Consider the following 144,179-nt stretch of genomic DNA (forward strand, 5'->3'; position numbering starts at 1 on the left):
TGGATCACACTCTAAACCAGGGCTCGAGGGCTGGACGTTACCACAGTCGATGTTACTGCAGCTGATTACCACAAAATGTCAGTGACACTGTTGGTTATTGACTGAAATAGATGACATTTGAATATAAACAGCAGTTCTTGTGTGATTAATGATATCTAGGAGCCTCCTCTTGCCTTCCTGAGAGTTTCGTCATATGCTTAACCTTTGGCAATAATTCCTTTGTCCCCAGATCACAATCACACACCTTAGAGCTTCAACACAACCAGACTCCACTCATCAATCATCTTTGATTTTCTGCCACCTATTTAGATAGCAGGGTAATGTCTGCAAGTATGGACACTCTGTGTGTGTGTGTGTGTGTGTGTGTGTGTGTGTGTGTGTGTGTGTATTTGCATATTCCTGAGGAAGATGGAGAGAGCACAGTCTATTAAGCATTTGACAATTGAAGACCTCCCACTCTAAAAGACCTGCTCAGATTGTTCCCTCGCCCTATCCCAGGAAGCTGGGGGGTGGGGGTGGGGGTGGCATAGGCGTGTCCACGAATTGGTGGTGCGGGGGTGTGGGGCGTCCATTTTCTTTCTAATGAAGCTGTCCTTCACACGGCTTGTTGACAGAAGGCAAGGATGTTCCTTCCACCTGTCTACACTCCAATACCACTTTTGAAGCTAAATGAGCCGAAGACGTTTTTGAACATAAAGGAACCAACAGGAAATGGTAAACTGTCAAAATATTATGACTGAAGTCTTCAGTATTTAGCTCCCTCATTAAATGTACTCTTTCAATTGTTCCTCACCAGTGGGCATTTTCTACAGCAGTTGCTAAATCCTGCTACAAGCTTTGCAAAGTCAGTTAACTCCACAGTAATCTGGTAATCTGATGGTTTTTACATAGCATACATACATACACATACATATTTAATAGGTATTTCTTTGAAAGAATAGGTGTTTCAAGTGCAAAGAAAAAAATAGAGCTTAAATGAGAATATTAGACCAGTTGTTCTGACAAAGCATACTGGTGTAATATTTTATAATGTGCATCTGTTTTTTTTAATGCTCCATTTAAAAAAAATATTTGCTTTATCATGCAGGCTTACTTGTTGTTCCTAGAGTATTTAAAAGTAGAATGGGAGGGAGAGCCTTCAGTTTTCAGGCCCCTCTTCTGTGGAACCAGCTTCCAGTTTGGATTCAGGAGACAGACACTATCTCTACTTTTAAGATTAGGCTTAAAACTTTCCTTTTTGCTAAAGCATATAGTTAGGGCTGGACCAGGTGACCCTGAATCCTCCCTTAGTTATGCTGCAATAGACATAGGCTGCCGGGGGATTCCCATGATGCATTGAGTTTTTCCTTTCCAGTCACCTTTCTCGCTCACTATGTATTAACAGACCTCTCTGCACTGAATCATATCTGTTATTAACCTCTGTCTCTCTTCCACAGCATGTCTTTTATCTTGTCTTCCTTCTCTCACCCCAACCGGTCGCAGCAGATGGCCGCCCCTCCCTGAGCCTGGTTCTGCCAGAGGTTTCTTCCTGTTAAAAGGGAGTTTTTCCTTCCCACTGTTGCCAAAGTGCTTGCTCATAGGGGGTCATATGATTGTTGGGTTTTTCTCTGTATCTATGAAGCGCCTTGAGGCGACTTATGTTGTGATTTGGCGCTATATAAATAAAATTGAATTGAATTGAATTGAATGTTCTTTTTCATCAATGTCAATAATGACCTTCAATGTGGCATGACGTCAGGGTTTGCTGAGTAAGACCTTTACTCCACTCGTAACCACCAATACCTAGTTACGCCTTACTTGGTCAACATTGCTCAATCAATTACATAGATTTTGTTTCTACTTGGATAATTGCCCAACTATCTTTTGTTAGTGTTCATGACAATGTTTTGATATTAAAGCTGTTTAACCAACCATTTCTACCTTCTGTAAAGACCTCACCAGGACCAGGAAGTGCCCACCAGTAATGGACAAAAAAACCCCTGCTGGACTGTAGAGCATGATCCAGAATGAAATGTGAATTAGGAACGCCTGTCACTAGTCCCTTTTAGAGGCTTCAGGGGGATTATGTCAGCATGGGTGCCCTGGCTGCAGATGAAACACATCTTACATGAAAGTAGACTGCCTTTGCATGCATGCAAGGTTACTGACTTTCTAGTGACTTATTAGGGACAGGCAATGACATGTCAGGTGGTTCCTAACAACCAAGTAGCAGCAACCAATCCAAACAAGTTTTTCCTCGTCTTCCCAAGGCTGGGAGAAATTAATGGAGGAATGTTTATAGTCACCATAATTTGACATCCTTCATCAGAATCCTTTGCGTGAGGGCTAACACAAGTAGCCTAAAGTAGCCTATTCTCTTGCTGATATTTGATTTGTGCAAACATACAGAAGAGTCAGTGTGAAAGCAGAAGTGACCCAGCTCATTTATCAGTCTGCCAGTAGTTTCATATTTCCAACTGGTTTGACCATGTTTTCAAGTAAAGTTTAAAATGGGCCTGTCTAACCTCTGGAAATGATTTCTGTTGTTTTTAAGAACTGATATAATGATTTAATGGTGCAGGACAACAGCAGCAAATAATCCCTCACCAAGCATTCAGAAAATGTGCGGCATTCAGATAGGCGCCTGAGATACCAGCATTGGTGGCGGGGGGGCTATGGTGAGAGAGAGAGGGAGAGAGAGAGGGAAAGACACAGGCGTGAGTATATATTGAGATGAGTGAGACAGGAGGGGATGCAGGACTGGCTCCACTTAGCATGTTATGAGTCAAGGGTTGGCTAGGGGTCATGAGCTGCATGAATAAAACAGATCATGTTCATGGGTCTTTCTTTCAAACTCAAACATCCAGCAATAAGTTCCTCTGGGAATAGAAGAGGGTTACTTTCAGCTTCTTCTGGGTCGCATCTGAGAAGACACACTGCGTGTTTCATAACCATAAAGCTTATTAAACTGAAGGTTTGGCACAAAGCAGAGCAGATTTTCTGGTTTCAGGCCAGGCATATTAACGGTTATTGGTCTCGTGGTTACATGTGGCACTTTCTTCTGTCATTGTCAGCTCTGTAATTCAATAATCCAGCTGAAAATCAGGGCTGATGTTGACCAGAGCCTCTGAATCATAAAATAATGGTAGAAAAAAAAAAACTAATAAGAAGCAACTCTGGCTTAAAGAAGGGCAGAGGAGAGCTCAAGTGTTCTTAGTCCACAGACAGTGTGACAAGCTGATTAAAATGCCCACAGACTGGGAGAGCTGGACCTCCACTCTCTATTCACTGGATCCAGGCACGTCGTCACGACAACGAAGGACGACAAAGGACTTTTTCCTCAGGCTATTGAGTGCCATGAAAGAAGAGGCAGTTGTGTGTGTGTGTGTGTGTGTGCGTGCAACTTTGAGTAGCGATGTGGTTGTACAAGTTGTAGGTGGTAATGTATGCAGGCCATCCGCAAACAAATGAATACACATGCACGTCCCATTGCTGCCTCCTTAGAATTCTGCCACACAATGAGCGTACTAGTGTGTCCTTGATGACGTGATGCTTCATCCGAGCATATGGCCGGTCTGAAATGAGACCCTCAGCTGGCACAGGGATGCTATTTAAACTTCCTTTGTCTGTTTGTTGACAGAATGCAAATGGCCTTTTGGGTCAGTTTTTGCCATAATTTTCAGTCTTTAGTATGATAAAACCTTACGAAACAAATGGAATAGAGCCTGTGTGTTTATTATAAAATATTAATGCAACTCTGCTATAGAATCAATTCTTCTTTCTCTCGTCATTAAGGAGTAGCAGCTCAGCCTAGCAAAGGTCTTGTTACTCTTTAAGCTTTAGAGACATCTACTGTACCCTGAGACTGTATAACAGATCTACTCAGTTCTGGATTTTGAATTTTGAAGCCTCAGTGTTAGGTTTTGGGTGTTTGTGTGTTTATTTTTTCATATTTAATTTTTTTAGATTTTTCATTTAATTACATTTTTAAGAATGACCACACATGGGTGAAAAAGTTAGCAGGGCATAAACTGCGTTACATACATACACTTTTTAGACAACCATATTGGGCCATACGCATCTTTGAATTCAGGTGTTGCCATTACTACAGGCATTAAAAATCATGCTACTTAGACAAACATTGGTGAAAGGATGGGTTGTTCTAAAAAGCTCACTGAATTCCAGTGTGGTACTTTAATGGTACTTTACCGTTCCAATAAGCCAGTCTCTGAAAATTCTGCCCTTTCCTCAAAGAGTTCCAAAGTGTTCAATGAACCATTGCAGCAGTATACACACAATACATCAAAGTTACACTCTGTAACTGGAGTTCCAAACTTTTTCTGGGGTTAACATCAGCTCAAAACCTATGTGCTGGGAGCTTCATATTTGTGGTTAGTCTGGTACTTTGTCCATATGGTGTACTTTCTAATAACAATAAATGGCACACTTCACAAAAAATACATTACGATGAGCAAATTTCTAGTAACTTCTTGACTTGGCTGTACCTCACATGTCATATTATTTGTTAGATAATTGTATTAAAATGTATTAAAACAGGCCTAGTTGACTGTGACTGTCTACAGCTGCTCCTCTCAGCACATCTGTCCACCAAAAACTTTTTACTAACTTTTCAGCCTGAACAGTGTTCAAAAAGATGCGTTATGAAAATTTGCATACACTTTGCAGTTGTTATGAATGAGAAAAATATTAATAGAGGCTCAAACTGTGCTTTGTACCATACTGTAGAAATGCTTTTTAAAGCTATCAGGTTATGCATTTTAACAATGGAGTGTATGGGCTTTAATGTACTTTCAGAGCCAGCCTGAAGTGGCCCGTACAGAAACACTTCCTCCTTGCAAGGGGCAAGTCCCAATAATACAAAACATCCTACAATAATAGTGCAATGTTCCAGCTGACTCAAAATTCATACCTTGGAACTCGGGAGTGACGTCAGCCATGATGTCAGTCAGTGTGTTCTAGTTGGAAAGTTGGAAAAGCATGAAAAACACAGGACTTGTTTTGCTTCTGAGCAAGGTAGAGCCATTCATGCATTTGTCACTTAAAAGCTGTGGCACATTGATTGGTAGAGCCTGGTCAAAGTCACAGATACATAACATTGTTAGACAGATTTAAATCCTTAAAGTTTAACTACTGTTTATGTTATATGTCTGTGAAGATTCTCAGTCATCCAGGTCATCGTAGTCTAAGGAGCTTGGAAAGAAAAGCATCTGGACTTCTTTAAGTTGCTTGAAGACGTTTCACCTCTCATCTGAGAAGGATGAGAACTGAACTGAAGAAGCTTCTGGGATGAGAGGTGAAACGACTTCAAGCAACTTAAAGAAGTTCAGACGCTTTTCTTTCCAAGCTCCTTAGACTACTGTTTACATCCTACTCTAAGAAGTAGTCTTGGATTGTTATTGTTAGTTGGAAATCCGAGTTTAGGTGGCCTTACAGTTGAATATTCCAGCTTCTGACTCAATCTGGAACGCAACGTCATTTCGTTAGCCCGTTTCAGCAGTTTCATACACTGCTTGAGTTCTGGTATTCACTTTAGATTGTCTTGAGTTTTAAGGACTAGTTCAGTACTTGGAAAGCTAAACAAAAATGTAATACCACTTAATAATATCTGTCCTTCGTTATATATAAGCTGCAGATGACAGGTGGTCGGCCTAACTGAAGATGGGCTTTAGGGCAGTTTTTGTTTTATCATCCTTTCCTGATTTTTTTTCTCATGTTGTCATTCCCGGTAAGGCTGACTGACTTACTCTCCTATGGAGGCCAGAGACTTGAGGTCTGTAATTGTGGCAGCATTTGTTGGCTGCTTTCCATGCTGTTGTGGTACAGCCCTTTCAGCAGAAGCTCCTTCTAAGGATCTGACCACGGGCCACTTAACACACTCTCTCTCACACACGGGACAATGAAAGCACACACTTCTCACTATTATTATCTTCATTTAACTATATGGTCCAGTTTCAGTTTTAGTTCAAAGTGTACCTCTTGAGATAGACGGGATTGTGGAGGCTGTGTATTTCATCAAAAACTATAATCAAATATCCACTTTGAGATTTATAGCAGACATAGTTATTAAGAAGCCATATTTTACTGCCCTCCAGAGCCAGTTAGGTCCCACAGCCGTTTGCTCCTCCCCGATTAAAGTTAAAATTGAGTCTCAGCTGCAATTGTCAATCACTCTCTGTCCTGTCTCTCTTTCTCTCCCTCCCTCTCGCTGAGCCCGTCCACCCCCTGCTTCCTTTTGACTGTTCTTTGATCCTTCTGCCTGTTGAATGTTGAATTGAAGAATTGCAGCACCATCGGTTCCAGTCTGTCATATGTCTGTGACAGCATAAGTTGCCCCTCTCTCCCACCTAGTCTACGTCAAAAGGTCAAAGACTTTGTGTTATGCACAGAGGAACCAGTTGCACCGTACAATGGAAATGTCACTCTCTCTCGTCAGAAGCTGACATGTAAACCTTTTGCACAGTGTGTGACACTAGAACTATTTATAAGAATTTCCAATGAGCAGGGTATAAAAAATAGATGAAGATCAATGATACATCAAAGTGTTAAAAATAACTGATGGACTCATTTTCTCTTTCTTGCGATTCAGGAGATATTTGAGGCGCTGTCAGTTTCCTCTCTTATATTTTCCTCATGAGAAAAGTCAAATTTATTTCATCATGGGCATGGTGAAATCAATATTTAAACAAATATTATCATCATGATTGCTACCACCACCACAACTGTCAGTCAAAAGACCTTTTACATGTCATTACTAACAAAATGTATGCTAATAAAAGCAACCCAAACATTTGTAATTGCTGCATTACATCTATGCTTGGCATCTTTAAAATGACTTCCAAAAGACAAGTAGACGGCATCACTGTGCCATGAGTTTGTGACTGAATGGGGTCAAGTTGGCATTTAAATTAAAACTAAAATGTGGTGAATAGTTGTGATAAATCGTAAAAAATCTAATTGCCCTCAGAGTCCAGAATTTTGCACAAAAACATAGCTGCTTTGCATTGTTACAATTTAACTGTAAAATGATAAAGGTGCTTGACAACATTGGTTCTCCATTGCAGATGACATGGACTCACTGGCACAGAGTGACTGAGATTGATTGCAACCTGTCTACAATCATCTGTATTTATTCTGTATTTATTTATTGAGATTCTACGCGGCGCGGAGAACAACAAAGGCACAGAACAAAGAAGCGCCGGGGAAAACGCGCTGGTATTAGGAACAGACTGAGACAGCAGGCGCATCGCGCACCACTGCCCAGTATCCTCCTGGCCAATGTACAATCCATGGAGAACAAGCTCGATGACCTAAGAGCAAGGGTCACCTTCCAATGTGACATGAGGGACTGCAACATTCTGTGCTTCATGGAGACATGGCTGACCCCCACCGTGCCGGACCAGGCCGTAACTCCGTCAGATTCATTCTTTGTGCTCCGCGCGGACAGAACGGCAGAGTCGAACAAAACCAAAGGTGGGGGAGTGTGTTTCATGATAAACAGAAAGTGGTGTGATGCCAGGAGCATTTCTACTCTCTCCAGCGGCTGCTCGCCACATCTGGAGTTCCTGAGCATTAAGTGCCGCCCTTTCTATCTGCCCCGTGAGTTCACCTCAGTCATCGCCACGGCGGTCTACATCCCACCCCAAGCGGACACAGGTATGGCTTTGTCCGAATTACATGATGTGCTGAGCTCGCTTCAAAACAAGGACCCGGGCGCAGCCCTCATTGTAGCAGGAGACTTTAACAAAGCGAACCTCAGACAAGTCATGCCAAACTTTTACCAGCATGTCTCATGTCCAACGAGAGGGGATCGAATTTTGGACCACTGCTACACGCCATACAAGCAGGGCTACAAAGCTGTCTCACACCCGGCTTTTGGGAAGTCTGACCACAACACCATCTTCCTCATTCCCCAGTATAAACAAAGCATACGGAGGGAAGACGTGACCAAGAGGGAGGTAAAACGGTGGACTGCCCAATCAGAAGCTACGCTACAGGACGCACTCAACGACGTAGACTGGGACATGTTCAGAGCATGCGCAGTCGACATCAACGAGTTTACAGAAGTAGCAGTATGCTTCGTCAATATGCTAGCGGAGGAGATTATCCCCACTGCGAGAGTCACCACATTCCCAAACCAGAAACCGTGGATGGACAGATCGATCCGCACTGCAGTAAACGCCAGGACCGCCTCCTACAACGCGGGTCTCGCCACTGGCGATATGAGCGCCTACAAAGCGGCCTCATACGGCGTGCGGCGCGCAGTGAGAGATGCCAAACGCCGGTACCGGGAACGTGTGGAGTCCCGCTTCCACCAGGGCGACACACGGAGTATGTGGCACGGACTACGCACCATTACGGACTACAAAGCCAGGGACACTGCGCCGATCAACGCCGACTCTGCATTCACCAACGAGCTGAATCGGTTCTACGCCCGTAGAGGGCAGGGATAGCTCAGTAGGTAGAGTGGTTGCCCCATGATCGGAAGGTCGGGGGTTCGATTCCCCTTAACAGCTACCCTGAGGTACCCCTGAGCAAGGTACCGTCCCTACACACTGCTCCCCGGGCGCCCAATGGCTGCCCACTGCTTCACTGAGTGAATGGGTTAAATGCAGAGAGCAATTTCCCCACGGGGCTCAATAAAGTACAATAATAATATACAATAATGTTTCGAGGTTAGCCAGGCGGCTAATGCTATCTACCGCCTGACTACCGAGGACAGTGACGTCATCAGCGAGAGACCGGTGACCAGCATCGCGGAGCATGACGTCCGAGCGGCACTGAGGAGAGTGAACACAAGGAAAGCGGCGGGGCCAGACGGCATCACCGGCCGTCTGCTGCGCTGCTGTGCTGACCAGCTAGCAGGTGTGTTCACTTACATCTTCAACGAGTCCCTGGCGAAGTCTGTGGTCCCCACATGCTTCAAAAGATCCACCATCATCCCTGTGCCCAAGAACAGCAAACCCTCATCCCTGAACGATTACCGGCCAGTTGCACTGACCTCGGTAGTAATGAAGGTGTTTGAGAGGCTGCTGAAGAACATCATCTCCTCCTCCATCCCAGACACCACAGATCCGCTGCAGTTCGCCTACAGATCCAACAGATCCACAGAGGATGCCATCGCCCACGTCCTACACACCACTCTCAGCCACGTGGACAAGAAACAGGGTAACTATGTGCGAATGCTGTTTGTTGATTACAGTTCAGCGTTTAACACAATAGTGCCCTGCAGACTGTTCACAAAGCTGAGGGATCTGGGACTTAACAGCCGTCTGTGTGCATGGGTGTTGGACTTCCTCACTGGCAGAACTCAGGTGGTGAGGGTGGGCAGGTGCTTCTCCAACAGCATCACCATCAACACAGGAGCACCTCAGGGATGTGTCCTCTCGCCACTGCTCTACTCCCTCTACACTTCAGACTGTGTGGCCACCCATGGCTCCAACACCATTGTGAAGTTTGCTGACGACACAGTGGTGTTGGGTGCCATCTCCAACAACGATGAGGCGGCCCACATTCATCAAGTGAAGAATCTGGCATCGTGGTGCCAGGACAACCACCTCCAGCTGAACGTCAGCAAGACCAAGGAGCTGGTGGTGGACTTCAGAAGGGGTCAGCACAGAGACTACAAGCCCATCATCATCAATGGAGCTCCAGTGGAGAGGGTGCAGTCCTTCAAGTATTATGGTGTCCACATCTCCTCAGACCTGACATGGGCTGCCCACATTCAGGTCCAGACCAAAAAGGCTAGGCAGTGCCTGTATCACCTACGACAACTGAGGAAGTTCAGGGTCTCTCCAAAGCTCCTCAGGATTTTCTATACAGGCGCTGTGGAGAGCATCCTCACACAGAACATGACATCGTGGTTTGGGAACAGCTGTGTGAAGGACCAAAAAGCTCTCCAGAGAGTGATCCGTACAGCAGAACGCTGCTGCAGGATTGCTCTCCCCCCGCTTCAGGACACCTACACCAGGAGACGCCAGACTAGAGCAGCGCAGATACTGAAGGACCCGTCCCATCCAGGCAACAAACTGTTCCAACTTCTGCAATCTGGTAGAAGGTTCCGCATCTTCCGGGCAAGGACAGAGAGACTCAAGAGGAGCTTCTATCCCCAAGCCATCCGTGCCCTAAACACACACACCCGCCCGCTCACATCATCTATAATTGACTGAGACAGGACTCTTCCAGACACTCTAAACCAAGGCACAATGTACATTTCAATTCCTTTAATTTTAAATATGTTTATATTGTCTATCCTGTAAAATAGTCAGATGTCTATTCATATTAATGCACAGAATTCACCTGCTTGCTGCTACTACTGCACATTCACCCAGTGTATATACTATATGTGTATATATATATAACGTTCTTCCTCTACACCCCCCCCCATTTTTGCACATGTCGAGGAGCGTGTCAGGCTACATTTCACTGTGTGCTATACTTGTATAACTATGCATGTGACAAATAAAGAACCTTGAACCTTGAACCTTATGTATTAGAAGACAGGTGTTTACAAACCTCCAACAGTCTAAGAGTGATTGTAGTCAGTCTGAGAGGGATAGTTTGGAGGCAGGTTGCCTCCCACCAATCAAAAGTGGTCGCCACAACTATTCTCAATCAATCGTTGACAGGAAAAAGTGATTGCCATGCTTTTTTTTTTTTTTCTGTGTGTGTGACTGTGTCATTAGGTGAATGAGTTGGCTTTTTTAATGCATTTAATTAATGTCATATTTAAAGGCATTGGATTGTCCTTAACACATTCATTTTTTCTGCTAGGACTACTCTTAGCAACAAAAATATCCAGCTAACAATCTAGCTTATGTTGGCTGTACAAACCAAAACAGGAATATATTTTTTTGCTACGTCATGCATGTTTTTTTTTTAAAGCCTCCTGTCTCTCATGAGTGAGTGAATTAAATAGCTGGATGCTGCTTAAGCTGTGGCTCTCAGTTTAACACTAGGTAGCACAGCAAATTGGCAAGTAAAGACCGTTAAGATAAATAGCAGCTACCTGATGCATATGAATCTCTAATGAAGGCTTAGCTGGCTAAAATATCAGAGCTTGACTGCCACTGAATCGTAGGTGCTGATGTCAATACAATATAATTCATCTCAATTAACTAATGACACATCTTTAAATGAGCCTTTATCTTTTTGTGTCTCATGTTAAAAGAAAACAAAATCCATGTTGGATTATATTAAACAACATTTTTCCTTTCCTAAATATCTGCTACCAGTTCAGCAGCAAATGCAGGTTGTTGAGCTTTTAAACTTCTAATGCTGAGTTGTGCTTTTATACTTTAATTTACTGCACCAAGTAATTGTTTTTTTAATGATGTATACTATTTAAAGGTATTTTTATTTCAGTATTGCCTCATGCACAAAAGACATGTTAACATTTTGTAGCAGGAAAAGCTGCTGTAGTGTTAATGGCTCTTATATTTTGCTGTTTTAATCTTACACAGTGTGAACCAGTAAATAGAATTCAGCCTGCATTGCTTTATTTTTTACTGTGATGTGTTGTTATATCTTCTGTTAATGCAAGTTTAATTGTTTTTTTTTAACACTTTGGTGATCTGATAAAATAAAGATAAAATTTGATTTTCTTTCTTTCATAGTGGCATCAACCTGCTATATTGACATGAATAGTCTTTTTTACTCATAGACCAGTTTTGTTAGCACACTGGTGCAGAGGTAGCAGGAGATAATTAGTATTAGATTTGGCAGATGAAAGCCAGTGGCGCTTACAATGCATCTCAGGTTGAGGGGGACACGCTGGACCAAGCAGCTAGGCTCAACACCTGCTTCTTCCGGGCAGAGCACTACTGCCTCCAGGGTGAAAGGATCCTGTCATAAAACGGGCTAAGTAAGTGCATGTGTGGGTAGACTCTCTTTTTAAGGGAAGTGGCTTTTATCCCGTGTCCGTTAACTGTAGCCACTTGGTCAGAGAGCTGTGAAAGGGACACTATTCCCTGCTGCAGCAGACAGAGAGCTCCTTCAGCACACCGGAGGGACAGAGAGAGAGAGACCCTCTGTGTCTGCATGTGAACTGCGGGGGGAGAAATGGCCATTGACCCTAAAGAGGGCAACGGATATGGAAAAAGGCCAAGCATGTGTGCATCTGCCTCTCATAATATTAGTGATCTAAACATACTGATCTAACTATCTAAGTGGAGAGACACAACCAGCAACCACACTGTTGTTCCAGTAGTTCTAGTATGCTATGCTTGCAGGACACACAACACTAGACAATGGCATCTTGTCTATCAGGGATATGCTCCGCTGTTGTTCATGTTGATGGTTGATTGGAAGACTCCAGCTGTCAAATCTTTGTTCTCTTCTTTGACAATCTAATCATCATTTGTATGAAAATATGAGCATCATGCTTCCAAGCACTCACACAACCAAAACACGATCCAGAACTTGCTGCAAATGAATAGTTTAATGTTGACTCATGGGTATTTTCACATCTGCATCCATGTTGTGGGGGCAGGAATCTAAGCAAAAATGACCAGACCTCCCTTCTTCCGTCCTGGGTCCAGAAAGCATTTCAATGAGATCCTTCAACCATCTCGACTGAATAGCTGAGCTCCTGTCCGGAGAACCTGTCTCTAAGTCTGAGCGCAGATACCCTCGTAAGATAACTAATGTCCCCTGATTGTATCTGTGATCTACCCCCTGTTCATGGTCATTGGTGAGTGTAGGACTGTAGAACATTATGTCCACAGTCATACATTCATTCTCAGATTGCACTTGACCACAACTGTGTGGAGACTTTCTGCTCAACTCTTCCCCTACTGGTGAACGTGATCCTGAGATACTTCAAGTCATCCACTTGGTAATAGGAACCCACTCTTTTTAGACTGAGAAAGTCAGTGAGTGCTAATTCTCATTACAGATATTTCACACTTGAACACCTCTGTTGATGCAGATTTTTTAAAATTATTAATTTACCCTTGTTCTTTTCTTCTTCTTGTTGTTGCTTCTACCTTTATATCAGGGCAGGGGTGTCCTACTCTAGACCTCGAGAGCCAGTGTCCTGCAGGTTTTAGATGTGTCCTTGATCCATCACAGCTGATTGAAATGGCTAAATTACCTCCTCAACATTTCTTGAAGTTCACCAGAGGCCTGGTAATGAACTAATAAGGGTGATATTTAAAACCTGCAGGACACCGGCTCTCGAGGCCTTGAGTTGGCCACCCCTGGGTCAGGGAAACTAGTGTACGCTACCACACACATTGTCAAAGAACTGAAGCTACTTCCAGCTACTCTCTGCTTCTGATCAGGATGCTGCTGAATTTGCTGTTTGTTGTTTATCTTTATCTGGATGTCTGCAACTGAAAAAATTCAGTTCTTCTCCACCATCATTAGAAACCTCACAAACACTGCAAGTGTTCTCATAGACTTTGTTTGTAGTGAGTCAGTCTCACAAAGCTCTCTGCAGTTTTTTTTGTCATAAATCGATTTCAAGCATTTCCTGATAAATACATGTTCCTGTTCTGTATATTCTCACTTGCATCCTATTTGCGTGTGGCCACTGAAAGCCCTGCTGATCTCTAACAGATCCTTTGCCACTTCCTCTACTGTATTCTCTGGATGGGATCCACAGATGCTACTGTTGCAGAGCCCGGGGCCTGGGGCGAGACGCCAGCCAACCCACCACTACATAACAATGCAAGGCAGTGCTCCATGGCTCCGGGCCCAGTGTCCCCCCACTGTCTCTGCGCTGTTGAACTCACATATTTTATGGGGTCTTTGGTGGTCAGTGGGCTGTCGCGGCTCATTAGGAGCTTTAGAAATGATCTTGCACAGCAGACTCTCGCAGTGATTAATAAACATGGACAGAGAGAGAGCGACAGGAATGGGTAGGGTGAAAGTTCACAGATGAGACCGCATTCTGAGACATTTATAGAGGTCATTAAATATGCTGGGTAGCACAAACACAGTACAGTAAATCACCATTTCTCTTACAGTTTATTGGGTTAAACTAATTATCATCTCTTTAGTAGCCAATCATCCAAAAAGAAACATGAAAATACGACATTTGTGAGAAAATCCCAGATAAACTTTTGCTTTTGCTTTGTTTACATGTCACAGTTTACTTCATAATTTCTATATGACGACCCTTTCCCCTCCCCTTTTCAGCTGAAATGGGCCAACAAGAGGTTATTTATAGGTTGCTGGACTGCGTCCCATGGCTGAATATGCTGCATACCAGACACAACTGATGAACACTGGAGATTGTTGATGAAAGGCATGAGAGAGGCCGCCCCTTTGCAGCTCTAAAGGGTGTCACTGGTATTTGTTTGACTACCAAGCACTTCTACAGACCAGATGTCGTGAATAAAACAGAGCTCAAGGACAGGAAACGTTTAAAAGTTATGAAATGAAAGTTGTTGGATGAAGTAAAAGACATGGAGTTAAATGATTTTTTTAGAAGAAGCGATCCAAATTTAACGATTGCTCATTTCATTGATGGATGAAGCGAAAATGTTGCTTATCTTTAAAAGGTCTTATACACTGACAGAAATATCCCAGATCGGACTTCCCCTCTTTGACTTTTACATTGACTACGACTCTATTTCTCACGTCTCTGTTCCTTCCCATCCCTCTCTACTCTGCCCCACACCACAGTCATTCAGTCTGATCTCATGGTAGCTTGTAGGAAGACATCACTGATGACTAGCAAGAGGAAGTTCCCATGGCAATGGGGTCACAGTTGGCTATAAATATGTTGACCTCGTCATGTTGTCCGGTCAAAGAGCAGGTGAGGACGCCTGTTAAGAGTGGCAGTGAGAATTTGTGTAGAATAGTTCCCAGGCTCTCCATTACAGAGGCTGGATAGGCCTAAAATATCCAGCTTAACAAGTTATTAGCCCTGACACAGTAATTGTTTTAAGTTAGTTTTAGATTGGAGTAGATTAAATTAGTCTTTATTGTCCCTCTTAAGAAAAAAAATTGTTCTGGGAAACGGCTGGCATAGTTCCATCCAAGTGCAATCAAATGCAGCATGCTGTATCACAACTAGACCAGAATATATTTCACAGTATGGTACACTGTACTTTACTGGATCCACTGAATTATAGTAGCTAGCTTCATTATTACGTTAACCTGTAAAATAAAAACAAACCCCTTTTAGTCTGAGCACCGCAGTGTTTCTATGATCCTAATGCGAGACTATCAGTGACAACAACCGTTCTCTTACAGATGAAATCCCATTCATACGTAAACAAATATAAACCCCCCCAAAAAAACTAAATTTCGAAGCTTCCTCAAAGTAATTTTTTATGTTATAGCTGATTTAGTACAGGCAATAGCAAAAGACAGCTAGTGTTAGCCAATGTTGGCAAACCTTACCTATGAAGTTATAAGGAGAAGTCTTAAAGTCAACTTTATTACTGTGCTATGACTCTTTATGACTTATGCTTTATGCGACCATTGAGCATGTATTAAGTTCATGCTCATGAAGCCAGGCATAGCCGTTCACACTGAGCACAGCACCCACTAGAGGAGGTCGGGGTCTCAGGCCACCCTCAGTGTCCTGCTGGAGGTCATTTTTACATCCTTGGCAGTGCTCATCCTGTTCCTCCTTGCACAAAGGACCAGATACCATTCTTGTTGATGCGTTAAAGATCTTCTACAACCCTGTCCAGCTCTCCTAGAGTAACTGCATGTCTCCTGGAATCTCCTCCATGCTTTTGACACTGAGACATAGCAAACCTTATGGCAATGACATGTTTATTGATGTGCCATCCTGGAGGAGTTGGACTACCTGTGCAACCTCTGTAGGGTCCAGGTATTGCCTCATGCTGCTGGTAGTGAGAAAACAGTCAATAAAATATCAGAGGCATCCATGTGTAAAAGCATTTCTGTTTTGGGGATTGTCTCATTGTTGCCCCTCTAGTGCATTTCTTGTTAATTTCAATAACACCAAAGCAGCTGAAACAACCCCCTCTGCTACTTACCTGACCAGATCAGTATCTCACAAGTTTAGCTGACTTAAATCTACAGGGTGGGCCATTTATATGGATACACCGAAATAAAATGGGAATGGTTGGTGATATTGAAGTCCTGTTTGTGGCACATTAGTATATGTGAGGGGGCAAACTCCTCAAGATGGGTGGTGACCATGGTGGCCATTTAGAAGTCGGCCATCTTGGATACAACTTTTATTTTTTCAATAGGAAGAGGGCCATGTGACACATCAGACTTATTGGTAATGTCACAAGAAAAACAATGGTGTGCTTGGTTTCAACATAACTTTATTCTTTCATGAGTTATTTACAAGTTTCTGACCACTTATAAAATGTGTTCAGTGTGCTGCCCATTGTGTTGGATTGTCAATGCAACCCTCTTCTCCCACTCTTCACACACTGATAACACTGCAGGAGAAATGCCAGCACAGGCATCCAGTATCCGTAGTTTCAGGTGCTGCACATCTCGTATCTTCAAACCATAGACAATTGCCTTCAGATGACCACAAAGATAAAAGTCTAAGGGTGTCAGATTGGGAGACCTTGGGGGCCATTCAATGGACCCACGACGACCAATCCACTTTCCAGGTAACTGTTCATCTAGGAATGCTCGGACCTGGCACCCATAATGTGGTGGTGCACCATCTTGCTGGAATGTGCCAGCTTCAGTGCATAAAGAGGGAAACACATCATCGTGTAGCAATTTCAAATGTCCAATGACCTTGAGGTTTCCATGAAGAATGGACCCACTATCGTTGTACCCCATATACCACACCAAACCATCACTTTTGTTGTTCCAACAGTCTTGGAGGGATCCATCCAATGTGGGTTAATGTCAGACCAATAGCGGTGGTTTTGTTTGTTTTTCTTCACCATTCACATAAAAGTTTGCCTCATCACTGAACAAAATATTCTGCGTGAACTGAGGGTCCTGTTCCAATTTTTGTTTTGCCCATTCTGCAAATTCTGTGCTGCAGTAGCTGGAGTTTGTAAGGGTGCCATTTGTGAGTAGCTAATATATTTACCGAAGAGATGTTCGACTAATGCCACTCTCCAGTGACATGCGGTGAGTGCTACACTGTGGGCTCTTGCTGAATGAAGCTAGGACACCCACTGATGTTTCTTCATTAGTGACAGTTTTCTTGCGTCCACATTTTGGCAAATCCAACACTGAACCAGTTTCATGAAACTTAGCAAGCAGTTTGCTAACTGTAGCATGGGAGATGGGTGGTCCCGTAGGGTGTTTTGCATTGAAATCTGCTGCAATGACCCGGTATCACCAGATATCAACACAATTTCGATCCGCTCCTTACGTGTTAACCTCTTCGACATGTCAATGGCTGTGAACAAAGAGAAACTTGTAAATAACTCATGAAAGAATAAAGTTAAGTTGAAACCAAGCCCACCATTGTTTTTCTTGTGACATTACCAATAAGTTTGATGTGTCACATGGCCCTCTTCCTATTGAAAAAGTTGTATCCAAGATGGCTGACTTCTTTTTTTTTTTTTTTTTTTTTGATATACAATTTTTATTCGTTTATCAAAAATAGCATAAAACAACACAACCAAACAGAGAAGAAGAAAGAAAAAAAAAAACCCCAAAAAAACAAAAAACGGCTGACTTCTAAATGGCCACCATGGTCACCACCCATCTTGAGGAGTTTGGCCCCTCACATATACTAATGTGCCACAAACAGGACTTCAATATCACCAACCATTCCCATTTTATTACGGTGTATCCATATAAATGGCCCACCCTGTATATTCTGATTTAAAAGTGTTCCTTTCAATTTTCTTTTTCTTGAGTAGTATACATGTAGTGTTGTTAATGTTATTTCAGGACAAAAAAAAACATTACACTTCACCATTAAATTAAAAAAGGAAATGCGCTTCCATTTGTAACATGGTCTCACGAAGCCAAAACATACATGAACACTTTTGATGGAAGTGTTTTGAATGCATCACGTCAGTGTTTATGTAAGCATATGATAGCAATGCGTGTTGTTTCAGTGGACGCGATCATAGTTTCAAGTGCGGTATTTCATTTTGCAAGATGTGTGTGAGGTTATGACAACACAGATGATTTGGGAAAATGATCCACAGTTTCTTGTAGTTTCTGTTTCAGATGTTTGAGAAAATCCGTCACATGCATGAACACCAAACAGTGACACTGGTCATACTGGACAGTTCTATTTGAGAACCATTCATTCAGTAGCCAAAAACTGTTGGACTCCTGACGTCGCCCATTGGTCACATTGCCTTTTACTTTTAGGATTGCTGCTTACCTGATTGAAAACAACATGGATGTGAGGGCTGTAGGCAGTGTGAATCAATAAAACATGAGAATTTGTTTGTTTTATATGCATATTTCATGAAGACTATTCCTCCCATGTCTGTACGATTTTGAGCCCTGTTTAATAGAGTGTACTCGTTGGCTTCTCACACACAGTGTATAGTATTAGTGTATAGTGCATCATAAACCGGACGCAAATCCTTTGACAGTGGGCGTGGAGGTTATTCCTTATAATACTTCTTATTCTGCTCATGAATAAGTAAAGAGGAGGCCTTGAGACACACTCACTCACTTACCACACACACGCACCTGCTCCTGGATGGCCTCTGGTTATGCAGAGATGCGCACAGATCCACACCCATTCCCAGAGATTCCCCTCCCCTCCCACCTCCCTTGTCTTTGTCCTGATTGCAGCCCCAGGGGGTAGACAGTTAGGTGAGATGGCACTGCATGTCTAATCTCTTAGAAATCTATTTGCACTTCAAGGTAATGCTGCACAAAATTGCATTTTTTTTAATACCATACTCGTATTTTTCAGAGTCTGTCATTATGCTGTGTGTTTGGCCAGAAGTAATACTTGCCAGTGCTCAGTTTCAGTATTTTTCATATCCCTGGTTTAGGGCTTATACTTGTGTATTAGAATCTATACATTTTTAGTGTTTAAATTTTTTTTTTGTTACGAGGCTTCAAATTATTGATGTTTTGTTAAGACTAGATGTGTTTATAGTAGCTATCATGAACATAAACTCTCCCTTTAGGATAAAAAAAAAAAAAAAGGTGGAAAGAGGCACTATTGTACAGAGGAGTTGTTTAATTCTATATGACCCTTTCCAGGGTCAGTGAAAGGTCTGGGGAACCTGTTCAATAATTGAAGGAGTTTTATCTGTAATGTGAAAGCTCTCAGTGTCCATACACCACTTTCCTCAGAGGTGTTGAGTGATGGCTGTGGAAATGGGAAATGATAGGAGTTGTTTTGAATGTTTCCAATGGTAAGGGATACTGTGGCTGCTGGCGTTTCGATTCCATTAAATGCACTCTGCACAGCGACAGAGTTAAACGCTATGCAAGTAATCTTACACGCTGGTGCTATGACATTTTCAAGAGGGGGAATAAGAGTCACCTTAAATCTTGCTTCTGTATGTCATGAATTTGCCATTCTTTTCCTGCTTTGTGTGCAGATTGGATATCCCATGTGTTGCTGCTGTCCAGACAGATGAAAGGATGGGGATATAATTCTGGATGATAAGGTGAAGAATTTCTTCAGCTGAACAGAGAACATAAATGGTGAGATCCCATTTTTCTGAACAAAGCACCATTTTAAAAAGGCTAAAACCAAAAATGTGCTGTCAGATGTTAATAACCTGTCTGCACCCAGTGGACCCAAATCAATTTGTTCATACAAATTTCAGTTGGGCAGATATCACTCAAAGATAAATAAATAGTTCATTTGCTGTTCTAGCTTTATATTAATGTATACAGGTAATGGTATAAATAGGGGGAATGACACATAATAATACAGAGCCCATTTCTGTTAGTGTGGCAAAGAGGAATATCCTGTTTCAGACATAATACCTGCTAGTGGGTCCGTTTGGTGTTGGCTTTGGTCATGTTCGGCAACTGTCATAAGAAAGGTACAGGATATTACTTGAAGGCATTTAGTTAAACTGTGTGCATGCTTGGAATAATCAGCATTAGTTAGAAAAAAGAGCATTTTCTTGCTAGCTTAAATTCTTAAGAGGTTTTCAACACGTAATATTTCTGATGTTAAACCTAAGCTCTATAAAACTCTTAAGTTGCACTTTCCTTAGCTATATGGAAGCAGCTTTTAGCCTTATTAAATGCTGATGTTCAATCTTAAATATACGCTAGTGCAAGCCTTTAACCCTTTTTTCCCATCCTCAGAGTGTTTGCCATGCTACATGGGAACTCCACCCTGGTCTTACTGTTCATCCTCACCATTTTTGCCACTGTCTATGGTCATTCCTACCCCCGTTTTTCCCGTAATGACACTGAGTTCCAGCACCTGGTGCTCCACCCCGACCCCTCTGCGGGGACTGTGTACGTGGGGGCCAGGGACCACCTTTTCCAACTGGATGGCTTAGATGGACTGCGGTTGGAGCAAGAAGAGAGCACTGGACCTGTAATCGACAGCAAAGAATGCCTGCCCCCAGTCACTGACACAAATTGTCCCCAAGCCAGAAGAACCAGTAATCACAACAAATTACTGCTGGTGGATCCTAAAGCATTGGAGTTGATCACATGTGGCAGTGTGCACCAGGGCACCTGCCAGAAACGTAGCCTGAGGTCAGTCAGAGAGGTTTTGTTCTCTACCGAGAGGCCTGTGGATACCCAGTATGTTGCAGCCAATGATCCATCAGTGTCAACAGTTGGTTTGGTAGTGCGGCCAAGTGGCGGAGATAGAACTGTGATGTATGTTGGTCGGGGCTATACCGCCAGCCACCCACCCATCTCCACACGCCACCTTTCATTAAAACCCATCTTTTCCTATGAAGAGACAGCTAAACTAGCTGTGGCTGGGCGTCTTTCGGAGTATGATCATCATTTTGTGACAGCGTTCACACGGGGCACGTACGTGTACTTCTTATTTTACCGCCGTGACATCAAGTCACCATCAAGGGACTACCGGACATATGTCGCCAGAGTGTGCATGGAAGACACTTCCTACTATTCGTATGTGGAAATTCCTCTTGTCTGCCTATCACAGTCCCATTCACCTAGGAGTTACAATCTGCTCCAGGCAGCCCAGGTATTGAGTCAAAACATTATGAACACTTGTGCCTGATATCTTGTTGGTTCTTCACATTGCATCACAACCATTTTATTTTAACCATTTTATTTATTAGTGATAGAATTGCCACCCCAATATTTTTGGTGGCCCCCATTTATTTCCCTTAAATAACTAGAATCAACATTTAAAATTGTGCTTTGTATTTCCTTCAGTTAACTTTGTCTAATATTACAATTATTTTGATGATCTGAAACATGTAAGTGTGACAAGTATGCTGAAGAATAAGTGTTCATCAGGGTTACGCTGACCCTTTTTCTGTGCCTTTGTTGGAACAGGTGGGACACGGGCCGGGTCTGCAGGGTGAGGATCTGCTAGGAGTCTTTTCCACCAGCACCAGCCCCACAAACGACAATCCCTCACATGAGTCAGCTCTGTGCATTTTCTCTCTACACGAGCTGGACAGATACATCAACTCAACCCGTGACCTCTGCTACACCAAAGATGGGCGGGGGGAGGGAACAGGAGAGGCCTACATAGAATATGAGGTCAAGTCCAGCTGTGCCAACCTGCCCGTGGTAAGAATACAGGAGTAAATGTTTTGGGGATTAAGCGCTGACCTGCTTTTGATGTCGATCTTTCCCGTGAAAACAAATATTTTTTTTGAGCCTTTGCATGCTCATGTGAACCTTTCAGATTGCTGAGAGAGAACATCCTTAATGCTTTGTGCTAGTTATAGCAGGAAAGCCTCACAGTAGATACATTAAAACTCTCTATCATAAGGACTTATTCCCTGATGTCGACCCATACCTCAGCTATATCGACTAATTTGATGTAAGTGTTCAGCGGAAGCCAAAACAGATACAACCATGTAACGAAGAATGACAGGACTGGTAAGATTAAGTGTAGTAACAAGAAGAAGTAGTGACTACATATAATGGATGGATGAAAGTGAAGTAATGAGGTCCTTGTTAAAAAAAACCCTAAGGTCTCTAAAGCCCCAGGAGTAGCTCTGCCCAGCTGCAGCCATTCAGAGACCCTCTCCACTGCCCTGCAAACTGCTCAGGTCCTGCCAGCCCACAGAAGCATTTAATGGGATCGTTAGGGATCAATAAACCAAACTACCCCTGAATCATATGTGAAACTGCTTAATGAGCTCTGACAAGGAAGGACGAGTCTTCTTTTGAAAGCCACGGGCAGAAGAAAATAGAGAGGGAGAGAGGGGAAGAAACAGAGACGTGAAGAGAAAGCCTGTGGAATATAGTGCAAAAGAGGAGGAAATGAAAGTAAGGAAATAGATGAATGGGGAAGATAAAGTTGTATTAAATCATGAAGTTCCCCTCCTAGCAATGATGAAACGTTATCATTATTTTCTTAATAAACAAACTGAGCAAACTAAAAAAAGATCTCTCATTCTACCCACTCCTCCTCCTCCTCCTCCTCCAGGGCCAATTATCTAGAAGCAGAGCTTGGAGACTTAGTGGAAAAGCGGAATTTGGAGTGGTTGCTTTGCAAAGCCAAAGGAAAGGAGAGACCATGTCTCTGAATGAGTCTGCTTTAATCTATGGTGCAATCCTCTTACGATGTATTAAGAGGATTCAGAGGCTCTGAGGCAACAGTGGGAATATAAACTTATTTGCTCTAAAGCTTTAGATGTTTGGCATGACTTAAAACAACAAGGGAAAAATAATAGCTGTATTTGAAATGTGATATAAAAATTTAAATGTAGCTTGAAATTGTAGCAATAAAAGTCTCTGTTGTGTTTATTTGAAGATGAACCAGCAAGACAAACTCTCTATCCCGTCACATGTTTTAGAATACCCTGAAGGCATATCCCTGCGGCTCCGACCACACCCCAAGTCCAATGGCAAACAGGGAACCGCTGAAAGCTAAACCTGCATGGCACACCTCATCTGCCCGTCTCACCGCCGTGGCAGTCAGTGTCAGGGATGGACATAGCATCGCATTCCTGGGAGACTCCAAAGGGACCCTTCATAAGGTAGCTCAGACTTTTAGTTTTTGTTTCTGTGTGACCTTGGAGAGCCTCCCCTGGTGCGCAGAGTGGGAGGCAGGGAGAAACCCCTGACTCATGGAAATATTTCTACCAGTTTCTTATTAACCCGGTGGTCTAATTTTTCATTCATCGCGCTCACATAAGTGTCAGGGATTAACTGGATCTGTGTCCACGCAGGCCTGCCTTTGTGCTCTAACTTGTCTATGATTCACATCTCAGCAAAACACACCTTACACCACATAAAACACCCTGAAACACACAAATCCAATTTCAAAGATATTTAATCCAAGTCCACGCCAGTTCCCATATACTTCTACATCACTGTGTGACTCCGGCCTGGAAGATTCCTATCATTCCAGCATTCACAGTGTTCCAACAAACACAGGCTAGCATACCTTTGTGATCCCACGCTTAACGGGTTTGCTTTTTCTTCTGCACACTGCAACATGTTGGAGACAGGGTCTTATTTTGGGGGGGGTTTTTGTTGGAAAGTTTCGTCCAGAGTAGATTTCTAACATCGCTTAGACTTTTTATCAAAGTCTAAGTGATGTTTTCAGCTCTTCTGTACAAAACAAAACAAGAAAAGAGAACGCTTCTACCTTCTGAACAACATCTGCATAGATGTGATAGTTACATGAAGGGATCAAGATAAGAGGATTGTAGACACAACCTGTTTTGCTCTGTTTGTGTGTGTGTGTGTGTTCTTGTGTCAACTAGAGAGAGTGAGACACAGAGCCAGACTTAGTACTTTTAGGTAGCAGATCAAAGCTGCACTCAACGTAGTCATCTGAAAAAAGCTATTGTAACAGGATTAGCGTATCACAGCAGGACAAATTCCACAGCATCCAGATATGGGACTCCATTTGAGCGCGTGTTTGTGTTTCAGAGGAAAGAGGTTGACAACTGGTGACCCACTTTAAATGTAATACTGCAGTAATATGTTGATGGTCTGTAATTGGTGTAACTGACTTGATTTTTGTGGTTGTAGTCAGCAGGCTTTACCTGCGTTGCTTTGTTGGAATTAAAAGACCATTTCTGCATTTGCCTAACTGCGCATATTTGTTTTCACACCAAGGTTTCAATAAAACAATCGATACTGCTCTTACATTGGTACATTAACTGTGGAGCTAGAGCTGGAGGTTGTTTGGCTTACGCGAGCATTATGGATGGAAGCATAAAATGGAAAACATAACAACGACCATCTTACTGCTTCCTTGTTTAACTGGTACAAAAACCACACTGAACATGTAGGAACTCGAGTGCAGGAAGTACAGTACTTTTCATCCACGCAGGTTGTAATTATATTTATTCTGTTTATAAAATTTGCAACTTTGCAAATCTAATCTACGCCATGCTATCGTGTTCTTTTTAGAGAGAAGAGGCTTTGTTGCGGCAATTCTTCCAAATAAGCCATATTTGTTCAGTTTTTTAATTATGCTGTTAAGAACTTCAACATTTACCTGTATAGTCTGAGATGAAGCTCTCTGGCTCCTTGCAGTTTGCCTGAGCAATGAACAATCTGACCTTGTCTGTAAAGGACCTTATGACCCTTCCCACATTGATGGGAGCAACAATTGCTTCTCTAAGATCATCGTCAATGTCTTTTCTCCTTAGCAGTGTGTTACCCACACACATAAATTCTTCAGACAGGCAAACTGCTGAAACCTCTGCTTTTATAGAGATGCTCACACTTGCTAATGATTCATTAATGTGCATTTGATTAGGAGCACCTGCCTGCTACTTACCCTCTTATTTCCTACAGAAGGAGTAAAGGTGTGCTTAGGTTGTCAAACAACACTTTTTAAAAATAATAATACGTGTTGTTGTCCAAACAGATTGTCTAAGGAGCGTGTAAAAAAGGTCAATGGACTTGTATCAATTTCTTGAATAGATTTCACCTCTCACCTAAGGCTTCTTTGGGGTTGTTCATTTAATTTTAAGACTAGATTATTTGTTATTAAGTTATAGGTGTGTGAAGAGTGGGTACATTTTTTTTCATGACTGTAGATTCAGAATTCTTTAAATTCTGCTGACAGTTGGTGCTTAATTTGGCTTATAGTCTCTCCTTTCAGACAATTTATAAGGATTGTGTTGCTGAATGAGTAAATAACAGTCTCAGGGTATGAAAACTTGTCGCAGAATTAGGAAAGGACTCACTGTACAAACTATCTTATGAAGACGATGGGCTAGTGGATGTATAATTCTGAATGAATAATGACATTTTTAAGAAACAGTGTCTGTGATTTCTTTGCTGGCTTGGTTTTTAGAGCCACAAGTGAACATATTTTTGAGGGCTGACTACAGCTGTCTACTGCAATAGACAGACACAGACACCTATTAATTGGTGCTAAAAGACTAGAATTTCACTAAAGTGGAGCCAAAGCATCTTGGAAAGGTTGCATCACACAGAGGGTCGTGATATTTGTCAGATAATTCCATTAATAATGATCCACCACAAACACGGTCAAAAGGTCCAGTTCAGTGAACGAAATAGCTGAGATAAGTGAGTCCCATCAGACAGGTGTTGGCTACACAGCCCTAATTTTAAGTATTAACAAATGGGTGAGTGATTACGAAAAAACATCTCCCTTATTGGTGTCAGAAGGGGGAAAATTAGGTATAGACACTTTAAAGATGGATGTTGGATATTTTGACATGGAGCTCTTTGGAGATTGACTTGCTTTCAGAGACAGCCTTCAGTGCGCATTAGATGCTGCTCTGGGCAATTAAGTATTGGCTTTGTTTTTCAGGCCTGATGATTGCCACTTAATACCTTAAAGAAGCATTAGCGTGGTGGAGATACAAGTCACCTGGACGTCTTGATGGTTAACTTCCTTGTTTTGAATGAGCAAGTGGAAGAGCAGTGGTGTTCCTGAATTGGTTTATGTCAGAAGTTTCAAAATAAAAGTCAAAACGGGATGGTGTTGGTCGCTATCCTGGAAGTGGGTTTTTTTAATCCCAGCAATAGTAAAATGACAAATAATGGAGGAACATTGATTTACTGTTAAGGAGCAGTAGGCTAGAGTCAGGTTGTTGCTCATAGCTAGCTGTTTCCAGGAGATGGCCTGCCATTTTCAGCTTAAAAAAAGTTTCTATGATGGACACATCTCTTTAATGTTCCAAAGTCACAGAGCATTACAAAGCAGCTTCCCATGCCATTATGTGTTGAGTGCATCCTCTTAATGGGATAACTGATTCTCCATTCTGTCCACAGTGATCTCATTAACATGAAGTAACATGAGAGTTTGAATGCCTGGGAATTGCTTAAGCCAGAGGTGTCTTCCTGTACTTCATATTAGATTTGACTGTGTGATAATCACATTCATGCCCACTTCTACTGCGCTCCTTTGCAAGTCTGATTTGATTTGTGTTTGAGTTGTACGCTGAAGAAGGTATTCGTTTGTCTTTTATTTTTTTGCCTGTCTCAGTTTAGTCCTGCAGTGAGGGGAATAGATCACGCTCATCCTTTCTGTCCTGGAAATTCAAATTGAGTTGGACTGATATTTGCTACGTCATGTATACCACGAATTCTATGTCTTGTGCTTTTCTGCTATAAACGTCCAGGTTTATCTTGGCCGAGATGGCACTGTGGAGGTATACGAGAACACAACGATCCACCCCAACTCTCCCATTAACAGTGACCTTTTGTTGGATCAGAATGGAGGACATATCTACATCATGACCAAAACCACGGTAAGTTTACAATGAATTATAAACACTTTAGGATAGTTTTAGGTTTCCCATATTTTAAGTCCAAATATTCAACAGCTGCAGGGTTTGTTTTTTTGTTTTTTTTTGACTGAGTATCCCCATTCAACCACTCAACCAGATGTCTCCATGCACAAGACTGAACATGGATTGTAATCCATCGTCAACACTATTTATTGTTTGTCAGAGTTTTTCAGGCTTTGCGTCTTCCTCAAGCTGTTTCTCTCTCACTAATAAAAGAGGATAACAGAATATAAGCCAAAGAGTAAAAGAAAACACTGAGGCCAGCTGGCTGTTGAGGTCAAAAGTCACTAACCCCACTGTGAGTTGTACAACAGTCTGCAGGAGGTGTAAAGTCGCTTTTAACAATGGTATTGATCAGAGAAAGTGGCCTCCATTGTGTTGGCACACTCCCTACAGAGTGTGTGTGGGTAGCTATAGATGCTGATAAATGGACTTGGGGAAACTGCAAGTCTATACACAAAATTGATTGTGTCAGTCCGACACCACGGAGCACCTGAATGTAGCGCAGCAGAAGTTACATTTAGCATACACATGTGAGGCAGTTCCAGTTTCCTCATATACATTGCATTTGTCAAGAGACTGCTGGTATATTTGCATGCGAAAAGTGAAGTTCAGTTTATGGTAGTTAGAAAAAAAATTATGTGGTTAACCAATGCCAACAATAAAAGGGATAAAAGACAATATGTAAATAAGAGAGCTCCTACTTCCTAAAGTTTCTTTTTCATAGTAATGTGTGACAAAGATAGCATTAGCATTCCTAAATCCAAGCTTCTTTTTCTGCATTAAGTTAAAAAAGTGCATAAATAAAAACACACAGTACAGCATCAGCCTTGCGTCAATAAATAGTATTACTTTTTGTTACCTATCTTTAGTGCTTGAATTTCTAGTTAGATTAAGTTTAGCTGTATTATTGTAGGGTCATTAACTTACAATATAAAGTGCTTTGAGGCAGCTGTTGTTGTGATTTGTTGCTATATAAATAAAACTGAAAGTGGATTGAACTCAATTAAATGTCCAGTAGATGTTTGTAGGCGAGCAGCCAGTGTAAATATTTGTTAGCTAGTCAGCCGAGCTAGCTACTGACTCATATTGGTCTGGCTTGTAGAAACAGGACACACAAAGGGCCATAACACTGTTATTATAGTTACTGAGACAAACATAGTTAAATGTGAAGCTAAGATTAGAGAGCTAGAGATTAAATATCTCGCTTCGTACGTGTCGGTAAGTATGGCAGATTTATTTTGTAATGAGCAACTTAGCCATCTTTAGTAGTCTGATGTGAATAAAAAGGAAATATAAACACAATAAAACTGTCATTACAAGCTGAAACAAATATTGAGTATAACATTCAAACTAGCTAGCTAAAGATTACATGTATAGCTAACTAAATATTTAAGAATTGTTTTTATGTCATTTTGCCATAATTTGTCTTTATTTCCATTTTCACTAAAGCAAAGCAATTATCACATTAAAAACCAAAGACAACCTCTTCAGTATTTGCCACAGTAATGCAATAAACCAATTATCAAGTCCAAGTTATTACATTGTGGTTGCCAGTTTGATGAGTTCCCAGGGACTCTGATGCAAGTTAAAATCTTTGTAAAGCCATATGCCTATAAAAAGCATTCACATTTTACCACAAGATTATTGACTTACTCATGATTATCCATGTTCACATATGAACAATTTTTGCTTTATTTGAAGCTGAAGATTTTATATATAAAAAAAGATTGGTTCACTTTAAAGACTTCATAGGATTCATAGGACATTAGTACCATTGTTATCTACTTTAATCACCTCACTAGTTTAGCCTTACTTCTTCTTTCTTTCTTCATTTCAGGTAGAGAAACGTCCAGTGGCAGAATGTGGGGATCACTTAGACTGTCAGTCCTGTCTGTCTGCCAGAGACCCCTATTGTGGCTGGTGTGTCCTGGAGGGACGGTAAGAAATGTATTATTATTATTATCATATTAATTTTCCTTTAAGATATAGGGAGATGTAAATGCATCTTTACTGTGGCCATGATTCTCTTTTCTGATCTTATTCGATTTTCTTACATGTAACATTATTCAGCTGTGGTCAGCGGTGGGAGTGCCAGCGAGGATCTGAGCAGGGTCACTGGTTGTGGAGTTTCAACCAGACACAGCAGTGTCTCAGTATCCAACACCTCAGCCTCTACAATATCAGCCGTGGAGAGGAAACTGATGTAATACAGGGGGAAAGGGGCAGCAGATCGAAGCACAAGATTACGTTGTTGTTTCCAGTTCTTGAATTAAACCCTCAGTGGGTAGAGTTAAAAAGTAACCATTTACTTTAATGAAATGCCCTCTTTGTCTCTTTTCCTCCTTTCTTTCTTCATACTGTCCTTTCCTATGTAGATTACAGTGTCAGTAGAAGGCCTACCCAGTCTAAAACAAGGCGAGGCCTATTCTTGCTTCTTCCAGTATACAGAAACACCGGCTTTGCTCACTACTGCTGGTGTGATATGTTCCACCCCTGATGCCAGCAGTCTGCCCCCCATTAGCCATGGAGATGGTGGGTGTTGCATCCACTCATGTAACTGTTGTAAATAGTGGCTGGAGTGTTTTTGGACTGATTCACAACTTGCATGTATTTGTTTCTAAGTGGCAATGTGAAAGCTACTTCCTTCTAAAGTGCAAACAATAGCTAGTGTCAGATGACAAAGATACATGACATATATTCAGGTTTTACTTACTATTCTCTTTGTAAAAGCAAAGTTCAGGCTGCCCTCAAATAGTGTCCTCCAGTCGCTCACTGAGAATTTCAAAGAATTTGTATGTAGTTACTCCGTGCACATTTTTGATTTATTGATCAGTCAACTTGAAGCTAACGTGTCCTGGCTTACTTGTTGCAGAGTTTGTAATGGTTACCTTATCGCTGCGCTTCATAAATGTCACGGTAGCAGAGACAGAATTCACCTTCTACAACTGCAGCTTGGTGCAGCAGCTGTCTGGACGCAGGCCGTGAGTACCTCTCTAACCAAGACACATGCGTACACACACTCACATTATTAAATCTAATTTGGCGAAATGCATTAGATGCTAGTAAGGTGTTTCCAGCTTGTTACTGCAGTAAGAATGCCTGTTTGCACATTAGGTGTCTGAGTCTCAATTGTTAGCACTTTGGCTTAATTAACCCTGTTGTGGATACGGACATGGACAACTGGACACACTATGGCTAAGTAGCTATTCCTGGTATACTTCTTTGAAGTCCACCACCTGGGCCACTTGTTTAGTTGGTGCATTGTAACAGAAATTTTTCAGTGAAGTCTGCACGGGCACAGAAATAGCCCTAACCCGATATTTCCATAGGAATTGCTTGGAAAAATTCATAATAATTTTTATATGTTTCAGTTACAATGATTATTTTCTTTGTTTGTATAGTAAGTGTAATGTAGCGTTGGGTTGTGTGAAAGAGTCTGATTGTTGTCATAACAGCCCTTTCAGAGATTGCGATCATGTTTTTTTAACATTGCTGTGTTCTCTCCCAGATGCCAAGGGTGTATCAGCAGTCGTTGGGGGTGTAACTGGTGTATCCACCAGCATGTCTGCACACATAAACATGTCTGCACCGAAGGAGTGACTATCTACAACCAAAATGTGAGTCTGCACGACACAGAGAGGGCTTTTAACTGTGCTGTGCATATAGATTCTATAAGGGGAAATGGATAGCCTAAGAGTGTTGTTTGTTTTATGAGCATTTATCATACTGCTTTTCGCACCACACATACCAATTTTTGCATGCATTTTCTGTTGTTTGTTGTAGTTCTGTTTATTTTTTTATTTACTGTCCCTGTTCTATTTTTTGGTTTACCATGAATGTTTTTATGTTACTCATAAGTTACTCCTTAATGTTTTTTTGCTTTCACCTTCTGTTTTATCCTAATTTGTCTTCCCCATGCTTCTTTTCCCTTCCCCTCCCCCTCCCCCCTTTGCTTATTCACTTGTGTTTCCTCATCGTCAAGTTCAAACCTCCAACCCCCACCACACCAACACCCAGCAGAAAACTGACCCCTCCACCTCCTACTGTCCCGACTGCTACAACAACAACTACTGCAACAACACAGCCACCACCCACAAAGACATCTGCTCCCACCACTACAGCTGTCCCCACCACTACAATCAAAGTAATGCCACCAACAACCCCCAATGCTGAATCCATCACACCTATTGGCCTCCCTACAACTTCTCCCTTTGTCAGGACCTCTACGGAGCACACTGAGGTCACCACCATTGGCTTCTTCGATGTGGGAAGAACAACAAAGGGTACTGATGAACCTACCAGAGGTTTTTCAAAGGATCAGCTCACTGATAGCTTAAATATCACACAAAGACACACAGTCACTCCATTACCCAGCAGCACTAGTCACCAAACAGACTCTCATTCTTTTGAACCATCTGGTGGATCTTCCTCTGAAATGAGCATGAGCGCTTCCAGCGAAGTAACCCTTTTATCAGACCCAAGAGATTCCAAAACTCAAGAGAATGACTCACCACTGTGGCTGAACAGGTCGACGAACCCAGAGAGTGAGGTGGTCTCAACAAGTTCATCTGTCATTCCGACATTTGTATTGACACAATCACCTGAAACAGATATTGACCTCAGCTTTGATTCTGGAGAGAACTCCCAATCTGATTCTACAATTGACTCTTATTTTCTGGTGAGTGCCAAAGCCAGAAAAAGAACTACTGTCACAAGTCACCAAGAGGAACCACTTAAATCCCCTAAATATACATTTAGGGGAATAGGCTTATTTGTCTCCTCAAATTGCATCTACAAAAAATACCCTTTAATAAGGCTAGGTAAGCAAATAGTTCTTATATAGTGCTTTTCTACTCTATCTTGAGTACGCAACTTGTGCATTCACCCATTCGCACAAGCACTTTTTTCTAAGTTCTTCCTAACAGACTAGGATCGAACTACCAACCTTCCAGTTAGTAGGTGACCTGCTCTACCGCCTGAGCTACAGCCACCCCAAGTTTAGGTTTAAAGCTTTACTCTAGGTGGTTTGCAAAAGGTGCCAAACCAGCAATGACTGACATTACTGGAATTTTTTTGAGGTTCAGTGGATTGTCTATCATCATATCATAGCTGTTAACTTGTTGAGCACTAGCATGATATTACAGTGCTACAAGCTAAGCGTCCGTCCCTGTGCTTTACTCATACATCTTATGCTACATTGTTGGACATGTCTTTGTGTTGGTTATCGTCTTTTTGTTTCTCTTAGTTTTATATTTTGTTTGCATTTTTTCTAGGACAGCAACGTTTTTTATGGGATTTACTTTTCTTTGACAGCTTGTATTTCAAAGATGAACAGAAGAATTCTTATCCATAATATACATCATTATCTATAGTAAGGGCACCATCTTATTTTTTAAATGGACAGTTTAGTGGGGTTGTTCTTAGTTTGGTGGATGGAAGTAGAATGTGGCTTGTCCCAAACTACCTTTTACCCATTGCCTATATCAAATTTGTCCAAATCAGAGTAAAAATATGAACTTTAAAAAATAAACAAACAAACAAAAATGTCCAGAGCTGGAGAATTAATTAGGATTTTATTAACCCTGAAGATTTTAGTTCTTATAGATGTTCAGTGAAAGAAAAAAGAAATGAGCAGGTGCCTGCGTAACATTAAACGTTGAGGGCAGGATGCATGTGCAGGTCTATAAATGGCTGTATTGTCTGTATGTGTAAATGATTTTGCCATGTCCTCAGGAATGCCCGTGTGTCGAGAAAGTTCAGGATTCTCCTCTTCTCCCTGTCAATGTTGAGCGGAAGATCACTCTGGTGGGACAATACCTAAACCTGTTTCAGGTTTGTCTCATCCTTAAATCTCAACATATATTCTCTGTTACATATTTTAAAATTGAGATTTGTTTCACTTTGTCAGTCAAAAACACTTTTAGAAACTCTTTTGTGTTGATACCAGGACACATAAGTTAATAATGTGTTTATTTTGGAATGTATTTGTGGGTCCACTCTGTACATTCAGGATGAAGATTTAAACTACGAGTGTGTACTGGACATTGAGAATAAGTCAGTGGTAGTGGATGCCTCAGTGCAGCCGGATACTGCAAAGCCATCAGTCTTCTTTATCACCTGCCAACCGCATCAGGTCAGATTACTGCAAGTCTGAAAGACTGATAACTACTCTGATTGTCTGTCTCAGTGTAACTGAGTAAACGTCCTGTGTGTGTTTGTACACCAGTTTCAATAAAAAGCTGCCTTTAAATGATGATTTATAAATACTTATTTATTAATGATAACCTGTTTAGCACAGCCAACATTACAACTAGTCCTATGTTACACCAATAAACGAGGGACATGTGCTGAACGAAGCCTGTTTTTGCATCAGTGAGCTTCATTAGCTCTCAACCAGATAACTGGACGTACGCTGTAACAGCTGTACACATGGTTTGCATCACACGACCTTGTACACATTATTCTTTTTGACTGCTCGTCTTGTTTCAGTATGTGTACTCGGTCTCGCTGGAGGAGTACCCAACCACAATCAATGTGAGGAGAAAAAACAACTTCCTCATTGACAGCGCTGAGGATCTGTATGGTGGGTTTGCATAGCTGTGCATAGTTGCACTATAGACAACTGTTGTTTAGAGTACAATAGTTTTGTGTATAGTGCATTCATTTCATATTTACTACTATAGTGCTCTCTGTTTACTTTATACCCTCTCTTGCTTCAGTGACTCTGTTCAATTGTTCGGTGGGGCGGTCAGACTGCAGCCGGTGTCGCACAGCTGACCCCAAGTATGGCTGCGTTTGGTGTGGTGGGGCCAGCAGTTCTCACTGTGTGTACCAAGACTCCTGCACCGATGAGATCAAGCACACCTGCCCAGCACCAGTCATCCACTTTGTAAGATATTTCTACCTTCTTTCCAATACTTTACTCACTTTCATTAAGTAGGGCTGAAAGGAAAACCAAAAAGTTTTTCGTCACACATGGGGCATTGTTAACTCTCATTTAACATAAAACTAACATAACTGACAATGTAAATTCATTGTTTTCTACTTATCTGAAGCTGGATTGTGATGGCAGCAGGCTAACCAGGCTTCCAGCCACACTTTCCAGTTCTTCCTGGGGGATCTTAGAATGAACTGTTCTATGGACACAGTTCTAGAGTTGGATGTCTCGAGACCACTTTTACGTGGTCTTGGTCTTGTCTTGGTCTCGACGGACTTTGGTCTTGGTCTTGTCTTTGTCTCGCTGTCTTGGTCTTGCTTTCTCAGATCGACATAGTGTTCGGAGATTTGGAGTCAACCATCGGCGGTGCGCGGGGGGGTGGCTTACTGGGCTTAAGCCTGGGTCATTTTTTCAGAAGCCCGGAGTCTTTTGGAGTGTAATTTGTTTCATAGTTAGATGCCTTATTGACAACTGTATAAAACAAAAACTACACACAATATTCAAAACAAATAGTGCACAGTCATAAATTCCCCCTAATTTTGGTATGATCTGAGCTCAGGCACTAGGTGACTGAGCACAGCACTTGCGCATGCATGTGAGCGAGGGGGGAGAAGCTGCTGCCTGCGAGTTTTGCTGCAGACAGAGGAGAGCTTAAATTTGACCAGGTACCAAAGCAAATCATTCGTACTTTACAAATAATGTAAATATGACTGTGTATCACAAAAGAGTAACCACTGAATAAGCACTTAACAGCTTAGAAAAAGTGATTGGATGAATGAATTAGTTATATAAAGAGCTTTGAGTGCTCGGGGAGAGTAGAAAAGCGCTGTAGAAGAACCAGACCATTGGCATGCAAACCAGATGCTGAAACCACCCAAACTGGCTGCTTTCGATATGGAGGAGCAATGGCTCTACTCCAACTCCTCACCCTACCTCTGAGGCTTAGCCCATTTGATCTCATTTTATCTGCTTGTATTCATGACCGCACTCTTTCAGTCATTACCTATATTTCATCACCATGAAATATGACTTATATATGAACCTCCACCTGATGTGGAAGGTGCATGATCTATGTTATATTTTCAAGCATGCCTGATTAAGCCCTATGGACACAGGCCTGATCAGCAGACACTTGCCTTCAAGTTCCCCTTCCCAAGCTGGGTTCCAGGAAAGGTTCCCATTTTCTTGCTTCCGGGCAAGGTGGTTGAGCTGCAAATCTTCCTCTTCATTTGTGTTTTCCGAATCGCTCGTTTTGCCAGTGGGAGACCATAAGAGTGGCTAATGCCCCAGAAACAATGGCTCCCAGGATCACACGGAAATGCAGACCTCTCCACTACTGAAAAATTGTGATTTGCTGAGGGGGAATAATAACATGTGTCTCATATGTTTTGATTTTTTATCATACAATCAAAGTTGAAATCAGATTTAAGGTGAGCACACAGATAATGTCCACCTTCAGCAGATGCCTAGAGAAACAAATTTACTGTGTCATAATCTTATCATTTTATGCCATTAAAGGCAAATATCTACGTTCCTCACAGTATGTTGAGAGGTGCTTGCTCACAACACCTGTGCATTAAAGCGGACTCCAAACCCTCATCATTTCATTTCTTCCATTTACATTCAAAATAATATACAAGATAACAACTGACGTTAAAACCCCCCACATATATCCAACAGTCTGATGAGCCCCACTTTTATTGTTGTTGTTATGTTGCTCATGCGAATATGTGCATGCTCACCTTCTGCTGTTCACACAGTTCATGCTGGCATACTGGTAAAGTTTAGAGCGTGTTTCCCCTATCTTTGCCCTGCCACCCCCAGCAACAATTCTTGCTTCAGGAAATAACAAAAGACTACAAGGAGATAAAAAAAAAGAAGTTTTAATTCATTACAATGTCACTCTGTTTTGCTTTATGGTGACATTAGTTCTTTTTCTATGCTCAGGGATTCACTGTGAGCTAATCAGATGTAGAAGTAAATGATAGTAACTCCAGCTGAGGAACCAGTACATATGGGTCAATCATACCATGAGTACATCCTTATGTCCCCGCTGGTCCCTCATTTCTATCCTCCTAACTTGGCCACTGAGACATATCAGTTTTGATCATGCACAATATTCAGTTTGCTCTTGTGTTACAGCTGGACCCAGTATCCGGTCCCGTCGAGGGAGGGACAGTGGTGACCATTTCAGGCTCCAACCTTGGTCAGAGAGCCGAAGACATCCAGGGCTCAGTCACAGTGGCAGGTGTTCCTTGCAATGTGATCCACAGCAGATATGAAGTCTCCTCAAGGCAAGTCAGGGGCACACCTGTGTGTACACCGTTCTTTTATGTACCATACTCCCTTTGTGACAGTTCTGTGACTCTGTTGTGTAGGATAGTATGTGAAACTACAAGCAGTGGAGGGGAGAAGAGTGAGCAGGCCTCAGTCAAAGTGATGGGAGGAGGAGTCGGGCTGTCAGCTCAGTGTTTCCATTTCCAGGTAAATTAAGCAGCCATCAGTGTGTTTACATTAAACTGTAAAATGAAGTATGTGTGTGTACAAATCTGTTTTTCCTGTCTTCCTTCTTTCATCCCAACCGGACGCGGCAGGTTTCTTCCTTTTGAAAGGGAGTTTTTCCTTCCCGCTGTGCTTGCTCATAGGGGGTCATATTATAGTTGTTTTTTTTCTCTGTATGTATTATTGTAGGTTCTACCTTACAACGTAAAGCACCTTGAGGCGACTGTTGGTGTGATTAGGTGCTGTATAAATAACACTTACCGTAAATCCCGGACTACAGAGCGCACCTGATTAAAAGCCGCATGCTCTAATTTTAGAAAGAAAATCAATTTTGTACTTGAACAGGCCGCACCGGATTTTAAGCCGTATGCGTTTCAATTGTAATATAAGATATTTACACAGAGGTATTACACGTGAGGATTTTTAACGTTTAATTGAATCCGTAAGGTAACATAAACATGGTAACATAAATGTTAAGGTAACATACAAAAACACATACTGCAAATGCTTTTTTTTCTTCGAACAGCGCCTGTTACACGGCTACCTTTAAGTATACGTACGTATCAGTAACACACAAATTACGTTGCTTATGTTTTTTTTACGGAACAGTGCACAAACAACATTACAACGTCTCTTAACAACCAGTAAAAATATATACCGTATATATACTACTTAGAAATTTTATTGGTCTACTGTTACCAGGCAAAATGTTTTTGGCCGCAAGAAAAAAAATATGCATTAGCCGCACATCAGTATAAGCCGCAGTGTTCACAGCGTGGGAAAAAAGTAGCGGCATATGACCCGAAAACTACGGTAATTGAATTGTTTAGTCCAAAATCCAGCATTTGCAAAAGAGGGACGAAAGGAGAACAAAGCAAAACAAAATATAATAATACATTAGGTTGTGTGTATGCACACATGTTCAAGAAACAGCAATGCTAAAGAGAGATTTTAGGAGAAAGGCCTTGCAAGATATGTGTCGAGAATGACAAAGGATGAGGTCCACAATTAAGAGGCTGAGGTTGGCTCAGTCAGCAGCCTGTTTGTTCTGTATTTAATGAATTGAACATTTTTTCTCTTATCATTTATCTTGATTTGTGTCCATTTCGGTTATTTAGACTTACTCGTACAGTGTTGAGTCAACCCCAAACTGTTCAGAAAGAAGCCTGTTCACTCTTCAGAGAGCTCCAAATTCATATTACCCAGCTACCACGAATGGGTCAAAAAGAAAGAAATAATGCACTAAAAATGCAAATAAAATGAAACATTTCAAAAGTTTAAACTTCAAATGGGAACATAACAAAGTAACAAACGTAACAAAGGACCTAAAGATTCAAAGTAAAAGGAGTTGTTTCCTGAGAACCACTGTTGGGTTTTATAGTGGCTCAAGCACTGTATCAGTCAGCAGGTACACCTTCCTGACATATTGTACTTATGTGTCTGTGTAACCGGTTTCTGCTTCATACCGCTGCAACAGTTCGGCCCAAACAGACTCCTTGACTCTGCGTTGTGTTGTGTTTTTAAGAAGACAAGGAGTCTCTGATCGATCGTTGCCACTTTATTTCCTGAATGGAAACAACGGTGTATTATCAGTGCACAGGCTCGCCACACACCACTCCGCACAGCACATTTTCGTATGGCTACGGCAGACTGGCAGCGACTACTGCAGCCATATTACAATTTCTAATATACAATAAAATAACAGCAACAACAAGTGATGTACCTGAATGGAAACAACGGTGTATTATCAGTGCACTGGCTCGCCACACACCACTCTGCACAGCACACTACGGCAGAACATCTCATTAGCATTCTGCTTTAGCATATAGTTTCACACATTAATAAACAAATGAAAAGTACATAAAATTGGTGTTGGACATGTGTCCACTAAGCACTTATTACACTCGGTGCCCATCAGCTAATCAAACATGTTTTATGTGTCTGTACTACTTAGCTATATCGTGTGTGTGGAACAATACAACTCACCTCTCGTATGGCTATGGCAGACTGGCAGCGATTACTGCAGCCAGCCTCACCTAACCAGCCACACCGAGAGGGGGGGCGCTGTTTCCCCATTACACTGACATTTGTGGCAAGTGGAATAATACCACATAAACACTGTTACATTCCCCCCTGCTGAATTCCACTTGCACACTCAAATAAACAAACACCACAAACAAAAAAAACACCCTTAAAAAAAAAACAGGTACACCACAGTCACCATAACACAGAGGACAAAAACCCAATAATCCTCAAAAAAAAAAAAAAGAACAAGATTTAAAAAAAAAAAATCCAAAAGCTAATCCACAGCTACCAACATGTGATAAATCTGCTCAGTAATACCAGGTCGTACAGTCAGAAAGAAAATTCAGTCAGAGGACTATCCCCAAACGAAGTAGAAGAAGAAGTTGGCCAGACCCCTTCCAAAAAAAGAACAAAATATGCCAGTTACATATTTCATCACATCATAACTGTACGCCACTCTGACACAGAAAAATCAACGACAAATAATCAGTTTCAATTCTAAAGATCAAAGTCCCACTTCAACAACAATAGAATCAACTCACCATCATCAACAATATTTAAACTTTAACAGGTCTCTGATGCATCATTTCAATCAACCTGGAAACAGGCTTAAGTAACCGTCTCCCACTCGATCTAGCACGAGTCCCCACCACCCTGTTAACATCAATCGAGTCTGCGTTGGGCGGAACAACTGTGGTCGAGACATGACCCTCAATAGCAGCTTCATTGTCCTGGTCGCTGTCAGTAATGGCTGCAAACTCCAAAACAGAGGAGGCTGCAACTGGGGCCACAGACATAAGCAGGTCAGAATGTTGACCACCAGAGGTGGCATCTACCTGCTCCTCAGTGTCAACAGGGGGAACACTGGTACAGGAAAGCTCTTGATCCACCATGCTGCCTTCTGGTCGAGTAACCTCTGTCATCAGCGAGTCGCTGGACACTGCAGACGGTAAGTCAGACACCCAAGCTGTCGTCCTGTATTCAGCCGTGCCCACTGATGAGTTGCAGACAGCTTCTCCGTCGCATCCAACCATCAGCGAGCCAGACTCAGAAAGCTCATCTCCATCATCCTGAACTGAAGCACCACTGAGAAGAAGGAAGTTCACTGGCATTATCAGGTTGCGATGCACAACTTTCACTTGCCCTGTGGAATCATCCATCAGCTTAAAGGTGTGACTCTCATCATTTTTGTCAAAAACTGTATAGACAACACTCTCCCAGCGATCAGCAAGTTTTCTTTTGCCACGTCCCTTTTTGTTGGCCAAAAGGACGCGATCACCAATCGCTACTGGGGCTCCCCGCACCTTCCGGTTGTAGAGGTCCGTGTGACGCTTCAAATTTTTGCGTGCCACCTCCTGCGCCAAATCCATGGCCTCTTTGAGGTCCCTCCTCAATGTCTGGACATATCGATCATAGTTCATGATGTCTTGGTGCTCAATAACAGAGCCAAAGATCACATCAATCGGCAGTCTTGGCACTCTGCCAAACATCAGCAGAAATGGCGCATAGCCAGTTGTCTCATGGACTGTGCAGTTATAGGCGAATGTGAGAGCTTTCAGTGCATCAGGCCACCTTTGCTTGGCTCTTGGGGGTAATGCACGAATCATGTTGCCCAAGGTATGGTTCATCCTCTCGCAGGAGCCGTTTCCCATCGGATGGTATGGGGTCGTGTGAGACTTCTGGACACCTGCCACATTCAATAGCTCGGCAATGAGCACACTCTCAAAATTAGCTCCCTGATCTGAGTGAAGGCGTTTCGGAAAGCCGTAGATGCAGAAGTAGTTATGCCAGAGTTGGTGTGCCACCGCCTTAGCAGACTGATAGCTCAGGCCTTTCTATGCCCCAATCTTAGTAAAGTGGTCTGTGACCACAAGCACATCCACTGATTTGTTCGCCGAATCCTCCGCAGACCAAAAATCTATGCAGACCAGTTCAAGAGGCTCTGATGTTCTGATATTCTCCAAAGGTGCTCTCGCCTCTGGCTCAGGCGACTTGCTAACAACACACGTTCTGCAGCACCGTACATACTCTGACACATGTTTGGCCATACCAGGCCAGTAGAATCTATGCCTGGCCAGATTAAGTGTTCGTTGTTGTCCCTGGTGAACGGCTTCATCATGGACGCCTTTCAGTACAGCGAGCCGCAAGGTTGGCGGAACAAATGGTAAATGGCCTGCATTTGTATAGCGCTTTTCTAGTCCATAGGACCCCAAAGCGCTTTACACTACATTCAGTCATCCACCCATTCACACACACATTCACACACTGGCGATAGCAAGCTACATTGTAGCCACAGTTGCCCTGGGGCGCACTGACAGAGGCGAGGCTGCCGGACACAGGCGCCACCGGGCCCTCTGACCACCACCAGTAGGCAAACACGGGGTTAGTATCTTGCCCAAGGATATTTGGCATGCAGCCAGGGTGCAGCCTGGGATCGAACCACCGACCTTCTGCTTAGTGGCTGACCTGCTCTGCCACCTGAGCTACAGCCACCCACAACATACAGATAAGTCTTTGTCTTTGAGATTGGATTCTTGGAGACTCGATACAGCACACCATCTCTCACAGTTAACTTGTCCCAAGCCCTTAGAAATCTCTTCGTATCAACCGGTTCACTTGCCCGCTCCCTCCTCGAGGGTCTCTGTCCCCTTTCCACATAGGAGATCACTCTGCACAGCACATCATCACGCCGCTGGTGTCCCACTAGGTCATCACGCGAGAAGGGTTGAGAGTCAGACTGGTTTGGCGTAAGCACAGTCTGAGAGCACTGGGGCAGAAGGAGAGCATGTGGCCACACCCTGGACTCATGTTCACTATGGGCCTGGAAGACAGCTCCCACCTCAGAAGATGTCAGCATTCCTGTCTGTGCAACAGCCGTGCACTGCGAAACAACAGGCTGGTCATTGCTTGAGGCCTTATCAGCTGAGTGAACAGTCCATCTGAAGGCCTCCTGAACCCCACCAGTGGCGACTGCCTCTGCTTCTGCCAGAAGTTCCTTATATGGAACCCTTATCAACCGGTGGGAGGCCCTGGGGTGCACGAAGGGCCCCCTGCTCAGCGCGTCAGCAACCACATTTTTAGGACCAGGAATGTACTTTATGTCAAACTGGAAAGGCGCTAGCTTTGCGATCCACCTCTGCTCACATGCATCCAGTCTTGGCTTAGAAAGTATGTAAGTGAGAGGGTTATTATCCGTCCATACGGTAAACTGATGACCCCTCAACCAGTGATGAAACTTGTCGCACACCGCCCACTTCAATGCAAAGAACTCCAGCCTATGCGCTGGGTACTTGGACTGTGCATGATTGAGTGTCTTACTGGCAAAGGTGATCGGACTTGATGTAGAAGCCCCAGTAGGAACTTGCGACAACACGGCACCAAGGCCACTGCTGGAGGCATCAACAGAGAGCAAAAAGGGCTCCTCAAAATTAGGATGGGCCAGGAGCACTCGATCCAACAAGGCCTGCTTCAGCTCATTGAAAGCTGCCCTGCATTCATCCGTCCAGTCCTCCTCACACAGCTTTGTATGCACCAGCACTTCGCCGTGAACCACGAGGGCCTTTATCCCCAGATGTCAGCCGAAACAGAGGTTTTGCGATGGATGAGCAGTTCTCAATAAATTGTTGGTAGAATATTACCATCCCCAAAAATGAGCGGACCTTCTGTTGGGATGGGACACTCGAACCCTCTTCCATAAGGTCTGCCTCTGCAAGGGATGTAATGGATGCTATTTTGTCAGGGTCTGACTGTATCCCATCAGCATTTACAATGTGCCCCAGGAATTTCACAGACTGTCCCAGAAAATGGCACTTCTTTGGAGCCAACTTAAGGTTGTGAACCTGGAGTCTCTGGAACACCATATGCAAACGCTCCAGTGCCAATTCTTCTGTCGGGGCAAAAACCAGAACATCGTCAAGATAACACAGCACACTGAGGAAGTTCTGATCCCCAAAAATGCCTAGCATCCTCATGAAGGTGGCCGGACTATTGCACAGTCCTTGTGGCATACGATTATATTCGTACAACCCAAATGGAGACGTAAATGCCGTGTACTTACGGTCCTCCTCATGCACCTCCACATTATAATAACCCGAAGTCAAGTCCATTGTGGAGAACAATCCGTTCCCTCCCAAAGCAGCCAGTGCGTCAGCCGGATGTGGGAGTGGGTGAGCATCTTTGACAGTTCTAGCATTAAGCCAGCGAAAGTCGTTACAGATTCTTAACTCACCGGACTTCTTCCAAACTAAGACCAGGGGTGATGCAAACTCACTGCAAGACTTCCGAATTATTTCCCGTTCCTCCATGTCATTCAGAACCTCTCTTAGTTTTTCATAATGAGTCGGCGGCACACGTCGGCATGGCAACCGGAATGGCTTATCGTCCACAACTTGAATTCGATGTAGGCAGCCGTTAGCCTTGCCACAATCCAGCTTGTCTCTCGAGAAGATAGACTCAAACTGGGCAATAAGGCCAGTTTTTCTTTGCCAGCCGGCGAAACTGCACATGAATCAATGTCGATATCAGACAGCCCCAGATTTTGCAGCACTGCATGTAAAGGGCTACAACCACTTGTTACCTCCTGTGAGGGTAAATCATCTGGCAGAGTGGAAACATCAGTGACTAGACTCTGCTCATCATGGCACCAAGCTGAGCCAGTAGACCGTTGCATGTTCTGTTGCAAGTAGGAGCCAGTGGGGCTGAAGTTCTCCACTGCTGCACAGGGGGACATGTCAGCCAACTTCATGTTCCGTTTCAGTGTTATCAGCTTGTCAAAGGGGTTCAGCACTTTCACAGGGAGCCACCCATCACTGTTTAGATGCGCTACAGTTCTCCCAACCATAACTGACCTCGGTCCAGACCTTGACTCGGGTGGGCTCTACAACTACAGCACTGCCCACTTCCCCATTATTCATTAGCTGCAGCCTGCCCCAAACAAGGTGTTCTGTCAAGGGCTCTAATGCTACAGCTCTCTTTAGCTTGACAGTTCCGATCTTATCACCAACATGCCCTGGGGCCACCACTCCTGACATTGAACTCAGCAGATTTTTATTAGGCTGTTCTTCAGCACTCAGGGTCTTGCTGCATTCCTCTCCTAAATGTCCCTTTTCCCTCAGGCGATTACCCAGATACCTCATTAGGTTTCTGCCCAAAATGAGGTCCTCACTCTGCCCTGCAATCACCAACATTGGCACAACAACTTTACAGCCATACATCTCCACCGTAATGTCACACACACCTGATGGAACGGTCCTCGAACCACCACAGCCAATCAGGACGACATCCGTGGGTTGCAAGGTGGGGGTCTGCAGCACTGCATGATGTAATAGTTGGGGCATCATATTGGTGCTGAGGGTGCAGGCCATAGAGCCACTGTCAAGCATGGCTTTAACAGACACTTTGCCACCCAGGGTCACATTTTCATAGAACAGCTCATCATGCTGTGTTAGTCTGTGTGTGTTCTGAAGAACGGGTCTCCGGCCTAGCTGGCGCTCCTCACAAACAGTGTGTAATACAGATTCTAAATCATCAAAATCATCCTCTTTGGGGGCAATTTCAGGCCTAACACTTGCCCCCCCACATGTAGGCCATCTAGTTTCCCAGCTGCTGGGTGGCTGATTCAGGCCCCCTCACTCTGACATTCACGGCCCTGGGGCATTGAGCCCGTGTGTGGTTCCCAGCATGGCAGATGAAACACAGCTGATGGGCTCTACAGTGGTGATACGTAGAGTGTTCAGTGTCACCACAAATCACGCAAGGCACAATTTTGTGTGTTTGGTTCCGGGGGACCCTTACATCATCCTTAGCAGGCAGTTTTGCTTGTCGAGGCTGTCCCTCCAGGACTTTCTCTAACAGGGCTATCACATGATCAAGACGATCAGTAGGTGGTTTTGCATGAAGGTCGGTAAGTGATGCTGAGACAGAGGTTGGTGATGGTGTAGTACACTTACTGTTGCCTGTCGCCTGCTGCACATTAGGACTCACCTCCTGTTGCTGAAAACTCAAGGCACTGACTGCACTAAACTGAGGGGTGCACTTCCGGTCCTTGCCATGCTTCAGCAATTTCTCGTGCACATCAGCAACCGTCCACTGCTGCAGGGGCTTGCACTTGAAAATAAGAGACAGTTCTGAGTCTGGACTAGGGATGGGTATCGTTTAGGTTTTATCCGATACCGGTGCCAAATCGGTACTTTTGAAACGGTGCCGGTGCTCAAACTGTGCTCAAACCGGTGCTTAAAGAATGGAGAACACAAAATTGGTCCAAAAACCTCTCATGTTCAGCTGGTTTTTTGTAAAAAGATAACAATGTTAGCCTTTTCTGCAGCAATGGGGCATATATGGTATCACTCTTGGCTGGAAGCAGTGCTTAAACAATGGAAAAAACACAAACTTTGTCCATAAACCTCTCATGTTTAACTGTTTTCCACTTTTTCTTTGGTCATTTTAGCCTTTTTGGCCAGGGTGAAGGGAGTATCTGCCATCAAACAAGAAGACAGCTGCATGTAGCTATGATGATGTTTGCTAGTTTACCTTACCTGCATTAATGTAATAACGTGGTTAGCCTACTCAACGTAAATTACACACGAACAACATTAAGCTACTCACGCAGAGAAGAACGGCTGCTGCTGCCATCATCATCCTCATCATTTCTGCTACACTGGCAGGGCTAGGGGCCAGGACTCTACTCTTCGTGTTTTTGGGGGATGTTGCTAACTCCGGGTCCGATAACAGGCAACAGGCGAGTAGATTCGCTCGGTGTGGTGTGAGGTCTCGCAGCAAGCTATCAAATACGGCGCATTTCTCAGCTTTTAAAAAAAAACGCTATGCATCGCCAGGTGTTTCATCGGATTCGAGGTGTTACCTCCTTTGACAGTATCACAGTATCAGCTTAAAGCACTTGTTGCAGGCTGCTGAGTTTGCATATTTTGCTGTGAAGTACAGCCAGACTTTTGACCGCTTCGCCTTGGGCATTTTTAATCTGTAGCTCTGCTCTAAAAAAACGTACGTACCTGGACCCGCCTACTATCCTCGGAAACGTAAAATGATTGGCTAGAAGTGTATCACAGCTCAGGAAAAAAAAAGCACCGAAATAAAGCACCGAAATATGCGCTGCTTTTCGGTCTGGTTACTACCGTTTGTCAGAACCGGTGCCATCATGGTACCGGACACCGGTACCCATCCCTAGTCTGGACAGTGGCGGATAAACATAGCAGTCAGCTCTTTTGTCAGATATGCAAAGGACTTATTTTGTCTCTTCAGACAGTCTTCATTCACCGCCATGGCTCTGTTCAACCTGAGCCAGTAATCAAACGGTGTTTCACCTGAGTTGGGTAGTGTTGCATAAAAGTCAGCTAAAGGCATGCTTGAACAGGCAGTGTCACTGAAGTGCTGCTTTAAGATCTCAAAAATGGGCTCTGGGCCCCTCTCAAGACACACAGATGGCTTACTACATATGCCCACCTTGACTATTTCTCGTGCCCTCCCCAGCAGTTTACTTAGCACATCATCAGCTTGTTCAGCAACTGGTACCCCTCTTCTCTTAAAAAAAAGTCATCATTTCCTCCCATTCCTGAACACTGCATGTATCACAGCCATCCCCTCTAAAACACACAGGTTCTTTAACATCAGACTTTACAATCACATTCAATAGTGAGGGTTCTGATAACACATTATTGGCAGATCCAACAACACTGTTTCCCACTCCAGAGCCCAACCGAGATTCAAGACAAGAGGCAATGCTTTCCCCAATAGAAAACCCAATTTGCGTTGCAATCTCTGCATAAAGGTTCTCTTTTGTGGGACTGATTTCTGATCTAGTATTTTGTAGATTATCACAGTTCCCATCAATAGGGTTTTCATTTAACTCAGCAAGGACAGGCTTAGGTGTGGAGGAAACTGAGGCTGTCAGCAACCTTGATCTGCCTCTGCCAAATGAATGCAGAGGGGTAAAACCAAACTGCCCCCCTTCCCCTGCCAAAACTGGGAAAATCTGCCATGGCTCAGCAATGTGTTTCTCCCCTTTTTTATTTTTTCGTTTTTATTTTTTTTTCTTTCTACCTCTCCAAAAAAAAAAAAGAAAGCACAGAGCCCCACCCCGATGTCTCTAAAGAACGCAGAAAATGGCAGGACTAAGAAAAGCCAGTCTCCCGCGACTTTTCCACCTTCCAGGAAGTAGACGCCCCCCGTTGCGGTCGCAGGATTGCAGGAGCTTGGGTCACGGCACCAGTGTAACCGGTTTCTGCTTCATACCGCTGCAACAGTTCGGCCCAAACAGACTCCTTGATTCTGCGTTGTGTTGTGTTTTTAAGAAGACAAGGAGTCTCTGATCGATCGTTGCCACTTTATTTCCTGAATGGAAACAACGGTGTATTATCAGTGCACAGGCTCGCCACACACCACTCCACACAGCACACTCTCGTATGGCTACGGCAGACTGGCAGCGACTACTGCAGCCATATTACAATTTCTAATATACAATAAAATAACAGCAACAACAAGTGATGTACCTGAATGGAAACAACGGTGTATTATCAGTGCACTGGCTCGCCACACACCACTCTGCACAGCACACTACGGCAGAACATCTCATTAGCATTCTGCTTTAGCATATAGTTTCACACATTAATAAACAAATGAAAAGTACATAAAATTGGTGTTGGACATGTGTCCACTAAGCACTTATTACACTCGGTGTCCATCAGCTAATCAAACATGTTTTATGTGTCTGTACTACTTAGCTATATCGTGTGCGGAACAATACAACTCACCTCTCGTATGGCTACGGCAGACTGGCAGCGATTACTGCAGCCAGCCTCACCTAACCTGTTTCCCCATTACACTGACATTTGTGGCAAGTGGAATAATACCACATAAACACTGTTACATCTACATATTCTCATGATGTCAATGTATATGAACAACAGTGTGAAGCCCTTATAGATAGCTCAGGCAGGCACTTCCAGCTGCACTTCCTCACACACTTGCAGTCTGTTTCTATCTATCTACAGATTTTCTCTCTGACATGCCTGCAGTACCTGCTCTTTCAACCTCTTCATCACCTTCAGCATCCACCTCAGCCTCAGTGGAAGGGGGAATATTTATGCATCGCTCACTAATGTCTTTCTTTTGCATGGTCCTCTGATTGGCTCAGAAGCTAGACACCTAAATTCTGTTCTTTTCTATTTTAACATCTTGAGATCAAAAATCTTTTTCCTGTGCGTGTCCTAGGCCAACATAAGCACCATTAATCTGTCAGTTAAATGTGAGCTTTCTGGCTGAACTGTTATAATCAAAATGAAGTTTACAGCAGTAACAGTTCTATTCATAGCAGTAGAGCTGTAACTACATACAGGGAGTGCAGAATTATTAGGCAAATGAGTATTTTGTCCACATCATCCTCTTCATGCATGTTGTCTTACTCCAAGCTGTATAGGCTCGAAAGCCTACTACCAATTAAGCATATTAGGTGATGTGCATCTCTGTAATGAGAAGGGGTGTGGTCTAATGACATCAACACCCTATATCAGGTGTGCATAATTATTAGGCAACTTCCTTTCCTTTGGCAAAATGGGTCAAAAGAAGGACTTGACGGGCACAGAAAAGTCAAAAATAGTGAGATATCTTGCAGAGGGATGCAGCAGTCTCAAAATTGCAAAGCTTCTGAAGCGTGATCATCGAACAATCAAGCGTTTCATTCAAAATAGTCAACAGGGTCGCAAGAAGCGTGTGGAAAAACCAAGGCGCAAAATAACTGCCCGTGAACTGAGAAAAGTCAAGCGTGCAGCTGCCAAGATGCCACTTGCCACCAGTTTGGCCATATTTCAGAGCTGCAACATCACTGGAGTGCCCAAAAGCACAAGGTGTGCAATACTCAGAGACATGGCCAAGGTAAGAAAGGCTGAAAGACGACCACCACTGAACAAGACACACAAGCTGAAACGTCAAGACTGGGCCAAGAAATATCTCAAGACTGATTTTTCTACGGTTTTATGGACTGATGAAATGAGAGTGAGTCTTGATGGGCCAGATGGATGGGCCCGTGGCTGGATTGGTAAAGGGCAGAGAGCTCCAGTCCGACTCAGACGCCAGCAAGGTGGAGGTGGAGTACTGGTTTGGGCTGGTATCATCAAAGATGAGCTTGTGGGGCCTTTTCGGGTTGAGGATGGAGTCAAGCTCAACTCCCAGTCCTACTGCCAGTTTCTGGAAGACACCTTCTTCAAGCAGTGGTACAGGAAGAAGTCTGCATCCTTCAAGAAAAACATGATTTTCATGCAGGACAATGCTCCATCACACGCGTCCAAGTACTCCACAGCGTGGCTGGCAAGAAAGGGTATAAAAGAAGAAAAACTAATGACATGGCCTCCTTGTTCACCTGATCTGAACCCCATTGAGAACCTGTGGTCCATCATCAAATGTGAGATTTACAAGGAGGGAAAACAGTACACCTCTCTGAGCAGTGTCTGGGAGGCTGTGGTTGCTGCTGCACGCAATGTTGATGGTGAACAGATCAAAACACTGACAGAATCCATGGATGGCAGGCTTTTGAGTGTCCTTGCAAAGAAAGGTGGCTATATTGGTCGTTGATTTGTTTTTGTTTTGTTTTTGAATGTCAGAAATGTATATTTGTGAATGTGGAGATGTTATATTGGTTTCACTGGTAAAAATAAATAATTGAAATGGGTATATATTTGTTTTTTGTTAAGTTGCCTAATAATTATGCACAGTAATAGTCACCTGCACACACAGATATCCCCCTAAAATAGCTAAAACTAAAAACAAACTAAAAACTACTTCCAAAAACATTCAGCTTTGATATTAATGAGTTTTTTGGGTTCATTGAGAACATGGTTGTTGTTCAATAATAAAATTATTCCTCAAAAATACAACTTGCCTAATAATTCTGCACTCCCTGTACTGATGTAATGATGTAACGGTATAGCAGTTCAGCACGTTCTTCAATTCAAACAAGTCGGGTTACTCAGGCGTTACGCACGGTGAAATGCTAAGCAGACTTGTTCATTTTCTGTCTCTCTTATCAGACACGCACAGATACACGCACTCATGCGCGCGCACGCACACACACACACCCACACACACACACACACACACACACACACACACGGTCTGCATATGTGAGAATCAGATAAGACATTGCTTTTCTTTGTTGTGAAATCTAGCTGCCAAGATCACTTATGAGGAAAACTGGGTTATATTCATACGTGATGTTAAATGTTTATGTGTCCATAAACACCCTTCTTATCTGCAGAAACTGCTGCAGCACAGTGCAGCAATTTACAAGAAATTAAACAAGCATTTCAAAAAACCAAACAAAACCAGGCCATCTCAGGGGCATTTTCACACCCAGATCACAGGCAGCAGTTATTTAGTTTGAACTCTGCTGTGATTCCCCCTGAGTTTGCTCCAGTTGCACATGCAAGAACACGCTAATCGCCCTGGGGTGTGGACCAAAGCAGATGGACCCAGACCTGACCGAGATGGGCGGGAGCGGGGGGGGGTCCCCTGGTATTTTTTAAAACGCCTCCTTTGGAGAAAGTGATGAGGCTGCAATGTGTCAGCACTCGAGTGTGGCATTAGGAAGAGTCGTCCACAACTGCTGCTGTTTGTGAGAGAAGCTTTCTCACAACAGAAATCTGGCCAATTACGGAAACCTCAGCTCCCACATGGATTTTCTTAATAAGGCCTCAAAGTGTGTTTGAAATGCAAGAAAGGCACTGCAATACAATACAGTAGGAGCGCATCTACTTATTTACATAGCAGAAGAAGGACTGAAGCCCTGATGGTAGACTTAATTAAGTCTACCATCTTTGCAAATGACAAGCAAATGAATTGCTACCTTCAACGGCCATCAGGCACACTACCAGTGTTTCCCAGAATGCCCTGGCCTTTCTTTTTATCTTCCCTATAAATCTTCATCTTAGTATTGAGTTATCGATTACACTTTTATTCTTTGCGTCTCATGCTTGATCTCTCTTCTCTCTCCAGAATCCCGTGCTAAGCAGCATCTTCCCCCACAGAGGGCCCAAAGCAGGTGGCTCCTCTCTCACCATCACAGGCCAAGCACTGAGGACAGGACACCTGAACGAAGTCAGCGTCTTAATTGGAGGAATACCGTGTGATGTGTAAGCACTTCCAGAATAAATCCTGTTCATGCTGCAGGATTTGATTTGTGGGTTAAAATCTAAAAGACGTTCCTCTTCTCAGGCGCGACATCCAGAAGGATCACATCAGCTGTCTGACCCGAGGCAGCAACAGGACGGGAGAACACGGCATCACTGTGCGGTTTGGTGGTGCAGAGCGCCACCTGAAGGGCTCGGTGTATCATTACACCCCCAACCCAAACATCACCAAGGCTGCTCCGTCCAAAAGCTTTCTCAGGTGCTTTAGTGGAATATAACTGTATACATCTAGTCCATTAATGAAGTCAAGTAAAATGCTTTTAATATTATAAAATCCATTTTTATTAAATCACCAATAAAATGGATCATCACCCATATTATCTATTTGATGAGCTTAAAAACTTTAGTTTCAGAGTCTAAAGAGAAACATAAGTTTTTCCATATTGAAACAAACCTATAGAAAGCTATAGAAAAGGGACACACACGGTTTATAAAACAAACCCCAATCCAAGATTAATACAGTCACCTCACAGCAATCTGCTGGCCGGCCGGGGCCTTTCTGTGTGGAGTTTGCATGTGCTCCCTTTGCCTGCATGGGCTCTCCTCCCACATCTTAGGGATTTTGGTGATTCTAAACTGGCTTTAGGTGAATATGATTGTGAGTAGAGGACTGTAACTCTGTGTTAACCCTGTAATGGACGGTCAGTGTGGCCGGCGTGTGCTCTCCTCTCACCCAATGACAGCTGGAATGGGCTCAACACAGGCTGGGTTAGCCCCCCAAATTACACTTGTATCAGTGCATGTGTAAGGTATTAAGCAATTCGGTATTAAATATTGCAGTATTGTAAAAGTGACGACAGACATATTAAATTAACACAAATCCACTGAACTCATTTTCTTTCCTACTGCTTTCCCCCACAGTGGAGGCAGAATCATCACAGTTTCTGGTCAGAACCTGGATGTGGTCCAGGAGCCAAAAATGAGGGTTACCCTCAGTCCTCGTGATACTCTCCCTCCCAGGAGGCGGAGAAGTGTGGTTAAGAAGAAAGAAGGAAGCCTGAACCGAGGACAGGATCACCAGGGTCCGCTGAAGAGATGGAGGAGGATTGTTCCAGAGGCGGACTGCCCTGAGGGGACGCTCTGCCATGTCAAACAGGTGTCTTCATGGGATTGTACAGAAATGATTATTTACTGCACTGATTTTGTTTAAAATACGCATCCAAGGATTATCTTCTTTTTCACTTCCCCCGTGCTCTCTTCCAGTACGAGTCTCGCTGCACGGTGAACAGCTCCTCCCTCATCTTGTGCCCGACCCCAGCCGTGGGCCCGGAGGCCATTAATGCAAGGGTCAAAGTTCACTTCCTGTTGGACAGCCTTCATTTTGACTTCAACACCGTGGGTAAGGAAGCCTTTAGGTATGAGCTCAACCCCACGCTCTACAAGCTGAACCGGAATGATCCCAGCAAGCCGTACCATCACAAACCCGGCAGCATCATCTCTGTCGAGGTGAGTTATGGGAACCTCGAGCTCGAAATAAACTGGCACCACTTTGTTTCTGCTCAAGACTGTGTTAAACAAACAGTCTCACAGTGTTGTTGAAGTCAGTCTGAAAAAATAAAATAAAACGCTAACAATGAATAGAAAACGCAACAACATGCCACTTTATGGAAGAAGTAGTTGTTGTGGTTAGATGGACAAAACTCTCTGGTGACAGGTCTGTCATTTCCTGTTTCTGTACTACTTTCAGCAGTGTGGTAAGTTTTAACAGTCAGTTTCTTTAGTAAGGTCCCTACCTGAGAGAAGCAACCTCTCTGCACTGCAGTAAAGTACACTGCGCTGCAGGCATGATAAGAGCTGTATGAATGCTCCTAATATGGAAAGGAAATTGGATAAAACCCATATAAATCCCACATTTAATAATTGCACACTATCAAAATAGTCATAAAAACGATCATCGTGATTGACAAAGTAATGCAGATAATGTGTTTCCTATTTCATGTGGAGTCATTCTCAAGGCACACTCAGACCAAATGCTGTATGCATACATTGCCTCCTTGTGGGCACAATATGCAACTACATCTTTAAATAACATAAAAGGCTTTAAGAAGTCTGCATAGGACCACCTCCTATCCTCAGTAAGTCTTCCCACTTACTGGTTCAGGTTTCAAAGAACATATTGAGAAATAAATCATATGAATGTCCTTCTATAAAATATAAATGATAATAACATTTTATTGAATGCTGCAGCTGAGTGGAAGAAGAGCAAAATTACATTCTTTCCGCAGAGGCTGGGTTTCTTCTGACTAAACACATGAAATGCTGTTGTGTTTTGTCAGAGCTGCTTTAGAAAAGCCATACTCTGTTTTTTTTTTATCAAGGGAGAACATCTAGATCGAGCCATGTCCAAGCGCGAGGTGGAGGCTTGGATAGGTGACGGCCTGTGTTCGGTGAAGACCCTGACACACAGCCACTTGTACTGCGAGCCACCGGCTCAGCAGCCCTCGGTGAAAGGTAGGAAGAAGCAGGATGGCGTGGACAGTCTGCCTGAGTTTACGGTGAGTACATGATGCAAAGAACTGTGAATTTGAGTTCAGTGAACCCTCTCTAGTTCATATAGTAAATACTTAGGATTTCTTGCTGTAGTGTTAAACTTGTTCTTTTTCACCTGCTTTTCAGGTGAAAATGGGAAATCTGAACTTTTCTCTGGGCAGAGTAGAGTACGACAGCCAGACACAGTCTACATTTCCTCTAGAGGCTCAGGTGGGAGTCGGTGTTGGAGCATCCATAGTGGCTCTCATTGTGCTCATCATAGTGCTCATATACAGGTAAACATGTTCAATTCACTGAGCATCAGTTTCTCCTTTGATCAACATATTGGTTGGTTTTGGCTGTAATATTGCCTTTTCATCATGGCTTGTGGGTCAGGAGAAAGAGCAAACAGGCCATGAGGGACTATAAGAAAGTCCAGATCCAGCTGGAGAACCTGGAGACCAGTGTCAGAGACCGCTGTAAGAAGGAGTTCACAGGTAACTTCCTCTTTTTCTTCGGGACTTTTAAAGAATACATGTCCTTAAAGTTAGACTAAACCAAGACCTTTATTCTTTTTTTTAGACTTGATGACAGAGATGATGGACATGTCCAGTGATTTGGTGGGCTCTGGGATTCCCTTCCTGGATTACCGAACGTATGCTGAGCGTATTTTCTTCCCGGGGCACCAGGAGTCCCCACTGAGACGAGATCTGGATGTCCCAGAGAGTCGAAGGCAGACGGTTGAGCAAGGGCTGATTCAGTTGTCCAATCTGCTGAACAGTAAACTTTTTCTCACTAAGGTAAGCCTCCACAGCTGCTTTTTATTAAATCTGTGTTTATTTATTTATGCTGCCTACATTTGCAAAGCAAGCCCCTTTGCAACCCACAGAATTGTTGGTTCTATTTTGCTGCTACTACTCTCCAATGTCAGCCTTATGTGCATGCAATAGAAGGATGGGGAGTTCCCATACTAGAGATACAGAGCTATTCTGCCAAGGTTTACCTGGTCTCGACAGAAACGAGGGGGATTTTTCACACACAGATTAATTAACTCCATATTCTCACCTTTTTTGTTTTTCTAGTTTATTCACACTCTTGAGGTGCAGCGGACCTTCTCCCCCAGGGACCGGGCCTACGTGGCCTCTCTGCTGACTGTAGCTCTGCACGGTAAACTCGAGTACTTCACAGACATCCTGAAGACGTTGCTCAATGACCTAGTGGAACAGTATGTGGCCAAGAACCCCAAACTGATGCTGAGGAGGTGATGCCGTTTTTTTAACCTGTCCTAGTTGGCGAGTAGGAGATGTTTTTCATCCACGGATCATTTACATGTGTCTCATTTTTTTCCTCCCTAGAACTGAATCAGTTGTTGAGAAGCTGCTGACAAACTGGATGTCCATTTGTCTCTTCACGTTTCTGAGGGTAAGTTGTTTTAAGGTTGACCAGACATTAGCTGGTTAGACACTGGCGGTCAGTGAAACATGACGAACATCAGTTACTACTATAGTGTTATTTGAAGTTATAAAAAAGAATATTTTTACTGTCTCTTTACTGTGAAGTTTTTATGTCAGGAAAATGTTTTAAGAGCCTGAAAAGGGGGGAAATCTGCTAAAATTGTGCTTTCAAGGTCATTTTTAACAACTTTGGTACAGAACTGCTAAAATTTCTTCCCTTTGAAACGCACAGCACAGTCTTAGCAATAAGATGATCAGAAACATTCATTAGTTTATATTTTTTGTAAAAAAAAAAAAAAAAAATTAATTCAATTTGATTTACTTAATTTTTTTAACCCTTTAAGGGGTATAGTTGGTAGAGTTTACCCTTCCTCTTCCTCTAAAAGACAGTGTTAGGGTTTTATCAGAAAACCTTTTATGTTCAAATGATTCTGAAAAAAGACAAGATAATTCTTGTTCTAAGAAATAAAGCAAAAAATTTGATTAAAATAAACTAATAAAAAAAAAATCACACGATGGTGTGTACTATTTTCTTCACAGTATTAAAGTATTAAAACTGGCTTTAATTTCTTTTTTTAAAGAGCAATGGGAGGCTCCGGTGTTAAACTAAGCAAGAAGACAAGTCCATCTAAATCTCTAGTTTGAGGCCTGACAGTTCCTCAACAAGCAGTGTCGTTAAATAGTACCAATAATACCATGGGAACACACAAGTGCTTGATGCTAAAAACTCTCATCTTCATATGATTAGATACTCCAATAAATGTTACAAATAAGCAGGAAGGAGTGCTAACTGCAGCGCTGCATGAATTTGCTGTCAGTTGTTGAATTATAACATTGAAACACTTCATTATAGGAGGAACAGATGCGCTGTATTTAAAGCACATTTCACAGAAAGTCAGTGGAGATCAAATGTCGCTCACCAGTAAGACAGTGTGACTGATCAGAAGTGGAATACCACTTTAATGAATGAATTCTTCATGCCTGGCCAGGAATCAGCAGGGGAATCTTTCTACATGCTGTTCAGAGCAATAAAGCACCAGGTGGATAAGGGACCTGTGGACGCTGTGACTGGAAAAGCCAAGTACACACTTAACGACAACCGACTCCTGCGAGAGGACGTGGAGTACCGCACACTGGTTAGAACTCACACATCCTTTGATTGCAGCATTGTTAATGTTGGAAGGAGAAACCCATGTTTTCCTGTTTGGTTTATTATCATATGCTGATATTTAACTGAATAAGCTAATAAGCTAAGTACGTCCTTACTGTTTCCACAGGAATTAAGAGATTTAATCAAATGCCTACACATCAACGTGTTGATGATTAATTTGTCATCAAGACGTGAGAACCTTTATAAAAGCAGATTTTTGTCACTTTGGTCTGGAGCATTCAGGGTTGCATAAAAACAATACAACAGTCTTACCAGGAGTGGGTGTATCAGGAAAGAATGGTCAGACAAGCTTGAACAAAATTCAAGAGCTCCTCAGTTTAAAGTTGATGACAGTACAGTTAGAAAAAGGATGAATAAGTATGGCTTATTTGGAATTCCTGCCAGAAGAACATCAAATTGGGTCATGTGACAGGACAATGCTCCCAAACGCAGCAGCAAATCAGCTACAGATTGGATGAAAAAGACAAGAATCAAGATGTTGCAGTAGCCTAGTTGAAGTCCAGACATCAACCTGATTGAAGTTGTGATGGGGCCTTAAGAGAGAGCGGTGCATGGAAAAATGTTCACTAACCTCAAAGACCTGATGTGAGAGTGGGACAAAGTGTCTTAATGCTTAAACTGATGACATTTTATGTTATTGTTGCTAAAGGTGGTTATACAAGCTACTGAGTAATGGGGTGTGCTTTTCACATAACTTTGACATCTTTAAAATAAAAGATGACTAAAATTAATGTAAACGTCAAACTGTTAAGATTTAAGCTTAAACAATTTAAAGTCAAACCAGTGTGGATGGTTGCACACAAGTGAACACTCAAACACTCCTCCAAAGTGCCGTGTGTCCTACAGTGTTATCAGTGTTACAGTGTCCTACAGTGTTACAGTGTGTTTTATCCATAACCAGCATTTGTGTACATGTGTCCAGACTCTAAATGTGGTGATGCCAGCTGCAGCTGCCAGCGGCGGCACCACAGCGCAGACGGTTCCCGCTAAGGTGCTGGACTGCGACACCATCACACAAGTAAAAGAGAAACTTCTGGAACAAACCTGGAAGGGAACATCTTTTTCTCAGCGGCCGCACATCGACTCGTTACATCTTGGTGAGTCAGATTCATTTCACAACAGCATAACTCTTTCTTGTGTTTCAGTCTTCTCTTATGTGAGGATTTTAATTATAGAGATGCAGACGTTTTTTTTTTTTTGTGTGAAGTGCATAAGAGAAAACAAAACAACTGTCATTGAGTCAGTATTTAAACATTAAACAACCTCACCAGTCATCTAAACAACACTCGGTTCTGGTTTGAAAAAGTAAAAGGTGAAAACGCATCTGCTGAAAAGATATCACTTCTAAATCTGAAATAGAATAGAAACTAGTGTATAATTACATCTTCCAACAAATTCATACATTGTGATGAACCTAGAATTAATCCATAAAAATGAATAGGAGTGGAAGCTGCCGTATTGCTCTTCCATCTTGAATACAATGGCCGAGATGGAAATCGCCACTGCAACGAGCACATTTCATGCGTGTGACCAGCCACATACGTAGTACATCAAAGGTGGAGGAAAAGAGAACTTGCAGGTATTAATGTGCCATAGAAGTCAAAACACTTTCATTAATGTTTGTACCTTTGGACTCAAGCTATGAAGGATCGTACCTGTTTCATCATCAGAGAAATGAGTGAAAAGCCGAAGGAAAGAGACAACGCCACAGGCATCTTAATAAAATGTCATCACCTGAGCAGACGTCAGGGCTCTAACACACAGAAATGTGCAACAACATGCTAATTTATTCCTGATATTGTCAGCAGATTAGACATTTGACCCTCCCGTCTCCGAACAGCTGCGACACCCGACTAAATAGCATCAATAGCTGGTTATAGGATAATATTATACCAGCTAATGTTAAGCTCGAGTGGCCCGAAAATCACACTTTCCATCTGATAAACAGTTTGAGTCATTCTCACACACTCAAGTCAGCAGTGTTAGATCCATTTGACAGACACGTTCAGGGTACCCTCAGCAACTTCTCAGTATCTCTGTCATCAGTGAGAGGTGAATGTCACTCGCTCATCAACTCGTATCTGTTTAAATTTTACAGCCTGCGCCAGAGTAAATAGACATGGACACATTGACAGTTGAGGGAAACAGGAGACTGGCGGCCAGAGATGTTTGTCTGCTGTTCATCTGTAATCTGTCACTGACTGCAGGCAGTGACAGATTACAGTCACTGTAGGTAGGATCATGCATTTGAATTGGTGAGGGGTAAGAAAGCCAAATTCAGCTGACTGCATTCTGCAGTCCACTGGTGTGTAGTTGTGAAATTTTACACAGTGCACCTTTAAACAAGCAAAGCTGCCAGCTGGTCTACCAGATTCAACCCAGGAAATAACATCTGTGGTCCCTGAGGGTTTTCGTTTTTATCAATCCTCAAAGTTTACTGTCTTAATTCTGCAGCTATTAGCACAAGCTCAAGGTTACCTGAACATTTCTCCCTTCAGAGTGGCGTGCAGGTGTTGCAGGTCACCTAATCCTATCAGATGAAGACCTGACATCAGTAGTGCAAGGTTCATGGAAGCGCCTTAATACACTGCAGCACTACAAGGTGAGTGCTGACATCACACAAACACTGATACACACACACACACACACACACACCTCAACTCATTAAAGTTTTGGAAGCAGTTTTAATCACATTGTGAATGTTGTCATGTGACTGTGTAATCAGGTCCCCGACGGAGCGACGGTGGCCCTTGTTCCCAGAAACAACAAACATCACCTTCACGACAGCCACGATTACATGCCAGGAGAGAGTAAGTTCATTATTATCTGTTACCCCTGTGTTGGTATTATGGTTATACGTTGCTGTCTGTATGTAGACAACTGCATCTAATGGCAATGGTTGGCGACCTTCATTCAGACGTTTTATCTGAGCAGATGAACTCAGTCTAAATAACCAGAGGAGGGTGCTGTTTGACTGTTTATGCATATCCTATTTTACAGTGGCCGTGACTTAGGTGTGAAGATGAGTTTGTGGGGGGAATAAAAGCTGTAATAATGAACAAAAACATCAGTTGTTCACTGCGTACAAATACTTGAAACAAAGACAAACAGCTCAAATGTAGTGACCTGTTTCTCACCTACCCATCCAACTGTTTGTCCCCTCCTACCAGAGACCCCTATGCTGGATGATGGGGAAGAAGGAGGCGTGAGACTGTGGCATCTGGTAAAAGCCAGCGAGGAGTCTGAGCTGCCCAAGCACAGGAGAGGTAGTGTGAGAGAGAAGGGTGGGGAGCGAGCCAAAGCGATCCCCGAGATCTACCTCACACGCCTGCTCTCCATGAAGGTAAAACACATGGTCTGAATGGGGACAAACAAGGTGGTGGTCACTCACTAATATCTTAATAGGTTTTGTATATTTAAATTGAACAGACATCAGATGGTACTTATACCTCTTTTTTATTTTTCATAAACAAAACGTGTTACTGAGTGTTATTCAGGTTTGTGTTGCCTCCAGGCAGCAGAGTAAACAGCTGGGAACACCAAATGTAGTGGTTTTGTTGTGGATTCTCCACAGTTGATATACAAATATGAAATGAGTCAGCAGCAAGAAGGTGTGATGTGCAGAGACATGACATACATGTTCACAACAGAGATGCCACAAAACCCTGCTACACTCGGTCCAATCCAACAAATCCAAGTTTTTTCATTTAGAGATTACATAATTGAAAAACATATTTGCTCATGTTCCATATTTTCCTTATGAGCCAGCCAACACTGAGTATGTGAACACGGTGGCCTTTGTGACTATGACGTGGTGCTATTTTGAGCTCACGTTTTCACAAAGAAACCTTTGTCAGTTAGGAACCAGCGTGAGTCTAAATTATTTAGAGCTCATGAAATATTTATCTTTATAATGTATGTTGACCCAAGACGTTATGTAGTAATGATGAACAATGAATAAACTGGGAACACAGTGGATTTAAGATGCACAAATGTCAAATAAATGTTTGGCTTGTTTTTGCCGTTACTATTACATTAATATTTAATTGAACATGTTTCCATAGTTTCATGTCAGCGGCTCTGGCATATAACCACCACTTTTACACAAATAGCATCCAGCTTTGGACCTCTGCACACCTTGAATGTGCATGTGAGGAGCTGCTACACTGATGCATCAAAAAACAAGAGGAAGAAGAAAGGATTTCTTTTTTCCTTATCACTGTGATACTGTCACCGCGGGTTTATGACTGACGCCTCTCACTCCATGTGATCTCCTGGTGACCCTGAGCTAATTAAAGGTTTAAGAAAATAGATGATTAAGTGAGGATAAGATGACCAGACAAAATAAACGAACTGTATATTTCATAAGTTGCAATGTATGCCTGTGCTGCTTACTTGCAGAATTGTTTCAAGAATTTAAATTGGCCCATCCATGATGGGAGACTTTAAAAAGTCCCCAAACAAACAAAAATAAAAATCTATTTGTCAAATTCTGTACATTAGAGGTCAAAATGATGCACTTTCAGTTTTAGATTTAAGGCTCAAGAAACTTGGGATCCTGTATTTCCTACAATTCACTGTTTCACTATTAAATATAACCTGAATATGGTCAGAGCCCCTGTGACATCATCAAACTCACTGGTTTACAGCATGTAGCTTTTTTTTTTTTTTTTTTTGAAAAAACCCCCATATTTCATTAAATAGAAACTTCCATCAATTGAACGCCTTGCATATTTCTTATTTTTGCACCAAACACCATGGTTCATTATCCCATGGACCATTAATATAGAATCTTATTCATTAAATATGACAGAAACCGCTCAGTTCAGACAGGTGCCTTAAGGGTCAGTCCTCTCGGCTTTCAAGGGGTAAAGAGTTAAATCCAAATTGAGAAAACCTCCTGTGACATTGGGATGGGAAAAAATAGACGCGGGCTTGTTCAGAGCCTCAGGAAATGCTACATAACTGTTAGATCAGAGGTCCCCAACCTTTTATGCGCCATGGACCGGTATATGCCCGACAATATTTTCACGGACCGACCTTTAAGGTGTCGCGGATAAATACAACAGTATAAAACTAGTACCGGTACCGAAAAAAAGAAGATTTATTCATAACACATGTGAAAGGACCCAGGAAAACCGAGTTAACGCTAAAAACGCTAACAAAATAACGCTGAAAACCGATAAAAACCCTGAAAACCATACATTTCACACCTGAGCCTCAACTCTCGCGGCCCGGTACCAAACGACTCACGGACCGGTACCGGTCCGAGGCCCGGGGGTTGGGGACCGCTGTGTTAGATGACACATGTACCTTAACTTAGCTTCATGTGCATAATCTGTGGAGTGCCCCTTCAAAGAGAGCATCCCCTCTTTGTTTCATGGTTTATTTATCTCTGTCACTTTCTCTGCTCTGTCTCAGGGCACTCTGCAGAAGTTTGTGGATGATTTATTCACCGCCATCCTCAGCACCAGCCGTCCTGTACCTCTAGCTGTCAAATACTTTTTCGACCTGTTGGATGAGCAGGCTCAGCAGCACAACATCATGGACCCGGAGACCATCCACATCTGGAAAACCAACAGGTAACTGGGTGAAAGACGCTTATATTGGTTTTGGATGTTGAGAGGCAGAGTTGGAAGCCAGGAATGGGTCATGGGCCGTGAGACATATGAAACACAGCATAGATATGCTTCGAGGGGAATTTCATCCATCGAGAGATTGAAGAAGCACCCCACACAGAACATATGGACAACAGCTGGTTTTATGGTGTTACTGTACTAGGACTTTACTTGCAGATCTTGTGGAAACAGCAGAGATTTGCCAGGGTTTGCCAGGGCTCATGAACCTTGCCAGAGACTTATTAAACTGCTTGTTACTTTGAAGCATTTGGTTGATACACGAGGAACATATGACATCTTAGATTAGATTTTGTCACCTTTGTATACATTACTGCTATGTGGGTCTTCCGGGGAAACCCATTGTCACTTAGGCTACTGACAGTGGGTCCACCTGCACTTGGCTGCATCTTATTTGTTTTCTATGTACTTGTAAAGAGCTCACCAGAAAAGTGGTGATGATTTCACAGACCGTGGACCTTACATATTGTGAATAATGACAAATAAATATACAAAGGACACAAAAAGAAGTGTCTTGTATGTTTGTCTTATTGGTGATAACAACCATTCCTGTGTGTTTACCATGTTTCTCATATTTTAAACTCTCTAAAAAGGCTTTAAGTGTATTTTTGTGCAAGCTTGTTAATGCGATTACTCAAGGATGAGGTGATTATTTATATGTGCTCTTTCTTTAAAGCTTATCTAGTCAGTCATATAAATGTTATGGCGCTCTTCATTGATTCATGTCGTAACCAAACCTCCTCAGAGCAGTTCGTTTAGACATCACGTGAGCTTTGCGTTTTCACCACATTCCAGATACACGAAACCAAAAGGCCCAGGACACCAGAGTGTGTTAGAATCAAACAAAAGGGATGGAAGCACCAGTAAAGAACCTGCACTTTTTTTCTGCATAAGAGGGGATTAGAAGCATTTTTTAAAATCTGATGTATAACTGTACTTTTACATTACAATCACTGCTTAAATGTGTAAACGTTTTCTTGCTTTACCAAACAGCTTGCCACTGCGGTTCTGGATCAATATCCTGAAGAACCCGCAGTTCATCTTTGATGTGCAGACGTCAGACCACGTGGATGCTGTGCTGTCTGTCATAGCTCAGACCTTTATGGATTCTTGCACCATAGCTGACCATAAACTAGGACGGGTGAGCTTCATTTGTAAAGGACAAATATGAGACACTTACAGAGGGAAGAAAAATAGCCTTTTGGCTAATTCTGACACATTAACATTGATTTGTAGATTAATATGCACTGTCCCTTTTTTTAAAAAAGAAAAAAGAAAAAAAAGAATTTGAATTAGATTTTAACTTATGTCCTTCTGTGTTTGTGAGCCCTGTGTTAATTATGTACGTTTCATTTTAAGATGGTCCCAAAATTAGATTCCAGAGAATGAAGCAATTGCATCTGCTGTGACCCTCCTTGCAGCATTGCTGTGCACACTTTTTTGTCTTCATAGCACTTCAGTGTCTACCCATAGTAGATGTGAGAGAGGCCTTTCATTACTTAGAAGTTAACCAGGGTCTCTTTTTATCTCAGAGACAATAACACACCTTGTTATTAGTGTGCTGTTTGTTGGGCGCCTTTTTCTGTGGAGCATTTTCTTAGACTGTCTCAATGTGGACATTTCAAAATCTTTAGAGATGTAAAAAATACTTTTTTCTAAGATCCAAAGATCCTGTGTCTTAATCCTGCAATATGCAATCCCACACTTTCAAACTGTGAAGGTCAGAGGGTTTCACACCTGATTAATTCACAGCCGACTCTAATTAAACATAAAAGAGCATCGTATAGTTTTCCTCAGTACATAACCAAATCTAATAGTCTGGGCTGGGTTTTGTCTACTTAAGACTTAACACATAATATGTAGCAAGGATCAGATATTACACATCATCTCGTGCGTAATAGGAATGTGAGTCTAATGAGCCCTGCAGCCTTGTTTTGTACTCAGTGCATGTTGACATCAACAAAATTATTTGTGCACATTATTACTCCTTGTTTTACATGCCTCGTTACTCTTATGTGACATCTGTCTTCCTTACTCAGGACTCTCCTATCAACAAGTTGCTGTATGCCAGAGACATCCCCCGCTACAAGCAGATGGTGGAGAGGTAAGAATATGGCAGCCGGTCGTCCCACTGACCCCAGGCATAAAAAACACTCTGGAAGAGAGAGGAGGGAGGGGTGGAAGGAGAGAGTGAGGCACAGGACGATCTGTCAGTGCCAGACAGAGGGTAGACTAAGCCCGCGAGGCTCCATGCATGGATGGTCTGAGAGCAGACTGCTACACTTACTACTACCTTCTGCACATTAAGCTCGGCATGTCGCCCTGCTGAAATAAGTGTTGCTAGACAAGATTTTAGGTAACACATGTGCTTGTTTTCGAAGCCTTATTAGCCTGATCTGCATTTAAAAATGATTACTTCATCTTTCTCTACATGTTTTCCCCACTGATACACCAGAGACTCATAATTTGTCATATTTTCTTATTTAAAATTAAACAAGTCAAAAATGAACTGACAGTAATCAGTGGAGAGAGTGGCGAGCTCTTAGGGGTAAACATCTCTCTTGCATTTGGGTTCAAATTTCTGTGGATTTAATGTAAAAATCTGTGATTCCCTGTACCTCCAGGTACTACGCAGACATCCGTCAGACCATCTCTGCCAGTGACCAGGAGATGAACTCGGCCCTAGCAGAACTCTCCCGTGTACGTTACCTACTCTTGTTTTCCCATTTAGTCAAAGTAACCTTTTTTTTACACAATGGCTGAACACATAAATACTTTTAGGACCTGGAAGATTCCATTTAGCTGGGAGAATGACAAGCTGGATGTGGAGTTTGAAATAAAATATGAATAGCAACCGATGCAGTTTTTAACAGCTTTCCACCGCTGACGTTTCTTCGCCTCTCTATTTTTTACTCTCCCTGAACAGAATTACACTGCTGAGGTCAACTGCCTCGTGGCTTTACATGAACTTTACAAGTACATCAACAAATACTACGATCAGGTGAGTATCACAAAATTACGCAAACATGATGCTTGCATTGCATAGTATGCTGTCAGGGGAGAGATTTACTAGTTGTGAGCTGACAGGGATTTCATGTAATCATTATTTAAAGAGCTGGCTATGTGCATATGTATGAACTGTCAGGAGTGTAGCTCAAGTTATTGATTGACAAACTGATTGAATTCCCTGAAATATTTGGATGTCCGATCTCTGAAGTCCACAGTTGTCTCATACAAAACAGCATTAAATACTCAACAGAAACAGTATTTGCTTTTTGTAGTTCTTGTTATAATTTGAATCTCACATCCCATTTGCCAATATGAAGTGGGCAGGGTTTACGCTCTGTATTGCAATCTATTTCCAGACAGAAATCAATATTTCAGGTTCACCACTAGGATCTGTCATGTCATCTGGTTTTTGTTTTTTATATATATATAGTCCCCACAAAGTGGAGTTTGTGGGGATAGGTTAATTAATTAATCCAAATTACCCATAGGTGTGAATGTGGGAGTGAATGTGAGCGCAAATGGTTGTCTGTCCCTGTGTGTTAGCCCTGCGACAGACTGGCAACCTGTCCAGGGTGTACCCCGCCTCTCGCCCTATGACAGCTGGGATAGGCTCCAGCGCCCCCTGCGACCCTGAGAAGGATAAGCGGAAGTGAATGGATAGATTGATATATATATGTAGTCCTCCTTTCCTGACACATAGGATGATCACAGTGCACAACGCAGACTTAAGGTTTCATATGGTATTGCTCAAAATTAGTAACTGAGCCCATAAACTCACCAGGAAAAGTGTTTACTAAGGTCAGCGCAGATGGCTGTTTCCTCAGACTTTCACTGAGATTTTGCATCAATGTGCTGTTAACTTGTCTGCCATTTTAGATGTGTCACACTGTACGCTCAAGGCTCCAGTCATAGAGGCTTAAGCTGGGCAGACACTGTACGATTTTTTTCAGTCGCGTTATTCAGCTTCTGCTCAAACTGTACGATTGACTTGCAGGGGTTAGAAGTTCGTAGGTCACGATGCAGGGTCTCACACTATACGGCCCGATGCTCTGATGCAACCCGAGTGCTCAAACTGTGCGTCCATAAAAATGAAGGTTATAACAGAAAATCTGTCGCTCGCTCTCCCTCTCTGTCTTTCACTCACACAGACACGCACACCACCATCAACTTTGCTAAATTGCTAATGAAAAACATTGATCAGGCAGCTGTGATTGAGCAGCAATGTAAATCCAACTATTTTCACGGTTGTTGTGGTCGTGATGATTTTGTGATGCCACATCGAAAAGGCTCGGATGAGCTTTCCAAAGTTCTACAAGTGCCTCCATCGCTTGTGTCCAGATCACACGCTGTACTGCCGTGCTACTCCGTCTTTTTCACCGACGTTTATGTGTTTGCGCGTGCGCAGTGTGAGCAGCTGCGGTGACGGGAGGTTTGAAATCCTCCCGACCAAGCGATTGATGATCAGGAGCTGGTCGTGAGGTGTTAATCGCTTCTCGTTACCCCACATATACTACACGATGCACGATGAAGGCCAAAATCAGGTCGATCACCAAAACGGTCGCACGACTGAAAAATCGGCTCAAAATGGGCCAAAAATCGCACAGCTTTAGGGACAAGTCCACAATGATCTGGCAACCACTGAAAGGAAAACGTGTATTCCCAACCAGTTGATTCAAACTTGCCTGGAACTGTTTTGATTCTAGTAGATTTCCAAAGTTGCCTGTAGTTTGCATGGAAGATGCCATCTTGTCTGCAAATGTGCACCCAGGAATATCCTTAAGTTGGGGTCTTCAACTACACTTGACTGCAGCAATCTACTAGCAACCAAAGCGTGAAAAGCTTCTATAGGAGTGAAATCATTTCAAGGAAGATAGCTCATTGCTCTAACTTTAATATGTTAAGTAAGAATTTTAATTGAACTCTTTTTGCCTTCTATCAGATTATCACAGCTCTGGAAGAGGACTGCACGGCTCAGAAGATGCAGCTTGGATACAGGCTCCAACAGATAGCAGCTGCCGTTGAAAACAAGGTTACAGACCTATGATTTCCACGGCTGGGATAGACATTTGTGGAAAGAAACTTTCTTTGACATCTCCTTGGAAAAAACAAAACAAAAAGAAAAGGTTTTTTTCCCTGAGAAAAGGGACTATTTGGTCCCATACTGTGATTCTGCTGTCATTTTGACAGACTAATTGTTAGTGAGGTGTGTTTCCTGTGCTGAATCGGTGTGCACAATTACACTCCTCTTTTGTCTCATTTTGGGAGCAAAAAGAGCGCCACATCGCTGAGGAGGGGGAAAAAAACTGAGAAAATGCACATCAAAACAAAAGAATTTCTTCTGAACCTTGGATTTCTGATGTTTAAGTCACCTAAAGGGAAATTAATAACAAAACAAAAGAGATCATTTTGGGGGGGGTTTCTCTTTCTTGATGGACATTTTTCAGAGTTACTGCACAGAACATTCCTGCCCCGAGTTTAAATGTAGATTTGTTGGAGAAAAAAAGAAAATCTAAGTGTGCTGGAGGACAAAATAAAGTGACAAAAGGGAAAAGGAGGATTTGACCTTAAACACCAACAGCTTTGGAGTTTTCTACCATGTTTTCTCAAAGTCTTACAAATTGATAATGACACTGTCAGTGGTCTAAGTTATCACGTATTGAATCTGCTTCCAAGTCTTACTCTGTTGTCATGTTCAGTTAGCTGTTATTGGATGGTTTCCCTGGGTATATTTCATTTTTTAAACTCGTCATTACCAGTTCTTTTACTATAATTTGTAGCTGCTGCCTAATTTAGTTTAAAGCCAAGACTAATGTTTTATAAAAGCTCTCAATCTGCTTTTTTTTTTTAAAGATAACCTACAGCTTGGGGAATTTTCTTTTTTAAGTAAAGTTTCACAAATTTTGTTGCATTTTGCAATCTTTGCTTTTATTTGCAGACGCAAAGCAGTTTGACAAAGACATTTGTAGCTGACTTAAGAACAATCCGTCCGAAAGTCAAATCTTCTACACAAGTTAAACTACATGCAGACAAAATTCATACGAGATCAAACCCGAACTTAACTAGCAAAAATATTAAAAATAAAATGCACAAAAGAACCGAGGAACACTTTTAGAAATGTCAAATACTGGGGACATTTACTTTTGATTTTAAAGGTGTCTCATAGGTTGTTCTAGAGAAGCAAAACAAATAAAATGTGGAATAAACTCAATGAATACTTGATTTGTACACTAAACTATGATGAAATCATTTTCCCTTTAAAGTCAGGTTGAATCTAACACAAGTTTTCTAGGGTCACTGTCTAAAGTACACAATTAAATAAAATTATTTATGTATTCTTTCTCACTCTGGCCCATCCTGCATAGATCAGCTGATTGTTGCGTCTGCCGTTCCAAACACGTTGCCAACCCTTACAGAGTGCCCTCGTGTCACCAATCGATACACTGTCACCACATAAAATAGTAGAAAGGTGTTTCTCCCGTCTCTGTTTTACTTACTTTTTAATTTCCATATATTGGCCATTATAAATCCTGACACCAACAGATCTGTGAATAGCTAATATTGGCTAATGACATCAGCCCGTTGATAAATTGGTCGGGCTCTACTTTATATATATTTTCAGAAAGACCTGTTTTCTCTTCTCTGTGGTCACATGACCACTGCTTAAATTCATTGTTTCAGGAAAAATATGTTTTCGCTGAATCTTGTTACGCTGATGAAGCAGTGTCAGTGTATGTGTAATTTTTTTTTCCTTTACAAAAAGGGGGGAAAAGCTCATCTCTGAGACTTATAATCACACATTGTAATTGCCTAACAAAGGTGCCTGTTGCTCTGCCACGCCTCATGCGAGAATCCTTTTATTTTCCCAGTTTAATTTATTGTTTATTTATTTTATTGCATATGTTGTTGGATTTTTCCTTACAGATCTATGAAACATTTATTCCCATCAATTTCAGATGTTTTTTGTTTTGGTTTTTTTTTTTTTTGTACATCGAGTTGGATTTGAGGAGTTTCAAACTTCAAACTCAAATCCAGTTGTTCTCAGATGCTGATTATTTTTGAACATTTTGGACCCATTTTAAATGTTTCAAGGCAGTTATCTTGTAAATTTAAAAAAGCAAACAAACAGGATTTTTTTTTTTTACCATGCGCATTGGTGTTGCTTGTGTAAGCAAAGCTCAGTTCTGATGTTTGTTCTGTACATACTTTTCCTAAGTAATCATGACTTTAGCGTTCTCTAACCAACTGATAGGATGAACCTAACAACAGTTTAATGTGATGCAATAAACAGGTCCAGATGTTAACAGAAGTTTCATTTTTTGCATTATTAAATTTGTGTGTAAATATCTTTTGGAACATGAGTTAATTTTGACTTCTTTTGAAAGAAGGAGGATCTTGATGTGTTTTCAGGAGCAAATATGGTTCACTTGTACAGTTCAGTTTAATTCATGTCTAGTTCATTTTCACTTCAAAGTGCCTTTATATAATTTGAGGTAAGGATCCTAAAACATTTCAAAATTTTTTAATATATGTGATTCTCTCCTCATTAAAACACTGTAACTGAACACCTCCGTCTATCCAGACGCTAGTGAGCCAGCACAATATATATATATATATAGCCACTGGTAAAAAATGGGAAAATGTAACTCGGGCAACTAACTAGGTACACTTTTCTTTTTCTTTATTTTTTACTATGACAAAAGATGTTTATCACACTAAAACACATACTCTTCATTAGGTATGCTGATTTTTCTGGAACCAAAAGTTGCCATATTTACTGAAGAACAGCTGAAGTTAACGAGTTTTTATCTGCTGTTTAGTGTTAGTTAACATGACAAATAAAATACTAGAATTTCACTGACTTCTTGGATTGTCATTTATCAGACAATTCCAATAAAATGCTCAAAAAAGGCACTAACAACACAAATACAATCAACAGGTTCAGTTTATCAGATTGATTTGGTGAAAGTAACGTCAGCAATACATGCTGCAGACGCCTGTTGGTGCATTTTTACATGAAACGGCCTACCCCAAACACCTCTAAGCCTCAACATACAGAGAAATGAGCTACAGAAAAATATAGAGAGAAATGCACTTGTTACAAAGACATTAATTGGCAATTATGACGTGTAAACTCCAGTTAGGCATTTTAATATGGAGCAGGCTGCAGGGACTGACTGGCTGTTGGTGAAACAGCAGGTTTTAGCAGTGTTAAGCTCCACTTTTAGTCCCACACACTGTCTTCACCAAGTTTGTGGTAAACACTTGGGTCCGTCCCTAGTACTCATGCAGTATTGTAGCAAAAAATAGTCAGGTCTCAGCCAACATGTCACAGTCCCATTTCCATTGCAAGATGATCTATTTCTAGAACGAGAGCGTTAAAACCTGGATGGATCCAGCTCACAGATCCAGTCCAGTTATTGTCACTGCTATTAGTTCGATCGGTCACTTTTTCTGTCTAAATGTTAAACAGGTGGCAGCCACAGGCCTTTGTTGGGAAGCTGAGTGTATCAAACACAGTATTATCATAGACTCAACAATATACAGAATGTATTTCATTTCCAGTGTTATTGGCAGGACACGTTTTTTGTTTTTTGTTTGTTTTTAAACAGCATCCCATCAGCACTGTGACAAGTCCCTGGTTCTTGATAGCGATTAGTGCAGTAGCTGAGTGTCAGCTCGTATATTAACTGCTTCCTGTCATCAGTAATCCAGGATAGAGACTCCATATTTAGACGTCTGTAAATGTAAGAGTATGAGCACCTGTCACATGCAGCTGGTAATGCCACACCATGCTCCACACAGAGATAACAGCAATAAGTATGACTGCTCAGATTATCAGTAAAAATATGAAGTATTTCTATATAAGCTGCCAGTCAGTGTGGTGTTTGTATGTGTTTTCTTGAGGCAGGCGGGCGATGAAACGTAGACACCCCTGAAGATATTTAATGTGTGCGTTCTGTGTATATGTTTCAAGTTGTAAACCAAAGACAGGCTGGCTGACTGTGGTCATAGCAAAAAACAGTGCAGGTCACAGTTCAGTCTGTAGTGGGCGGGGGGATCAAACGCATGAGTTAGCATGTATACTTTAAGGAAGAAGTTTATTGCATTATCTATTTATTTATCCCTTACTAACCCAATGATCTAAATTTGTGCAGGTGCTATTTTGATTTCTCCACACAAACACACACACACCCACACACACACCCACACACACACACACACACACACACACACACACACACACACACACACACACACACACACACACACCGATTGCTCCTGTGGGAAGTGTGTTATTACAGCTGAGTGCAACTGGAGAATGGTAACAGCCAGCACAAGCTTTTAGGATTAAGATTGGACCAACATTAGAGAGTAATACCAGGACATGAGAGGATGGGCTGGAAAACAAGAATGGACACCTGCTCGCTCCGACGCTGTGCAACAAAACAGCCTAGTGAGAACTTTAAAGAAGCCCTGGCTTGAGCTTTGTTTGTTCTACAGTCCAAACAGGCTTGGAATATTTTTCAAGAGATCAGTATAACAGCCTATATTTGTAAAAGTACTCAGTAGGTTAAGGCCTGTGTTTAATCCTACATTCTGAACCTGTGAATCTCTACATGGTCTCCATGGTCTGCTGAGCGTTTGGTGGCCTGAGCTGGAAAGCAGTGCAGATGGAGTTTGTTGTTTTGGACCAGAACTGGTCGAACACGTGTTTTGATTTTCGGCTTGAATCTTTACAGTGATACCTACTATTCTCTAGCATTTGATTCACATCATTTTTTTAAACAGACACATACTGTGTCAGCACATAACAAACACCTTAGCAAAAAACCCCATTTAAATTCACATCTTTATACACTTACTAGCAGCCTGTTGCAAAAACATATAATTTGTTCCCATTTCTTCAGTTACAATCTTTGGAATCTATGAAAAATGCCAAAGATAACAGCTTGGCAGGCTTAAAATAGGATTTTTGCACCCAAAATACCATTAACTGTTCTTACTAGCTATTACCTGAAAACCATATGGGCATGGTGTGCAGCCTCCATCCATTTGCTTCCGCTTATCCTTTATCAGAGTCGTGAGGGGGCTGGAGCCTATCCCAGCTGTCTTAGGGTGAGAGGCAGGGTACACCCTGGACAGGTTGCCAGTCTGTCGCAGGGCTAACACATAGACACAGACACCCATTCACTCTCACATTCATGCCTATGGATAATTTAGAGTTTCCAGTTAACCTTTCCCCAATAACTGCATGTCTTTGGACTGTGGGAGGAATCCAGAGTACATGGTGAGAACATGCAAACTCCACACAGAAAGACCCTGGCCTGATGGTGGAATTGGACTCAGGAATGTGAGGCAACAGTGCTAACCACCGTGCTGCCGTGTGCAGCCTGTCCTTAAAAAGAGAATTGAGGAAACTAGACAAGTGGAGGACAAAGAAGTGGCAGGCCTAAAAATGATCTACAGCAGATGAACAGTATCTGAAAGTTATGCCCTTTAGAAAAAGTAAAGAAAATGCAGCAAAGACAGAAGCAAAGAGAGATCTTCATCAGAAATGGTCTCAGTGAAAGGCTGGCTGAGACAAAAGGCTGAAGTATGATGAAATCATCTGGAGGTTAGGATTGTCTGCAGTCATGTACAGTAAACACACTCCAGCTATAGTTTCGTGTGCTTTGCAGCTGGAAAATTTCAAGGAGACGCAATGCCATCATGTGTCATCTGACTATTAACAGTTCTTCATGTGAGGTCGACAGGCCTCTTGATATCTCACATCACACACACCCAACCCTCATTCCTCTGCCTTCAACACGCTTCCCTGTTTTACGAGCCAGGAGCTCCTTTGCTCCATGGCATCCACTATAAAATGTGGTGCCATGTAAGAGTGTTAACAGCATGGTGTTGGCAAGAAAAAGCAGACTCAGCCACTGAGATGTGAAGGAGGCTGTAAGATCAAGTGTACAATATATTTGTCAAGATTGTGCCAGGTGCTTCTGTTAAACTTCTTCCTCAAAAGCTGAGCTCATCTAAATGTAAAATCCTCATACAGAGAGGGTTTTAAATTGCAATCTGTTTTTAAAAAATGGAACTTTCAGCCAACCTCTGTTCTAACGACTTTATTTTAATCCTTAAGAATGTGCTGCAGGCAGGTTTAGCAGTCTGTGATCCCTGTAGCAGCTGTCGTTCCCTCTCTTCCCTCACTCTGTTCGGCCTTGTGTGACGTTCGGCTCATCTTTTAGGGGCGCCTTCTCTCTTTTATAGCTTTCCCAGCATGCACGAGACATCGAGGAACAGAGAGAGAGAGTTTAATCTGAGGCTGGTGACTGAAAGATGCAAGTCCTGCAGCAGAGCAGGTGAAAACCTGACAGACTGTGAGCCAAGACCCTGCGGGGGGATTTCCATGTTTAGACCCTGCTGACTGCTGATTCCAGCCTCCTGAGAGACTAAGCAGACCCCCACCACAACCCCTTCTACCTCCACCACCTCCACCTCTCAGCTGCTTAACTAGATTCAAGGGCAGCAACTGTAATCAGGGCTACTTGCTTTTTTTCCTGCGCCTAACTCTCTCCTCACTTTATGCCAAAAAATCGGAAATTTTAATGTACTGGCGACATCTGCTTAATCGCACCATGCAGAGGAGCCCCTGCCTGCCTCATACAGAGGCTGAACAGCATCGTGTGTGAGTATAAAACTTTCTGCATTAGTATCATCATTATTATTTCGTTTCTTCTTTCATGTTTTTATGTAGCCTTGCATTCTTGCGTGACCTCAAGAAAATGCAACTCATCTCCTAAACTCTTTTTTTTTGACATTATCGATAATTATTTAAAATTTGCCCCTAAAATCTTTCACATTTATTCGCGTCTAGCTCTTAAACTCTACTGTATATGTCCCTCTGCTGAAAACAGACCTGTGATCAGTATTTCCAGACATGACGTGACTCCGACTCCTCGGGCCATCTGTGTATTGGGAGCAGCTGGCGTGCAGAGTTATCAGGTTGCGCGGAGATGCTTCTAAATGATTTACAGCCTAGTTAGAAATAGTGCAACTTCCGGTGCTGCTTGTCCACTCTCAGCTGGGCAGTGGGGCAAACGTCCACGGCACGCTGAGTCTGTGGGAATCTCCAAAAGTAGTTCAGCTCTCAGAAACTGACACACATATGAATACACTGTTTGAATTTCTGGGTTTGTGTGTGTTTGCAGGAGTGAGGGTGGCGTGTCTAACAGTTTCAAAGCCCTTGGATGCCAGGAGCAGCTGGATCCCAAGGACAGTCAGGTCTCTGAGGACCCCCAAGAATACTGTTATGGTAACTCACACATGTATCCTAACTTTTATCCCGAGCCTCTCGAAACCCTCAAAGCAGCTTGTACCAGGATGTAATTAAAGATTCTTTCAACATGCTGACTCTGTTATTCAGAGCCCGCTCCAGCTGGAAATGATGCAGTGTTTATGAGAATGGGCCGCTGTTGCAAGCTAAGTTCCTGTTGGCAGCATCATTTTGAGACACTGAGCGTTGCTGCTACAGTTTACAAATAGTTTTCGGATTTTTGCCAGAAGAGTTGTCCAAGTACGACGAGAGGAGCGCTTGGGCAGTGGATTGGACAGCTTTAAAAAGGAAACAGTTACCAGATTCTGGTTTGTGGAAACAAGATTGGATGAGTCTGTGAATATAATGCAAAACTGCACACTGAGCTGTTTGAAAGAAATCTTAACATGTCAGATACTGGACAGAGTAAAGTCTACTTTTAGGTTTGTCAGATTCACTACACATATTACCCGCTCGTATATTAAACACACGCCTGATATCATGTACTCTCCATTGTGCCACCATTGAACATGGAGTCATGCACTCTGAGACATCTCAAGATCCCCTAAGGATATCAGACACAAGGACATTATCATCAAATCCTTTCATCTTTTAAATTGTGAGGTGGGGTCTCCATGTATCCCACAGATTCTCAGATTCAGGAATTTGAGAGCCTTAGTCAACCCCTGAGTAATCTGTCATGTCTATCAAACCCTTCATCCACATTATATAAAAGAAACAGCGACTTCAGTAGTCCAGTTCACTTCAGTAGTTGCCCTTTTACAGATACTTTTGACCAAGTCACCAATCCGTCACAATTTGGCCTTTTGCCAAAGTAGCTGAGGCCTTCTTGCACATTTCTCTTCACTCCATTGCTCATTCATGACTGTATATAAAAGATATATGCATATAAAAGATGGCTATAGCCCCTGAGACCTAACCCTTTGATTATGGTCTCTTCAGTTTGATGTCTCAATGTTAGCATTTTTGCTAACATTGCTAGCTAGCTAAGCTTCATTGTCTAAGGAGCTTGGAAAGAAAAGCGTCTGGACTTCTTTGAGTTGCTTGAAAACGTTTCACCTCTCATCCGAGAAGCTTCTTCAGTTCTAAGGGTCAAATGGTGGAGAGTCCCAGATTTAAACCTAGTGGGAGTAACCCCCCACAGAGGGACAAAAGGACCCCCTGATGATCCTCTACCTAATCACATGAGCCAAGGTGTGAAAGCGGGTGTGGGTCACAATCAGCCAGGGTTTCGGGTGAGCTCATTGTGAAACCTGGCCCACAATGAGCTCACCCAGCTCCTTAGACTACGATGACCTGGATGACTGAGAACCTTCACAGACACTAAGCTTCATTCATAAACCACATGGGTGCAATATACAAGCACAAATAAATGTGAATTAGTGCTAAGAAACAGACTAATAAAAGACTAAAGTCTAACTGACTGAAGCTCATGCAGTGTAGGTAAGATCTGGTAGGCCACAAGAACCATTTTTGTATTAGTAAAACTACATTTTAATGACGTCCAGTTGAATATTTTAACATGAAGGTTTGCTATGATTGACTTGCTTCTGGGTCAGTCTCAAGTGAACATTGGAGTGTGTTTAGCAGTGGCTTTGATTTTCAGACCAGGAAGTTGCCGGTACTGTATTTGCTAATATTCACTGCATCTTTATAAGGTCACGGCTATAATTACCTCCACCAAGGAAGTTTTGTTTTTGGTAGAACATGCACGAAAAAGCTATCTGCAAACACAACAACTCAAAAGATTTGTAGGGGTGTATAGTGGGGTCATGTTAACAATCCATTAAAATGTGCCTTTTATCCACCAAGCTGATGCAAAGTGAATATATACAACAACAACAACAACAACAACAAAAACACTATTGCTTTAAAACTGCCAGGAGAGAGAGCTGCCTTGGTGGAGGTTTGTGCTCTTGGAGTGCTTCGTGTAGATTTAACGTTTCAGGCTCCATTTACTGAAATGCAGCAGTTTGAAAAGGAGATTTTGACTTGGGGTCAACTTCTTACAGGTCAAGAAGAAGGCAGGTTCAGACATAATTAGAACTAGACAGCCTATGTATAAGAAGAGCAAACCACAATGACCGAGAATATAAGATCACACACCTACCGTATTGTGAGTTGACTATAACGTGACCATCTATTTAAGTTTAACCTTAAGGTGAGCCAATATAACCCCTTTCCCCCATAAAGACAACATTTGACAACCTCCACTGTACCCTTATTGACAAATTCTGACACAATAAAGTTCTAATTTAACAGACACTCTTGACCACTCTTGGTAACTTCTGATGTAAACACAGTCATTTTATTCTATTAGCAGCCTGAATTATGACAGAAACTGCTTAGCTCAGAAAACAGCTTTGAGGGACTCCTGTTTGGCTTTTGAGGGATAAAAAGTCAAAGATGATCATAAGAATCCATGCATATTTTTTCTTGTGCTTTGCTTGTGTAAATCCAAAGTGTGGCTTCTCATAAGCCTCATAGCTGCACTAAGCCTGTGTGCCTCTCTCATTATGCATTGCTTTAATGCGCAGTATCTGGTTGCCAATTTGCTGGTCTGACCTTGGTCCTCGCTTCTTACCTGCCAGCTGTGCAAGTCTTTGTGTGTACCTCATATATCCTCTGCTGCGTATGTGATACCACCGGTGCCTGACACAGTAATAAATCACAGGCTGGTGTATCTCATGCTTAAATTTAATAGACACAGAAATTCAGTTTCAAGACTGCTGACAATGTCCAACAACTGTGTGTCATGCTTGCTGAAAGAGAAGCGATACAGACGTATGCCTCGCCATTTTTCTCTGTCCTACTAGCAGATCTGAATGTATTACTCACTAACAGACATGTTATAGCCTATAGGAAGTTGCAACGCCAGAAATAGCTTTAGCGGCTATATTTTTAGTCATCTTTCAAAGCTCTCTAAACAGCATATGGAAAATCCTTAGCGAATGATAACAAGGTTTCAGATGTCAGGTCATATAGAGAAGTGCCTAATCACTGAAACCTAGAATAAATTCAACCATATAAGCAGTTCAACTAGAAATGGGACTTTGTTCATTCATGTCATTCTGCTTTTATCCCCCCAAGGTGGGTACCACCCCATCCAGATAGGGGACACCTTCAACAGAAGATACCAGGTGGTGTCCAAACTCGGCTGGGGTTATTTCTCCACTGTATGGCTCTGCCAGGACCTCAAGTAGGTTCATTTTGAGACTGTGTGATATGATCAGGGTGGAAGCGGTGGAGAAATTTGATCTTATTAGGCATCATATAATTATAATAATTAAAAATTGGATCAAACAAATATTTAGTTTGAGTCTTTTACTTTGTCCAGTAACCAGCATGCACATCTGATCTGGTGTCTGTGTTGGCAGGCTAGGTCGGCGTGTTGCTGTGAAGGTGTTGAAGAGTGGGGCTGGCTTCACCCAGGCTGGAGAGGATGAACTGGCTCTCCTGCGATGTGTTAGTGACCGTCTGCTTGTGAATCTCCTCTCTAAGCGCTCTGTCTGTCAGATATTTTTCTCTGTCATATCTTTGGAGCATCACTCTCTGCCAATCTTTTAATAAAGGACGAATCATCCCCTCCCTCTTTAAAAAAAATCTCTTCTTGCTCTTCTTCCTCTTTTTTCATCCTCTCGTCTCCTCTCTTTCAACAGGCCAGTGGTTCTGTGGGCCGTCATCCCTTTGGCCAAAGGATCGTTCGACTGCTAGATGAGTTTAAGCTGGTTGGGGTAAATGGGGTACGTATCCTTTTTGGAGATGGGATTTCTTGGGCGCATATTCCAGAATCCTTTGAGCTGTTCCATTACATCATTGAAACAATCAATGTCAAAGTATTAAAATGTGAACATGTTGTAGTGGATGTAGTTTTTGCAGCAAAGTGGTTTGGGAAACTGACCTTAATGTATGGTGGTTAGACATTTGCCTAGTGCTGGAGCTGCTGGGGCCTGACCTGAGATGCTTGCAGCTCTGCTTTGGGAATCCAGGACTGTTGCAGCCTTGGATCAAACAAATACTTATCCAGGTAAGACAAAGCAGACCAGAAAACCCAGGCACCAGAAATCAAGTTCATATAAGGTGTGTTTAATTTAAACTTCACCTCTTTGTTCAAAATTTGTGGGATAATCTTTTAACCAATAGGTTTTTGTACAGTTTCCCATTTGGGGAAATTTGGGGTAATCATTTCTGAACAAACAGTTAGCGACCTTGATCTTAATGAGATCTCTAAAAGTTTCAATCTGGTTTTAATCACTACACAGCACTGAGACAACATGTTTAGGGGCTTTTAATGATATTCTTTTAACTTTGGTTTCTGGCAGCCCTACCCTCTTGTTGTTGGACCTGACAGCAGCCTTTGACACGCTGACCATGATATCCTGCTATCACGGCTGGAATCTTATGCTGGCCTAAAAGGCTCTGCTCTTCAGTGGTTTTCTGTAATTCTCTGTACTTTGGTTTGGACCAGGCCTCTATTTATTGTCACCAAATGCAGCTGCTTTTCTGCTAACTGGCACAAAACAGAAGGAGCATACCACCCCAGTGTTGGCCTCCCTACAGTAGCTTCCTGTTCCTTACAGGAGCCAACTTAACATTTTACTTTTTCTTTTTAAATCACTAAATGGCCGAGCCCCTTCTCACCTGTCTGAGCTCCTATTTATTTATACTCCAGAAAGAACCACGAGGTCCAGGTCAAAACTAACTTTAACTATTCCACGGTCTAAACTTAAATCTCGTGGTGACAGAGCCTTCTCTATACCAGACTTCGTCTTAATGTTAGATCTGCACAAACGCACAAACTTTTTAAATCGTTACTGAAGACACATTTTTATGGTCTGGCTTTTAACGCACGTTGACCTAAACATTTTGGTTTTAACAGCCTTAGTTGTTGTTGTTGTTGTTTTTATTGACTATTACTGATTTAATTTATTGATTTATTGATTTTATTTTTTTCTCTTCTATATTTTACTGTATCACTGTTGTGCATTTTATTTATTTTAGTGGCATTTTACATTGTTAAGCAATTTACCAACAGTCCATGCTGCACAATGTTAATCTAGGCTAATCATTCTGGCTATAGCTTAGTAATTTATAATAATAATAAAAAGAATTTTCCCAAAAGTGTTGCTTAAACAAACTTTAATAAAGGAAGATCTCAAATTGTGAAAACACTGACATGGTGGGGGAATCAACGAGAGCTGATTCCCGATTCCTGATGTTTTTTCCTGATAAAATCATCGGTGAGGGAGCAGGAAAGGAAAGGAAACATCATCAGATCTGTGTATTTTTCTATAGGTCCTGCAGGGGCTGGACTACCTTCACTCTCAATGTAAAATCATCCACACAGACATCAAGCCAGAAAACATCCTTGTGTGTCTGGAAGAGCAGTCCCACAAAGCACCAGCTTGGGGCAGCAGCTCCTCCTCGTTACAGACTGGGAAGGAAGCCAGTTCACCAGGCACGTTTTATTTTGTCCTTCATTGCTACAGATGCTTGAGAGTGTTTAAGAGTTTCAGTAATAAAAAGGTTCAGCGCCAGATATTTTTTATTTCTGATGGGCCGTATAGGCAACCATGCAGCTGTAAATACATAAATAAATATTTGCTTCAGTATTTGTGGTGTTTGTTTTTGTGCTAAGAAAAAAATAATGAAACTAATTCAACAGATAATCAAGCAAATACATTAACCATGCCATCCCAGCTATTAGAGCTGGACAAAAACAGCTGTGTACTATTTAATTTTAATATAAAACATTTATCTTGGAAATCCAAATTCATAATAATAATAATAATGTTTGTTTGTTTTTTTCTCCCAGAAAGCAATCGGGTAAACCCGTACAGCTTAAAGGAAATTGCAGTGAAGATTGCTGACTTGGGGAGCTCCTGTTGGGTGGTTAGTATTTACACTTATACACTTATAAAACTTTTGGTTTAACATATTTTATTAGTGTATTATTAAATTGTATAAAGGGTCAGCCACTTTATGTTTTTGTCATCAGAAGCTTGCAACATTAGCCTGAAAGGTGACAATATTATATGTCAACATTCTGTTCCAAAATGCTCTCTGCTGCCCCCAAGTGGACAAAAGTATTGTATTCACTTTTGGTACTGTGTGGATGTAGTTTGATCACATTTAATTATCTTAATAGCTATAGAATTGAAGAGGTTCTCTTAAAAAGCGCTATAAATCCTCCAAAGCAAAGAGGAACTGAGGTTTTGTATTGTACCTCCACACTCAAAGTAAGAACTCGAGCCAGATTTGGAAGAAAAAGGCTAAGTTTATTGTAAGAAGTGTAAACATGATGCTTCAACTCTGCTGAGAAGCCACACTGTAGAACACAAGTGACAAAGAAAATAAAACAACGAGAAAGGGAATAAAGAGGAATAGATCTTTCTGGCTCTCTGTCACATGCACACGCGCACACACACCAAATCACCTTTAAACCCTTCTGTCTGTCATCACCAGTACAAACATTTCTGTGAGGAGATCCAGACCCGACAGTATCGCTCACTAGAGGTTTTACTGGGATCTGAGTATGGCCCACCTGCTGACATCTGGAGTGTCGCATGCATGGTGAGAGACAATCCAAACTAATGTGATGTTCACACTTTGAAATATTTAATCCCATAATGTTATGTTTATATACCATTCCATCAAATGGGAATTAAAGTAATTTGCACAATTCATAGCTAAAGCTATGCTGCCCTGTAGCTAAATGACCTATAGTGAAACCTTTCTGATAAAAAGCTATCTGTGCATTCTTACTTATTCTGTGTGTCACCACTAAATGTTCTCCTGAATTCTCTCAGGCCTTTGAGTTGATCACTGGAGACTCACTGTTTGAGCCCAGAGCCAGTGAGTCCATTTCCCTGGAGGAAGGTGTGTTTAGATGGCTGTGTGACGAGCACTGACACGGGATTAAGTGAGATTACACCATGCCTTCATTGTAATTAGGATACTAATGCATTCTGTGTCATGCTTGTATGTGTTTATCCACCTCAGATCATATTGGCCAGATAACGGAGCTGCTTGGCAAAATCCCGGCCGCTGTTGCCTTGTCGGGTAAATACTCTGCTGAGTACTTCAGCTGCAGAGGTGAGCATCTACCTTCACTTCCAGATGAGATCTTTCTTCCTGTGTTAATGTGTTGTTATTGCTGCCAGTGAGCTGCTCGTCTGTTGTAACAGTTTATGGTTTTCATCCAGGCGACCTGCGTCGTGTCGGTCTGCTGAGGTTCTGGAGCCTCTATGAGGTTTTGGTGGAGAAATACCACTTCCTGTTGGAGGAGGCCTCTGGGTTCTCTGACTTCCTACTTTCCATGTTGAATTATCACCCAGAGAAGAGGGCCACTGCTGCACAGTGCCTCCGCCACCCTTGGTTGACTTCCTGTTAGCTTCTTGTTAGGCCTCTGCAGCCCTTATAGACAGATGCTTCAAGTTGCTGCTAGACTTTGTCGATTTCAGGGCATCTTTGTGTTTTCACAGCATCTGATGGGCTTCTTATACAACATTCAAAAAAGAAGAATTTGAACTTCGCTACAAGAGCCCAGCAAAGCACAATGAGCTTTTTCAACTTCCTTGTGATTTTTTTTTAAACAACCATGAGAAGCTCAGCTCTGACGCTGCTAATAAGTGTGAAGTTCTCAATCTGCAACCAAGTGTGGATTTATTCTTTAGTCATTTTGAATATGATTTTCTATCTGAGAATGACTCAAACTGTAATCATTTGTTGATCTTTTACAGTGCATGTGCTCGTTTAGTTTAAGTTTTGTACAGTAAAGTGAAGCACTTTAAAGAACAAAGTGACATTAGAAGGAGTGCAAATCCAAGTCAAGCCTTTTTTGTTGTTGATGTTTGTTTTACATGAGCTCAAATCATCTGATTAACCCTAAATTAATTCTGTAGCGACTTGTAAACCAGAAAAATATGGGTTTAGATATAACCCCCGCAGAGCCTGATTACAACATCCACACCACTGAGTCAGCCTAGAATCACATTAAGAGACTGAAAAAAATTCCAAAACCAAAACAATCTGAGAACTGTGTGCAAGTGCCAAAAGAACCAGTGCTGTGTATGGTTCATTTAAAAGTCCAAGCTATCTGACAGTTTTGGTCAGATCATTTTGTCTTTCGTATGTAAAAAGTTTACACGTAACTGGTTCTTATACTTAAATCTTCAGCAAGGACAAGTAAAGACTAACCTGACAATGATTTTCAAGAAAAGAATCTCTCTACAGTATTTCAAAAGAAGCAGGATGTTTCTCTCGCTGAAGAAAAAAGTTTTATAGAAATATGTGAGAGAAAAAAACGACTTCAGCTTCATTGGTTCCTGACCTCAGTAAATACATCTTACTTATTTATTTTGTAAATCATGACAAGCATTTGTGAGCAGAGGAACAATGAAGCAGGATGCGCTTCGAGGCTGGACTTCACAAAAAAGGGTCTTCCAAAAAGGTCACCATGGCTGCCCCCATCTTTCATATACAGTCTATGCTATTTTTCTTGGATGGTGACTGTTAATGTACCAGACGCTGCATTTATTGGGGTTGAGCTTCGTATAAAAAGAACTTTCTGGCACTGCAAACAGCTGTCCATTTCAATAAGTCATTTAGTACAAGTACAGTTCACTAGTGACCTTCTTCACATGTGAAACACTTTGAGTCGATACATGTTCTCAGAGACAGGCGCATTCATTCAGCATTCACCTGGTCATCAGTGACCCATCTAGTGTTGTAGTTAGGGCTGGGTTTTGTTTCTGCCACATGTTAAACAGGTGGATTTTCAGGTAGATTTCAAATCTTGTCTTAAAAGCTTGTTTCCTCTTTTGGTGTTCAAAATAGATGGAAATCCTTCAGAAAGCCAAACCCTATAGTTGACAGTAGATGGGTTACACAGACCTGGGGGACGGTCAAAGGTTAATGCCATCTGTTGCAAAGCTCTGTAGGGTGAAAATTACAGATCAGAGAAAGAGATTGTCATTGAAATACACTCATGTTGAGCGGAATAACTGGAAAAGATCATATCCGACTGTCAAGCTAAACCAGAGTGTTGGATTATCATCAAGGAGAGCACAGGGAAAAAAGGCACATAAAGCTACACATTCTAATAACTTGACCTTATTCCTTGTAACCAGAGCATCAAATAATAATCTGACTTGTCCTCATGAAAACTAAGCACAGTAACATCAGCAAAGTTGCACTGACCAGGACTCTCGTGTTAGGACTGCACAACGTTTTTAGGGTGTATGTTTTTTACATATTTTATCTTTTCATGTGAGTTCTCCTGTAGTGTTTCATCCTATCCAGCTGTAGGCTCGACACTCCACCAGTGGATTTTCTTTATAAACGACCGCATAACCACACTCTATCCTGATCCGGCGACACTTCTTGGGCCACGAGGTGGGTTTCATCGGGCTGCAAAGGAGAAGCAGGGAAGAGAGAGGTGCTTTCATGAGGCTACAGTCATTTTAATAAATCAGCAGTGTTGTGCAAGTTACTTTAAAAAAGTAATTAGTTATAGTTACTAGTTACTTCTTCAAAAAAGTAACTGAGTTAGTAACTGAGTTACAAGATTCTAAAAGTAATTAATTACTCAAAAAGTAACTATTGCGTTACTTTAAAAAAAATGTTTAACCCTCGGGGGTCCAGGGTATAATTGGCCATTTTTAACTACTTTTGATTTTCCCTCCACATTTTACCTTTAAAAACGATTTACTTTGCCTTGTTTAGTATCATTCTTTTCAGCACGACCTCACGTGTCTGAATTTATGTTTTATTTTGACATACTGTATTAACACAATTGATCTAAAATCAGACAAAAAACATAAAATCCGAGTTTAAAAAGTGATATTTTTTACTGTAAAAACCACAAACATGTTTATTCAATTATATTTCATAACTTTAAATGCAAATATAATTTGTCAATTTTAAAATCCTATGCATAAGTTTTGCAAACAACAAAGTTATTTGCAGTCATTTACCTTTTACCCCTTTTTTAAATAACCATTTCACACTATTTAGATAATAATCAGGTGTTCTGCATTCAATAAGATGCCACACAAATTATTTGTGCCACTCCAAAAAAATAATTCCTGTCCACTACAAAGGAGAACAATATTGACCGAACCAGCAGCAAAAGAAGATCCAAACTACGCTTCACATAAACATAGTTATGAATCCCCTCTGACTTTTGCTGTTTTGCTTCTACCACGATAAAATCATGCACAGCTCTCTCTCTCTCTCTCCCTCTCTCTCTCTGTATACTTCAAGAACAGTTTCCCGTCTAAAAATCTGTTTTCTTCATTATTCGCTTGCTTGTTAAGCACAAGTCTACCGTTATTTACGACGCTGTCGGCCGCTGGTTTTTTTTTTTCCTTTTCCTTTACTTACTTCTGAAAAGAAAACCTAATTTCTGCTGTTCAATAGGCTTCTGAACAAATGTAAACTTTTTAAAACTATGCAAAATGCAAACCGCTTAGCCGTGTCTCTAATAAAACCTCTGTAACTTCAGAGGTAATGTTCATATGTTGATTAATGGTTTTCTTTCATTTTTGATGTACTGCAGAATATTTTTATAAAATCCCAGGCCAGGAAAACCTCCATGTTTTTCTGTGTTTTATCTTCAGCTACTTTGACACAAAGGCATCTGCTGTGACGCTCACACCTTTGATAAAGTCTTGCGTGTGTCAGCTTCCTTTTTATAGATACAAAAATATGTAAATGTACTGATCTGAATTATAATATTTCTGACTGTCTGAAGCAAAATTTCCCAGATTCAAATCGAATTGAATTGAATCAAATCGTGGATCGAATTGATTCGGGACCTTGTGAATTGGAATCGAATCAATTCTAGAAATCAGTGACGATACCCAGCCCTAGTCCAGATTACTTACATAGACAGCTACTTCCATGCAACTGATATAAGGTGCGGTAAGCTGAAGACAGCTTCAACAGTCTGTTTGTTGAAAAATAGTAACATGACCGCACCACATTTTCTTGTTAGTAACGGTAACGGCATTGTAACGATAGGAATAGTAATTAGTTAGATTACTCGTTACTGAAAAAGTACCACGGTTAGTTGTAACGCTGTTATTCCCATCACTGTAAATCAGTGGCCTGAAATGAGCTGAACTGGAAAAAAAAATTCTACTCACGCAAAGCAGTAGAAACCAAACGCGTGACAGAAGCACTTGTCGCAACCTCTCCGGAAAGAATCTCCTGCTTTGTAGTTCTTGTCTTTGGAGGAGCAGATGCCTGCGAAAGAAACGAGAGCCACGCTGTCAGATCTATCTCATCTGACTTTACATTTCTAAGCTCTTCTCTTTAGGTGAGCAGGTATGAAACTGCTGGGTAAAAATGCACTTTTTCCCCCCCAGGACATCGTAACTTTGCAAAGGCTATAAATGTCCGTCCTCTGGGCAGAACACATAAAGCCCCGCTGCAAGGGGTCAGGCACATTAATGGCTAAATCTGGCATCCGCAGTGAGTTTCCTCAGCGTTCCTGCAGGCTGCGGGTAGCTATCCTTATGGGGTTTGTCTGTCACCTTGAGAAGGGGATCAATAAGAACGCACTGATGCACTGTGAAGAGCTCCCAGGGGAATGAATGCAAGGTCAGGGTTATAAAGGACAGAGAGTTTGCGGTCAGCCAGTTTGTGTTGGTTTAACAGCCACAGCTTCCATAAATCACAAGTGTTGATTAATGTGGAAAGTAGCAGCCCCTGAGCTGCGCAGGGTAATGTGAATACATTATCTTGAACAGTGGAGGAACAGAAGTGGTTCTTACCTTTTTTGTGGTAGACTGAAGCTTCTGAGCGTCCATCGCGCAACAGAAGGATGAGGGACACGCACAAGGCAAACACCAGCACTGAAGAGTAGCCATTATTTACCGGATGTGACATTGTGAAATATAACAAGAGAATTACCTGTTTTAAACTGGCGCTTTCACTCGTTTTAATCTTGTGTGACTGTCTGGTGGAGTCCAGTGAAGTCCCTGTGGTGGCCGTGTTGATGCTGGCTAATATTTATAGTCTCACAAGTCCACTGGAGACAGAGAGCGAGAGAGAGAAGAAGAGCATCTTGTGGTCTCCTGGTTTCTTTCCACTGTCCAACTTTTGTTTCAGAGTTTGAGTGTTTAGAGTTTGGCTGTGTAGCCATGCATCCCTAAATATTACCTTTGGCCATCAGCTGCTGCGTTAAGCCTGCATGGGTGAAAGTACGGGCCGGTGTTTTGACGTGACAGTCGATCAGCTCAGCGGTGGTCCTGAAACATTCCTAACCTGCCTATTTAGCATCTATTTCAATTCACCATTTATTCCTTTCCTCCTGATACACGGAGGTGCTGACTAGTGAAAAAAACCCCTGCTGAGACCATTAAAAAGAAAACAGCTGTTTGTGCTGACGTTGCCCCTTGTGTGAAGGGACAAATAATGAGAAAACGGCATTCTGAAACATTTTAAAAAGCGTGTGACAAAAAAAAAAATCACAGACTTAAAAAATCGCATTTCCTCTGGGGATCCAAGGTCTGGCCAGTACCATACGATGAGTTTGTAGCCCCAAATTGTTTGTACAGCACATTTTCCCCCTTCTTTTGATTGTTTACATATGCTGCTGTTCACATAGCGCGATGTAAAGACTGCAGTATTGCCAGAAATGTATGTCACATATAACTTAAACTGTCTGATGTCTGGGGGAAAGACCCCTTAATTTAAGGCAAAGATCAGAAAATTGCCATATGTGAGTGTCATGTATGAAAATGGACCAACAGAGAAAAAGAGTCATATCCTTGATGTTGATTTGACACACACACACACACACACACACACAGATGGATATGGCTGGATGTTTGAGCAACCAAAGGACAGCTTGTGGCCAGTTTCTTCCTTCCTGACAGCCTCGGGCCAATAGCCAGTCAACACACCACGCTCTGACAGAAGGCAAAAACAAAACAAACTACAACATCAAGGGACTAGAAAGAACATGTGGTGTCCTAGGGCGCCACTGCTAGCTTCCACATAAACCCCTTTAGTCACACCGGAACATTCTGAGAGCTGTGGCCTGGTGAGACACCACAATAGGGTGAAATGGAGATGTTAACCCTGTTGTAGGTGTTGGCGGCATCCAATGAATTTTGGATTATACAGTCCATCTTCGTTGGTGTCCATAGCCAGCGTTGAATACACTGTTGAAATTGAAGTGGAGGTCAGCTTGGCTCATAGACATACTATTGTTTATTGTTTAAATTCCATGTAGGATAGTTTCAGTCCTGCCACAGATGTATAATTAAAGTGTTGCGTTTAACTTTAACCACTTCTCTAACCACATCCAACTTTTTTGTTGGGCCTTATTCCCATAAAACCTGAACCATAAATAATTTGCCCAAACCATAATTTCTTTAACCTTCGCCATGACCTATTTGTCATGCACAGATATTTGCAAAAAAAGCAACAAGTCAGAAAAACGTTGGTTTTGGACAGACTTCAGGGTAATAACATGTTCATTGCTGGGTGCTGGGATAAGCTTTTGATCACTGTGAACCTGTACGTAATTTTTTTTCTGTATAAAATAGCCACGTCCAGCTGTATTTGCTGTCTCCATAACTCAGTTTGATCCTTTTGGACAGATAACACAGTGCTTTTAGGTATATGTTATACGGAAAAATGTTTAGAAGAAGTAAACAAGGGCTCAACCTCATTCTAACCAATTTATCTGCTTCACTGGAGACAGTTCTGGGTGATTTCTATTAAAAAAGCTCTTGAAATACTCCTGCACCACTCTTCATCCAGTGCCATTCAATTAGCCAGATATACTGCAATGAGATGCACTGTTGCATCAGCGGGAGAAAATTTCTCCCCCCTTAGGTATTCCACGATAAACTGCAAGAAGCCTTGGATGAACCGGGATGCTCGTCTCCTCCTGAAGGCCTGCAACACTGCCTTTAGGTCAGGAGATGCACACGCCTACAGCACAGCCAGGGCTAATCTAAAGAAGGGCATCAAAAAAGCCAAACACCATTACAAAAAGAAGGTAGAAGAACACTTCTCCAACTCCAATCCCCGACGCATGTGGCAAGGACTCCAGACCATTACAGACTACAGGACCACCAAACCCTCCCCCGCATCCTCTGATGTCTCCTTCCTCAACGAGCTCAACAACCTTTATGCTCGTTTTGAGCAAGGGAACCCCACAACCACAACCAAAGCAGACTTGACGCCAGACCACCAACCTCTGACTCCCTCCCCCACCGATGTAGGAGCGGTGCTAAGCAGGATCAATGTCCACAAGGCTGCAGGTCCTGATGGCATCCCCGGGCGTGTTCTCAGAGCGTGTTCTGGGGAGCTTGCAGGAGTGCTCACAGACATATTCAATCTGTCCTTGGCCCACGATGTGGTACCGGCCTGCTTCAAATCCACCTCCATCGTCCCGATACCCAAAAACTCCAACCCATCTTGCCTTAATGACTACCGCCCAGTAGCACTCACCCCCATCATCACTAAGTGCTTAGAGCAGCTGGTCCTAGCACACTTCAAATCCTGTCTCCCCCCCTACCCTGGACCCCCACCAATTCGCATACCGTCAGAACAGGAGCACAGAGGATGCAGTCTCCATCGCACTGCACTCTGTCCTCTCACACCTGGACAACAACAACACCTACGCCAGAATGCTGTTTATAGACTTCAGTTCAACATTCAATACAATCCACCCCTCACAACTCATCAGGAAACTGACAGACCTGGGCATCAGTTCCCTCATCTGCAAATGGTTACTGGACTTCCTGACCAACCGCCCCCAACATGTCCGGCCGGATAACCACTGTTCATCTACAATCATGATGAACACCGGTGTACCACAAGGCTGTGTGATGAGCCCTTTCTTCTACTCCCTCTTCACCCACGACTGCAGACCGGCTGATGGTTCCAACACCATCATTAAGTTTGCAGATGACACCACGGTGATTGGCCTCATCAGTGACAACGATGAGGCCGCCTACAGGGAGGAGGTGGATCGTCTGGCTAAGTGGTGCGACACAAACAACCTGCTGCTTAACACTGAGAAGACCAAGGAACTCATCGTGGACTACAGGAGGAATGCTGACCCACATCCACCCATCCACATTAAGGGGACGGCTGTGGCGTGTGTGAGCAGCTTCAAGTTCCTGGGAGTCCACATCTCCGAGGATCTCATCTGGACGACCAACTGCTAGAAGCTGGTCAAGAAGGCTTACCAGCGCCTCTTCTTCTTGAGGACTCTGAGGAAGAACCACCTGTCCTCAGACATCCTGGTGAACTTCTATCGCTGCACCATCGAGAGCATCCAGACCAACTGTATAACAGTCTGGTACGGGAACTGCTCTGCCTCGGACCGGAAGGCGTTGCAGAGGGTCGTGAAAACTGCCCAGCGCATCGCCGGAGCACCACTTCCTGCCATGAAAGACATCTACAGGAAGCGGTGTGTGAAAAGGGCTGGGAAAATCATCAAAGACCCCAGTCACCCATCACATGGACTCTTCACCCTCCTGCCCTCTGGGAGGCGCTACAGGAGTCTCCGGACTAAGACCACCAGGTACCGGAACAGCTTCTTCCCCACAGCTGTCAGACTCTGCCTCCTGACATCTGACCCACACTAAACTCATGGACTGGACATACACACACCCACAACCACCTACACACACACAATGGACAACCGTACCCTCAAACACACAATAATAACATGGACTGAACCACCACTCGCAACCACTAGCACTTTATATAGCCTCTGTAGAAATTATCCACATATCTCACTTATCTTAACTGTATAGTTCTGTGTAAATAATCATTCTGTACATACGATAATTTTTAACCCTACAACTGTTTACAACTTGCATAGTTCCCATTTCTGTATAGCTGTATATCCCAGATTCTGTAAAGTTATTTATTTCATATTCTGTATAGTTTTTCATATTTATATCCTGTTCATATCCTGTACATAGCTTGTACTCACTACAGCCTGTACATACTTATAGTTATAGAATATTCACAACATACTTCATACCGTGTACATTATAACATACCATAATAGACCCATTTCTGTAATATACTTACATATCTATATTATTGCTAATATATATTGTAATATATCTATATCACTAAAGCACTTCTGGATGGATGCAAACTGCATTTCGTTGCCCTGTACCTGTGCATGTGCAATGACAATAAAGTTGAATTCTATTCTATTCTATTCTATTCTATTCTATTCTATTCTATTCTATTCTAAGTGGTGTTATAACAAAGCAGAAGTGTTTAGGAACCCAAAGCAACACAGCCACAAAATGTCAGACCGCATACAGTTACAGAGCGGTTTCACAGAGCCCTGAGGCACACAGTATTACATAAAAGTGTCCAACGCTCTGCTGACTCCATAACTGCACAGTTCCAAACCTCATCAGGCATTAACATCAGCACAAAACTGTGTGCCAGGAGCTTCATGGCAGCTGCTGTAGGTTTAACTATGTCCAATATTTTGTGTATGCCCAAAGATGTGTAAAACTGACAACATTGCAATAAGTTTTACGATGCTCCTACATCACAAATAGGAAGGCAAACATGAAATATGTGACCAGCCAAACCTTAGCCACTCAGATTTGTCATTGTGTGTCATGATTTCGGCTCTTGTTGTTTTTTTTCTGCCCAGCCCTTCCACACCCACTAGCTCTGCAGTGGGTGATCTTTCCCGCCCACTCATAAACCTGTTCCACATCCTTGCCCTGTTTCTTCTGTCATTTCTTGATTACTGTGTTCATCATATTCAGTGTCTTGTTGACTCTGAATGTTTTTGCGCTGTAGTTTTTGCATGGTTGCAGTTTGCTCTTTTTATTTTCTTCCCTGTAGATATCACTGTGGCGATGCAAATGTTAGCACGATTCAGTAAATACACGTGAAATAACCAAGAACTCTGTTTCACGCACAATGCATGGTGGCATGCGCAATGCAGGCACCAGGAACAATACCAATCACAGTCAGTCAATTTCAGTGGTGCAGAATTGAAGATTTCAAACTAGGACAACTGAGTGTGTAAGCTATGTTGGACTATTGCTGTTGGACTTCTTCTTCTTATTACTTTTCTTTTCTGGTAATGTATAATAATGTGATAGAAGTCAGGAAAATGGTTACACTGCAAAAACCCTAAATCTTAGATGGTAAATGGCCTGCATTTGTAAAGCGCTTTACTTAGTCCCTGAGGGCCCCAAAGCGCTTTACACTACATTCAGTCATTCACCCATTCACACACACATTCACACATTTAATTGATGTTCCTCGGCTTCTTGCAGTATAATTATAAATGTCAAATTAGATTTGTTAAAAAAAACAATTACATACCTTTATATTTATGTATTTATAGTTATAATTCATATAATAATAATAATTAAATATTATTATAATTTCTTAAAGCAATGCATTAAATCCTTGATGGTACTGTAATAGTTAAATATTGGTAAGTTGTCTTTATATGTACATTTACTATTGGATCAGTAAATGTTAGAAGAACTTGGAGCAGTTTGCTGCAGTATGCACAGCACACGATGTCTGATTGTTTGGCAGAAACATAACCATTGATCTCAGAATGACATAATTTTTCCTTATGTGTCTGGCGTGCCATCAGACTGTGTGGCAGGCTGAGGTCAGCAGATTGAGCATAAGTGGGGCTGACTGTGGTAGGTTGAATTCTAGTATGTGAAGAAGTATTTGCATCTGGACTGTGGTAAGTCCACAGGCTGCTGTCAGAAGCAAAGCCTTGGCAGAAAGACCACACAGAAATCCAAATGACACACGATTACAGCCATATTAATTTTTCTATTAGCTGCAATACAAATCTTCCAACATCTGAATCAATCACTTAATTGTTTTCAGAGATTTCTCTCTGTTAGATGGGTCTTTGTTGACACAATGTGAAAGAGCTAACGATTCCTGAAAAGGATTCCAGGAACATCTGTATTCCAGCTCTCCATCATTCAGTTGCAACCTCGGGGTCACAGAATGGGACACCTCGTTGGCCTACAGAATAACATGACACCCATGAACTGCACTGTCTACATAGTGTCTGGCTGACATCTTTGATGCATGTCACTCTTCATTACTTTCTCCTGTTCCAGCCGTAAATGCCTAAAATACGTACAACATATATATATATATATATATATATATATATATATAAACCCAGCACGCCCCTGCGGGCGGTTTATCCTTCAAGCTCGGGTCCTCTACCAGAGGCCTGGGAGCTTGATATATGTATGTATACATACATATATGTATGTGTCTGTGTGTAACGAACCCAGCATGTATACTGCAGTTCTAAAGTCACATACATGCTATCCCCATTTCTTAGCTTTGCAGATGGAATGTAAAAATATCAACCAGAGCAACGTGTTTTAATGACTTTGCTTTTGTTTAGCGTAAATTAGCATTGTTGTAAACAGCGGTTTAGCTTGTAAGTGTTAGCACAACTAGGATAGCTGAGCATGTAGGCTATGCTGCTATGCTACCTTTACCATGGTGGCTATAAACTGTGTTTATGGTATCATACAGAAAAATTACAGGAAACTTAAATGTTTTTCTAGTATAATGAGGAGCCCCCCGCTTACACTGTATATATGGCCTGGCCTGCATTTATATAGCGCCTTACTAGTCCCTAAGGACCCCAAAGCGCTTTACATATCCAGTCATCCACCCATTCACGCACACATTCACACACTGGTGATGGCAAGCTACATTGTAGCCACAGCCACCCTGGGGCGCACTGACAGAGGTGAGGCTATATGCTATATGTTAGCATTTTTTCAGGTTCAGTTATTCAATTAAAAGGAAGAGCTACTGCAAACAATTCTTGTCAGTGAGCATAAGGAAACACTTCTATTCTGATGTGAGTTGTCTGTTTCAAGACGCACAGGTGTCACTGAATGGTGTGGTTCCATGGTTTTTGTCACCACTTCTAAACCTATATGAACTCAAAAACAATTCCATGGTTGGTTGGCGAGTGGTTGGAGAAAGTTCCTTCTGTCATCAGGTGAAACTAGACACAAAGAGGAAGGAAAAAACTCCTTGCAATTGCTTTGGTCTTTAGCAGGTTGCCAGAATCTGCTGAACTTTGTCTGGAAAACACTGACTCACTAACTAAATTAAAATTACTTACAGAACAATTTGTGTCTACTTGTTTCTAAGCTATGGAATGCTTAGAATTACTCATGCACGACATGAATGACTTGCACATTAGTTAAAATTATTTACAGACTACTTAAATTTACTTAAAGTATAACCTGACTTTAAGTAAGACCCATTGTTCTACCTAACTGAAGGTATTTGCAGGGAAATTTAATTTAATTACAGGCAAATTATGGTGTTAGTCATGAGCTTAATTATAAAGTGTATCCCATTTCTCCCTAGCAACCAGATTTTGTCAGGAAGTCAATCTTTAGGCCTGTGTGACTGAAGCTTATCAGGACATGGTGAAGTTCAAAACCTTGCTATGATACATTACATTAGTTTCTTTTTTCACCTGCACACATATATAGGGGTATAAGATTATAGAGCATATGAGAATAATCTTCTTGAAAAAGTCAGCCAAGCAGTCCTAAATGCCAGTGAAACATTTAAGGTTTCTAAAAGTATAACTGTATTGTAGTGGATCGAGCCATGCAGTATCCAAGGGTGCATACACATTCAGCACAGAATTCAATACATAACACTGTGGGTGACCGATGTGGTAGCTGCTAAAAGCAGACCACACAGAGAAGGAAGCCACTGATGAATTACAGGTACTTACTGTGACAGGTTGTGGGTTCTCCAGTCACAGGCAGTCTCAGGCTATGCCACCCTCTTCGTGTGCATCTGTGTGCAGTGGCTCTGTGTGATATTATTGGTTGTGTGACTCACCCTGAACACTACAGCAGAGCCGGGTGCACTAGCGTGTGGCTGTTAATTACATAAATAGTCCTATTTCAGCCAGAACTTTATGCACAGTGATGGATCTAGGCCTCAGGACTCTGTCTGGGAGGTGTGTGAGGCTGTATGCGGAAGAACAGTGTTTACTGCTCTGCTTTACATCCGTACGCTAAAAAACAGTCTACTGATCCAGCTGGGACAGTATTTTTTGAATGTAAAATATTTTTATTCGACCTTCTCAAAATGTGTTTCAATAACAGAAATTGTCATCATGGTGAGTTGGAATACTATTCACAAATAGGAATTCATTCAACATTATAATTTTTTAAATCAAAATCAGCATGTCATCATAATCCAAGAAAACAACAAGCCTCTTTCACAGTCTGCCCACTTGGCCACCATCAAGCAACCCTATAAACAGATTTTTGTACATGTTTGGGTGTTGAAATTTCAACAAGCAGTCATCTGTTAGTAACACGAAACTGAGTCTGAGATGTTAAGCCTGATGTGACCAAACAACAATCATCATACATCATACTGAAATACACTGAAAGTAAAGCATAACAGAAAGGAAATAGTCTGTAGTTAACACATAAAACAAAGATCTCTTCAGAAATACTTGACAAATATCAGTATATCATTCTTTTGTTATACAAAACCAAAATCAAGTGTTTCTCTTTTTTTTTTTTCATTTTCATGGTAACACATGATCATTGATGGTATTTTGGCAACATCTGCATTTCAGGAGTTAACAGAACTATTATCATAACATAAGTCACTGGACATTACTCATCTTTGCCCCTGTCCCATCCCACCCCCAAACACGATGTCTTTATACATGATGTTACATGATAAAAAGATGATGAAATCATTGACATAGAAATGGCATTTACATAATCCACAAAGCTTTCATTTGTGGCCAGAGATTGGAAATGACTTGTCATTGACTCTTTTATTAGCTTTTCATTCTTTTTCATGTCTTTAGATGATGTAATCGAAGACTGAGGTGAATTCAGTCCAATCGCACATTGGAAAAAACCAACCAACCAAACAAAACAAAAAAACAACAACAACAAATTTTTAAATATCAAAATGTTTCCCCAAAGCAAGGTAAATAACTGGGGAAAACTAGCCAATATTATTTTAGCTATAATTCTTTGACTTGAAACTGAATTGATCTCAAATCTGCAATAAAACCCACCTAACTTCAGAGCTCAGTCTGAGTATGTAGTCTTCAGTAGAAAAAACTACAGTGTCACTACTTGTTTTGCTGGTTCTGCACCACATCTGAATTAAATCAAGAGTTCTTAGAGGCACCTGAAGTGGTACAAATATGTGCTCATCAAGGTTAAGGTATTGTCAGTTCCTTGTTAAGGTATATTTTCAGTTCATTGTCAAGTTCTCAGGAACAGAGTATCCGGAGAAGAGACCAGACCATTGATCACGCAGGTAATGATGCTTGGAAGCCTGACTCGACCATTTAGGCCTCAGGGTTTTTTTTTTCTTCCCGTGCTCTTTTTCTTTATGTAGATTTGTCGTTACATACATCCTGGGCCTGTGAAAGTATTCCCAAATGAGAGATGCACGCTATAGGAGATATTTAAATCCCAATATATACTGCATGAGAGACATTACTGCCTGCTTTATGCAAACTTTAGATACAAAAAAAGCATTCTGGTTCTCTCAAATGATCACACACATATAAAAAGCAAACATATATGTTTTGCTATACCAAATGAATGAGGTCTCTTTCAATCATTTGCATTGTTTTTTTTTTCTTTTTCTCGTACAGTTACTTCATGGTTAAAGTGAAAGAAACGTTTCTTGAATGAGGGCCCAGCACTTCTAGCCCGGGTGGGTGATCAATATAGGCCAAAGGGTCTGTGCAGAGCCTGCGTGGACAGCATCATTAGAATCAGCATAAGGGCTGTTGTCATATTGTCTTAAAGGCCCAGCTTGGAAAACCGGCACTATTCTACTTTAAACTCTACTAACAAGGGATGCAGCTGAGCAATGCGTCATTTAAACTTTGACCTCATCTTAAGTCCATCAATGAAAAGACTTTAATCGCATATTTGACTTGCTTGTGTTTGATCGTTTCCACTTGAGCCTTTAATACAGTACTGTGTACACAGCTTCCTGAGAGTTAGCTAGCTACCATTCTAACAAAAAACACTACAGTCTAGCTATCTGCTCATTATATAGTGATAACATACCCAGGATAACCTATTGAGCTGATCTCAAACCCATATTGGGCATCTTCCCGTAACTCATTCCACAATTGTGATAGTTTAATTAAAATTCTTAGCTGTAATGGCATAGTCTGATTTTTGAATCGCATTCTTTTACTGGTCCACAGTGATTGTGTTAGCAATGCATCCCTAACAGAGCATAACATGAATTCTAATTAACTATAATACAGTATAATGTGCCCCTCACTAGGCTGTACTTTGGCCTTGTGGTGGATGAATTGCTCCCTCAAATAGAATCAGTTACTTCGTGGGGTTTACATTATGATCTTAAAAGGGCAAAGCGTGCCAATATCTCATCTGAAACAATTACCCATGTGCAGAGCTAATTCTATTCTTGTCGTGACTTGAGCCAGGCTTTACGAGGTTCATTTACAGTATGTCAGCCTCAAGTGCTGCTCTGAGAGGGATAAGAGCCCCACGGTGCCTTGGATTACAGCAGCTTGCTTTATCATTCGTTGCAACTGCAGCTTGTCACGCTAGAATCCCACTTGTCGCTGGTATCATGACAATCGGTGTCACTGATGCAGACAAATCAATTGGCTATAGCTTGTGGAAGCTATAACAGCGCACACGGGTACAGTTGTGAGTCACAACTCAACAGCTCAAACCCGAGTACTGAATGCTCTTGCAGATGAAACAGATTCATGTCTTTAAAATCAGGAGACTACAGACTTCCTCGGTTATCACAAAAATTGGCAAAGGATTCATCGCTATACACATGATAGTTTTTAAGTTGCTGGTGTAGCAATGATCACTGTCATACATGTGTCACCATGGATAACAACCAATGACACTTGCGTGTCTAGTGCTACATCAAGTTACTCTGTTGGAGGGACAAAATCAGGGTGGGGTTGGTGACACGTCACGGTAACAATGTTACATGGACAATACTTTCTTTTTGGACAGTGGAGCTCGGAATAGTGATCATTGTAACATTGTAACTAATTTGCTGATCCCAATATGACTGTTCTCAAAGGGCCTCAGCAAGAATCATTTATAGACAGCAGACTGAACACACATCTTGTTATTAAATTTACAAACATGGTATTAGTTTGCTTGTCTTGCACTTGCCCACAGGGACCCGCACAGATTCTTCTTAGAGACCACAGGGACTCTACTATAAAAGTTCCTTGCGTGAGGGCCATTATTACAGAAGGGCACAGCATCCATAAAAAAAATCAAAAAACTGGAGCTTTCATCTTATAAATGTGATCTACTGTCTCAAGCAGTCATCATTCTACTTCAGAGAACAGGGCAAAGGCAACATCTGTCCTACATATGCTTAAATTTCAATATTTGTTTTTTCAAAAAAAACAAATTAGCCTTTTTTTTGCTTAGCAGAATTACGATTTATTAGAATTATTTAAGAAATCTTGATGATTTTCTTGCCAGTTCTAAATTGTTGCTGCCATATCAAAGTAAGATTTAACTGTAGATGATTTTTTCTCTCATAAGATAAGCTCTCCATATTTTCTCAGATGCATGGACAAACATATGTTATGTTTGAATTTGGCCAATATTTTATGGAAGAACAGGAAGTGCCTTGGTGGGATTTTAATTGTAAACTCTCTACTACGAAAATCCTGGATGCAGCCCTTCCCAGAATGACAAGAGTTTTAAATCTTTGCTGTCTAACAGCCCTGTTAAGACTTAATGGTCTGAAGTGTTTTAGTACTCTTTAAAGTCTTTTTCTTTTATTCATTTGTTTATTTTTTTTTGCTGGGATTGTGACCCTCCTATCGGTCCTATGGCTACTACAAAACAGTGTTGTTTATTAAAAGAGGCATATAAGTGACATCACCTTTTTAACATTGCACCACATGGGGCCAGCAGTCCTACAGTCATATTCATGCAGCCTTAAGACATCTGTAGAGTAAACTCATCACTGTATGCTGGAGCCATAAACTGGAGTAAACTGCACACTGGAGAAGGGGATCGTGGGATAGCGCGAGGAGAAAAAAAAAAGATTAACTCTGAATAGACAGCTGCTGTTAAGTTAAACAGCTTAAAATGTACACCATACTCAATGGGGACATACTACAACAAGGGGCTTCTGTTGAGGCCATGCTAATGCAAGGGATGTGTCTCATTTCCTGTGCCATTAAAAAAGAAATCAAAGTGACCATACATGATCACTTTGATTCACGTTGCTCTGCTTCTCTGGTGAATATTTAGCTCAGGAATCCGTTTTTTAAGCCCATCTGTAGCTTCAGAAGGGAGGAGTCAAAGAAACACAATGAATTTGCACATACTCTGATGCTCTTCCAGCACGAGGAACACTGAAACCAAGGGTAGAAATACTATACGCAAATGCATTAGAGTCAGATGAGGTTTTGTTGTCGGCTGTTGTTGTCAGCAGTAATGTTATATACATCGTTAAGTATGTACAGTAGAGAATCTCCCAGAGATGTTAGGTTCTGTAAAGCTGCAATGGGGTACTCCTCTAAATTTCTCACATTTTAAAGTCCTTAGATGAAGAGCCATACGAGTCCCTGTTGAAGTGTTTTAAATATTTAATAATGGACTTGCTGCCATATTGCGAGTCTCCACTCTACCAGTGTGTGAGGAGTATTGAGAATGTGCTCTCTGAAAGCTATGAATGGACACAACACACAAACTCAACATTGGTAAATAGCAATAAGTCAAATTAACCACAGTAAAATCATAAATGGGCATTATGGTTCTTCATCTTAAGGATTGAACTTTTCACCAAAAAATCAAGACTTTAAATACAGTAAAGTTTTTTTTCTTTTTTTTTTCTTTTTTACATCATAAAGGTATTCATTGAGAAAGTGTTAAATGCACTGTACAACCTTGTATAATTTTTTTTTTCCAAAATATAGTTTATCCCAGTGTGGTTGGTTGTTGTTGTTGTTGTTGTTTTTTATCTTACAGAATCCTGTACACTTGGTGTCTGCATTGAGATTGGGTGATATCCTGATCATTGGAGAGGAGAGACAAGAGAAGAGAAGAAGAGAAGGGCAGAAAGAGAAGAACAGAGAAAGAGAAGTTGTCCAGTGCCCTCAGTGAAGACGCTGTACTCCGTATCGTGGCTCTCTTCTGTCCCGCACCTCAATCTGAAGGAAACAACACAGAGGCTTCATTACTGTGCTCAAAAGGAATGAAGCTATGGGTGAGATTTATAGGTGAAATCAAAGTTATTAACGGTGTGGGCAGGAGTGTAAAAAAACATAAAGCAGAAAATAACCTTTGTGAAACAGTTTTGTGGCTTGGAGTTTAAGCAAAGACTTGTTAAAATTGAGAGTCTTGATGTATTAAATGCAGTAATGTTTAACAGCACTAAAAGCATACTACTACTACTGAGCAACATTGTGGAAAGCTTCTCTTTTAACCTTTCTTCTATTGCAACAGCCCATCAACTTTGTTGAACAATAATATTATATGTAAAAGTTCTTACAAGATTTATTTAAATTTTTAACCCTTTAAAGCCTGAATCATGAAATAATTGCCCCAAAATTCAAATTGTTTGAAAATAGTGTTTATTTAACCTTCTTTTGCTTAATTCTTTTTACACTGATGATGTTGATGTCCCCAAAATTGGCAAAAAACTGTATGTATCATATATGATACACTAGGCCAGCGGTCCCCAACCTTTTTTGCGCCACGGACCGCAACAAAATAAAACTAGTACCGGTATCGAAAAAAAGAAGATCTATTCATAACACACGTGAAAAGACCCAGGAAAACTGAGTAAACGATAAAAACGATAACAAAATAAAGCTGAAAACCGATAAAAACCCTGAAAACCATACATTTCACACCTGAGCCTCAACTCTCGCGGCCCGGTACCAAACGACTCACGGACTGGTACCGGTCCGAGGCCCGGGGGTTGGGGACCGCTGCACTAGGCGTTAAAGGGTTAACTAAACTTTTAAGGTAATTTTGGAAACACTAAAACTAGACCTGTGGGCTTTTAGGGCTATCGTGGTAAACCTATATTCACAGAAAACAATGTCATCAATAATAATAATATTAATAGTAATAAATACTAAAGATTATTATTATAAAATAATTTGTGTCTAAATGTACCATTTATTTACATTGCAGTAGTAGTGTACTGTGTGGTTGCCACTAAATTCCCAGGAAAACCTCGACCTGTCTCACATTTTTACGTGGAGAGTTCAGCTGATAAAAAGAAAGAGTCAGAAGCCGTTTGAATCTTTTACCTTTGGTTTAAAACTGTTTTGAATAAGCCCACAGAGCTGTAAACCACATGATTCCTTGTTTTTTGGAGAATAAGCACTGGATTGTTTCAACTGTGTTTCAATAAGTCTAATTAGATTCAATTTAAGGTTAGATTTAATCCTACTTTGTGTTTTACACATTTTGAACATTTCACAGCTTTTTAAGATATTTATGGTGTTTTTCACTCCAAAATCAACGTTTCTGTTTGAGGTTAGCAGGGAGGTTTTTGTTTAGAAACTGGACAGCAAAATGAACAGTATATAAACTGGGAGTACGTTTTTTTTACTGGTTAATCTGGTAAAAGCAAAGTGAAATGGTTTTACCAGATTAACCAGTAAAAATGTGTTTGGTTCAGTTTGTGTAGGTTGAAGTTTGTCAAGGCGAAGAGCATCAGGAGATTCTGGTGTATAACTATGAATCAGCTACCTACACAAAAAGAAACTGTGCTGAACTTTTTAAATATTCCTGTGAGAAATATCCAACAGAGTTTAATATTTAAATGATTCAAACTTAGAATACCTAACCTAAACTTGAACTGACATAAGCTCTGCTGCTCGATCAACTAAAAACAAATATTTATAGTGAAATAATAAAAGTAATTTTTTAAAATGAACTGTTTTCTCAAATATTACCAGTGACAATTCTTTATTAGGAGATATATTCTTCAGACATAACGCACATTAAATGTATAAAGAAACTCGACTTACCCTTGACACTGCAAAATCTGCAAGGACAGAAAAGAACAATAGTGTTGGCGTAAACACAGTGGGGCAGGAAAAAGTGCATTTGTGCATTGAGTGAATATGCTTATGTAAGTATGAGCTAAGCTAAGGTCACCACTTACAAACAAACAAAAAGGGCACAAACAGAAGGTCATTCATTTACTATCGATGTCTGTGCCACGTCCACATGTTTTCTTTTTATGAAACTGTTATTAAACGACTGAGATATTGTGATGCGGTAAACTGAGCAGGTTTTAAACTAAATGTTTCAAAACAAAAACCTAAACTTACTCTTGGACTCTACAAAAGTAGCTTTGCATGATTGTTAGTATGGAGATGCTCAGTTCATCCTCTGTCTGAAACAAGCTGCTTTAAGGCACTTTTATTCTTATTCATTTTACTCTTTTTGTGTAAAAAGAGCTTTGTGGGTAATTTTAATCACTTTAATATGCAGTTAAGAAACCCGATGGTTGGGTTAATGTTGAAGGATAATAGGGCTTCTATAATGATCAAACAAGAAAGCTTATTTCATTTAAATTTAAGAATTGTATCCAGCTCTAAATTTGGTAACTCAACTCTGTGTTCTGTATTTCCTTGAAAATAAAAAGTTAGTTTCTCTTTATTTACTAACCCTAACTCCAGGAATACCACAACATGGTACGAAGTGCTTTACTCAAGAGAGAACAAAAAATATGAACAACATAGATACAGATCTACTCCCCTCCAATGGCGAGCACTCCAATAGTTTCTCAGAAACAGGGAATTTTGAGAAAACAAGTGAATCAGCCAATAATTCACAAACTGAAGTGCAGGCTGCAGGGGGATTTTTTTTAAATTCCTCCTTCTTGACTTCTATTCAGTTTTTTTTATTTGCATATTTCAGAACATCAGCAGTGATAGCCAGAGTAAATACAAAATGCAGCAGTTTTTAAATGATAATTTTACTTAAGAAAAAAAAAAAAGAAATATCTAAATCTATTTGATCCTATGTGAAAAAGTAAACTTGGGAATGTGACCTCTGGCAGTGAGTCTTTCACAGTGCCGTGACCCACTCTCTGCAGCACCGACTCTTTGTTTCAATTCAGCTACTTTGAAGGAACGGTCACGACGAGGTTTGGATAACTTTTCCCTTTAATTAATGAAATTGTCATTTAAATACTTCATATGGTAGTACTTTGACTTTGATGTAGTTACTCAGGTTATCTTTGTCTAATACTAAATTTGTTTGACAAATATGTAAAACAAACAAAACAAAAAAAAAAAAACAGACCAAAAATAAGAAACCAGGAAGGGGACAAATAGTTTTTCACAGCATATGATAATATTTTCATCTTCATTAAGCCAGCGGAGGCTTTGTATTAAACCAAGATTGAGATTCAAAGTTATCAGGCCTGGAGATACTGGAGAAGCTTCTAACACCCAAGCAAACTGTAACTCATATTTATGCCAGTAAATCATTTTCAAAGTGTGCACTGTATATGTAAACATAACCCTTAAATAGGCTTATTATTGATCCAGTTTTTCCGTTGTACAACTCAATTTATTTTGTCACGTGTATAGCCAACAAAGAGTCCCATGGTCTGTTCCCAGGCTATAATCTACAGGGACATTTTTTCTTTTATGAAAGAATGTGCGTGACAAGAGAAACTTTACTCTGCTGGTGAAGCATTAGAAGCATTAAATGGGTAAAATCACTAAAACTGTCAGTGAGGTTAATCAGATAAGAAGAGAAAGACACGCCCACGCACTGGAATATCTCCAGTTACCATGGAAACCATCATGGAGATAGATCATCAGAGAACCAAGACATCTTATGTCACTATTCTCTCTCTTTATCTCTCAGTCTCTTCCTCTCCCCTCCTCCTCTCTCCTTTACTCCTTTACTCGTGCTCCCTGTCTCTGTGTCGCTCACACTCTCGTCCACTGTTACAGATCGTCTTCTTTCTGCCTGTCTCTCTATTTTCTGTGTGTGGGATCGAATCAAACACGTAAACCTTATTTAAGGACATTTAATAAAATGTTTTACAATATCTTTTACTCTTCCCCCCTTCATTTCTGCCTTCTGCTGTTCCTTCCCTCCTCTTCCTCTCTTTTCATACAGCTGAAACAATGCGATTTGAGTGTCCTGATGCAACATCATGCAAACTGTCAGAAATCCTCTGGAGGACTTGCTCCCACTCTTAAATTCAGCACTGAATGCAATTTGGCTGAAGATACTTAGGTCAGGTTGGAGTGCACTCATTTTTCAGCAGGACAAATTTCATGTTAATGGACAAAAAAAGCCCTAAAAATGAGATTTGGAGAAAAAACAACTGCCTTTCCTAACTCACCTTTTGAGTTGATTTACTTTTATGAACTACGCTACATGTGTTTGTTTTTCTTTGTAGGTTTTACAGTAATGGGGTTTAAAGAGTTGCAACTGGAGAAGAAAGATTGGATAAAATCAGCTAATAACTGTATTACAGTGAAATAAATTACGTTTTTTGATTAAACTTGGAAAAGTAGTTATCAAAGATCAGCAGGTTTAAAATGAAAAGTTACGCTTTGAGTTACAGTAACAATGATACTCTGTGTTTAAGTGTTAGGAGAGTGACTATTGCCTTCGGTTGATAGAATTGATTAAACAGTGGTTTTCTGCATTTTATAATAAGATTTAAATATTAGCATAACGGGCTAACAAGTTAGCTAGAAAACTGCCATTATTCCTAACAGGATCTTACTAAGTTAACTATATGGACTGTATTGTACATAATTGGCTTGTGGCCATCGCTGTATTCATTTTTGTTTTGTTTTTTAAGAATAATTACTAATAATTACTTACTGGTGTAGAAGCTCACTAAGAAAACAAAGGCAATGAATACCAATTTGAAAGCAAGTTGTTAATCATATGAGTGATACTTAAATTATACCCTGCTTTATTATCTATTTTATTCTGAATCAGACTATAATTTAAAGAACAAACATTGTCTTACTATACTGATAATAGCCTATGCATGTATATATATATATATATATATATATATATATATATATATATATATATATATATATATATATATATATATATATATATATATATATATATGCATATATATATATATATATATATATATGCATATATATATATATATATATATATATGCATATATGCATATATATATATATATATATATATATGCATATATATATATATATATATGCATATATATATATATATGCATATATATATATGCATATATATGCATATATGCATATATATATATATATATGCATATGTACCGGCATCGTAACATATAGGATTATAATAATGTGATTATAATCACATGTTATGATAATATAATTATTAGTATCAATATTTATTTTAAAAACTGTAATTATAATTCCAAATTCCTTTGATTTTCCTATTCATCACCCCCCCCTGTGAATCCACTGTTAGGTTCTCCGTTTGCGTCACCTGCATGTAATTACACAGTCACAAATATTTGTACCTGCAGTGGAATTTTCTTTGAGTCACCATGTAATATGGTATAATGAATTTCAAAAAGAAGTCTGCAGGCGGTGTGTTAAATAAGACTAGAAATAAGCTTTATGTTTACAACTATAGGAGCCCCCACTGATGGCTATTAGAACAAATGGAAGTTTAATACGCTTTTGCACTGGCTTCAATTTCAGAGGCCATCTTTTTTTTAAAGGTCTCTCTTGCAGCAAGCATACTGGGTGGACAGTTAGCACTACCAGATTTGATGCATTCAGCTCAGACATGTTTCCAGTCTTACCCCATAGTTATTCATTAGTACTATTTTCTCAAAGTCAGGATTACGATAGATTTTTTAACCATTTCTAAATTCAGTAAATGCAGTAAAAGAATACCTGGATAGAAATACACACAATGGATCATTATTAGTCAAGGATTGGCTTTCTTGGAGTCTGAAAGTCAATACTATTGAAGCAGTTTGGGATCATCTTGACTGAGATTGGAAGAAAAGGCAGCCAACATCTAAAAAGAGCTTTGAATGTTCTTTAAGTAGCCATCCTGAAGACTGTTTCTTAAAGTCTACTTAAAGGAATGAGAAGAAAGCTTGCCTAAGAGAGTTTAGAAAATAAATGAAATAATTTAGTGAAAGACATGTTGTCTTTAGTTCAAATGAATCCTTTTTAAAGCACTGCTCTTCATTATTCCTTTACTTACCCTTGTTGTCTGTTTGCAGATCATCAAGATAGAAATCCGTCTGCCGGTTGCCCAGGACAAAGGCCAAGAAGGAGAGAATGAGGGCATCCAGGATTCCCATGATGGCCAGCATGTAAGCCCAGCGTACAGAGCAGTCACCCAGGGAGTATTTTCCTGTCTGCTCCCCGCACATGTCACGGATCACCTCGGCATCCCATCCATCGGGGAAGATCATGCAACCCAGCACGAGGCACACTCCTGCAGAGGACAAAGAGGTTAACAGACTTTAAATGGCAACATGGATCGATTTGGTAAGTTTACAAAGAGATGTAAAAGCAGGAGAAAAAGATACTACTAACCTATACTAACTCTCTCATGTCTGGATCTAGAACTAAGTGGTATCACCGTCTGTTTGCATCCTAAGAGTTTGTTGAAATGTTGGTGTGTCACATGTGCATACATGCAAAAGAGCATGTGAAACTTTTGCTTGGAGACTGATCTGGAATACCATTTTGTGCACTTCCGAGATCCTGAACTTGCAAACTTGCAAAACAAAATGTTTGCAAGTCCAACAAAGAAGAAATTGAAGTTCCATTTGTTAGATCCATATTTCACATGTGTTGCGATAAACTTATAAGATTACTAAAATCTGACAGTCTGCAGGCATCTTAAAGAACATCATAAGGTTTGAAATGAATTCATGTTAAAGCCTCATTTGAGTTGTGCTCCATCAATAGCAGTCTTATGTTAAAATGTAATTTTAAGACACAACTTTCTGCCTACGAGCAAATTGGGAGATCAAATGATGCAATAATGTGGTTAATCACCACCCACATCCCTGATGTGTTTAGTGTGCCTAATAGTGTTATTACGCTCACTGATGCCTGTTTCATCCAGCTGGACCAGTTTGGTGGGTGGGATAATCATGGAAATGTCATCTCCCGTACCTGGTTACAGCACTAGATTTAATTACTTTTAAGACCACATGGGACTTAAAAAAAAGCTTTCCACTAAACTTTTAAATACATTTTTGGACTTTCATTAACTGTTCCACCTTTAATGAACTATTCTTCCTTAATGGGTAAGCATTCATAGCGTACTCAGTCAGCCAGTCAGCAGCCATTGATCACTGCTTATCAGTAAAACAATATTTGTCATTTAAATGTAGTTTTATTTCTGCATACATTACAAAAGAATCCGTTAATGACAGAGAGTAGCTTCACAGTGTATTGGTTAGCACATTTGTTTAACGAGCAAAAGGTTCCTGGTTCCTGGGAGGAAACGTAAATTGCTCTGGGGTTGTGTGACGAGCTGGCGGGGGGGGGGGGGGGGGGGGGGCTGGCTGGCACTGAGAGAGTGGAACAATGGAGTCCATAGCCTGTGTACATTCACCATGAGACAATTGAGAGAGGGGAGGAATTTAAAATGTACAATCACTCCAGAAAATCTGAAAGCCCAGACACAAGGGAGAATATGCAATGCACACGCACTCAGATGCACACACATAATACCAAGCCCTCTAGCGAAAGACACACATATATATCTTCAGTGCTACAACAAAAATGGTAATCTATACTTTACACCTCAGCTCATTCATCAAAGTGAGTATCACTGAGGGAGCTGATTGTGCCATATTTCTTGCTCACCAGCACTGTTTAAATAGCAGTCAGTCTGTGCCCGAGGGGCTGTAAGTAAAGCACTGGGCTCCACTGGGAGATGGGGAACATACATGGCAGACGTCACACTGGATCTTCATTTCAGACCAGACGTGTCTTTTCCACGGGCAACATCACTTGTGATACACACGAAAAGTCAGACAAATCCGGCTGAGTCTGTGATTATTACGCTTCGTTCCAATACATGTTGAAACGATTTAGCGTCTGGAGCTCAATTGGTGTGCATATTTGAATATTTTATTACTGTGAATATCTGTGTGTGCCTCGTGTGCACCACTGAAGGATGCTGGGCACCGTTCAAGCACTGTGGCTGCTGTGTTTGAATGGTACCCAGTCAAATCTGTGCACACAGTCACACACAGATCATAGAGGATAATAGCACCAGATTGTGCTTCTCAATATGTAAGACCCAGTCTTTGCTTCTAGGCATCAAGTTGTCCACACTCATAAAGGTCAATGCACCTTTCTGAATGTGGACATTTGCTTAGTAACCTGCACAGTAATACAAAGTGTGGTACATAATGCTGGTAAGCTTGTGAGCTGGAGTTTTGGAATCTAAATATGTACTAAAAGTTTTTCAAGCTTTCAGATATTAGTCAGTCCACACCTTTTACTTGAGAGGTTGGAGTGGTTCTTATCAGGTTTTTGAGTAGCATGGGTGTCAACTTTGTACTATGGCAATTAAAAAAAAACTACTTGAATCAAAATACATGCTTATAGGATCCAAACTGTACCATCTAGTCTGCAGTCAACCAGGATTGTGTGAAGGGCTGATAACTGCTAAGGAGACCTCACATATTTGTCTGTTTGCTGACTTCTTTTTAGTATTGTTGGTTTGGAAAGGCCACAATTCAGTGTGTGCAAAGTAAAAAATAGACTGAAGAAACACCCTTCAACCATGAAGTGATTACTGATGCCACATAGTTTCACTTGCACAGTTCACTTGCATTTCTACAGCGCCTCAGCCCTATACACTGTAACGTAAAGACCCTAAAGCATTCAAGAGAAACCCCAACAATCAGACGATGCCTTATGAGCAAGCACTTGGTGACAGTGGGATGAAAAAACTACCAAAGGACTCTGCATGTTTGCTGGTGGCAACAGCAAAAACACAATCAGCTGTTCTGATTAGAGCATAAACAAGTAATCCACTACTTGTTGGGACAGTAAAACCAAATTATTTTTAAACTCTATTGTCATAATACAAAAAATTAATATATAAGTACTGCACACCACACATTGTTTTTCTGTGTCTGAAAGAAAAAATATCGGCCAATTGATCAGATTTTGAAATAGCAAAGCAAATACCGGCTAATCTTAAGGAGCCTATATCAGTCGGGCTCTAAGTAATCTGAATGAAGAGAATATACAGCATGTTTTTAAAAAAAGAACTGATGCATCGTACTTACTTAAAGCAAGCTAAACTCACCCAGTACAGTTTGGTGCACTGTTCAATGTTGGTAGGTAGGTGGGAGAAGGTAAGACCTTTTAGCAAAAGTGTGGCTATTTCCTGGAAGCACTACCTACAGCGCCCACTCACATCCTGGGCCTTATGACCTCAGGAAATCACATGATAGGGTGGGGCTAGGTTTCACAATGAGTTCACCCGAAACTGATTGTGACCTACACCCGTTTTTACACCTTGGCTCGTGTGATTAGGTAGAGGATCATTAGGGGGTTCATTGTCCCTCTTGGGGGGACACTCCCATAGGGCTTAAATCTGGGACGCGCCACCATTTGACCTTAGAACTGAAGAAGCTTCTCGGATGAGAGGTGAAACGTCTTCAAGCAACTTAAAGAAATCCAGACGCTCTTCTTTCCAAGCTCCTTAGACTACATACAAGCAACACAATGAGCTTTTCCATCTTTTTTGAGACAGCTTAGTGTATAAAAATGGTCAGGAAAACACGGGTCTCAGACTAAAATGTTGAAGTTTTTCTAATGGGAGAGGGTAAATATAAAATATTCAGTTTGGTAAAACAATACAACTTAGAGGGTTCTAAAACAAATGAATTCCACCAAAAGATGTGGTTTTCTAAAATGTCATGAAGGTGATTGATCTGAGTATATTAAAGCCACATCCATTAGTCATTTGGTTGAACCCTGTCACATTAGGGATTCCCTCTGAAGATCCTGCTTTTTATATACTGGCAATCCATCATGAGAATATGGTGGGTGGTGAACTCACAGCAACAGATGAGGGATGATATGAGATTAGTCACCACCTCTCTGTGTAAACATACAAACACAAGGAGTCCTATTTTGAGCTGAAATTTACGCCATTTAAAAATGTGACCGCTCCTCTGACAGAATGATTGCAGGCGTAATGGGGGAATGTAATGAGAAAGAATATAATGAGGATAACACAGTAAGTAATGAGAGAATTGAAGAGCAAAGGAAGTAATCATCGTGGGAAATCACCACGTTATTAGCTTCTTTTATGGCCTTTATGCAAAATATTAACATAGATGAGGAATGGTAAAATCATTAACTGAGTAATGAGTGTCAGGTAACATGTTTTATGGATTTTTGATGAATGTTCCCCATCTGGTTGGAAACACCTTTGAAGTTATTGAGTGTGGGCTTTTTAGAAACATGGCTTGGAGAGCCTGACGGGCACCATACTTGAGCCTCATGGCAACTCATTAACTAGCCCATTTCCCTCTGTAATACATGTTATTTGTTTACCACTTAAAGTTTATTTGTGCTGTAAGCAATTATCAAAACTTTTTTTAATCTAATATTTTGGCAGGAAATTAAATATTATCTCATCTCGTGTTATGCCTTACTATAATTCAGCGTTTACAATCATTGCTTAAGACATTGGCTTGGTCAGTAATTTTAAATCTACAGTAGCCAAAGTTATTGCTTTGAGTCCTAATAACCATGCAACATAAATGTAGGAAATGCTCCAGCAGGAGAGCATCCACCTTTGCTTTACTAACTGTGACAACGAGGACACGGCATTCTCATTGGCTACTGACTTATGATTGACAATCGTTAGCCAGTGAGGGCGGATAATTCTTCTGTCCAACTAATAATGACCTTTCTTGTTTGTTTTGTTTGTTCAGTAAGATCTGAAACTACCAGCTGAGACCATAAACTCATCAGGACAGTGTTTACTAAGGTAACAGGTCAATGAAGCCGAAGGCTGTTTCCCCATTGAGCAGGCTTGGCCAACTCCAGGCATGTAGGGCCGGTGTCCTGCAGGTTTTAGATATCACCCTGGGTCTACACACCTGAATCAAATGATTAGTTCATTACCAGGCCTCTGGAGAACTTCAAAACATGTTGAGGAGGTAATTTAGCCATTTAAATGGCTGTGATGAACAAGGACACATCTAAAACCTGCAGGACACTGGCCCTCGAGGCCTGGGTTTGGACACTACTGCCATAAACTTCAATACAACCACAAGTATTTTTACAGCAAGAGGAGTCGCCCTCTACTGGCTATTAAAAACAATGTAGGTTTAAAAGATTTTTGCTTTGGCTTCACTTTTCAAACCCAAAGTACAAAACAAACCTGCTAAAATGTACATCTTTTATTCTGTCTGTGGATTTTACATTTGTTTCCTTGATTGGTTCTCATTGTTGCCTTGAGTTTACCTTTGCCTTACTAAATGTTTAGTACCGCCTTGATTATATTGTGTTCTGGACATAGATGGCTGAGTAATGTAATGTACTTAGTGTATTAAAGTCCCATCCATTAGCCATTTTGGTTGAACCCTGTTTGCAGAGCAAACAGTTGTTTTCCTTTAACTCTGCGGCTTGCTTTCTCCATTTGAATTCAAGTGAATGTGCACATTTCATCAAAGTTGCAACATGAACTCTGAGAATTACAACATGAGATAATCTCTGTGCTCATTTTTCTTTTGCATTACAATGAAATGCTATGTTTCCAACCCATGCAAGAGCACAACAGAGGACTAAAAGTTGTGAACTGATTCACAATTTCCAACTTACATAACAAATGCTCACAAATTGCTTTTGTGAGCATGCACAAGAATGACTGCATGCTGTGACTTGCAACATCTTTTTGGCGTGTTTAACTCTTTGATGCTGGGACCAGGTTATTACTAACAAAACAAATGTAGCATTATGCTTTCAGTTAGATCAGATTTGGGGGAGCTAAAGCTATTTCACTGCATTGTGATTACTTTTATGCACTAGCAGATTGCTGTACTCACCAGTAGTTTGCATGGAAGGCATGAGTTTGTCTGCAAACACTCTCCAGAATCATGAATTCTTCATACAGACAATGTGAAAGATTATCGAAGCTTGTTGAAAAAACGGATATCCATAACTTGAAATTTAGTCTCTGAAATTTCGAAATCCCTAAAAAATTTATTTTCAAAGTTTTTGAGTTAGCTCTCCCAAACAAGAATCTCTGTGAAGGATGTGATTTCCTTGTTAACCAGTAGCAGTTGGCGCAGACACATTTGGGTAGTAACAATATCAGTGAGTTACCAATGTATTGCAAAAGTGAACACATTGGTGCCAGGTTCTTCAGCTTTGAATGCGATGATAACTGCAAACAAGGTGTCAATGTGTTTATGTGGAACTGTTGGACAGCTGATGCCTTCCGCCTTCTGCTTCAGCTTCGTTGTCACAAGGAAATTATATACTTTCACAGAGCTGACTGGTAGAGCTAACTCGAAATTTTGGATGAGTTTTTTTTTTCTGTGGCTGTAATGAGCCTCCATAAAAGATTGATGTAGCTCCCAGATTTGACAAGTGACGCCACTGCAAAAGTGCCCTAAATATGCATTCTTTTTAATGTCTACAAGGGCAAAACCTGCTGATCTCAGTGAATTCATGTTTCTGATGAGTTTATTATACATTTGTACATTTTTATGCATTCAGTGTATGCTGACTGGCTGACTTGTTATTGAGTTTGTTAGCCAATGGCTGTGCGGCATCGTGGTGTGATCTGTACCATCTGGTTTCTAAAGAGCACAATGACAAAAGTGAAAAACACCAAGCTTGAGCCTTAATAACAGGACTTTACAATAAATTATGGAGGATTCCCCATCTAGCATACTACCTATGATGGAGACGGACCCACATTTGTTTCGCACTTAATAATGTTTTTTCTTTGGTTTGGTTTTTAATAGACTGAAGGTTAGCGGCATAGATGAGATTTAGTTCAGTTTCACCTAAAATATGTAACCTCTCATCATGTAATGCATTTTCTTTCTAAATCAAGCCTCTATTCAAATGTATTTAGTAACTTGTGTTGTTAACATACTCAGATGTAGTTGAGTTCAGCAAAACGTGCAAGCGCATGCACCGTTTAAAGCAGGGGTCCCCAACTCCAGGCCTTGAGGGTCGTTGTCCCTCAGGTTTTAGATCTCACCCTGGGTCAACACACCTGAATCAAAAGATTATTTCATTACCAGGCCTCTGGAGAACTGCAAGACATGTTGAGGAGGTAATTTAGCCATTTGAATCAGATGTGATGGATCACGGACACATCTAAAAACTGCAGGACACTGGCCCTCGAGGCCTGGAGTTGGGGACCCCCGGTTTAAAGCATCAGGAACTCCGCAGCAAAGTGTTCAGCACAGTACACGCTGGATAAAAAAACCCATTTCTTTGTGAATAGCATTCTAGTATGACAGCAACGATCATGTGGCATGTACTCTCTGTGCACTCTCCTCTATCTCCCCTTTTTCTTTCATCTTCAACTCAAGCCTTTAAGTGGGCACCAGCAGGCTAAAAATAACCCCCACCTTCCCACAACCCAAGAAAAGCCCTTTGAAGTTGTTGGGGTTTTTCCTCTTCCTTCCTCCCCTCCACTCTCTCAAGACACTGCATTCTGAACTTGGAAGGAAGGAACTTCAAAGGCAACAAGCGGAGGGATCGAACAGAGAAGGCGGATGGGAAGGAGGCGAGAAGAACAGAGTTGATGAGTGAAAGAATAAAAAAAATCAAGTCGCATGGCTACTGAAGCTTCACTCCATGTCTTATGTCATTCCCCCCCCCCCCCCCATCTCAGTTCATCACCTCCTGTCACTTCTTTTCAGCTCAGCATTCACAGCCAATCAGCTGTTAGGAGGCATCAAAGCAGATCAAACCAGGGAAGACAATTGGAAATGCACCACCTGGATATGATTGTGATCCAGCTCATTAAAAAGACCGTGAATCATTTTTATTTTTAGTGTCTAAAGATATTTATAGGCTTGTTACGTAACAGTTTTGTCAGACTGTCTTATCTACAATCTTCACGGATTCTTTCTTCATTCTCGACAGCCCAAAATGATTATATAAGTCCTCTAAAAATACCATGAGTGTGCTAAATATAAATGTGTGTGTGAAGTAATTTTGACTTGAGTAGTTATAGGCTAAACACCACCATCACATGGTTGTGACATCATCCAACACCCTTTTACTCCTTAGCCATACAAGGCTGATGGGGTATTGTCATTACCCCACAGAGCGGGTGGGAGGGCGGCATGGACACTCAGGGTGGGGAATGCGATAACTTGCCATGTAGGTGACGTAGGATTTTGAAATTGATATCATAGGTGTATCTGCTAGGACCCTGAGGGGTAGAACTGGCGGTCACCAGTATTTTTAAATTTTTTTATTCTTAAGCATTGCTTTATAAGGAAATTGGAAGGTACAGCTGATGTGTTTAATTGGAGATAATTTATCTGAATGTTAAGAGCGTGACCACACCTCGTACACTCCTTTTCCAGTTCTCCATCTATACACAACTCCCCTTCACTGCAAGCGGTTTGTTCTCTTTTTGTTGCCCCACCCTCCCTCCCTTCTAAAATTCATTCCCTTCTCATTAGTACATGGGACTCATACTTACTCCAACTGCCATTATCTACTAGAAATGCTGTTAAATCTTAATGAGAATGTGGTGCTAGCTAGATCAGAGGGCGATTACAAGCTTGTTTTGTTTCGCATTTGTTTCACAAGTTACCACACACACTGGGGCCAAGAAAAGGTGAGAATATGTTTGCTATTTTCTGATAGTTTGGCCAGTGGTCCATGTTTTGAGTTTACAGTAGAGGCAGTGGATAACCACAACTTGTAGTTAAACGAGTGACATCATCCATTGGTTTCTGCATGTCATATTGGATGAATTCAGTGATTCAGTCATATTTGAACCAGTAGCCCTACCAATGGGAAGGTCAGTGGACGATTACCCAGCTACAGCACTCTACATGTCAAAGTATCCTTGGGTAAAATACTGAACCCTGATTTGCCCCCAGTGCATCTGTTGGAGTGTGTGTGTGTGAGTGTACTTAGGCATAGGAAAAAAGTGTTTAAATCAGGGATGTCAAACTCCTTTTACTCCACGGGCCACATATGTGGCACTTTGGTCTTAAGTGGGCCAGACCAGTGAAACTGCTGTTTCTGTCAGTAGTTTAACTGCACATTTAATCTCTGAGATATCTCACTATAAGAAGAAGAAGAAGTTTCAACAGTATGTCTCAGTTTTCTCTTAATAATGAAGAAATCCTTTTGGAGTTAATGAAAGAAATCTGTCAGCACAGCTCTTTGGCCTTAAACTGAAAGAACTGAATTTTTTAAATTATGGAAAAAATTCTAATAGCCAAACTGTCCTGTAATTATAAAGCGGAAAGATTTTGTAACACGTAAAAAAAAAAAAAAAATAATAATAATATGGTAATGAAGAAACAGGAACTCTTCTGTCAGATAACCGTTTATCTATTGCTATATTACTCTGGTGTAGTGTGAATGGCTGTGGGGGAGGTCTTTGTCAGTGTGACAAGCTGTAAAATACATAAAGTTAAAAGTTCAAAATGTATTTTCCAAAGCCATCCAGTGGCCATCCAGTGACTGAAGTCTTTGCCGGGCTGTTTCTGGGCCCCAGGCCTTATGTTTGACACCTAGGCCGAAATGAATGTGTCGTTACGAAGGGAAAACTGTCCATCGAGGCCAAAACAACATTTTTTCGGACCAGATTTAAAAACGCTGTTTAGTTGGCTATTTTAACATATCCTGTATGGACAAAAACCCTGATCACCTGCACATAACATCAAGAGGAACTCCTCAGCCATGGAAAACCATGCCATATAGCATAGTCTATGGAGATTGTCTCTCTTTTAGAGGAACCCTTGAGTGGGTATTGGGGAAACTACAGGTTTTGGTCCTCAGCTTTGTCTGTTGGCTTTGTTCCCATCTCACTAAAACATGGTTCCTGTCATGAAACGCTGTGTGGCAGGCAGGAGATGTGGATCTAAAATGCAGGCGCTCAGACTTGAGGTGTTAACTCAAAGTCACAGCTTTATTGGCTGGCAGGAAAAAAAAACCATACAAACTAAACTAAACCGGGAAACAACAAACAAAAAACTCAAAGAGAGACACAGGGCGCTCCACACAGCATGAGGGACGACGCGACACTGACTCAGAGAAACACAGGATTTAAATACAATGGGAAGTAACGAGGGGAATGAGACACAGAAAGAGAGCACAGCTGGGAGAAATCAGAACTGACGAGACAAGGGAGCAAAGTAGGATACACATGAGACACAGACCTTCAAAGTAAAACAGGAATTAGCACAGATGCAAACTAGACTAGGGGAGACAGAGCAACTAAGAAACACAGAGGGCAGCTACTAAATACTCAGAGAACTAAACAGAATACAAGAACACCAACTAAGACACTACACTAAAGAACAAGCTGGGACAACAAAGAGAACTAAGAACATAATACAGAAAACTCAGAGGCACAAGAAACTCAAAACACTGGGTCACTGACCCAGGACCGTGACAGTTCCACTCTATATGAATTAAACTCTCTCACTTTAAGACAGCATCCTTCCAATTGGTTGACCCTTGTGGATAGAAGGTTTAAAAGACAGGAGGCTGGAGCTTCTTCTGTGTGCCGGAGATGACCATATTATAGAGGTCCTCTCTCGCTGACATCACACAGTGCCAACAGTAGAAAGCTGTCTGAAACATGGCATTCAGAGCAGTGAGAGGCCTGAGCTAAAGAATCACATAACAGGGTCAATTTAAATATGGCGGCATAACCATTATGGTACGGATTAAGACTGCATGTTGCTGTCACTTTAAACAGTGTAACATGTTACCAGTGAGGTATGTAATGGTATAGAATTAGTTGATATGGATAACTGATATTTAAAAAACAATATCCATCAGTTATTGTTGATTAGAACTGGAAATTAGCATTACATGTACTATTATTAAATTAGTATTAGTACATAATGTTGCAATATAACAATTTAGCCATTTCGACATCCTGATGGTGCGGAAACCGTTTGAGGCGAGATACTAAAACCCCCCATAAATATTTCTAACTCCTGGCATCCATGTGGAAGCAAACCCCTGCAGTTTTCAGTCCAACGCAGAGCAGCGGAGTGGAAAGGTGTGAACATGAATGCACTGAGAGATCACCATGTCCTGTCTATAATGTAATAAAGCTGTTTGAGGTCTGCCCTTTTCTCTGCTACTGTGTCTAAACCTTGGCCTGCTGTCCTCCTATATAATGGACGGCCTGGCTTGCTGATATACAGAGCTTTTATTAGTGCTGAGACCAAGCCTGCTTTGTGTGTGTGTGTGTGTGTGTGTGTGTGTGTGTGTGTGTGTGTGTGTGTGTGTGTGTGTGTGTGACAGAGAGAGAGAGAGAGAGAGAGAGAGAGAGAGAGAGAGAGAGAGAGAGAGAGAGAGACTTCAGTGTTAGTATGTGGACTGCTGAGGGGGCACTTTGCAAGATGTTGCTGCCGCCAGGGTTCACTGGCCCACTTGGCACAGAGCTTTTCTTTTTTATTTCTTTCAGTTTGGTTGTTCACTGTAAATTTTCTCTGTTTTAAATTAAAAGTTGTTGCTTATGTACGCTGCATATGGTTATACGGTACCGTGTACGTAGAAATGTACACATTTTACAAAACTGTAGACTTTGTCTTAAAGATTTGTGTTTACTGAGCAGGGCAAAACAATGTGTGAGCACAATGCCCAAGTAGCCCTCATAGTAGAGCTGCCACAAACAATGATTTTGATAGTTGATTAGTCTACTAATCAGATTATGGACATAAAACGTACAGCTTATTGCACCAGCATGCATCTGCTCTTATATAACTATCATTAGCTTACAGCTTGAAGTGTTTAAGGTATGTGCTAACTAAAAATAAAGACAAGATGATAGTTTTTCTTTTTAATTTTAATGAAATTTGCAGATTGTCTCAGTGAAGATTAATAAACTCAGCTGTCTGCTCCTTGCTATCTAAAATATAACAGGACACTTCTACCATCTCACAATTCTGTTTAATCAGTTTTCTGTTTGACGTTCATTCAGCTGTGTGAAAACTATAACTTTAATCTCAGCCAAACTGATTTACTCAGGAACAAATAAAACATTGAAAAAAGCCAAACAATAAAATTTTTAAGTTATCTAAGTGATTTATATATCATGTTTAACCTGAGTAGCGAAAGATGGCGGGGATCTGAAAACGATTTGCCAGGAGTTTGTTGTTCTCGCCAGCTCTAGTGAGCCTTGAACCGCCGGCCAACTAACTATTGAGCTGGTGGGTAACAGACGTCTCTGAAAACAAGCACTTTTGCAAATATGTGGTGTCTTGATAAACCAAGCAGATATTTGAAGTTTACACAGTTACATTCTCACCTGAAAATATCTTAAAAGTTTATTTTGTGACCCAGAAAGAGTAAGAACAGTAATATCTCAACTAACTAGCTGCCGCCATTGTTGGAAACTTTAATTGGCTGGGCCGCACTATGAATTCTGGGATAGGCTGGGCCACAAAGGATGAACTCGACCCATCCTTCAAATCTTGGGAAATGAAGGACAAATTTGTCAGCTGCATTTGTCAGAGTCTTCGAATTTGGACAGTCTCCGTCGCATCGCTGTAACATAATCGGCCTACAAATGCGGCCTCAGGAGGATGCAGTCCATGAATTTGGACACAGCTACGATACCGGAGATTGCGTCTTCTTCTTTGCGGTTTAACGGCAGCTGGCATCCTTGTTCATGCAGTGCTGCCATCTTCTGTTTCAGTCCATTATTACACTCATAAATCCTACTGACAGAGGCGCCCTGGGGCGCCCTGGGGCTGCCCTGGGGCGCCTCTGTCAGTGCGCCCCAGGGCAGCTGTGGCTACAATGTAGCTTGCTGTTGCCTGTGTGTGAATGGGTGAATGACTGAATGTAGTGTAAAGCGCTTTGGGGTCCTTAGGGACTGAGTAAAGCGCTATACAAATGCAGGCCATTTACCATTTACTACTAATTCCTACATCTTTCAGGATCTTACAAAGCTTCAAATGACCCGTCGACTATTAAATTAGTCGTCAACGATTTTGATAGTCGACGTAATTGTGACTAGTCGACTAATCGTGGCAGCCCTAGTTCATAGGTGTGGTTAGTTCATTGGTGATTTACTAAAGCTGTCTTCTAACACAAGCGCAGTTGACCCATTTCAATATCAAGTGCAAAAAAAAATAAAACATGCTTTTTTCTGTGTTAAATATTAGCACCAATATCAGTTTGTGTGCTCGATTTAAACATTCTCCTCCCTGTATTTTGCGTTTTGAGAAAGGAACTCCCTTAAATATGCACATGCAGCAGGAGCAGTCACAAAAATCTGTGAAATTCCACCTCCCTACATGCAATTTTGTCACTGCATCCCTTTGTAAATACCAAGCGTAGCTTCATGTAGTACTTTACAAGTACTTTAAAGCTGCAAATGAAAACACTGCAAATAGTGATGCATGTAAGAAGGAAATTCTCTACTGTGGCCACATCATCTACTTCTTCCAACTCAGATGGAAAAACTCCCAGTTAGCTCTTACAGTATGCTTCATGTTTTCCAGAATTTGGCTGAACATTTAAGTAAAGCCATGTACATTTTACAATTCATCCTGCTACTTCTATCAGCAGTCACATCATCAATAAATGACCAGTGACCCACTTCTACTGTCAGCCATACATATCCATGCTGTAATATTGCCTCGACCATGTTTAACAGATGGTGGTATTCTTTGGATCATTAGCTGTTTCTCTGCTTCTCCATACTTTTCTCTTCCCATCATTCTGCTACAAGCTTATCCTGTTTATCGGCTACAAGTTTGTCTTGTAGCAAGTATCACATAAAGACACCCAAGAGTTATATGGAAAAAAAAATCTTACATCTTTGATGCTTTGTATAAGGCTGGCATCCTTGGTGCCAGTATGAATCTGAAGAAGTGTATTTGTCTTTTTGAGAATTTTTGGGAGTACGTTTTAGGAGATTTTCTTTTGTTGGGAAAGATGACCTACTATGATTTATTATGGTGCAGTTTGTGGATTTTGAAATTTGTCTGAAAAGCTAAAGTTATTTTGAAAAAGTGTAAGGAACTTGTTTGCTGTGGGGTGTCAGAAATGTCTTAAATAAACAGCAGGAACAATATGAATTTAAAATGAATGTGAAATTTCATACAGAAGATATCAGTCACAACATTAAAATCTCACTGTTGCTCTGCCTCATTGGGCATGTACCCTTGCCAGTGTGTCTGACATCAGCAATGTTGGCAGGGGATCCTTTGGGTTCTGTGGATCAGGCTTGTTCAGCCATATAAAGCATGGATGTGAAGAGTTTAAGCTTTTGGATGTGTACCTTGAACTGCTCCTGAGCAGATTTTGTGGGTTGGTAGGGCTTAGAGAAGCCTTAGTTTTGTTGTTATAATCTGTGTGGTTGGACTAAACAATGCTTGGGTTGATATTGATATTGATACTCCAAAAAATTAAAGGATTTTTTTTTTCAAAATAATCAGATCTCAAAGGGGAAGTGAAAAGATTATGTGGCAGACTAGTCCATGTTTTGATGACTATGCTGCTCAACCCACAAATGCTTTTCCTTGTAAATGTGGAACCATTTAGGAGGATACGATGAGATTTTTCAACAGTATAACATTTATTACCAAAAAGCATTGTTACAACAAACAAATAATCAGCCAAACACAAATTTCCCTCCTTTTTTGGGCCAAGCCTACGTTGTTGCTACTAACTACACATCAATGAGATGTAAGACTTTGTTTCTCACTCCTGCACAGACACACACACATACACAGAGAGCGACAATGATGAGACGGGTCAAAGAAATCCATTATTCAGCTGTTAGGATATTTTTAGAAACACCCCAGTGACTTTGGAATTATTTATTAAGTGCCTGATAATTAAAACATGTACGTTTGGTTGGGAAAGCCAACCAGAAATCTCAGAGAGTGAAAGACACAGAGAAGGAAAGAGTGAGCAAGAGGCAGGGAGACTTTTTCTCGCTACATCTCTCTCTGTCTTACATACACACACAGACACATATACATCTCTTTAAATACATATATATATATATATATATATATATATATATATATATATATATATATATATATATACATATGTAAAAAAACTCGACCACTGCAGCATTTATTTAAATCTACTGTGCATGTGCACACATGCTGCATGGATGCACACAGCCACATTAACTGCAGAAGCAAAAACAAAAAAAGAAAAGAAAGAAAAAATAAATACATAAAAAAAATACATAAAAAAACACCACACTGCCTCAAGAGAAGAAAAGAGAAAACGTTCTCATTAATCATTCAGCTCTCACACCATCATGTACACATTTACCCGTTGTCTCACACAGTTGCGAGAACAGATGTGTGTGTGTGTGTGTGGGGGGGGGGCAAGATACACACAAAGCATACCATCAGCACGCACATGCAAATGAATTTGCTGTGTTTTGCTCCCTCGCGTTCTGCCTCTCCTTCCATCACATGCACACACTGTTACGCACTCTTTCTGCTGCTCTCTTGCTTTCCTTCAGAATCCTTGTAAGAACAAAAACGGACAACAAGGAAAAACAGAGAGAAACCGAGAAAACTCAAGCTGCTTCACCAGAAAAACAACTGTGTTCACTGTTTGTACAAGAAGGAAAAAAACAACATTTTCCCTTTCAGAGTCAGGACCAACAACATATGTAGGGTGACGTTACTAGAACTCTAGTACTAACTCTAGTAGGGTCTAGTACCAAAATCATTTGCAGTGCTCGGTGATTCTAACTTGTAGTGACGTCAAAATTGATTGTTCCTGCATCTGTGACAGCCCATGAGATGGAAAGGTCATCATCTGCCTAATTCTGCAAGTCCCCAAGGACTGGATCTCCTCCAGCAGCACATTACATTATGTTCTTGTAAGTATTATATTCACTGTGGATATTATTATCAACACGTGTAGCTGTATTAAGTAGTTGCAACATAATAAGCAATGAAATTCTTCTTCTGCATGACTGGAGTTCAAAACTGCATTTTTCTATTGTAGATGTGGAGAAACTATCAGTGAACCTCAAATTTATAACAGTCTTTCCAAAATAGCTGAGTAAAAAGAGAACGCAATCATATGCAAAGACTAACTTTGAGTGAAAAAAAGCACACACAGCACGATTTCCTTTCAAAATTGTAAACATGTTAAAAAAGAAAAGAAAATGAAATTAAGTTTACATTTTGAACAGTATATTCTTATTTTGCTCTGGAGACCTAACCTTGGTGTACTCCAGCTTTCATCCAGAGTCAGCTGAGATAGGCTCCGCCTCCTCCCTTCTCTGAATTGGACGAGACATTAACAAAATGGATGAATAGATGTTTATTCTCATTGTGAATGTAGATTAATTTGACACAGTTTTTGTTTTTAAAAAGTTGAGCCTGGACATGTTTCCTAACAGTTTTTTCTTATTATAAGAGCAGTTAGAAAAAAGTCTGGAGGAGCTGAATGAATTTCCACTATTAATCTAAGCAGTAAGAGCGAATGAATATTGGAAAATTTAAACCCAATGCAGAAGCACTGCAGTGAGCAGTGAATGTAATTACTCAAGATTATTTATATAAAAGTATATCTCCTATGACCATTTTTTTTAGATTATTTGCACTGTGGTTACTCAGTGGTTCCACATCTATAGATGAGCTTTTCTTCACCCTTCCTCCAAACACCTCTGCTTTTTGCCTCAGTATCTGTTAGACTAATTCTACAGGTCATTTATTTCCATGACATTCAGACTGGAAGCAAAACTATACCCCCACAAGATCTTAACTTTACCACAGAGCCCACACACACACAAACACACACACACACACACACACACACACACACACACACACACACACACACACACACACAGAGTTATGCTGAACAGTCCCTGACAGGTTGTTTCTCCCTACACGGCTCCTCCCCTGTGCCACAGCCCATGTCCTGCTTAGTTCTGTTTAATATTGCAACAGCCAAGGTCAGATGTGAAAGAAGGATAGTGGACTGAACTGATGGAGATGGGAGTGAGAAAGGGAGCAGTTGAGCTCTACGATTAACTTGGTACCTTCCTGTTCCTCCACCTCTCATTGCCAGAGGGATGCAGGAAAACAGGAGGAGGGTGGAGTGAGAAGGTAGTTGATGGGTGAAGTGACCTCGCCATCTCTGTGAGAAGTAAACGCTGAAATCCTATTTGAATTTCCTCTGAGGTTCTTAGACTAAATTCATCTTTGTTCAAGTAAGGTGAATTAAAAACTAAAGTGCTAGCCATTTTCCCAGGAGCATTTTCCACTGAATTAATCTAAATCCAAGCAAAGGTGTGAGCAGAGAAGCTATTCACAGACCTACAGTGCTTTGGGGAAATCTAGCCCTCCACTTGTTCCTTTGTGTGAAGAAGGAAAAAAACTGCAGTTTAGTCTAGATTCTAAGTGTAAAATGATCCCATTATTCACATTCCCATCCAGGTGTGACACAACTGGGGGAAGATGGGAGGAAAATCACCTATTAGCATGTGGCTGTTGATTCTCTATTGGCCCTAACCCACTTTTGGAGCTTTTGGTTTGGATTGTAAACTGAACATTTCTTTGTTTAAGTGCAGTCCCTGATCAATTATCAATAGGGTCTGTGCAACAAGAAAAGTGGAACTGAGATGCCATTTGGATGTGATTTGTCTCTGCAATAATCTTTTCTGGCATCGTTGTATTTTTACTCAGTTGTATATAGCATTCGTATTCTATTTTTATCTTATTGTATATTTTTATTCTATTTTATTCTACTGTATATAGTATATTATTTTATTCTATTCTGTACAGCTGTGTACTGTATTTATTCTTATTGTATTCTAATTTTTGCGTCATAACTTTTGCACTGTCCACTTCCTGCTGTGACAAAACAAATTTCCCACGTGTGGGACTAATAAAGGTTATCTTATCTTATCTTATCTTATCTTAGAGGAAATTTGGCGATTTGACTTTTTATTATTTGTGATGGTGCATGTTTTCAGACTAGTCTGAAGCATGTGTCGCTGTCAGTAATACTTGTAATTACATCTAAAATTCACCTACATTTTTTAAGCCAACTTTAAATTCTGGTGAGTTAACTGACCAAATATGGAAATATTTTATACCCCACTTCTCCCCTTAGCACCCTGATGAAGCTCAACCCAAGCATCAGAATGATTAGGAGAGGTAATTTAAGTAACTTTGGATGTGGTGTGGCTGTTAGTCCCGGGGGTTGATCTGAGTATTGCAGAAACTGCTGATTCACTGGGATTTTCCCTTGCAACCATCTCAAGGGTTATTTCCAGCAGCTTGTTGAATCTAAATTATTGTGATGTTACCTATTGGGTTGTAGACCTTTTTCACAAACTATGACGAGTGAGGGAAGGGTTTGAATATGAAATCAAGACACTTCAAGCTTCAAAAGGAGCACAGGCCATTGCTGGCTCTCCCAGCGGTCTCGGCTCTGCCTGATTTCCCCACCCGAGCCTCTTTGCTTTGAATTTGCCCTCAGTGATTCTCTAATAGTCTTGTCTTCTGGTCTAGATGTCGTCATACCATCCCAAACCCTTATCCTTGGAGAGAAGTGGTCCAAATTTCTATGGCCTCTGGTAGAAGGTGGCCACACATGCAAACTCCACATAGACAAGCCTCCAGTAGATGATGGATTTGAACCCAGGAAAATCTTGTTTTGAGGCAAAAGTGCTAACCACCACACCACCCTAAAAACCATATATTATTAAATGAACATGATGCTGCATTAGATAAGACCTCAAATCTATGACTGACACCATAAATTAATTAGAAAAGTGTTCACTGAGGTCATAGATCATGTACTGCCACCTGCTGGCGATAGATTACAGAACACACATTTAAGTCCCTGCACTGGTTTGACTTTTCACACCCTGAGACTACATCCATGATTTCTTTAATTTATATATATAGCACATGATTCTTCACTAATTACATATTCTTATTGCATAGTAGTCTTAGTTGGTACATGATAAATAAATTCCTAAACAGAAGCCAATTGAGACTGTTTCTTTGGCTCGTGTCAATTCTTAATTCTTGATGGCATTGATTCAACACGGTGCTGGAAACATTCTTTAGACATTTTAGTCCATACTCACATGATAGTATCACACACTGTATTGTAGATTAGGCCATAGAGTAAGCTAAAGTTCTTTAAGAAAAAAAAATACAGTCACATTTCTGTAAATACTTAAAGTTCTTGGAATTGTTCTCATACAGCTATGGAGCACTTTTTCAATACTTTGCATTCGGCTGATCAACCACTAGCCTAAATGCTTTTCATGCTAACATTGACGAGCTTTGCAGTGGATGAGGGTTTTGTTGTTCGGCCATCTCTTGAAGCATACAAGACCATCAGCAGGATGTGGACATACTTGATATAGTCAGGATAGTTAATATGCATGATTACATACACAATATAACATAATTAAGTGGGCAAGCTTTGTAATACAGAATTAAGCCCAAAGATAACTGAATAACAAGCTACTGTGACATAGTTTTGCTTCGCGATCCAGGCCCCTGTTTTAGCACAGCAGGATTTTGTGATTCCAGTTGAGTGTACGTAAAAGACAACTCTGGCCTATTTTTAGCTTATAGGTGCCAGTACACACTGTGTCAGCGTGCTCTGCCAAGACTCCCACATCTCAGTGTTTTGAACCATGTTCCAGTTTCTCCTTTTATCTTCAGTTTTACCAATACTTAACCAGTAGGTCCCACTAGTTTCCTGACTGGACTAAACACTTACCCAGAATATAGGACAAAACCGCAGTGAGAAAATCGCTGACCTGTGTAGATGTGTGAATGTGTCTGCAGTTTCAGCTGATGGAAACACGAGGAGATGTTTCTATTTAATCTTCTTGTTCCTATAGCACACTCTAAGTGACCAGCAATATTCTGGCTCAAACTGATACCTTTTGGTTCATTTAGGCCAATCTGAGCCACCAGCGGTTCAGATTGGCTCTTACTGTATTTACTGTGGTACAGTCTGTCACTGTTCTGTGCCAGCAGACCTGCTGCTGCAACCAGCAGGGCAGAGGGGATGATTAAATGATCATTTTCAAGGTGGTGAGTGGCATTCGGCCAGCCTTCTAGACGACTTACATTTGCCACAAATCATATGAGTCCACAGAAAAGATAAAAAAAACCCACTCAGTAACTTTGATCTGTGCTCACAAATTAAAAGCAGAATATCAAAGAGGAAATAAAACTGACATTTTATAACTATATATAACCATATTTTATAATTTTACCATATAAGATTAGCTATCTTATATGGTAAGCAATAAATTCTGGATCTAATCTTCCATCCTTTTTTTATACGACTTACAAAAGTAATGTATTTGGATCTTTAGAGAGGGACATACAACCCTTTCGCCATAAAAAAGAACCTTTATGTAGCAAATCTTCAGTTTTTGTTAATTTTGTTCAACAAAGATTTCTAAATCATCAGGACGCCTGAGGGCATTGGATGGTGGACATGAAGGGGCGTTTATCTGTTGTTTCAGTAGACTCAGGACTGCTACATTGATTTGATGCACTTGATTCCTCATACTGCTTAATTCTTATGTATACTGCTCAAAAAATTAAAGGAACACTTTGAAAACACATTGGATGTCAACTAGGGAAAAATCATGCTGCATCTATATACTGATATGAACTGGGTAATGTGTTAGGGGAAAAAAGGATGCCGCATCATTTGATGGAAATGAAAATGATCAACATACAGAGGGCTGAATTCAAAGACACCCCAAACATTAAAGTGATTTTCTGAAAGTGACTTATGTTGACAACATGAGACAATAGATGGAGTCCTGAGGATCTGATCTCCAGATCTGGACCAGGCCATCACTGAGCTCCTGGACAGTCTGAAGTTCAACCCGGTGGTGTCAGATGGAGCGAAACATAATGTCCCAGAAGTATTCTGTTGGATTTAGGTCAGGTGTGTATGGGGACCAGTCAGTGGTATCAGTTCCTTCATTCCTTCATCCTCCAGGAACTGTCTGCATACTCTTGCCAAATGATGAAGTGCACTGTTGTGCACCACCAGGAACCAGGGGAGGATCTGACAATGAGTCCAAGGATTTCATGGGCCTGTGAATAGGGCCCACTAGAGGATGTGGGGTCCTCAGGCCAGCCTCATAAAATCTGTTTCAGATTGTTTGGTCAGTGACATTGACACGAGTGTCCTCCTTGAGGTCATTTTGTAGCTTTGGCAGTGCTCAGCCTGTTCCACCTTGCACGAAGGGGCAGACACTGGTCCTGCTGATGGGTTATGGACCTCCTGGAGGAGGTGGCCTACCTGTTTCAGGTAACTTAGAGCGAATGCTATAGAAATGTGAATTTTGTAGTACTTTGCCTCTGTAATGCAATTTTTTTGTTAATTTATACTTCTGCTTTTTTAGGTCGTTTTTTAGAAATGCCACTGGTGATATTACAAACCCAAACCCTATTAAATGGGAATATTTAATTTTTAAATCATGCGGCCATGTCTTGCAATCAGGAGACAAAGAAAGCAAAAATTCTGAAGCATTAAAAACTTTACACTTTTTCCTAAGTGTTTTTTGCCTCTCTCTAAAACAAGGGTTTGGTAGGGTTAAGATTAGGGTCATCAACAATGATAACTTATATCTCACAGAGTTAAGAAACATAGTTTGAGGTGTTTTTAGGAAAATCAACCAGTCTCATTTCAGTTTATAAAATGTATTTACCCAATCATCTCTAATAAAAACATTTATATCTGCCTCACATTCAGATTTTCTTAATAGCTCCACAAACCTATTTTTTTTTACAATCCCCCGTTCATAACGTAACAGCCACAGAACACAACTTCTGAACTGTAAAAGGAACCACTAAGCGTACACTCATCAGCCACTGTATCGGATACACGTATTCAACTGTTTATTAATGCAAATTTCTATTTAGACAATCACATGGTAGCGACTCAATGCATTCAGACATGCTGATGACTCGCTGAAGTTCAAATTGAGCACCAGAATGAAGAATGTTTAAAGTGGGTTTAATGTGCCATGTTTGTTGGGACCAGACACGTGGTCTGAGAACTGCAAAACTGCTCATCTGCAGAGATTTTCTCACTCAACCATTTCTAGAGTTTTACAGAAAATGGTCTAAAAGGTAAAATATACAGAGAGCGACAGTTTGTAGGCAAAAATGCACTGTTGGAGTCAGAAATCACACAAGAATGGCCAGACTGCTTCAAGCTGAAGGCAACAGGAACTCAAATAACTAGTAGCTACAACCAAGTATGCAGAAGAGCATCTCTAAATGGATAACATGTTAAACCTTGATGCAGATGGGCTACAGCAGCAGATGACCAACTGGGTGCAGCTGCTGTCAGCTGAGAACAATAACTGAGAGGAGATTCACATCAACCGACAAATCTACAGTAACTGTATGATGCTATGTCTGTGAAGGTTCTCAGTCATCCAGGTCATCCAGTCAAAGGAGCTTGCAAAGAAAAGCGTCTGGAGATTGGGACCCACACCAAGTTTTGCACCTTGGCTCAGGCGATTAGAGGACCATCAGGGGGTCCTTTTGTCCCTCTTTGGGGGGTTACTCCCACTAGGTTTAAATCTGGGACTCCCCACCATTTGACCTTAGAACTGAAGAAGCTTCTAGGATGAGAGGTGAAACGTCTTCAAGCAACTTAAAGAAGTCCAGACGCTTTTCTTTGCAAGCTCCTTTGACTGTATGATGCTATCACATGACTATGGACTAAAATCTCTAAAGAATATTTCCAGCACCATGTTAAATCAAAACCACAAAGAACTGAGTATTAGTGTTTGCTAATTGGTTAGCAGCTGGTCTTTAATCCATCTATTAACAGTATTTGGATGATAAATCTGTAACTGATACTGATGAAACTATGCAAATGTTTAGAAAATAGGCACCCTGTTGGATTAAAATGAACTGACTTGCTATTATAAAGTTGTATCTGAAGAGCACATAAACTGTATTAGATGTATTACACTCCTTGATCTTTCAATTGAGGTGTTTTCAGTAAAATCAAGTACCTATTCATGTTGTCTGCTTCTACAAAAGTGTGAAAGAATAAGTCGTTCTAACAAGCTCATTGGAATTAGATACCACTATTGCAACGAGCAAGTTTATGAGGTTTCTTGTATTATTACAAAGTGGAAACCATAGCAAGTGAGCCATGAATGAGCCAACCACGTGAAGTTACAGAGCAGGGTTGCAGACTGCTGAGTTACATTATTCATATTAGCCACGAAAGCTCTGCTGACTCAATAACTGCAGACTTCCAAACATCCTCTGGCATTAACATCAGCACAAAACCTGTGCACCAGGAGCTTCACAGCTTAGCACCTCCTGTAGGTGTATGTGGCCCAGCACTTTTGTTCATAGAGCTTAAATTCAGGAAAAGGTTGTGGTTTGTTTTAAAATGTCATGACTTAAGAGTAAGGCCACCCTAGCACCACATGTGTGTCACCAGACCACATGTACATGAGACACCAGCAGCTCTGACTGAACAACAGTGTTCACTGATCCGTGATTAAAATTTTACAAGACAACAACTAAGAAAGGCAGATTTCCTTTTACCCACATTCTTATGTAAAACATTAGAATCTTTCCTCATAAAAAGCTCCTTGCTGTTGTTGTGCTTGATTAATTGTGTGCGGGAAAACTGAGGTTCAATTTCTATTAAGCCATACGGGTTTTGATAAAGAAAGCAAAATCTGTACCTCTGCTGTTGTGTCTGATTCCTGCTGATTTCGACACACTCGGCACAACAGAGGACAGAGTGGGCAGATGAGGATGAGGAAAAGAACAATACAGGAGGAAAAAAAGTGCTGATCTCTTTCTCTCTGCTTCCCCGTCATCCTCCCTCCCTCTCATTCAGTATGCTGACTGTTTCTGTACAGAAAACTGACTCCCACGCTATTCTGCCTGGCCTATTTATCACATTGATCAGCTTATAAAGAAATCAGATATACACTGGAGGCTCGCTAGGAGAACTGCTTATATGAGACGGATCATGAATTTTTCTTCTTTTTTTTTTAGCACCCTCTGAGATGCACTGCACCGAGCTCACTTTACTCATTGCTCCAATCTTGCTAACGTGGTCATCTCATCATAAATGTGCTGACAGTTTTTCTTACACAACAGTCACAAACAAAAGAAACAACACAGAATACAAAATTTCTAAGTGTATATTGTTAGCCAAAACACAACAAATGGGAACAAAAATGTGACCCAAAACACAATGAAGGGTCTGTGTTATGTTCGCTAAAACACCACAGATAGTAACAAATTCACGTTAGATAAGAGGCTGTGGTTTCTTTTATTCCTTTCTTTTATTTTGATTTATTTTTTATTCCAGCTTCTCAAATAAGTATTTAATTTAGATTGCCACTGGTCTCTTGTAATCGTGCATCTTTTGTTGTTTGCTCATTTAAAAATCCTTCCATAGGCTAATGGCTAATGCCATTAAATGTCAGGAAACATGCAGTAATGCCTGGAGATGAACCTCTGGTAATCGCAGACATCCTGATCTTCCTTCCAGTGACGGGTGATATTTAAGCGATTCCAAAAAAAGAAAAAAAAAATCCCTTGTTTCTACTACAGCACCATCTCAGTAAGCATCTACAGTTGTGGCAGCCACACAGATCTAAACTGAACCGTCGAAGCTACGTCTGTTCTTCCACATCCCAAGAAGACAGCAGGAACTCAGTGTGTCCATGTGTTTGGAAAAGCCACCATTTGTCCCTAATCATTTCTAAGTGTAATCTAACAATCTAACCACAAAGAAGGGACAAAGCATCTCTCCCCTGAACACAGTAATCCAATCGACCGGGTATCATCCCTGAAAATAGCAACAGGGCCCGTTATAAGCCCTCAGTCACAGCAATTCACATCTCCGTCGCATCGCACATATCACACCCGACCTCATCATATCCTCTACAAACGGGTGGAGTGAGTGAATGAATGGCATTTGCATTACATCGGCATAAAGCAGTGATCCTGCCGCTTTCCTTACAGATGCTGTGGTGTATCCTCAGAATATCAATGCTTACGTTCTGGGGAGCTCCAGCTGCCTGCCTTATTGCTTCCAGTGCGCTTCGCTAAAATGTATTCCTACTGTCTCCCGGCTGTCATTGCAGGAGTTTAAAAATAAACAAATAAATATATTGGAATAAAATTTGTATTTCACCTCTAATAAGATGCAAAATGAGTCATAGCCTATACACCCCTAAAGACTACACCTTTCACCTTTCTCATTCGAGAAGTCAGGAGATTTTCCCGAGTCTACGGAGGCTTGAGCCGCTGACTCTCAGCACTCTGACCTCACACGTCTCCCTTGTTTTGTAATCGTTTTGAACATTTTCCTATAAGGTTGCATTGTTACGATACCTTCCGTTATCTAAGAGAGCCCAGCGGATTTTAAGTGGCTATCCATTTTTACGTGAACATTATCATTATTATTTTAAAGACCAGAGCCTTGGTGAATCCATCCTTGAACACAGCAACACCAACACCAGTGGTTGCTGCAAATGAAGCAGAAATGCCAGATTGGTTTGGGGGTGTTTTTCACCTGATTACGTTTCTTTGGTTCCCCGCGACTCCAAACACACTTTCCATTCTAAGCGACACATGGCACAAACATTGGGGGGATGCCTACCGCACAGCAGCTGCATCCAGGCGCAGGTCTTGTAAACGGTGGAGGTGTTGCAGAAGAAGAAGAGTGCCATGCAGGCGATGCAGCTGAGGATCAGCACCATGGACAGCAGCACGAACACTGAGGCCGCCTTGAAGGCTCCGGACGGGATGGAGCTGAAGTCGGAGAAGCTGCCCACGCAGGTGAGCTCCCGGCTGGGCGACGGCCCGGTACCCACGCAGTAGTGGAAGAGGCCGAAGTAGCCGGCCTGCGGCGTGTTGACGCTGTCGCCGATCCAGTAGGGCTGGATGAACACCACCACATTGACGATGGCGAAGCAGATGGTGAAGATGGCCCACAGCACCCCGATGGCTCGGGAGTTGCGCATATAATTGTCATGGTAGATCTTGGAGGCTTCTTGGGAAGGCAACATGTTTGGTCGTTTTTTTTCTCCCCTCTCCTTCTTCTTAGATATTTTTTACACCCCCGTCCCGCTTCTTCTTTACACTCTCATATATATATATATATATTTTTTTTTAAAAAGATGTAAAAGATGTAAAAGCCCCCGCACAGCTCGACACACCTCACTATTCAGATAATCTCTTCTCTTCTACACGAAAGCTAATGTTTCCCTCGCTTTGGCTGTTTCTTGGCTGTTAAAAGGGCCTACATAAGCACACGATAAAACCAGACCTCCACATATGTGTGTGATCTTACAAGACTACACATAGTGGGGGGGAAAGAATAATGGGAATGCTACATTGAAGCAATACAAAAATCATAGCCTACCTATACTCCTAATGAATAATTTACTAACACCAGTGATTCAACATTGCTGTCTAAGGCTCGTTTCCTCAGGGCTACACTATAAATGATTAACAATTAAAAAAATCACAATAGGATTTCCCCCCCCTTTATTTCACAGTCGCTGGGTGGAGGGGGTTAAAGCTGCTTTTCCATCCTCATCCATCAGTCCAGAGCTGTCTTCATCATGATGTCCTTTTATTACCATCCGTGAGATGAGATGCCTGTAGCGCCAGCGGTGGACCCCCGTTTTTAGCTTCCCAGGGATCCGCGGGGTGCTCCCCTTCCTCTGCTCGCCTCTACTGTCCACGCAGCATGTGGGGGGAGGGAGGGGGGCAAAAAAAAATCAAACGCGGTGAAACGAAAAAGGGAAAACCAAAAAAAAAAAAAAAAAAAAAAAGATGGAGACCAGCCTTTAACACGAGCCCTCTGTCAAATTTCAACAGTCCTTTCTCGTAAATCCGACATCCTCCACCGCCTCGACTCCATTATCATCGTGCTTTTTGTCGCCTTTATCCAGTGTGTCTCAGACCTCTCTCTCTCTCGCTTTCTCCGTCCTCCTCCTCCTCCTCCCGTCTCTCTCTCTCGCTCTCCCTCTCTCTCTGCGCGCCCCCCGAAAGATGCTGATGTTGTACTGATGACAGCGCTGGAGCGCGTTCACGTAAGCGGGCGCAGCAGCAGCATAAGGGGTGGAGAGGCGTGGGGGGCGGATTTGCATCAGAGCGCGTCTCAGCCTTTCTTCACCTTAAATTTGAAATCACACCAACAAATATTCCGGACCCACAGTGACCACCACGATGGTGTCACCCACGGATTCAAACCATTCCAGTTCTATCATGAACGGGCTAATTTGCAAAATCTAAATATGAAATACAGACTTTTTTTCATGTTACATAGCATCCCCCCCGTTTTTGTGCTCTTGGGGTGTTTCAGGAGGCAGAGCAGGTCATCTACTAACGGGGAGGTTGTTGGTTCGACCCCTTAGCCTACTGCCAGGGTCTCCGTGTCCACGTATCCTTGGGCAAGATACTGAACCCTTAGTTACTGCCGATGCGTTCACGGTACTGTGTGTGAATGTTAGATAGAAATCAGTTAAACGTAGACATCTCTACATCTCTCAAATGCATGCATGGCAATACTAGCTATGCATATTTGAAAAGCTTGTAGTAGATTGATGTTTGTTTGTTGGTTTCATTATTTATTGTTTTGTTAGTTTTTGTCTGTTAATCTGCTGTTTTTTGGTCTGTTCTATCTGACTAACCAGCTAGAAATGTGAACTCTAGCATTTTAACCCGTTTGAGTGTTATCAGGCAATTGGTAAGGCCAAGTAGTGACACATACATGGGAGTGAGAACAACTATAAACTGTACCTAAAAGATGGACACAACAACCTTGCTGTCACCCACTGGTTTCTAGACTGTTTCCTTTTTTAAAAACTTCAGCATTAGCCTTTAAGCAGCCATCAAAAACTGTGATGTTGATTTATTCATTTATTCATTGAGACAGAAGTGTTGGAAAGGGTGGAATACTAAGCACAGTCGGTTAGCATCTGTAAATGGTAAGGATATAACACACAGATTGAAATATGTGCTAATTATTGCTAAATAACCGATCAATAAAATATCGATTTTACAGAACTGTATTATAAACATCTTGGAGGGTTTGAACCACATAGCAAGCCATCAGCGACTACTTCGCTAGCCTCAGCAGTATGCAAATGGGGTAATGGAAAAAACAGGATTTAAAAAAACATGATTTTAATACTTTTAACTTGGGCATTTTGGCAGGGAGTCTATGGGGACTGACTCGCTTTGGGAGCCAGCCTCAAGTGAACTCCAGGGAACTGCTGCGTTTTTCAGAGCCAGGAGTTGCTGCTTCATAACAACTGATAAAAGGCACATAATGAACTATTTCAGTAAGAACTGAAGCAAAGTTTGATTAGTGTCTCTGAAAGAAATCTATTTTAGCTTTAGGGAACTATAAATTATGAAAAAAAAGGCATTTCATCAAGATGGTGATGAAATGTCTGCGAATGCACCAGACTACCATAAAACATCTGGCAAACTAAATAACTCTCTTCCTCTAATCGCACATGTAGTGATCATCCTAAGAGACGTAACAAATTATCACTGCCATATATCTCCACATAAGAAAGCACAATATTGCTCCTGCACAACAGAATCACCCACATTAACAGTCATTCGTTGCATTTTCTTTATTCAGGCTTCTGGCTTCTCCAGAGCCAGATGTTGCCTTAACTATTGAAGCCTTCATTCTCTGTCCATAAAAAGCTCCGTTATTCACCGGGAGGGGGGGTGCATCTACCCTCAAGATTTCACATTCATATAAAACTAGGCCAAGACAGAGGTCTGTGAGATCATGCTTTAGAGGAGGGAGCAGACAAAGACTGTTGCATACAGTGACTGGTGTTAAGGCCAGAATAAAGCCTTCAAGGAAGTTGCATTTGAATTAGCATAGCGTTATAAAATAAACCCACAAAGAGAAACCCGGAGAAACAAAAGTGCATTGCTTCATGTTTAGGCATGGCTTATAATTTTCATAGCAACTGGATTACCAGTGCACCCGGTTCATCCTTCCTTTCAACATCTTCTGGCTGCACTTTATGCTCAGAACACACATAGCACATCTGGATGCTGTCTAAACAAACATGTATTTTTGCCCCGTGCTTCCGCAGCACAACACTGACTGTCTTTCTTCATCCTGAGGCCTCCTGTCATCTGTTAGCAGCAGCGGGGAGTTGACAAGCTGTGTGTGTTTGTGCGTGTGTGCGCCACTAGCATGTGTGCTTGTGTGCTAACACTGGCAGAGTGAGTGCAAAAGGTGCAGTGTAACTACTGAAGTGAGGACATGTGAGTGGAAGGAAATAGACTTGTACACAGATAGGGGATGCCTCTTGAGGAATGAGAGGAGTTTTCATGGAGGGCAGCAGAGGGTTTGTGAATTTTGCGTCTGAATCTTTGTAAGGCTGCGTGTGTGTCGGCCTCACACAGCAGTAAAACACCACTGTAGAAGAAGAAGACCAACTTCTATCTTTATCTGTGTTTTTGCTATATCTTGTAACAATATCATTATAACTATGCATAACGCATCACCAAAGATATCTTTAACACAGAGCTCTTTCATCCGTGCCTCCATGTCATTGTGCAGTACTCCATCACAGCACATGATCTTGTATTAGGGTGCCATCTGTTGCAATTATAGTGAAGTGCAAGTGGGCAATGTAAAAGTAAGTCCAAATGCATGTCAGTGCATGGCTTAATTTTTTAATTAATTCATTAATTTATTGAGTAAATGACAAAGTTGAAGGAAGTAAGAAAATGTCTGTAGCTAAATGTTTTACTTACTTGTTAACGTCTCACTCAGCTGCAAGAGTTTAATTTCTTTGTGTTTTCTTAACACAAAGCCTGCAGATCTGTAAGCAGTCGAGCTCCTCTCTTCTTTCTAGATATGTCCAGCAATAACAAAGTAACAGAGTCACTAGCACGACGACTCCATAAAATGCTGCCAAGTACATTTAAATATATCAATGGTAAATGGCCTGTATTTGTATAAAGCACTTTACACATCCAGTCATCCACTCATTCACACACTGGTGATGGCAAGCTACATTGTAGCCACCCTGGGGCGCACTGACAGAGGCGAGGCTGCCCAGCCCTCTGACCACCACCAGTAGGCAACGGGTGAAGTGTCTTGCCCAAGGACACAATGACCGAGACTGTCTGAGCCGGGGCTCGAACCGGCAACCTTCCGATTACAAGACGACCTGCCAACTCTTGAGCCACGATTGCCCCGTGAAGTCTTTCACATATCTCATTCTGGTCCCCCACACTTCATCTATTTCTTTTTATGGCCTCTGATTGTGGACTTGTCATGGTCTTCTTTTTCTTTCCGTTGTCTATGTGTGTGTGTGTTTATAATTCTGTTTGTGCGTTTTGGAATTGGAGCCTTGTCCCGGCTCGTGCACTTCTCCTGCCTGCGTACCTGGAAGCGGTTCAATAATCACTCACCTGTGTGCAATCTGATGATTACTCACCCACTACCTAAGGCTAAAGAGTTCCCTCAGCTGCTGCCAGATTGTTTCACTGACTGTGGTGGTGTTATTTGGCTCCTCGTGTAGTATGTTTTTTTTTTTTTGTTGTTGTTTTTTTGACTAACCTGAATATGTTCTGCACAGATGCTTCCAGACATCATGGGTCTGCAGAGATACACCTGTCTGCAAGAAAAGGAAACCTGCTGAGAAAGAGTTAAGGAGAGGAAGAGACGTGAGAAGGAAAGCTGTCCATCTGCTTGCCCAGAAAGAAGACATTCAAACAGTTTTCTAGTTGCAGTTCAATCTTTATTGCCTGTGTGTAAAAACATCTGTTGAACATTTATTCTTGGTTTCTGCTTTCAAGCCCAAATCTTGTTCATTTCATGGCAGTACTCTACTTATTACTGCTAACCGTCAGTACAGCATTCATATAATGAGAGGGACTTCTTCACATATAAATTATTGTATGAGTTCCACAGGTTTCTGTACCTGGACAATCACTTAATACACATGCTTCTTGTAAGAAATGTTATTAGAATACATAATATACATTTTCATTTTTATCCATATGGCACAAATCAATGAAACTACAGGTATGTCTTGAACACACAAAAACACAAAACTGCAGTTACTGTACTCTACCCTAAAGGGCTTAGAAACATGATGTTCTGAATGGCCTTTACCCTTGACGGAAAGGACAGGTTCTTCAGCGTGCACATTAAATAAATATGCAGGACGTCTTTCTTTGAGCTGCACCACATCACTAAAATTAGAAACATCCTGTCTGAGAGCAATGTTGAAAAGCTAATCCATACATTTATTAATTCTAGCCTGGACTATTGTAATTCATTATTGTCAGGTTGCTCTAAAAGCTCCTTGAAAAGCGTTCCTCTGATCCAGTGCTGCGATGAGAATACTGACAGGTGAAACAGAGAGAAAGAGATCATTTCTCCCATATTAGCTTCTCTTTACTGCGACCCCATCAAGTCCCTAATTGCATATAAAATTCTTTTCACATATAAAATCTTTAATAATCAGGTCCCATAGTACCAGATCATCCTAACACAGAACTTACTTTCTCTCAGTCAGCAGGCTTACTTTTGGTTCTTAGGGTTTGACAAGTTAGCAACAGCTATAAACTCTCTGTCCATCACATCACTTTCCTGCTTTGGACCTACTTTAAACTGCGTTGTCCCATTTAATTGCCACTCTTTCATTTCATTTTTCTTACTGAGTGTCTACAGTACTTTTCATTTTGTTCTGCCTGTTGTTCATGATCTCTATACTGCCTATATATCCTGAGCCTGGTTCTGCTGGCACTCTCTGCCATAGGTTGGTAAAATAACACATAGAAGAATGAAATATATTATATATGAAATATAATACTATACATAATTATAACTATACAATTTTCTCCTGATGCCAAGCTATAAAAACAAAAGTAATGTATACAATTCTCCAATCATTTCAGTTTATTCATACAATTTATTTGATAATTATTTTTATTCAGTGTAGCATAACCAATTACCCTTTTTCTCGAATAGAAAGTTAAAGTATAAGGCAGCACTATGATTACATTTGTATTTTGAATGGATGTACCTGCTGAAGTCCAAAGTGTCAAGACTTTAAACTATATATATAATTTAATGTCTTGACACTTTGATTCAACTGTTGCAGGTTTGCTCTAAGATGTGGGAGCCACCAGATGTTGCTGTACCTGCTGTTTGACACCAAATCAAATCAAATCAAATCACTTTTATTGTCACATCACATGTGCAGGTACATTGGTACAGCACATGTGAGTGAAATTCTTGTGTGCGAGCTTCACAAGCAACAGAGTTGTGCAAAATACAAAAGCTTCCATTTGTTTTCTGACATACTGAAAAGAGAGCTACAAAGCTTTGCAAGGCTTCCTCCATTAAGATGGGAAAATGTGTAGATAGAAACAAAATTTCACAAATTAGCATGTCAGCCATATGCTAATAAATAATGTATTTTCATGAACTTAATGAGATTATATTAAACTCAGATCAGATTATGTAGGGTGAAAATATAATAAGATAATATGATGAAAACAAAACCAAAAAGAAAATCACAGGATCATCATGAGAAAGATCTAGAATCAGCCCTAAGAGCATGTTGAAGAACTGAAGGCAGTTGGGACCATAGTAGGGTTGGTAACCTTTCAACTATCAAATAAGGGAGACTCTGGGAGACTCAACCAGCTGGGCATAGTGTAAATATGGAGTGTATGTGACATTGCAGGTAATGGTCAATATACATGACATTTAAGTTAGAATAAGGGGCAGACCAATTTTGCTCATTATACAGGATGTCCTGGCTGAAACAGGACAGCAAATGGAGTGTTTAAATGGTGAATATGACCCAAAGAACACCAGTCAAGCATGTCGGTGGAAACGTGCTGAGGGTATTAGATGACTTCACTACATGGAGGGGTCATGTACATTAAAATCTTGGACTGATCCATACCACTATGATCCACAGTAATGATATTAGAATGTCATTCGTACTGGAGAAGTGTAGTTGGATGGCAACAAAGACAGGGAAAGTCAGAACTGAGGGGATTGCACTACCAGGAGGAAGATAGCTACAAGTACCTCAGTATCCCACAGGCAAATGCGAACCATGAAGAGGCCACTAGAAGAGCCGCAACCACAAGAGACTGGCTGAGACTGGAGACTGAGAACTAGTAAGGGTCAGAACCACTATCCAGGATGAAACAACAAGCATCCATGAGTTAGGAAGATGGCCACTACTAATCATGTGCCAAGTGAATACCTCAGGCAAGGAAACCCTAGAAGGAAGAGGAGCAAGGAAAGGAACCATCATGGAAGGACAGACACCTGCATGGGATGTAGCACTGGCTGCACCGGCTGTGCACAGTCTGCACATTTGCAGGCTGTGCAAAGATTGCTCTCAGACAATCCAGCACATATGGGTAGGGTGCAAGATGCTGGCAGGCAGGGCATACATGGAACACTATAGTGTACAGGAACATCTGTGTTGAGTATGAGAGAGGACAGCAGTCTTAGGAAAATCAAAGATACTGCGTAGAACCCTCAAGCTCGCAGGCCTCTGGTAGAGGACCGGAGCTTAAAGAACAAAGTGCGCCCACAGGACAAGAGGGATATTTTTATTTTATTTTTTTAACCTATATAAAATACAGAATACTTCATCGAAATCTTTATCAAATTAAATTATTAAGTCATTCAGAAGACAGCAAAGTTATGACAAATTAAACTAATTCTGTACTTGGTTTATTGGTTTACTAAAGCTTTAAATTGTGTACATACAGCCTGTAGTGATGTGGAAAAATACTCATAATTATGATTACATTCACATGAATTTCAGTACTAGTATCCAATCTAAGGACTGAACTCATCTTCAGTCATGACCAAGCAGAGCAACTTTTCACACACGTCTGAGGAGAGAAGTAGACTAGTGAACAACATACCACTACAAATTTGATGAACCCAAATTTTCCATCCATATATCTGTGCTCAGGCTGTGAACCTTTGAAAGACACATCTGTTCTCTTATCATTATATACAGTGCTGTGCAAAAGTTTTAGACAGATAGGAAAAATGCTGTAAACAAAGAATGCTTTTAAAAATGGTTAAACATTTATTTTCATCAATCAACAAAATCCAGTGAATGAACGAAAGAGAAACCGAAATCAAATCAATATTTGGTATGACCACCCTTTGCCTTCTTCTAGGTACACTTACACACAGTTTTTGAAGGAACTCGGCTGGTAGGTTGTTCCAAACATCTTGGAGAACTAACCACAGATCTTTTGTGGATGTAGGCTTCCTCACATGCTTCTGTCTCTTCATGTAATCCCAGACACACTTGATGATTGTACAAAAGGCCAGCCAGTTCGCAGAACTCACGAACGGAGCCACATCTGCGGAGTAAGATATCAGCATACTGCTGCTGTTTAGCCAATGAGCGGTGAGGCAACCCATTCTCTTCCCCAATCAGAAGACACAATTCTACCTCATCATTACGCACACGTCGACGCAGAGAGTTCGGTCGGAGCTACAGGTGAGAAGAGTCAGCAGAGTTTTACTCACCGTGTGGATTTTCATTCCTAATGCTGTTAGTGGTGTGCATCCATGAGACTGTAAGTTTCTGTGTTTTATCGTGTTTGTTCTTTGCTGCGGCCATTATCCTCCCTTGTTTAATCCTTGGCGCACACTTTGTTTACCGATTGTTACTGCCGTTTACTGCGAAGCAGCCTCTGCCGTGCGGTCATTAAGGGACCGTCACTAATTTCTCATGTTAGCTCTAATGTAAAGTGCCTAGTTAGGATTTATGTAAATAGTAAAATTAGCATTTGTTGACACTCCCTTATTTTGGTTGAATGTTCCACTATCCAGTATTGTTTATATTGTTGTATTACACATTTAATTCACTCTGTTCACATAATTATGGAAGACTTTTATGTTCTTTCCAACAGAAACCACACCATCACTCACCACACGGCATATAGCACTTTTTCAGCCTGTTAAATCCCCTCACTCACATTATGGATGTGTGCTTCGGATTCTTGCTAAATAAATGAGTGAACGACCGATACCTGAGTGGCAGTGGATTTTGTGGATACGCCATCTGTTCTTATCGGACAACCCTGTTGAGATTGTGGATTCATAGAGTCAGCACCTTATCATCTACATCAGTCATAGTCAGGAGGTCAAGTCCATCCCTCTTACAGTGACCTCCTCCATTACATGGTCCTTCGAGCCGGAGTTACAGTTTCGCAGGCAAGATGGCTTTCTCATCCACTCCTCGTCCTCGTCGCGATGGTCATCGGCCTCGTTACCTCGATGACTTCTTGGTGCAGTTGCCGAGGAGATCACTACCACAGGTGCATGTGTCGCACAACCAGTCCCCTGATGACCATGGGGCACATCCCAACACCTCAGCCACTCCAGCTGACCAGACTTCTCAGCATGGCACCTCAGACGTGGTATTATCAGCACTGAGAGAAATGCAGGAAGATAATAATCAGCTCAGACGAGAGGTTCAGACTCTGCTTGGTGCCCTCTCTCTCCGGTCCTCAGCCCTCCAGACGTTATCAGCTCCCCAACCTTCTGCATTAGGCCCCAGTACCCAGGACCAGAGGCAGTCCTTGTGGACTGATTCCATGCCTCAGTCTCCTCATCCTGACCATGCCTCCAGACACTACCCACACACGGTACGTTCCTTTCACATACCAGAGGATGACATACAGGATTTACCTTGGCCAGAGGCATCACTTCCACTTGATCCTCAGAGTGCTGAGCCATTCCCTGTTCCACCACCTCCAGTATCAGAAATTCCTGCTAGTGCAGCAGCCTCAGGTCCTTTCAGATGTACGTCACCTTATCAGTACAGTCAACTTCCTGTGACTGAACAGGTCGGGAAAATTAACGTGAAGGACGAGTATGGGCCTGGAGCATGTGTGAAGAGGCAGGTCACCCCTGAATATGCAGAGCCATACAACTTTCAGCGCCAACAACCAGAAAGCTTCCGGGAGATGACTGGGGACCCGCCTCGCTGGCCACCAACTGATTCCAAAGCCTGGAGGAAATATGGTCAGCATGAACCTCTACCAAGTACAGAGACCGTGTACCGGGGACCAACACCACACATTCCATACTTCACGTCTGATGACCCCAGCCAGTTCGCTCGTTTGCGAATGGCCCTTGACAATATCCTGCCTCACGATGCAACTGAACGTTTCAAGTACCAGATGCTAGTCGATCACCTCAAGTTGGAAGACGCCCTCCTTATTGCCGATTCCTACAGCAATAGTCGCTACCCATACAGCCAGACCATGTCATCCCTGATAGAGCTGTATGGTCAACCTCACAAACTTGCCCTGCAGCGGATCACTGACGTGTTGTCAGAGTCTCTGGTACGGAGTGGTGACAGCTGAGCGTTCCGTCTTTTCGCCCTGAAAGTGAGGGCTCTCATGGGAATGTTAGAACAGCTTGGGAAAGAGGGGAGAGCAGAACTAGAGTGTGGGTCACACGTCACCAGACTGCTGTCCAAACTGCCACACAGTCTTCGAGCGCAGTTTAAGCGGTTCATCAATCCTCTTCAGACACCCATCCCAACCTTAGCAGATTTGGCAGAGTGGCTTGAATATGAAGTCCGCATCCAAGATGATGATGTGTATTTCCATCATCCTCAGCAACCTCGAGAGCCACGTGTGGATCGTGGGAAGGGTGCCAGACCCAAGCAGAGATCTGCAGCGGCAACCACAACCGTCTTATTGGGCTACGACCCTCCTGCTAAAGGCCCAGAGCCTCCAAAACAGGCAACACGTCCAGTTTCCAAATTGGGGAAGCCAAAGAAATTCTGCCCCTTCTGTAATAATCTTCAGCACTATTTCAATCAGTGCACAGATTTCAAGAATCTCAATATAGAGCAGAAGTTATCTTGGATTCAGACAGGCAAGCGGTGCTGGAGATGTGGAAGGGACCATCCAGAGGCGCAATGCTACCTGAAAGCTAGATGCCAGCAATGCAATCAGGTGCATTTGGAGACACTCCATGAGGTTAATGCATCGCGATCCACTAGCTCTGACAGACGGTCGGAGGAAGCTGTCCAACCAGTCACGTACCACGTTGATCCAACCTGGGGGACCAGTTGTGTGCTACTGAAAAATGGTCAGGGTGTGCCTCTATAATGGCAAAATGAAGCTAGAGACATATGCCATCCTAGATGATGGGTCAGAGCGCACAATCCTTCTGACTACCCACATCTCCTGACTCCAATAGAGCCTGTCCATCTGGGTCCACGGGGAGGACCAGCTGTACTCAAGACACGGCTGGGTTGGACTCTGCAGGGTCCAGCCAAGGTTCTTCTACATCAAGCCTCCACTCCTCAGTGTCTACTCACAAGCACCCTGACTCCCAGTGCTGAACTTCTCAGTAATGTAGCCAAGCTCTGGCAGATGGATGTTCTCCCATACCAGAATGAGAAGGTGGCCACACGTTCAAAACAGGATACCATGGCTGTCAAGATGCTAGAGGAGAAGACCATTAGAGTGGAGGTGGATGGTATCAACCGGTATGCCACTCCGTTGCTGTGGAAAGAGGAACCAGTCCCGCTTCATTCCACTAAGGACTCTTTCTTGGGTCACCTGCGAGCTACGGAGAAGCGCCTCCTGAAGACGCCTGTACAAGCAGCCACCTATAACCAGGAAATTCAGAAGCTGGTGGATGCAAGCTATGTGAGTAAACTGACCATTGCAGACATGGAGATGGATGGTAGCACCTGGTACATACCACACCACATGGTTCAGCATAATGGCAAGGATCGCATTGTCTTCAACTGTTCTTTCGTGCACAATGGTAACAGCCTGAATCAGCATCTCCTACCTGGTCCTACCCTGGGCTCGACGCTCCTGGGTGTGTTACTTCGCTTCCGGGAGTATCCCATTGCAGTGAGCAGTGACATCAAGGGGATGTTTTATCAGGTCCGCCTCTTGACTCAGGACAAGCCCTTCCTCCGGTTCCTCTGGAGAGATATGGATCGCACGAGGCAACCAGAGGTTTACGAATGGCAAGAGTTGCCTTTCGGGACGACATGCAGTCCCTGCTGTGCCACCTATGCTCTGCAGCGGCACGTTCTGGATCACAGCAGCCCCAGCGAGGATACCTGTCACACAGTGGAGAAATGTTTCTATGTTGACAATCTCCTCCAGAGCTTCGCATCATTTCCCGAAGCCCAGCAACTGGTTAACAAAATCCAGCAGTTGCTGCTCACCGGTGGCTTCGAATTACGACAGTGGGCTTCCAACTACCCAGAGCTCATCAGTCATATGCCACCTGGATCAGTCTCACAGAGCAGTGAACTGTGGTTTTCCCCCGATGGGACTGATGTACCAGAGCGGACTCTGGGCCTGCAATGGCACTGTCAGTCTGACGAGCTCAGATATCAGATTCGGCACACTGAGCAGTTGATGGAGCCCACAATGGGCAACATCTATCGGGTTCTGGCCAAGCAGTATGATCCGCTTGGCCTTCTCATTCCTTACACCACTCGGGCCAAAATCCTGGTGCAGCATCTCTGGAGGAAAAGGAGAGACTGGGATGATCCAAATCTGCCAATCGACCTGCTGCAGCTGTGGCATGCATGGGAAAGTGAATTGATTCAGCTCCCTGATGTCTCCCTGCCACGTTGTTACGTGCAGCCAGAGACAGACCCATCCCTTTGCAAGCAGAGCATCCACATCTTCTCCGATGCATCTGAGAAGGCATATGGAGCTGTAGCCTACCTTCGGACAGAAGATCATATGGGGGGAATCCAGGTAGCCTTCCTAGCCGCCCGATCTCGAGTTGCTCCCGTCCGTCAACAGTCCATTCCGAGGTTGGAGCTCTGTGCTGCTCATGTGGGAGCCCAGCTTGCTGCCGTTCTCAAGTACAACTGTCAACAGTACAACAGTACAACTGTCCTGAATGCAGGAGGTGGCGCAGCCAACCGGTCATTCCCAAGATGGCTGACCTTCCATTATCCAGTTTGAGACTTCATCGCCCAGCCTTCTATTCAACTGGGGTGGACTGCTTTGGCCCATACCTTGTCAAGATGGGGCGGCGTACAGAGAAACGGTGGGGGATCATCTTCAAATGCCTAACGACCCACGCAGTCTACCTTGATCTGCTTGCCAGCATGGACACTGACTCATTCCTGATGGGACTGCGTCGTTTCATCTCGAGACGTGGGAAGCCCTTCGAACTGCTGTCGGATCAAGGTACCAACTTCAGAGGTGGTAGCTCTGAACTCCAGGGGGCTTTCAACGCACTCGGCCCAGCTCTGAAGTCACAGTTGGCCAGCCAGCAGATTCATTTTCGTTTCAACCCTCCACAGGCTCCACATTTCGGTGGTTCCTGGGAACGGGAGATTCGTTCCATCAAGTCTGCGCTGCATACCATTCTCGGCTCGCAGC

General features: G+C 41.6%; 3 protein-coding genes across 5 annotated transcripts; 2 read left to right on the forward strand and 1 right to left on the reverse strand.

Annotated features, from left to right (window-relative positions):
* The first annotated feature begins 19,441 nt into the window (after positions 1–19,441).
* On the forward strand, positions 19,442–67,032 carry plxnb1a (plexin b1a). 3 transcript variants are annotated; one of them, XM_026153706.1, is made up of 38 exons: positions 19,442–19,545; positions 20,164–21,028; positions 21,346–21,585; positions 22,824–23,006; positions 26,586–26,714; positions 28,594–28,694; positions 28,827–28,959; positions 29,132–29,288; positions 29,629–29,737; positions 30,265–30,373; positions 30,739–31,434; positions 32,490–32,588; positions 32,767–32,889; positions 33,246–33,339; positions 33,476–33,645; positions 35,836–35,987; positions 36,072–36,177; positions 50,221–50,357; positions 50,440–50,613; positions 51,276–51,510; positions 51,618–51,860; positions 52,733–52,909; positions 53,031–53,179; positions 53,280–53,380; positions 53,466–53,683; positions 53,966–54,144; positions 54,239–54,305; positions 55,327–55,473; positions 56,431–56,605; positions 58,007–58,110; positions 58,234–58,318; positions 58,679–58,851; positions 60,930–61,090; positions 62,138–62,285; positions 63,184–63,248; positions 63,769–63,844; positions 64,071–64,145; positions 66,093–67,032. In XM_026153706.1, exons 2-38 carry the CDS (start codon positions 20,174–20,176, stop codon positions 66,195–66,197), a joined length of 6,450 nt encoding a protein of 2,149 aa, XP_026009491.1. In that variant the 5' UTR covers positions 19,442–19,545; positions 20,164–20,173; the 3' UTR covers positions 66,198–67,032. The 3 variants fall into 3 exon arrangements, with proteins under 3 accessions (XP_026009491.1, XP_026009490.1, XP_026009492.1); XM_026153705.1 differs by having other exon boundaries at positions 19,442–19,508; XM_026153707.1 differs by lacking the exon at positions 30,739–31,434 and having other exon boundaries at positions 19,442–19,508.
* Positions 67,033–72,362: 5,330 nt separating this feature from the next.
* On the forward strand, positions 72,363–81,316 carry LOC113013919 (SRSF protein kinase 3). The gene is made up of 12 exons (XM_026155154.1): positions 72,363–72,830; positions 73,354–73,457; positions 76,569–76,677; positions 76,856–76,943; positions 77,138–77,225; positions 77,399–77,505; positions 78,774–78,936; positions 79,294–79,370; positions 79,944–80,051; positions 80,288–80,357; positions 80,481–80,573; positions 80,684–81,316. The coding sequence occupies exons 1-12, from the start codon at positions 72,751–72,753 to the stop codon at positions 80,869–80,871; spliced, it is 1,275 nt and encodes a 424-aa protein (XP_026010939.1). The 5' UTR covers positions 72,363–72,750; the 3' UTR covers positions 80,872–81,316.
* Positions 81,317–93,590: 12,274 nt separating this feature from the next.
* On the reverse strand, positions 93,591–131,529 carry LOC113013303 (LHFPL tetraspan subfamily member 4 protein-like). The gene is made up of 4 exons (XM_026154105.1): positions 130,387–131,529; positions 104,756–104,992; positions 100,552–100,568; positions 93,591–98,715 (listed from the first exon to the last, which is right to left on the reverse strand). Exons 1-4 carry the CDS (start codon positions 130,793–130,795, stop codon positions 98,662–98,664), a joined length of 717 nt encoding a protein of 238 aa, XP_026009890.1. The 5' UTR covers positions 130,796–131,529; the 3' UTR covers positions 93,591–98,661.
* Positions 131,530–144,179: the final 12,650 nt, after the last annotated feature.

Source organism: Astatotilapia calliptera, chromosome 20 (assembly GCF_900246225.1).
Source record: "Astatotilapia calliptera chromosome 20, fAstCal1.2, whole genome shotgun sequence".
NCBI classification, from domain to species: Eukaryota; Metazoa; Chordata; class Actinopteri; order Cichliformes; family Cichlidae; genus Astatotilapia; species Astatotilapia calliptera.

Excerpts from the sequence above, each read along its gene's own strand:
- plxnb1a (XM_026153705.1), top strand. Across the intron at positions 32,589-32,766 it reads AATACCTAAACCTGTTTCAG|GATGAAGATTTAAACTACGA; the intron begins GTTTGTCTCATC and ends CTGTACATTCAG. Across the intron at positions 64,146-66,092 it reads TCAACAAATACTACGATCAG|ATTATCACAGCTCTGGAAGA; the intron begins GTGAGTATCACA and ends GCCTTCTATCAG.
- LOC113013919 (XM_026155154.1), top strand. The coding sequence starts at position 72,751 with ATGTACTGGCGACATCTGCTTAATCGCACCATGCAGAGGAGCCCCTGC. Across the intron at positions 80,052-80,287 it reads TCTGGAGTGTCGCATGCATG|GCCTTTGAGTTGATCACTGG; the intron begins GTGAGAGACAAT and ends GAATTCTCTCAG. Across the intron at positions 80,358-80,480 it reads GTCCATTTCCCTGGAGGAAG|ATCATATTGGCCAGATAACG; the intron begins GTGTGTTTAGAT and ends TATCCACCTCAG.
- LOC113013303 (XM_026154105.1), bottom strand. The coding sequence starts at position 130,795 with ATGTTGCCTTCCCAAGAAGCCTCCAAGATCTACCATGACAATTATATG. Across the intron at positions 104,993-130,386 it reads CTGGATGCAGCTGCTGTGCG|GAGTGTGCCTCGTGCTGGGT; the intron begins GTAGGCATCCCC and ends TGTCCTCTGCAG.